We start from the raw sequence: 132,909 nt of genomic DNA, 5'->3' as shown, positions 1-132,909 counted from the left end.
GTGTAATGGGGGCGTCCTGGTGCCACAATAGTTAAAACGCATACATGCTATAGCACTGTAATCACAAAGCCCCAGTTTGATCCTCAGCACTTTATTCCTGTCGTTATTCCTGTGACTGTTCTTAACTTCCCAAATTTGCCTCTTTGTGTGGTTGATAATCCAGTCAACGCATGATGGTACAAAGGTACAGACATAGAGCAACATTAGCAGAGTCATCTTTGTGGCCTCCTGATGAATGTAAGTCCAATATTCAACATTCAGCTTTTTCTGTTTGGTGCTAAGCAGACAGAATACTATGGGATTTTTTTTTACTGAAAACAGCTTCCTGTTGTGGCTGAAAAAGAGGCTGTAAAACCAAAACAATGAGTCCGGAGGATGCTAAAACACAGCTGAGCTTCTTCATGACTCCTTTCACATGACGCAAAGGCTTTTGATCCGTTAACAGCTTTAAGTAAAATCTTATCCTTTCCTATTCTATGGTTTGTATCAGTTACATCCACTCGCAGTTGATGAGCCTGTCAAACAAACTGTGTGTGGGACTGGATGTATATGAAAGAGAGAAACAAAAGTGACAGAAAGCAAAAGGGCGAAATGGAGAAATTCTGGTGCTAGTGAATTTATATTACCACACCATATGCACTGTTGTGCAAGTATACATATTTATGGGAATGTGTAAGCACAAAGAGCATTTTGTTTTTATGTCTGCGCTTTCAAAATTCCTGGGCAATAAACATACCAAGCATTTCGGAGTGTGTGTGTGTGTGTTTGAGAAAGGGTGGGCAAAGTGACGGACAGTAAAAGGAAACAGAGGTTATGTGTGCTCCATGTCAACAGACTTTAAATTTAGCTAGCGCTTTGTATATATAGACAGAGCAACCTAAATAAATCTGAGCTGACCCCTCTGTCTCTCTTTATCTATCTCTGTCTTACATCTGAGAACCAGCATGCACAGGTGGCACTTTGGCCTCTCATACAAGTCATACAGTATGCAGGGCTAGTCGGATTTGTGAGTGTTACCAGGAATGTCGTGGCTGTAGGGTCCCCTGCGCAATGAATCTTATAGCTTTATCTGTTAAATGTGACCTTTTAATGTGTTGTGGTTGGAGGGTTTGGCCTCAGCCATAAAAAGGTCGAAGCAATTAAAAAAATCTAATCTTTTTTTGTGTAACACGTAAGGTACAGGCAGCAGTCGTGAATAAATTGATTCCCATGTCATCTTAATTACAAGAGTCCACAGCCGTGCTAGCAGCTCAGTGAGGCTGTACTCAGGAACAGTGAAGGCAGCGGAAGCTTTCGTTCAAATTGAATATGTAATGCCATTTTGCTTCAGATTCCCAGCACAAAGACAGAGCTGTCCATGCTAGTTTTACATGGCTGACCAGTCCTGTAAGTACATCCAGTCCTCAGTCTGAAAAAGTGCAGTCATAAGTAGCAGACATAATCCTGATTTAAGTGGTGGTGGTGGTGGTGGAGAAGTGGACAGTACAGACTGACCACAAACCCTGTGAGCCAGTCAAAGAGACAGCTGCTTAGATAAAGTGAGACACAGCTGTTTTTTTTTTTGTTTTTTTTTTGTTTTTTTTTTTACAGCATACGTGTTGATTAAAATCATTTCACTGACCTTTTCGCCTACACAGGCCTTCAGAAGAATGTGATCCACTGCATCCTTTACTCATCATACATGATTCATAGGAAAACATCCATTCATATAAGCCTGGTGAGTTATATTACTATACTCACTCATGAAAACGCTCTGTCTTTAAAGAAAGAGTAAGATATTTGCCTTCAACACCAAATAGCTTGAATCTCCCATTTACATGACAAAGATTAGAGTCCTATTTCTTCCTCACACCCTCACCTTTGACCTTTCCATTCCTTTCTAATACAAAATATCAGTATGTAAAGTGAAATGATGCGACAGTAGAGGCCGGTGGATGCAATCACCAGTGCAAAGAAAAAGAGAAATGATGGTTGTCCACATTATTGTAGGCACTGCTGTTCTAAGTTATATGAATTTCGGCATCACTCATGATCATGTGTTCAAGTTACATGTGGTGCCCACTGTTGAGGAATAAAAACACAAAATATTTCATAAGGAAACACCCAGCAACAACACCTCTGGCTACAGCAAAGCACCATGAGTATTTTGATCTTACACTGATATATTGATGCTCAAGTCAGATTTATGTTGAGAAAACCTTTCACTGAAAACCAGTCAGATTAAAAAAAAAAAGTCTGAAAAGTGAGTGGTTAAGAGGTTGTGAAGCCAAACATATGGTTTTCTAAATGAAAGGGTTGGACCTGGAGGAAAAGAATAAGCCAGCTGGCCATTGGTTTGTAATTCCTTGCTGCTCTTAATGACACTTTCTTGATGCCTTTATTGATTTTCATCTAGGCTCTCTCTATCGCCTACTGTTCCCATCTGCCTTAGCAAGAGATTTGGCTTTGCTCTGCTGTGTTGATGGCTATTTCAGGGTGTTTGTACACCTCTTCAAATCAGCTCAATTGGAGTGGCAGTTGACACAGGAGATTGTGTTCCTGTCAAGAAAACGCCGACTGATGCCATATCCTGTGGAAGAACTGGGTTGCATTCCTCCATCAGAGGTCCAGATGGTCACAGAATTAATGCCAGTGTGTGCTGCAGGTTCCTGGCATTCAAGGTGGCTCACGGTCTTATTAGCACACTTTTCATGTCGTAGTTCAGTGTATTTTGATGGCTACCTGCCTGTGTTGAGATAATATGGCGGAGCTGAGTTGAGTTGAGTGAGTTCGAGCTGAGTTCAATATTGTGTCACCATGGTCCAACTTGGTTCCACAGAAAAATATCCATTCCCCTTCAGGGTAACTTCAGAGTTTATTTGTGGGTCAGCTGTTGTAATAAGGGTCAGTGAACCACATAAGAATGTGGAACATTTTCAGATTTTGCAAGCAGGATCATTACAGCACTTTAAAGATCTAACTGAAGCACCACAGCACACATCTTGTCCAACATCGTGATTCTGATTTCGCCAGAATTACCCACCCAGCCCCTAAGCTGACATGTGATGCAGGCGGATGTCTTTAAAGCTCTGAAGTAGGTGAGCATCACACACTTCCTGTTCTTTATTCTGTTACCCCCTCTAAAGGTTAGACTTTATATTCCAGGATAATTACTTACAGAGGTTTTGGCTCCTGGGGGGGTCAGGTGCAGAGCTTTACTGTATTGTGAGAGGACATAGCAAATTGATGGTTAATGTCTGATGGAACAGGATTAATTTAGAACAGATTTATCATCCATGGGACAGACAGTGATGTGCTCCAGTCCCACTTGCACACAGGTCTTAAAGTGGAGAATAAATGTGTCAAGATGACTCAAATCACAAAAAACATTCACGCATTTCTCACTTACCAGCCGTGGTATCTTGAAAACTTACCAGAAACAACGTTGTGGTTACTCCTGATAATAAACAGACTCTGGTGTGGACAGTTTTCATTACCACTACATTCTTCCAAAGAAACTGAATTTATTAACAAACTCCCTTTCAACCCCCCTTGTATTCCAAAAGAAACTATCTGCATGGCAGATGCCTCTACAGGGCTATTTATTCTGTTAATTATATGTTAATTTTTAAAATTCTTGCTCTCTACAGAATCTTTGTATGGCAGTGGGAAAGTTAATAAACTATGGTTAAAGCTGCAATAACTGATTTCTTTGCCACTTGGGGGCAACAAAGCAAGACAACACTGACAAGTCATGACCTGTTAAGCTGTCATGATGAACTTGTTAGCATAGAGTTGCTGATTTACACATCCAGAAGTTATGGAGCAGGATTATCACTCATTTGTAGTCATGTTTCCAGCCGCCTAATAAATTTAAGTCCAAAATGCGCTCTTTTTTTTTTTTTATCTCTGACTTTGGTCTCCACCAACACCTGAGGGACATATCTGGCACTTTAGGTCTATAACTATGAGTGACCCCTTTCACATTGTAACATTGGTCTTGCAAGTCACATCATTTCATATCTGTAGCTGCATTAAAGTCTAGAGTAAGGCAAATACAAAAAATTGAAACTGTTTGGGAAGGGTTAGAGTTACCTGCAATATTAGCAGGTCTGTGATTGGTTGAAAGTCTGACTTACTACATCCAGCACCTCAGCCTCCAAACCTTTACTGTATTTCCACCTCTCTTCACACAGTAAAGGGCACACTACTTGCTGCATTTGTACTGAAGTGTCAGCACTGAGCATAATTAACCATGGGCTGTAATTTTTGATACGGATGATGTATACATGAACTGACAGCTCAGCTCGTTCCCCTGGAAGAGAATTAGATCTTTCAACGTGTTCAGTCTCCTGCAAATCCAGTTTTTTATGCTGCTCTGGTCTGGGCGTTTGACAGGCTGATGAAAATGTTGGTGAAGGATGTTCTTTACTTGGGCTGAGCCACTGGAGGTAGATGTGGGGAAAAGTATGTCAGCAAAACTAGGTGCCATGTTAGACTCAGTGACCTCCTCCCTTCATGCCATGCTGTCAGTGTAATGAAGCTCATTCGGTTACCAGCTAATTCCACTGAGGTGTGCCAGGGAGGGCTTGAGGCACTGATCTGTGCCAGAAAGACTGATTTGTCAGTTTGTCTGTCTGTATGTCTCTCTACATGCTAAAACTCCACTGTATTTCTAAGAAGGAACTGCTGGTTGTTTTCTTTTTAGTTAAACCAGTGGTATTCCTCTTTTTTTTTTTTTTTTTAATTGGAAACTACAGTATGTTTTATAGTATTCTACATGGTAGTGCACATTTATTCCTTTATCCATTCTCCAAAAACCCATCTCCCCACTGTGTCCTGACATCAAATCCCCTCAGTTGTGGGACTAAACGCAGATGCCAAACTACAACAAACTTGACCACAGAAAATGTTATGTCATCTTGTTTAATTCACTTAGCTCATTATTTATTCCCCTCTCTTTCTGAAAGTGCACATTAAGGACACACACTGCCACTGTGTTTTTTAAAATGAGTTTCTGGGTGTACATTTTTAATGTACACAGCTCCCAGTTGCAAAGACAAATCTCCATGCTCCCTTCCCTCGCTCCCCGTCCCCTCCCTCCCTCCTTCTGGCCTCCCACACTTCTTGTAATTTTCTGAAGATTCTGGAAAGTGCTACCTCACCCTTTCTATAAACCCCCCATTAAACAGGGCAATACTTTTTGTGTGACTCGCTGAAATGTTTCCACCACTCCAAAAAGTGGATAGTTAAAGACCCTGTTCATTTGTTCAGCCACAGCATTACACTGATTTTCTTTTTCTGTGCGTTTGGTAGAATCATCACCACCGTCATGTTTTCTTTTGAGAGGAAGCGGCTGACTTCAGAGTTGGTGGCCTCGAGAGAGATCAGACAGAAAATCAATTAGAGCATCCAGCTATTAGTCATGTGTTTGCATTTGATGAAAATTACAGTCACATACACATACAGTCTGCACACACACACACATCTAACATCTGCTTGGAATGTAGTGGGGGCCAGAGCTGCAGAGAGGACGGAAAATGGCGTGAGGGAAGGCAAAGGAGGGGAGGGGGGGGGGCATGAAGGGGAAAGAAATCAGTGGAAAGAATATGAATGGAAGGGGAAAAGAAGAGGGAGCGCAGTGCGATGGGCACGGAGACTATAAACCCGGAGATGATGGTCTAAAAACAGAAGATCTGGAGTAAGCCTCATCAGAGCCCTGCACACATGCCCTGAGAGTGCAGCACGCATCACTAACGCACACTTCAAAGAGCAGAGCTCAGGCAGGCCAGGAACAGTCTAGACACGCTCTTCCCATCAACCCATCCAGTCCCCCTCTGTTCATTTTGGCCTCTCTCCACCTCTCTTAAGTTTATTTTCCATCTTCGTGTCCCCCTTTGGACCGTGTCACTGCTTTTTGACATCAGTGACTGATCTTAATTATATTTCTGTGCTCCCTTTGTGCTCACACGCTTAGACTGGTGAAGAAACAAGAGTCTAAAGCCACGTTAGTGCCTCTGTGAGGCTTTCACCTAAATGCTAATTGATTCACAACAAACTGCAGATCTTGGGATATTTCAGTGGATAAATAAAAACTTTGACCTGCTGGTAGTTCAAGAGGAAAAGTCAGGGGATCACCAAAGTCATCAGGTTTCATCATCTGAGGACCATGAATGTTCGGTACAAAATTTCATGGCCATCCATCAAAAAGTTGATACTTCAGTAAACTTCAGAAAACACTTCGAACAAAACCGTACAGAGGGTGTTAGAATTAGAAAAAGAAAGAGAACACAAAGGAAAAAGGTACTGTGATGTACACAGAGCGGATGAGTAGCTCCAGCTAGTAGTGGGAAAGTCCCCCCCCTTCATCCTTCCCTCCTTAGATCTCCTCCTCCATTTTCCCTCCCACACCAGTGGTTCCGGTCCTTAGGGACCAGGTCTGAATGGGAGCACTGGACTGAATCAATGTTAGACTCTCTGCAGACAGCAGGCACAATCTTCCACTGAACTCCGCAGAAAAGCCTCAGCATGGTTTTGTCTCCATTATGTGCCCATTAGTATTTCAACATCTACTGTCTATGTGTCTATTTATGGAGTAAATTACTTGATTCTGAGCCAGTCTATTGTCGTGGTGAGTTGTATTAAAGGAAAATCTTCATAGACATTTTATGTTCATTCAGAGTTTTGTGGTGTGGGCGTGTGAGTGCGTCATCAGCCACATGAAACACCCATCACACTGGGATTTCTGACGTGTACTTTGCCCCCTGGTACCGGTCTTCAGACCGTCATGACCTGTGGCTGTCTGCATATTTTCAGCATCGTGTGTGCCCATCTGTGTTTGAACAAAGATGCCAAAACAGTTTTAAACCACATGTGTTTTCCCACTGAACGTTGTCCATCCTCACCAAATTTGTCCCCTCACGACCCCCCAAACTCTGCACCTCCTCTCTCCTCTGTTCCCTCCCTCTTCTTTCTGCCGAAAAAGACCCTCCTCCCATTCTCTTTTTCCAACTGTGCATTCACCAGCAGACATCTGGATTTGAACTGCAGACCATTACATGGTAACAGCTCCAGCTTTTATGATCTTATGGAGAGAAGTGGCAAGTAGCAGCCATAAAATGACAGACAAGGAGTGGCATACTGTAACAGGCGTTTGATGAATGGGCAAATTGTGCCCTGATGTTCCTTTCATCTAAGCTTTGATAAAAAAAAATGTTGATTTTCAAATATACTACAGCAATAAATTCACAACAAAAAGTTCCCACTGTGCTGCAAGTCCCTTTTCCAGACATTGTGTTTATCAAGACCAATGAGTGCTCTGGCATGGGCTGCAATGTTAAGATTTTCCACAGGAGTGCTGCCAAACCTCAATGAGATGTTTGTGATGAATCGCGTTTGATGGAAAATGTATTAAACAGGGCTAGGCAGAGAGATTACCAGTAAAACGATGAGCGATGGAAGAGTCGCGTGCATGTATTCATTGTATATATGTGTGTGGTTGTGCTACAATTCATAGGGGAGCAGGGACGCTTGTATAAACATGCGTTATCCCAAGAAAGCCATTGCTCCTTCTGTGTAAAGCCTTCTATGTAAAGCAGGGGGAAGGGATGATTGGTGGATTTAAATCAAGTCTGTGGAGTTCAGGTCCTCCTGCCTGCATGCAGCTCAACCTGGCTGTTGACGTGTCTCTTTAATATGCTCATCCATGCATACAATAAACATGGGATTTTCTTAGCCAGCAGACAGGAGGACTGAGGTGAGAAGGATTCATCCCTGAGGCTTAAAACACCTCAGGGAAATAGTTTGAATGTCTGAGACGGGTGCTCCTGGAATTCAGAAAGGCCCATTAACTGCAGCAAGACATAACCGTATTACATAGGGTGGGACTTTTTTGTGTGGTGTGAATGTGAACATCTGCCGGGCAGATCTGGGGTGGGATTAAGATGAGAGGGAGCCAAGGGTCTACCAGTCCTTGATCTCCTTAACCTTTATACCTTTGGGATGGTTTGTTTCTAAAGTTGAATGTTATGAAAGAAGGAAAAAGCCCCACATACTGGAGTCAGTTTCATAGGCAAGAATTTCTTCTGGCAAGAAAGATGAGAAAGAGACAAAATGTCTCTGAGTGTCTCTTTTCTAAGTGGCGATTGTAATGTATCTTCAGAGTCTGAATCCAAACCCTCAGATTGGCCCTCTTAGTCAGAGAAAGTAACTGAGCCAATGGCATCATGACCAGTTAGAGGAAAAAAAGATGACCACAGGCTACTTGAGTCAGCACATCTCACTGTTTCCAGCATTTCCTGAATATCTCACAATGCTTTATACACAGAAGGTCTCATGAAGCTCAGAGTAAAAGTTTAAACTCTAAGAGAGGTTTGGAATGACAAACAAGACAAGGACTCTACAGCCATGCTAAAGGATCTGTGAGGCAGTACTTAGGATTTAGCTCAAAGCACCGCTGTGGCGAACACCAGGATGCTAACATGCTCAGGATGACAACATCTTGATGTTTGGCAGACAAGATGTTTTCAGTCTTAGCTTATCAGTACAGTTGTGTTGATGGCTCTTGATGAAATGTTAAGTGATCACCAAAGTGGTTAAAATTCATCCCAGCTGGGTACATTGCCATTTCATGGTAATCCATCCAATAGCTGTGGTGACATTTCACTCAAAACCAAAAATGTCAACCTGATGGTGACGCTGGATGAAAAGTCATGGGCTCATCAAATTCATCGGGACTCATCCTCTGGTGACCATGCACTGTAATAATACCAGTAAATACCAATACATTCTTTGGTATAAATAAGGATCACAAGGTGTTTGAACATAGTGTTATAAACTTTAAGCATTTAAAGTAAAAATTTCAGTTGTTACAACAAACCAAACCAGAGGTCCATCTTCAACAAAAGTGATTGCTTTCTGATCATTCACAATCCCCAGCAGTGATTCATTACAAAAAACAAGTGTTTTTTGTTTTTTGTTTTTTTTAAATCTGATTAGCATATTTCCTAACATGCATTTGATGTGGGTAAAAATTCCCCTAAAACCTGTCTTTTTACTACTTCTCAGAAAGTGATGATGTGGGTTTGTTATATTTTTGTTATGTGTCACAGATGAATCACATGGTTCTCTGTTTGATCCAAAATGATACAGACCTTGATAAGATAAACGTGCATTTCAACCATCCCCCATGCTTTTTCTTTGAGGCCTGCTGCTGCCACAAAAACTGGTTAGACTATTCATCACAGACTTGATATTGCTTACGTGTCTGTCTGATTTCACGGCCTTCCAACCAATAGCCTTTGAGATATTTTGAGAAGTTTTCAAAAATCTGCTTTAACTGCAGGGTTTTCTCTTCTAATTTTGCTCTGTCATCTGGCAGATCATTCGGAAAGAGGATCCCTCAAAACATTCAAAAATTATCAAAGCTACAACAAACCAACAGAAAATGAGATGCGATAAAAAAAAATTTGATCCAGATTTCAGGACATCCCCTTCCTACCCCCCGTGACATCACTAACGCTTCAGCCCCGCCGCTTCAGGCATGTGATGTGGGCATTTTTCTTTGAACAGAGACACACCCACTCAGAAACCAGCTGGCCGATTCTATATCTCCACTGGTAAAACTCCAACTCTATCATGGAGTCTCTGATTAGCATATCCTGCTGGCTCTTAATTATTACAGCCTGTACGTGATGTTTAATTTATGACATCAGGTCTCCAAAGAGTACAAAAAAAAAAAATAACAGAGTGTGGGACAGAGAACAGCAGGACCAGTGTGAGCCAAGAACAGGGGCTGCATGCCACATGTGAGTCCAAGGTAGTGTACTTGAGTGCTCGGTTGCCTGCAGATTCGAGTGTACAGTCAGCTCAGGGGGAAGGAGGAATCCAAGCTGTTTCTCAGCTGCTGACAGAGTCACTGGGGTCGTTCATTTATATACAACTGATGCAAACGTAACGCTCACCTCCAAGGTAACTGGTTACAGGTGGTCACAAAACACATTACTTCATTTCTCTTGGTTTGATAACTTTCGAGTAATGGGAACATTTCTTCTTTTATATTGGTTGTGGTTCATTGTGGTTTGTTTTTTTTTTTGTCATGCACATACAATACAAGTGTCCATCCCACATGGGCTTGTAAAACACCAAATGTACCACAGCAGTGGTGCAACAAGTCTTTTCAGCCAAGGACACATAACTACTTACATAAAACATTACCCTGCAAACAAAGAACTTTCTCTTCTCTCCCACACTCCAGAAATGTATTTAGACACAAGAAGACTCCCTTCCTAAAACATGAGTCAGCAGATTTAAAGGACATTTCATAAAAAAAATGAAGCTTTAAGAGCCACAGTTTTTATCACCATATAATGAACTTAACATAAGCATAAAAAGGGCCTCATCCTTTTTAAAAAGTCAAAGACACATTTGTGCTTTACGTAAGGTTCTACAGTATGTAATGGTAATGATGATTTGCTTCCCATTGTTAAGAAAAAGAAAAATCTGTCCTTCCCTACTGAAATGGCTCACTCATAGAAACTGTTTATTGATCTAAAAACTAAAAGTTAGATTAGAATTTCACATCTGTAGAGCAAACATTCCTCTGTTTAAAACCAAAGGCAGTTTTTAAAACCTATTTTTACACACGGTACATAATCAGAATCTCATTTGTGTATTCTTCCCATTTTCTCCTCACTTTGATCGTGCACATTCTGCCAGTTGTCCTTTTACAGTGCCCTCCTGAAGCAGGAAACACAATGGGAATATGAAGCCACATGAAATTGTTAGGGAAATAATTTTCAGCAGTTTCAAAACAATAAAACAAAAACATTCTAAGCATAAATTTTTAAAACAGAAAACAATGAGCTTTAATCATGGTCGCAGAAACATGAAACTTGTTTGAGACAGGTAATGAATCACAGTGCATTTTGCAGGGACTGCTTTTAGTTGGTTTGGATAACATTCATTGTTTCTTAAGCAAATCTGCACTTGAACACACCACATTTTAAAACATTCCCAGCATGCAGTTACTCTACCATAAAATGATAATAAGTCCCAGCAATAATTTGAATACTGTCGGGAACTATATGAAAATCAATGGCTCCCATCAAGATAGGTAACTAATTTAAAAGGCAACAGTCTGCTCTGGAAAATGATCAAACAAAATAAAAAGTCTTCATAATTTGTGGGCATAAAGCATGTAAAACCACAGGCATGGTGATTCGAAGGTGTATGATTTCGAAGTCAGTGATACACAAACAAGGGAGGAGATAACATTTCATCCAACTGATTTCAGTGTGTAAAAACTTTGCACGTTTTATGCCCTGCAAATTTTCTCCACAGGGACTGCGCTCCAGAGTCAATGGAGAGGTATTCCTCCAGAGTGCAAACATCCAGGCCACGGGACCCCTGCCAATGGGGGATTTACACTCAGTTGATAACTGGCAGCTGGTGAGTTCATGACAACGTGTCAAGTGTGTAAGTGTGCATATGTGGAGTGGTGGTACGTGTGTGTTTGTGTTCATTAAGACAGTGTGAGACTGCACGTGTGAGTTTGCGCGTATCTGTGCTTTTATGGTCTGGGCTGATGTATTACTCTCTTGCGAGCAGCAGCTGAACACTTTCACATGTGCACAAGTATTATGTACTCATGATAATATTTACATGAGCTCAGTTCCAACTATGGGACAATGGAAACTCACTGTGTCTTGTGCACTCACATCATCATCATCATCATCATCATCATCATCATCATCATCAAAACAAACACATAAAGATGGGGGCGTGCTGTGAGTTTTGTGAGTTTATTTTTGTCTGTTGCTGCTTTTGTACACTTACAGTGGATAACCAGCCATCAAAACTGTCTGTCTGTAGGCAAACAGAAAAAAAAAAAAAAAAAAAACTACAGATTTAGCTTAATTCCTGCACTGATAGTTACTATTTCCCCCATCCCTTTATTTGTCACACAAACCAAGTATGCTGAAATAGAGAAATTGCTGTCTGATTATGTAGTAGGATAAAGAAGAAGCTCACAATTTTTAAACTGGTGAAACTGTGCTTTTTATTTAATTTTACAAACTATGTAGCTGACAACAGCATTACAGTTTGGTTGGTTTGTAGACTTGACTGGCTTGTGTGTGATTGATCAGAGTCGGGTCCGAACATAACCACAGACAACGCAGAGGTTCTTTGGAGAATTTATTTTGGACAGGAAGCAGAAAGCAGAGGTAAGATATACAATCACATACTTCAATTCACTAGAACAATATATCATGCCAGTTTAATGTTATAAAATGCTAATAGGTCCGCTGCCATGGAATATGTGTGCCTTGTTTTACAAACAAAACAGGTCCAAAATATATAAATGCCTGGAAGAAGGAACTACACAATAAATGCTCTGTCATTTTTGGACAATTAAAACTTATTTCATATTTCATTGTGGCTTAAAAACTGCTTTTTTTTGCTGTTAGTTTTTGCTTGGGTTGCTGGAAGAAGCAGCCAAATCTCCAGCCACAGCACTGGCTGCATCATGGTTGAGCATATGGTCCAAATGCAGACTGTGTATACTTAACCATGACGTGATGGTTAGGATGACAGGGCACTGTACACTGGCCATGTTTTGGGGTTTTAAAAGGTTGAACTTTGACAATGTTGGCAAAAATCTGAATCTGTTTTATTCATTACATCAATTGTTGCCAAGTTGTCCTTTCCATTTAACAAAAAGCTCAAATCACTGTGGAATTGTACTTCCAAAGGGCGTCGATCATGAAACTGTGTGGGTTGCCAGACAATGGCTGGCGGCTTGCTCGAGAGGCAGCAGGCCTCATAAAAGATGACCCTGACCCTAAGCTGTCTCTTTTGAATACAGGAATGACATCCGCATCCTGCAAGCAGAGAATGTGGAAGGTCTGTAGGGAGCAAATGAACTAATGATATATTGGGATGCCATGTTACGTAAGGCTTCAGAAGTTACAAGCCAGACTTTGTAATCAACACATGCATTTATAGGGAGTCAGTGGAGAGAGGCCCTGCCACAGGTTAAGAGTTCAAATTCCTTAAACTACCTTGAAGGCTACTGTGTGATCCTGTGATGTATAAATACATTAAAACTTCGTGGCATTGCATCAAGGTCAGGTGCAAATATCTTTTGACAGTAATCTTATTGGCGCAGAATTTTGAAGAAATCTTTGGGTCTAAAGTAAACATTTTTTTCATTTGCATTAAGGAGGAGATAGAAAGTTAATGGTGTAAATAATTTGAATTCCAAATTAGTCTTGTGAAGCTGTGCATCATCGACATAGAGTCTAGAGCCACGTCAGCATAGTGGTGCTTTAGACTGAAAGCTTAAGCCAGCGCGCTAACATGCTCACAATGGCAATACAAACACAATCATGCCCTGATGTTTAGCAGGCTTAGTTTTTGCTATGATCACGATTTTAGTTTAGGATGTTAGCTTAATGAGAATGTGTAGTCATGTCTGTGCATAATTGCTTGGCAATCCATACAGTAAGTATTTAAAACTTTCCCTTCTGAATTGAACCTGCTGCTGGTTCTGGAGCAAAAGTGAAGAGATCACCAAAGTCAGTAGGATTCTTTCTCCGGTGACCACGAATGTCAGTTAGAAACTTCATGGCAATCCATCCAACAGTTGTTGAGATATTTTGGTCTGGACCTCAGTGGTGAACCCACCGGCTGGGGTACAAATGTAATCAAGACGTAGGTTGAAATAGGACAGAAACTGAAGTGAACCTTAAAGAAAATAATGAGGTCTGATTTAGAGCACTCGTTCATCATGCTGATAGCGAGTCGATTGTTACTCTGATTTGGGGTCTTTCAGTGCAATTTTGAGCTCAGATGCAAGATTACGGGAGGTCACAGATATTAAAAACGCTTTAGGTGAGCTGCCAGGCTTCAACCTTTTTGAGTGAAACTGGATGGAAAAAGGTCTGAAAAAGTGAGTGAAACATAAACTGGTCTACGTTTTTCAGATTCTCCAGGGTTGTCGTTGGCCTTAACAGAAATATGCTTATTTCCACAATGTAGGCCCACATTTTCAGTTTCATAAACAGCTTTGAAGTTTCCTGCAGTCTGTCATGCAGTGGAGTCAAAGAAGAGACATTTTACTCTACCAGGTAAAGAAGAACTTCATTTTTATCATCTTTAAATGTCGTCATGCTAAAGAAGCATAGATTCTGCAAACATTTGGAGCCAACTGTGGATTTTAGTATCCTCTTGAGAAAACAGTTTGGCAACTTACAAAAGGATCAATTCTTAAAACCATGGATAAAACCTAACGGGCATATTGGGCCCCTGGGCCGGAGCCGCTGTATGAAGTGACTTAATATCTCATCTGAAAGTCATTCAGCTCAGTAAAAAGACACAAAACAAGAAGATGCAAAACAATCCCAAAGAGAAGCACAACCACGACAGAGAGACATGAAACACCTACAAAGAGATGCTAAACAACAAATAGAACAAAAAAAAATCACCATGTAGACACAAAATAACTACAAACAGACATAAAATCTTCACTCAAATGTTCACGGACTCTCAGAACAACCACAGAGACACAAAATGGACTTAAAAAGATTCAAAACGACCTGAAAGGACGGTAAAATAAATACAAAGAGATGAAAAAACAACAGAGTGACCTGAAGATCCTGCAATGAGACTCAAAATTACAACAAAGACACCAACTGTCCAGAAAGTGAATCAAAATGCCAACAGAAAGATGGAAAATCATCATAAAGAGAGACAAAATGGCTACAAGTGATGTGGCAGCGTCACTTGTTTGGGGGTCCAATATAGGAGCGGTGCGGGGGTCTTTTATCTGTGCTCATAATCCATCCATGCTCAAAACACCAAACCACTGTTCAGATTTTACAAGAATGTCGTTTTTTTAAACATAGATATGCTATTGCACCTGTAATGAAGTGAACATCAGTTCACACCTCAAGAAATTCCTCATTACATACACACAGACTAGTAACTTGTTTGCACAGTGTCACTTCTCAGACCTTTGCAATTATGTGACGAGCCGCCTTCAGCAGTGAGAGAGGAACGTAACGAATGGGTCTTGTTAAAACACATGGGTATGAACTGCCTTCCATAATTACAGTTACCACTACAAACAGCCGACAGGGAGGAGCTGGGCTTGCAGGGGTGGGGAAGGAGACATGGTTAGTTAATTCCTTAGACGACAGGCGACAACTTTGGCACTTTTATTCTTGCTCCTTTGGTCGAGCGATTTAATTTAAGGGAGTGTTAGCTCTCTTCAGCGGAGGACTGAGTATGAATCCAAATACATGTGAAACAGCAGTTTACAAAAAGAAAAAAGATTTGCTTTCCAAATGCATTGCAATGGATGGTTTATACCGATGTTTGTAATTTGGGGAAACCTTTGCCAATTATGTGTGAGATTGCCCTCCTCACAGTGTTATAATAAGTACAATAAACCAAGAAATAATGCACTTCACAGCAGTACATACATAATTCTAGGCAACCTTAATTAACATATACATCAAAATGAGTGTAAAGTGTAATTTGTTCAAAGTTTCCCCTTACCCTTCAAAAGAAAACACGTACAGTCTTGCTCTTTTTTATCATCCTCTTCTTGAATGTCTTGGCAGCTCCATTACCTGTCTTGTTTATCGGCCCTCATGCACTCAATGTGTCAGAGCTTAAGTATTTATCCATGTGATTAACCAATATTAAATTTTTCCTTTCACTGCTAAATAAACATTAAATGAAACCTGCTGGTGTGCAACAAAGTAGGAAGTTATCTGATAAATTGTGATCATCATTAGATACTTAATTTGCAGAGTGGTGAAAATCATTAAACATGGTTATTATGGAAAAATATTATCATATTGTTAGATTGTATTAATTTCTTTAGTTTGTGATATATAACCTGTAAGATCTTTACCTGTCATACAGTACTGAAAAATATAATTTCCTGTAAAATTACCCCTCTTTGCCAAGAACATCAATGTGCCAAAGACTGTATGATGAATTTAAATGAGCCACAATTTCAAAGAAGCAAGATGTGCAATAGACAGTAGCTAAACAGTGGGAGATAAATGGCTGATGATATCATCACTTTATCAGTTTATCAGAACCTAACACTATCAAAGAGTGTAAGCAGACCTTCTGCATTTTTGAAGAGCACAAGCTGAGTCAAGCTCAGTAATGTTCAAGGAGGAAGAAGGTTGCAGCCCTACTGAACTCAAGGCTCATGGAGAACACAGAAGCATTTGCCGCACGGGTTATGAAGTTAACTCCTCTTACAAAAGCACATTGTAGCTTCTGGAGTCTTTAGCGGATCAGAGAAACAGTTCACTGTTAGCACCGATAACAATGCTTCCTGTTTCACACTCTTCGGCATATCTGTGAAGATCATACAAGACCACACATGCATTATTGTCTTATCATGTTTAATTTAGTTAATGCCCACTGATTGATTCATATCTGGCATCCATATTTTTGTCCTGCTCCTCTGTACAGGTGTGCTTGCAAATCTTTTCCAATACAGCAAAGAATGTCAAAGAAGAGATGAGCTACAGCTGGGAGCATGAGCAGACAGGTGAGACTGACTCATTAAACACCAGTGTGTTCTTCGTCTCTGATGATAGGCGCCACTTTGTCATCATGCCACGTGTATGTGTACTCTGGAGATTTTTCTTCTCTCTAGACTTAACAGTCAAGTCTCTTAACGCTGCAAAATTTCCCCACAGCGTGCTTTGGGATGTTTGCCATGATAAAATCTGGCACTGGATGGCGTCACACATTGCGGAATGGAAAATATGGTGTCCTGCCATAGTGCATCATGCCAAATAGGCTTTAACAATGCATGACAACACCAATGTGCATCTGACAGAGTAAGCACTGGGTTCATTTTCTTTCAGTGGTTCTGCTGCTTTCGTCAAGATGACAAACACTCAAACTTAATCAAAAATTGTTAGAGTCTCTACAACATCTTGTTCTGCAAAGCCTTGATAATCTAATAAAGAATGCAAAGCCACAAATTGAAAAAGCTTCTGCCATTTTACCTGGAGACATTATAGGTTTATCGGATGTCAGATGGCTGTCTAAATTAATTACCCTTTGGCCGTGAACTGAAAATATAATGCTGTTGTCTGGATCACTCCACTGTCTTTTTTCTTTTTTTTTTTTCTTAAAGAGAAAGTCAGCTCTTGGGTTTCCCCCTCACTGCTTGTGCACTTGCCTCCTTTGTTTCCCAGGACTTTCATCTGTGCCAGAAAGCACATAACACACACACACACACACACACACTGTGAAGCTGTGAATCTGTATTTCCAATACACACTCCTTTTGTTACTCCCAGATTCTTGATCTGCAGTACAACATCCTACATTGCGTAAATGTCTAATCTGTGTTTGGAGCTTCCAGGGGCTGCTCAGTGCCAGGATTCACAATTTATCTGGTCTTTTGGTGTGGTGTGTTTTCCCCCTTCTGTCTCTCTAAGAAGCTGTCATTAAAGTGAAACCTCAAAATCAACTCCATTCTGTAATTCATCTCCATTACAACAGTGAAGAACGATGTTTTGACATTGGGTCTGTGAAAAATTATTGGGTGTTTGGGAAATGATTGAAAAGCTTTAAAAGGCAGGTTTAAATATGTGTAATTCAGCTTGTACAAAGTTTACAGGTTCTTGACAAATGAAATGCTTTTGTTTACAGGGAGCCAAAAGAGGAAGAAGACTTGTAGATGCAAGTTCCTGTCTGTGTATTCTTTTCTTTACTGTCTTGCCCACAAAGACGTCCTTCTAAAATCCACCATGTTTTCACCACCCACCATTTTTCTGTCAGATTAAAACTTTGTGTATTTGTAAAAACACAGATTATTTTAAAAAGCAGCTGGAAACAATTTCTTTTCTTTTTTTTTTTATTAATCAAGTTGAACATAACAATATAGGTACATAAGTAAAGTTTGAAGTATTTAAAGAATGTGTCCACCAGTTGTCAGCATATCTGTATATGAACAAAGTTAATGAGGCATTCTGAGGCTCAGTAAGAAAGACTAGGTAGAAAAATATATTGATGGTGTAACATGGAAAACTTTAATATTTATGGATTTTGTCAGTCCAATTCATATTCTTTATCTTACTTCTGTCTGGGCTGTAATCATGTTTTAGAACTACAGCTGCTTCTACAGATCCCACAATTTCAAAGCCTTAGATGGAGACAGGAAGTACAATGTTGCTATGCAGTCAGCTAGCTAGCTAGCCGTGGGCTATAAGTTGGGCCCCATTGCTTTGAGTAGCTATTTGTTTCCATTTTTGGCAAATTAGCACGATTGTAAACTTGCCGAATTACCCATTAGCGGTTCTTTTTTGCAACGGACTAATCGATGTCTATACGATTGTCACTAGAGTTTTCAGATTTTGAACAAAACTTTAAAACGTGACGATTCTCGATCAAAGTCTGGAGCATATGGAACATCATTTTTCTTTGGATGTGTACGGATTAATGGACGTTTATTCGCACTGGACATCGACGATAATGATATTCAGACCCTTCAGAAAGGGTAAGTTTCATCAGATCTAAAAATATGTGTATCATGTCTTTGTGTCTAATTTACCTCTGCACTCTCCAGCCCTACCCCATTACTTTTTAATCTTATGCTAAAAATGTCAAATCACTGTGAAACATTACTCTGTCTGAAGGTGCTCAAACAAAGCATAGCTGTCAGCTTCAGATAAATCACCATGTTTTTGGTTAGAAGACAGTTTATGGGAGCAAGTGCAGGCCTTGTACTGGAGTAGTTTGAGAGCTTTGAGATTAGTGTGGTGTAGGTATAAAGCCACCCTAAATACAGGGCTCAGGTCATAATTTGACCCATATATCTGACCACGTAACCATTATATGGCTAAGTGGTCAGTTTAGAATGGTTAGTTTATTCTTGGTGTAAATATCTTCTCCTCCTCTGAGTAAAAGCTTTTCATTTGATACAACCAAAATCCCAAATTTTACGCCTTTATACACAAGACAGTGTACACATATGGTAAAATGTGTTACCTGAGGCAAAACTGCTGTGGAAGGTCTTGGTTTAAAACTTGATATGCTTAAACATGGTTATACAGCACAGATAGTTACGGTCTCTACACTGATGACATCTGAAAAGGTGATTCAAGGTTGAACTTTTCTTTTAGCTAAAGCCCCTGTCTGAGTGTTTCATAAGAGCCTGTGAAAACAGACATGGAGCAGTCATGTTAAACCTGCTCTTCTTCTGCATGTTGAACAGACAAACTTTATATCATCCAAAGCTTTTTAACAACTTTTACCATATAAAGCAGCACCTTTTTATGACCTTCAGTCTGTAACATAATAGGTCACTGCATGTTTAAGGTGGTCTAACTTTATGGTAACCACTGAGCATCTACATTCAAACTCATCTTTCCCACAGTCAGATGTGGCCACAGCCACCGTGCTGTTTGTTTACTGTGTTTAAAACCAACTTTTACTGGGCAGTTAATGGAAGTCTGCCCCCCACTGGAGCAGCCATATGACAGATTATAAACGGCAGCTGTCATTTTTGGCTGTTCTTGAGACGACGGCAGCAAGAGCTGGTGCCTGAAGCTCTGTGTGGCATAGGCTGCTTTTTCCACAGCTTTTCTCACTGTATTAAAATACAGGAAGGTTTGCTTTAAATGTTAGTGGTTGATAAATTGTTTAAATGTTGTATTGTTGATCATTACAAGAGGGGAAGAACAGTGTTTCACAACCAAACTGGATCTTATAGATTTTGGACTCCAGCAGCACACTGATCAGCTGGTTCAGTAAAAACAACCAATACATCCTGCATTTTTTTTTTTTTAGCTTTTATCTGCATCTCAGTCTTCATTAGGAGTTTGTGCAAACTTAATTATTCAATTGAGTTTGAGCAAAGAAGCTTAACCTTGAGTTGACCACTTTTTTCAAAGGCCAAAATTGAAATTTCATTCTCAGCTTAATCACATTTTATCCAGAGAACCATAGGCCTGTGCTGGAATAACTGTACACTTTCCAAATCCCACATTCTCAAAATAAGTTTCTGATTAATCAAGTGCAGAAAACCATGAAATGTACCGTGTTTTAGGGGATATGTTGGTGATTAAAAAAAACAAAAAAGAACAAAAAAACAAAACAAAAAAACAACCAACAGCAACAAAGCAGCTGAATAATAAAGTGTGTAAGTAAATGAGTAAATAGAATTAGTACTCCAGCCCTGTGTAAAATACTTAATTAGTGAAATAGTGGACCATTCAACAACAATAACAACCTGGCTGGCTATATTTTAAATAAATAACCTGTATAACTTTTCACTATAGATCGTCAAAAGCAATGTTTAATTGGATACTGGCTCACACCTAATATGTGGATCCAGCTGTGAGAATCACTGCTGTCTGTCTGCAGCAGATGAAAAGCCTCAGAAATCGCTTTTCCCGCTCTGATCCCTCTCTCCTCTGGAAGTAGCGGACTCCATGTAAAATAATGCAGAGCTCAGGAATTGTAGGCGTGAAACTTTCTCCCAACTTTTCCTCCCTCCCCCGGTCAGTAACAGGGCTGGCTCTAATAAATGGCCTCCTCTGATTTGCCCGAGTCTCCTGTCCGTGGAGTGACTGACAGCCCGGGGGGAAGACTTTTTTTTTTCTTCTTTCTGTGTTGCCCCGTTGGACTTGAAGGGGCTGTATGTGACGACTGAAGGAGGGGGCAACACTTCTGATCGGAGGAGCGGCGGTACAGGACAGTTCAGAAGAGCAGAGAGGAGAGGAGCAGTGCGGGAGAGACGGTGCCCATCCGTCAACTAGCCGGAGGAACCCACACTAACAAACCCTTATGGCTGCTTGAGAAATAACGATACACCCCCCCTCCCCCTTTTTCTCTCTTTCTCTGGGACTTTTGGCTTTTAGTATTGTCCTGACCAGAAGCTGTTGCAAGTCTAATTAGTTGCTCCAAGTTGAAAAGTGAATCCACTTGCCGTGGACGTCTCTGGCGGTCATGGATACCCATATAAGATGGAAAGTTAAACGGAGGATAAGGGACGCCCAAATCACTTTAGCGGTGATTGTGCTTTTTGTCACATCGCAAGCAAGTTCAGGTAAGATGCAGCTGTGAGATCTGCGGACACGGTTTGGAGCTGCGCTGCGCTCGAAACTTTTTTTCCTCTTTGGTAATAGTGGAAGTCTGTGATGTCCGCCCCTCCTCCTGAACTCATCTTTGTGTCTTTTTTGGTGCCTTAGTGTATTCAGCTCGGTCTCCCCCGAAACTCTGGGACTTGTGTTAGTATCAAAAACCTGCAGGTTTTTAGAGAGAAAGCGTTTTCTTTAGGGAAAGGCTGATGTGGAACTGGTCACTTATTCTGTGCGTGATCTGGACTGGTTCTGGACTGGTTCTGCAGTGAAGTTGAGAAAAAGTTTTGCCACTGCAAAAGTATCCAGCAGCTGATAAATATAGATTCAGGCCTGAATATATCAGCCTAAAAGCTTGTTGTGGCAAAGTTTACATGCGTAGGATAGTGAAAGATTGTACCGTATGCCCCTCAATGACATGACAAATAAAATGCATTTTTCACATGTCACTTAAAGATGAAATCCAGTTTTGTTTTGCATTTTGCAGACTTAATACCATGTTGTGATCGTAGCTTTTGTGTGGTGCAGTTCAAGAAAGTTTACAGGCTTTTTCAATCGTTTTTTTCCTTTCTTTTTTTTTCTTGAACTGATGAGAGGGATGAGCATAATTTTCATTAGAGGGAGGGGCTGTAGCTTGTCTGAAGTGGTAGGGTGGAGCTGCCTTAAGGACTCCGACATCAGGATCAGGACACACAGTTTCTAAGGCAGTGGGCCCTATGTAAAGGCTCAAACAACCACATATTTCACTAATTGCATTCTACAAATTCTCCTCATGCTTCTCAGTAACACTTATATAACCCAGTGTCTGAAAATATGAATGTAAAAGTTTGGTATGTGTAACTTCAACCAAGTCCACAAGTAGGATTGATTTAAGATTTTTTTTTTTTTAATCATCATGAGAGACTCTAGTGTGGGACTGTTGTGTCCCATAGGTGCACAGGGGTCACACAGTGCTGTGCCAGTGGGGCTGGGGTCCGGCCTGCATGTATTATTAGCACCTTAAGCTTTCTGGCATGGTTGGTGGTCTGCTGTGTGCTGTGAGTCTCTGACACAGGTCTACGAGGTGAACAGGTGGCTTCTTCTGTCTCCTTGGGACGGTTTGAAAGTGTCTCCGAAAAGATTGTGCTGATGGTGTGAATGTAATGCGGTTGCCTGTAGCCAGATGCTGAACTTAAACTCATCCCACTGCAGGATATTAGAAATAATTACCATACAAAATAGGTGCAGTTGAAATGGTTTTACAGGCTCATATGTGTCATACTGTTAAACACATGAAAGAATGAATGCAGCTTGTTTATCTTCATGTTGCCTATAAACACTGGTTGTTGCTCAGAACACGACTTAGGTCACTGTATAACGGTTGGATACAGATCTGGGTCATTTTTGATGACAGAGGAGTTGGACTGGAGTTCTGGTGGGATGTTAGAGAGCATGGGCCTGAAATCATTTTGATGCTGCAGGCTGGATTTAATCAGCTCTTAAAACTGACACAGAGCAACCAGAGTCTTGTAAGTGATCCTCAAGGGTACTGGTACACTTCCTGAAACTCGACACTTGACACATGCTGAATGGGAAACACTTGATGACTGAGTGCTAGCGACATGCCGACTACAACTACAAGTTTGATGTAATTATCTTGTTCTTCACGTCTAAGATTTTTACTTCTTTTTTCTCATAATTTCAGGTAAACATTAAATCTCATTGTATTAGATTCAGTTTTTGCATTAATATCCACATTAGTGTTGGATTATTGTCAAATTATTGCATTTTTATTTGCATGTATCCTCCCCGTCATTGTAGACAAATGGTTATTACAGGCAATTAGTCAGTTTGTCAGCAGTGAAAGATTCATCTTGACCCAAACCAGGTGACCTCTTAGCCTCAGGGAGGACCTTGATATACATTCATCTGAAGGCTTGCAGCAGCCTGCCCAGACACACCATCAGTGGTGGAAGCTGTCAACTCTGTACACGATACGCTTGCATAAAAACAGATTTCACAGAAATATTTATGAGGGGTATACAGTAAAAATAATTTAATGCATTTTATTAATATTTCAGATGCTCATTTAAATCACATAGATGAGCTACATAAAATCCATGTTTGGTCTTTGAGTTTTAGACCATTACACATCCAGCAGAAATTTAGCAACGTTAGCGTTAATTTGCAGTGGTAGTGAATGCAAGGTAAATATTTAGCTCTGTTTTGGATGCTAAAATGCTAAGTAAAGCTGAGGCTAACTGTGCAGACTGTGATGATAGCTTGCTGTGGTTTTGCCACTATGAGTCAGTCCTTTCACATTACAGTTATTTGACCCTCAACGTTATTGATTATTCAAAGTTGTCATGGAACAGCAGTTCGTATTGTAAAAAAGTATTTTAGCCGCTGATAAACCTAGTAGTAGAAGGACAAAGAATGAAGACATGCCTTAAATATTGCATATTCTACAAGTGTTTTTTTTTTTGCACATTACCAAATTGTTTCTAGCTCACAGCAACATGAGGTCACAGAGGTTCAGCACATTGAATGTAAGTCTCGCTTTTTATTAGACAGAGCGAGTGAAGTCACAGTCCCCAGTTTTTCAGGGAGGTCATCTTGACTTGGCATTAATGAGGAAACCTCATTTTAAACATATGTGAAAAGTGGTAATAACAGAAGGCCCCATAAGACACCGGGGTTAAGAATGAGAAGAGGGGTCACAGTGCAAAGGTGAAGGTCAGGACTTTCAGATTGCCTCTGCTGTCAGGTTTACAGTTTCATTGCCTGAAGAAAGGAATTCTTGCTGTTGAAGCTCTGCTGCTCCTTGTGTCAGTAAACTCTCCTCTGACTCTTGGAGGTCAAAGAGAAAGATAACGAGTTTGTAGTCATACATTTTTCTGAATCTCTGCAACAAATGTCAGTTTTTTGGATCCTGTTTTTCTAAACAATCCCCATTAACCTTTTTTATCCTGGGATGCAGCGTTTGAATTCAAAATGATTTAATTAATGAATGCATTTTGTCTGTAAAGCCTCCAGCTAGTAGGCATTTTCAGGTGTCTGACTGAATAACAGCCACTTAAATGTAACAGAAGGCCCTGGCTTCCCAGTGTGGGACATCAGTTGTTTTGTAATTTTACGATCAGCATATCTGCCGTAGACCCAATCTGCCTTCTACTCCAAAAGTTTTCCTTTATGTTTCTGCTGAGTTGATTTTCTCCTTAGTTTCCTCGATCAATGGACTCTTTTCACAGGTCTTAGAAAATTTGTTTTGCTTCTTTTCACAGCGGTTTGTTGTCACTAATTAACCAAAAGTTTTTTTGGATGGTCTTTGTCCATAACAAACGTTCACACAAGACCAGAACCTACTTGTGCAGAGTGCTGTAGTCATCAAAAATACTGAAAAAACATTCTTTGAATACTTTGTGCAAATGAAAACAAGGATGGATTTTGGCCAAAGTCGCTGATGGTAATAGACAACAGAAATGAATAGACTAGCTGGTATGCTAAGCAATCAGGAAATAGGGTCATGATTCAAGAATTATGCTACATAATAGGAACTGATATTTGTTTTATCCTTATGTACGTTCTAAAGGGATAAACAGAAGAAGGCCTCACTGTTTCACTGAGCGCCTTCACATCTGGATTCGATAAGTTCCATTGTGCTGTCTGCTAAGCCTTCTAAAAAGCCAGAAAAAATGTCTTCCAGATGTTTTCTTCCCATTCTTGGTGGAACAGGGGACCGTGAAAAAAAATACTGTTGCATTTTTCTAAAGAAAATACACCATTCTGGGCCGGTTTTAGAGAAAATTCCTAATCGAATAACATCTGCAGCCTTATAGCTGAGTTTGTAAAAATAATAGCAGTGTGCCCTGCGTTTCAGCCAGGTTTGCACATACACATCCAGGGTCATTAAAAGGTTCTTTTTGTGTAAGTCAGCAAACTTTATGACAAGGTTAAAGGTCGAATACAGCTGTTCCACAGCCGTTTTTCATTTGCAGTCTCCTTATATCTGGACTCTTTTTCAAAAGGAATTTATATGGCTTAGTCAATTTTGCCTTTTTGTCACTGTGTATAAAGTTCTCCATGAGGCCAATTATAAAAGCTTATAGAAGTGATTGAATTCTTATGGAACTTAGTGAACTTCCTGTGTTTTACTTGTGGATTTTACAGGATGTTAACAGCTGTTTGCCCTGAAGGAGGCTGTTGAACTAAGTTCTTTTTCATTTTGTTAATGTCATAACTGTTTAAGAGACTGAATGAAAGGACAATGCTTTTTTATTGTTCTCCCTCTTGTTATTATTTGTCATTATTATTATTGTTGTTAGTCATATAGATCAGTTTTTGCCAAGATCTGTCAAAAATGTTACCCTAATGCAGAGTAACGTTACTCTCAAACTAATGCAGGCTGTTCAAGGTGAGAGGCAGACACAGATGTGCCTTTGCGATACCACACATGGCAGCTATGAGGCTTTTATAGTCAAGAGACACTGCCGTCACTCACTCCCATCGGTAATTATCTTTCAGTCAGATATGTAGCGGTAATTTTTCTGTGGGATTTCAGTGGGTTGTTTCTTAATCACCTTTAAGTTGCAGTCCTGAGGTCAGATCCAGCTCAGTCAGATAAGTGGCGGGAAGAAAGAGTGGCTTCTTGTGTGTGCCTATTGCCATGGCGCTGAGGAAGGAATCTGAGTGAGCTGGACTGTGGAGAGAAGCAGTGACCCTGCAACTGCATGTGCCACTTCAGCCTGTAAATGCAGGCTTTGTGGAAAGGACTCTGTAAATCAGCTCTAATGTCTGATAACAACATGGGAGATAAAACAAAATATGCAGGACAAGCTTTTGACCCCGTGTCAGAGTTAATGAGATCCTTTGTACAGCACAAATAGTGCATTATTTCCCATATCCTGGACAGTATATCGTCTGACACAGGGGACATTTTCTCTAAAAGTGTTTCTTGCCCAAATCTAGTGTCTGCCTGTGACAATCAAACAAAGATGGATCATTTCAGCTTCAGAATTACAAGGGACGATGTGTTCTTTATTCCCTGACAGACAAAAAGGAACAAAATGGAGGCAGCGGTGTTTTAAATGTCAACACGGACACATCACTGATGTAAAAGTTGGATGTGCTACCTCATGATGCAACTCCCACTCCTGTAGTTGATTTTTAACAGTATGCTTTGTGCGTAGTGCACGGCAGAGTGAAAAGTTAAGTCTGGTCCAGGCTCACAAGCTGAGCATTCACTTGAGCTGGGAAACAGTGCGTTTCTCTGTAATGGGGTATTATAATCATTGAGCATGGAAAGCAATGTATGACTCATCCTTTCCAACCCCATTCCCCCTTCCCCAGCCGGAGCTTAGCCACAGCCTGGGCAGAAGAAATACTGAGTGTAAGCATTTTTTTTCCTACTAGGGGAAATACAATGGTTTCTGGTCACTCCAGGAACTTCACTGCAGTCAGATGTATTCTATTTTTTACTTTATTAGGTGATGAAATAAGTAAGAGCTGGAATGGAAAGGCAGCATTAAAGCTATATTTTGTAATTAAGCCAGCTTAATTCATTTGGTTTTGTTGCAACAAAGAACCAGTTTGACCACAAACACTAGCATGTGCTGAAGCAAGTTAAAGGAAATGTGCTAGACAAATGAAGAAACCACTCGGTGCCAGCTGAAATAAGTGTTCGAGCAGTGCTTTCTGCTGGACGTTACATTAGTATTAGTACTTATTCCCATCAGTAAATTTATTGTGTCAAAAATGTAAGTCTGGATTACATTTTCTGTCAACATAAGGAGGAAATGTTGTTAATTATTGTGTTTTACAAGTCGCAAAATATTGGCACTGAACAACGTATTTTAGTTTTCTCGACAATATCAACTCTTACAATACAATGTCATAGCAATTAAAGCGTGATATAACTTTGTTTTGACTATGTTTACATACAGCGCTTGGAAAAATTTAGTGAAAGACTGTGGTCCTGGTTACACACTGAAAAGAACCAAAAAAAATTGTTGCCAGGAAACATAATCCAGGCAGTTACTAGGATTCCTCATGAGACACAATTGGCAAAACAAACTTAATAATTTATTTATTTTATTTTTTTTCCATTTTGCAAAAACATTTCACTTAACCTGGGACATGGAGTCGGTCGCTGATTTTGATTTTGACTCATGTAAAGTAGCCTACTGTCAGTCAGGCAATTTACTTCCTCAGTAACTTCTGTTCACCCACAGGGCTGATGTTGCTCAAGTACGACACCGGTTAAAGTGTCAGGAGGAGATGGATTGATGGTCGACTTGGCTGTCACTGCAACTCAGGCAGATTATTTGGCATTATTTGAGATGGCAAGCTTTCCCTACCCCAGGCTACAGTTACAGCGTGTGTTATCGCTGTCACAAGAACATAACCTTCCTTATGTTTTTTTCCATTTTTGTGTTTTGTCACTCTCCCCATGCCTCAGTGAAGCTCTGCCATTACTTTTTTTTTCTTTTAAACTTTGTCCAGCCTTTCTCTGTGATTTCATTTCCCTTCGGACACTCCTAACATAATAGTCCATATGCATCTCGAAATGATGCTGCTTTTGATGCATGACTACGTCATAAATGTTGTGTTTATTTGCTGTATATTGGTGTCCATATGTTGATTATGTGGACTGGAATATTTCTTTGCAAATGTTGTTTATGGGTCACTAATGTGAGAAAACATTGCACATTTTCATAAATTGATTCCTCTCATTAGCTAAGAGGCCCAACACCTCAGTGAAGTGTTGGGAAATGTGCCACTTTGGTTTGATAGTCCTTAACAAAGGCAGAAGCTGCATTATTGTAGGATTTTGTATTTATTAGATTCAGTTATTATTTTGAGTAGGTGTGTTGGCGCAGGAATAACGGTTATCTGTGAGGCTGATTTAGAGGAAATGGGTTCGTAATGTCAGTGCTGCAGGGCCCTCTTTTATCAGAAATTTCTGAACAGTCAACCATCAAAACCATATCTGCTGTGGGACAGACAGAATGAGGAAAAGCCTTCAATATGGGAAAAGATAAAAAAAAAAAGACAGTTGCTAATAGAGGTTAGACATTAAAGCTGAATGATGCAAAAAAAAAAGAAAGACAAGGCCACAAAGAGTGGAAGAAGAGATAAAGACAGAGATAACGACGCTCACACATGCCTATAAAGTGCCATTCCTGTAGTTTCTTGGTGTAAAATGAGCATTCAGAGGTGCACCGTGGAATCTTGACTCAGTTTTTCCATCTTTGTCTGTGGTGGACGGCAGACAGTGATTTATCTTCACCGCTGCGAGCTGCAGCATGGAGACAGTGAAGTAAACCATCTGGTATTCCCCCTGTTAAAGCAATAAGAGTCCGGCTAAAGAACTGAGCCTCAGAGTACACAGGAGAAGCTGTGGTCAGAAAAACTCTGTTCTCTGGATAATCTTTCAGGTCCGTGTGCTTGTGTTCTTGTGTGTGTGTGAGAGAGACAGTACATCTGTGTGTGCGTAGGTGTGGATATGCAGAACTATGTCTGCAGGTTCTGGATGGATTTGTGAGCCAGTCTGCATGACTTTTCCTCTGACTGCTTGCCATTTCTCTGTTTCCTGCCATTTTTCGATTAGATTAATCTTTGAGTAGTAGGATGATGAACATCAGAATGAGCTGATCATCACCAGGGAAATGAAGGCATTAAGTGTATAAACACAAAGATTATGCTCTTTTCATTTCTTCTTTTGCCTCTTCCTTCCTACTGCTGCTTTCACGTGCAGCTTTTGGCAATGCTGCTAACGACACGATGATTGCTAAAGCTAATGCAAATAGCTTAGCATGTGAATGAAATGACTTGTTATCAGGAACATCTATGATGATGGTGTTTACAAATGTTAGCTAACATTAGCTGCCAGTAGCTACTGGACGTATCAGACCGAGTAAGACGTAAGCAGCAAAACCTCCGTGTGCACTGAGCTGAGCAAGAGTGTGTTTTACTGCTTTTATAAATTCAGCTTTTCATTTTTAAGAGGGAGTATGTGTCAATTCTTAATCTCACTTTACATCATCTCCTATCATGGATTCATACTCTCGGGGAGCTGGGATTGCACATGAATCTTAGTATTTTTAACATAAAAAAATGTTATCATTATTAACAAAAACATATTCATGTTTTTTGTCATAAATATGATTTATCTGTCATACTACCTATCCCCTGGTAGGATTTTGCAGCGGTTTACAAGTATATAACATACTTACAGCCATCACAGCATGTGACATTATCATTTGTATGTGTTTATAGCTGTGGTCGTGGAGTACAGTGTCATGTACATGTTGGTGCGACTTGCACCTTAGTCTGAGCCTCACTGCGAAGCGTGTAGAGGAAGTGTGATTGCCAAGAAATCTCTCTGACAGTGGTTAAGCTGTCAGTAGATTTAATTAAGCTGCGGTGTGGAGGTGTGTGTGATTGCTTGCTGCCTAGCTAACTGACATCTCATTCAGGCTTGTGCTTGCATCCGTTTACTCATGTGTTGCATGTCTGCAGTGGTGTGTGTTGTCTCACTGCGTCTCCATGCAGTGTATGTAATGTGCTCAATCTGGCAAGCTTAATACCTGCAGTATGATTCCCAGGTCTGGTCACATGAAACCCCGACTCAACAACTTAAAGTCAGTGTTGATGGATGTGTGTCTTAGTTTTTTTTTTGTATTTCTTGACATGATACCTTGCTGCTTTTGCCATATTTGTGTTTTAATCCAGGTTTCCTGCCTACAAACGTAAGAGAAAGTATGAGATAATACATTTAGCTTAAAGGGAGAAAGAAACTTTTTCTCAAACGCCATGTATTTAATGAGCATTCATGTTTTTTAGGCCTTGTGTTCAGATCCAGGGGCCTTCCCATCTCAGCTGAACAATTTCCTGGGTGAAACCATCCTGATGTTTTACGCTTTAAAGCAAGCATTTGTTACTTTTGCTGAACAGTGGCTACTGTACATCTAGAGAAGAGTCGGTTACACAGTAATACCAACCTATAGTTTGTTAACATTAGATAACATTACCCAGCATGAGGTACTGGTCATACTGGCTCTGGCTGCAAAACCACTGAGTGCACTGAATTGAAAACGAGTACTTTTTATTGCTTATGAATTCCACTTTTAATTTGGAAGAAGAATGTCTTCATTCTTTTAAAAGTTACATAGTCTCGCTTTAAGTAATTAAAGTCAGGGCTCTAATTGCAACCTGCTGTATTCGCAGTGAGGCTCCAGCTTCACGTTGCCTTTAGTTAAAGTTTTATAACAGAATCAGGTGAAATTAAAAAAAAAAAAAAAAAAGCAAAAGTCTTACACCCTCCCTGTCTGTGATGCGCTCTAGGAGGGGGAAGTCTCTCATTGGACATTATTGTTTTCGGCTGTGCTCGCTTCCAAGAGAGGCAGGGTACTCTTTATGGCTGCTAATTACTCCTTGTCCTCAGCGCCAGGTCAAGCATGTGCCTGGAGAGTCAGGCCTCACTTCAGGAAGGGCTAGAGGAGGAGGATAGGGGGCAGTGAAAGCGGGAAGAATGTTAATCCCCCCCCCCCCCCCCCCCCATGAAAAAGCCCTTATTCACTGGTCTGGCACCCCTCCTCCTGTCAAATGAAATGGTGCCGTCTGGAGTCACTAAGTGTTGTTACAGAGCATGTGTGTATATGTATGTGTGCATCTGTGGAAATACAGGGTAGATGGATAGGTTAGGGGAATGGGATCCACCACAGTCTTGGCACTGAGCCGAAAGCAGGATTATGAATCTGGCACTCAAGCTACTGTTCAGAGAAAGAGAGAAAAAAGGTGGAAAGAAAGTGTAGTGAGATAGGGAGGGGGAGATGCTTAAATCCACATCATGCCCACTTTTCTCTGTAACAGTCGCCTGTAATGTGGTATGTTTCATCAAACTTTTAAAAATAATTCACCCTTTTACTATATACTTTTATACATTCATGATCCTTTACTATGCTGTAACCTCATCCAACCCGTGTCTGAGCAACAAGCTTGTAAAAGGCCTAAAACAAAGGTAACCGCTCCTCTTTTATCACATCACATCAAAGATATAGCACTTTGATTACTAATTCATACATTACACCCACAAGCTTCCATTGTGCACATGGTTTGGGAAAACCCAAACTGAGGGAGTAGAAGTGGATACTTCAGTCCATCTAAGAGTTTATCTTTCATAGAGTTTGTAAATGTTGAACATGAACATGAACATTTCAGAGCAAGAAACAAGTTTGAGCTGTGAACAGTTTGAGGACAAGATGACAAGTTGGACTTTTTCAGTTTTCATCAACTAAGATAAGATGAGAGAATCCTACATGTTGCATTATTAAATAATTTTTACACTTCAGGCCAGATCCCTTATTTTTTAATCGTCCATTAACAAGTTGTATCCTTGTTTGCATTATCTTGTAACTGTTACCTCCACCTTGTCTCTTTATGGTTTGTTTGTAGGTTCATTTGTTTAATTGTCAGAAGGATTATGCAAAAAAATACTGAGCTGATTTGCACCAAACCTGGTGGAAGGATGGGACATGGGCCAGGGAAGAACCCAAAAAATTTTGTGTGGATCCAAGATTTTTTTTTTTTTATCACTTTCCTTTCCTTTTTTGCTTTTGTGGAGGTAGTGCCATTCTAGTACTGTGGATAGCAGGGGCCCTTTGGATGATGGAAGTATTGCTTACAGTGCTTCAGTGTGTTCATGGAGGTAATATATGGATAAAATTAGAGGAAAGATTTTTTTTTATTTGCACATAAAAAAGCATCTAAAGAGAGCTGAAGTTCTGAAGCTTAAAGGATTCTCTGTATTTACAGCTTTGCTTTTTTTGTGGCAGTTAAAGCAACAGAAGAGGGACGAAAGACCGGCGGTGTTCAAATGTACACAAGACCGTGTCATATAAACAGTTTCTGTGTATGTGTGGAGAACCTGCCTCTAGGATGTGAGGGGCGGTGGTTGGAGGGAAAAGTATTTTTAGCATCTTGTGTCAGAGGTGTTGGTCTCTCGAGGGAACTGCCATGTTAAGTGGGTAAACATCTCAGCTTAACAAGGTGCGACTTAGACCCATACCTGTGGCTTTGGATGTGGTCAGGACAGCTTCCCCTGGAAGGTCGACTGCCGGTGACAGAAATCCATGAATGAAGGTGTGTGAGAATATGTCAGAGAGGGAGGGAAATAGAGTTGATGATGTTTGTGTTTGTTACTCTCTGAAGTACGTGTCTGTTTGCCTTGATCACTGAGAAATGGCTCAGTTGTTATTATTTATTTATTTATTTTTTGCTTTTTGCATCAGATGAATCATTGTTTTATTGGAAAAGACGTGTCTCAGAGGGATTTTCGATCTGTTGTTTTGTTGTTGGTGCCTGGGAAAAGATACTTTATGCTATCCCTTCACTTTCCTCCTCTTTTCCCTGTAAGCTGCTAATTGGCCGTCTCCACCTGCCTCATCTAAGCTAAGAAGAGGCCCTATAGTCACTTTTACATACGTACACGAAAAACTTGGATGAATTAAAACGAGTACAACAGATTTCACAGGCGTAAAAAGGAAAATGAAAAATGGAAATGAGAAAGAGAACAGACTGATGGATGGAGGGAAAGAGTGGTTAATAGGTATGGAATGAGGGGCATCCTGGTGACAATTGTTTCCTTTCCAAAAAAGCTGCTGATCTTGATGGGATTAGTTTGTGTCAGTGTGGATTAGTTAAAGCAACACTCCTCGGCAGGGGTCGTGACACACTTAGCATCGACTGGAATCTCCTTACAGATTTCCCCCTTTTCCTTCTCCCCTTGTGGCGCTGAGTTGGCTGTTATTTAGGATGTTGTTATTGTTTTTGTGACATCCATATTGTTATGATGCACTGTGAGTGTAGGCTGCTGTAGCTCAAACGGACTTCTTTGAATCAATTATCACTGTTTGTGTGTTGTTGTCATCTATAAACTAATAAAATTGCTGTGGCTTGTTGGAAACAGTAGTTTGCTGGTAGTCACTGTTTGTTTCTGTGTTTAGACAGGTGATTATGAAGTACCCTAACAACTGTATGAGTATAACAGGGAGAGATATAAGTCTTTAGCTTGATTATATGAAGATTTGAAGTGAGGCTTTGTACCTGTCACCGCCAGTCTCTAGCAGCAGGGCATATGCAAGCTTGTGTCCATATAAGGTGACTGTATGTGGTAGGAAGAGGCTGCACAAAGATGAATTAAGAGGAGGTGGAAAAGGGATGCTGTGGCTGGTTGGTTATAACGGTCTGAGAATCACAGACTAACTCCTCATGTACGTGATCAACCATTAATAGAAGACCTTAGTACTGTAGCTTGAGTTTAATCTGACCACATATAAGCTTAGACAGTGGTCGCTTATTAACCGCATGACAGTTATTTCCATTCCAGTCCTTGTATGGACTCTTTCTGTGCAACCTTCAGTGATCAATTGATTTATCTCCAGAGGGATAATGTGCTGCTGGATGTTGGCAGGTTAGAGGGAATTAGTGTAGTGTCAGAGCAGACTGCTGTGGATTTTACAGGGAACACTTGTGGTTGTCTGAGAAAAGGGCAAAAACGGTGAGTTTTGCCTTTGGTCAACCATGGTTCTTGTTAAAAATGACATTAAATGAAAATGCTCTCTGTGCCACTTTATGTGTTATTTACCGCTGTTATATTAGGGGCTGAGAGACAGTAGCTGCCTGTGTCTGTCCCACACAAACCGATCATGACTTTAAGGAAGCTCTAGCTGTAATGTTTTGCTTATTTCGACTACTGAAAATCCTCACAGAAGTTTCTGACATGAATACAGATGCTGATACAGATGCTAAAGTTATGCAATAGATTAATTAAACCTTTAAACCACATGTAGCAAGCTCTAGACTGCAAGTTAATTTTTTTTTTCTGAAAAACACCCTGCATAATTTTCTTAAAGGTTATACAAATTTATTTATAAAGCAACAGCTAAACAAGGTGCTCTACAAAGACGAGATTAAAATGCAAGGTGTTATTGTCTTCTACATTAGAATAGGTCCAGATGACTTCCTAATAATTATACCATATCTCTGAACCAGCATCATCCAAACAGACCAAATTATAATAAAGTTTGACAGAAATAACTGAGGCGTTCAGGGGTTTTTGTTGCGGGTTTGATGAATGAATCTACCTGCTATCCATAATGCCTTGAACCCCTCATTTCAGAATCATAGTGTCTAATTGGTGTTGTGTAATCATTTGAACACATCATCCTGCAGAGTTCCTGCAGTGCTTTATCTTTGTGCTTCGTGCTGCTGACTGTGAAGAATAAACATTTACTGAACTTTTCAGAGGTTTATTGTAGACTTTCAGGCCCCTGGATGCCTCGGTTGCTAAGCCACCAGTGCAGCCAGCTCAGAGATTTTCAATATGTGCATCACATTTTTTCATTTCTTATGATCAGCTCTTACAGTCTTCCACTTGTAGACCAGTGAGTGACAACAATGTAGAGCACAGATTTTGATTAATGGCAGACCAATCAGGGCATTTGTATGAGAACTACATTTCCCATCACCCTGACAGTCTGACATATTACTACGCTGTTGCTGTGCTCTCAGTGACGAGCTCATTAAATGAACCTCTGTCATCCTGGTGAATGATAGACGTTTTCTGGCTTGTGGCTGAGTTTCTGTCTGTCTCTTCATTATGAGTTGATGACAGACAAAGCCGTCTCTTTGTTTAGACCCTTCGCCTGCTTAGAGGCTCTGTCATCCAGGAATATGAATGTAGTTATCTTTTCGACATGCTTAAGGGCCGGACTAGGTGGCTTTTGAGACAGTTGGGTGTGGTGCTTCTTCCCTCAGATGAACTGCTATTATAAATCCCCATGCCTCTGCCTAACATGCTCTCGAAGCGGTGTTATATCCTGCAGGGTTCCACATTAGAAATACATTTAGAGAGTTAAGGACTGGATAATTGACTTCCTTTGTAACAGCAAGAGTGAGCTGGCTCAGTAGGAGAGAGATAGAAAGAGTGAGATGAGATGAGATGAGAACACCCTGACCAGGAGTCACCTCACACCACATTTATCTGACTCAGATCACATATTTTCTACTCGAACTGCCCTACGCAGACTTATTCCAGACTGCTGATGTAATATTTGTGTATAAACAAGTATAAACTGTTAGAAAGTGTGTTTATGTCTTCATTTGTTGAGTAATGGCGTCACGTTACTCCATGTCTGAAGTCTGTGCTGCAAACTGATGTTTTTATTGGATGTATTTTGTATTTGTTATCAGGTAGATGGTTTGTAAATACAAAGAACTTGGTTACTCTTGAGTGATTCTTGGTTTTAAATACTCCCAGTAAGCTTTCATTAGCGGAGTGTTTATCTTTTTGATAATAAGTTAATGTATGCAACATGCAATTCAGCTTCAGCTGATGTGGAGGAAGTTTTTTTTTTTTCTCAGTCACTGTACAGCTGTAGATGAACACGTGCAGCTTAAGTGTTCTTAAATGGAGGCCTCTGTTTGAGAAGGTTGATTTTTTTTTTTTTTTTTTTAATTGATCTGTGCTGCGTGTGAGTCATGTGTAATGACATCCAGCTGGAGGTTGTTGCAGGGCAACACAGAATGCACAAACACTTTTTTTTTTGCTCTGGCCAGTCGTCTTTCCCAGCTCCCCCTTCCTCTCTCAGATGGATGGGGCTGTTGAAGGTTTTTGCTTTTTTTCTGAACGTTTTGTGTGGTCTTTGTAGCCTGACACTCGGGCTGCTGTACCTGCGTGTGGGTGTGTATGCAGGCTTTTATACTTGGCTGAGGAGTTGCCTTTGACGCCCCACATTCACAGAACAGCACAAAAACGCATCCAGGAGAATACTGCAGCATGCCTGCTTTTGTCTTTGTTTTATTTCTTGAAGTCCTGTGTCATAAAATCCTTCTGTTGTCCTCTGTTTAGTCTGCTTCCTCATTTTAGTGTTTGCCCTCCTCTAAAGCACCCTGACAGCCCCTGTCCTTATGTGACCGTCTCTATAGACATGACCCAGTGTCCTTTTCTGGATGCTAATGTGTGTCATTGTGTAGTGTGCTATGTGTGCATCTGGCTGCAGGAACAGCTGTTTGTCCTGGGTGGTTTTGGCATGTGCGGGTGCGGTCCAGGGTCAAACCCCATGTCACATTGTTCTGACCCAGTGTACTTCTGTGGTGGCCTGGTTACAGCCGGGACGACCGGCCTGAAAGTGTGCTAATTGCACGGTTGTGGCCAAGGGGAGGCAGCGGTAGATTTAGCATTGCAGGGAAAAGGATGGAAGGATGGGTTTTGCTGCAGCTGTAACCCATGATCATGGTGATCTATAAATGGGCACATCTCTGTTTAGCGCCTAAATGGATAACAGAAATCTTCTCTGAACCACAACACTAAAGTTGCCTGCTGAGTAACTGGTTCCTCTGAGTCAGCAAAAGACAGAGGGAGACCGGAGGGAATGGCAAAAGAATCGGCCATAATCAAGGCTTATTTAATATGCAGAAATTCTGGACTGCTCTGTGTCTACAGGTGCATTGTAAAAGCAATATTTTTATATGAACTTTAAATTTAGCCACGTGTATGATGGAGTTTGTACAAATGTTGACGATTTGTGTACTTTGTCAGTCCACTTTTAAAAAAAAAAAAATCTAACCTTTTTTCTCGACGTGTCTCTCTCTTTTCTCTGCAGCGGAACCAGCAGACCTCTTGAAGATTTTAGATTTTCACAGTTTACCTGAGGGTGTTACAAAAACAACGGGTTTCTGCTCACATAGGAGGTCAACACAAGGACCCGATGTGGCTTACAGAGTTTCCAAAGACGCCCAGCTCAGCGCCCCCACCAAACAGCTGTATCCAGGTGAGTATCTGACTCGGCACATTGTGTCTCTGTACCTCCAAGTACTAGTACCATCATCTCGTTTCGCCTCTCACAGTATCTCTTTTTAATTTTTCTCTTTGGACATCAAACAAAGCAGCTGAAAGCCTCAAAGCCATTTAAATCCAATTTTGATTTCATTTTTCCAGACTACACGTCAGTTTAAAGACTACAGATGTTGTGGCTCTTCCAAGATCTTGAAGTTATCTTAAAAGTTGTCTCTGGTACACAGTCGTGCCATCTGGTCAGCTTTATGACTTTGTACCCCACCTCATAGTAAACTGGGGCTAAAACATTTAAACATGGCTGGAAAGCAATTTGTATTTTTTTTCCCCAGCTAGTCTAGTTCCTCTCTTTCCCCTCCAGGTGGAAGTTTTATTGGCTCCTATAACTTGATTAGTTATGTCAACTCTATCTTTAGTTCATGGGATTTTATGCAGGGTATGCTTACCCCTGCATGTGTTTTATCTTTCACTCCTCTGTTTACCCCTCACCGAAACATATACAGTATGTCTACATCTTTTACTGTAACCCCATGTTCCTGTAAAGACGTCAGAGGTGTCGAGCACATCTGGACACTTTTAGTAAGCGAGTTAGTCCTGTTGCTTAGTCACACACATTAAAATGTTGAAGAAATAAAGATAATGAATGCTAATTTCCCTGCTGAAAACACACACCAGACACGTAAGAGATCCAGCCCTGTAATATTTGATGTTGTAGGAGGAGCTGGACAGTGAAAAAGCAGTGAAAATAGGGGTGGTAGAGGGGAGGGAAGTCTGGGGTTCCACTTTTGCCTTGTTCTTTTGTGCTGACGTGGCTTTGGGTTACTGCTCCATGGTGCACTGCAGTAGTACTTTCCTCTCTCTCATCCCTCTCCGGCAGTGTTTCCTCACTTTTCTCCCTCCTTCTCTCTTTATTTTCCCTCAAGCGCCATAATTTTTCCCTCTATCATTTCTTCTAGACTGCTGCTGCCTCGCAGTGCTCTTTCTCTCTGTATTTCATCTAAACTCTGCCTGGTGAGACATGCAACGCTCCCATCTCTCTTTTTTTCCCATACTTTCTCTTTTTTCCCTAAACAGTACGGAAATTCAAAACCAAAACCAAATTCAAAACCAGACAATTTCTAAAATTGTGACTGGTTTCTCTGCAGCTTAAAGATACACAAAGCAAAATAGAACAGTGATGCGGTCTACATGCAGAAAAAGAGGGAGAAATAATAACCCTTCCTGTGAGCTAAGCTTCCACAAAGCTTAGATTGGATGACAGCCCCATTCACGGTCTTCTCAGACGTTGCACTGGCCTTAGTGGACCTTTGATCCATGTCATGGCTCTTCTTTGGGGCTTAAAGTAGAGCCACAGGGCTCCTGTGGCCTGCAAGCCCCATCATGCTCTCCAATCAAGCAAATACTGCTCACTTTGAAGCTCTATGACAGCAGAGCCCATGAGAGTCTCTGTTTAGATACACATTCTATAATTACACACATGCTACTCTGGATCATCCAAAATAACAGTCTACATAAAACAAACCAACTTGGAGGAGTTCACAACAGGCACCACGTACTCTTAAGGTGCAAACAGAATAACTAGCTGCCTGTGGCCTGAAGGCTTTAAAAGCTAGTATAAGTATCTGTGATGTGGTCCCCCTCTCGCCTCAACATTAAGAGAATGTACAGCTAATATATTCCAGAAGGCAGCTGAACTTGTGAGATCATTTTATCCATCTCTTTTTTCCCTTTGACTGAATTTGCTACTGAGTTATGACTTTGGCCCAAAGCCTGGAGGTACAGTTGAAGCCTGAATTATCAACACAGCACCCTTCCTCCCAAAGATGAAAAAAAAACATCACATATAGAAAACAAAGGCATGTAAACAAGCTGGTTCTGTTATGATTATAATCTTGGTAATAAAAACCACAGTAGCTCTGATTGAGAACACACTGGCCCGTGACCCCACAACCACAGACAGTCTGTGATGATGTGTTGGAAAAGAGCAAGTGCAGACATGCAATCATTAGGCAAACATGTGGAAGGGATGATTCATTTGAAACGACCGAGGCACTGAAAACAGAGGAGTCCTTTATTTACCTTTTATTATGTGAATGAGCAGTGAAGAAACAGGGCAATGAATTTTTAACTTCTTTAACATCTTTAATGCCACACACTTCCCATGTTTACCTCCACTGACTGACTGTCTGCATCCAGCTCAGCATGTTGTTTGTAACATGTCTCAGGAGTGACATTATCTATTAACTTCATAAAGCTTTAGGCAATATTCACTATAGTAGTATGTAGTAGTGTATAGTATAGTATAATTTAATTTGTATGTGATATGCAATTTAATACCCCTGAATCATATCCTATCACCATTTAGCAAAGTGAGGTGAAGCCAAGTTGAATGACAGTTCAATGGAAGCAGAAGTAATAACATATGAGAGGTGGATTATAGATGATAAGTAGCTCTTCTCTTATTGATGTTTTCTAAAAGTCTCTGTTTTTTGCACACAATCTGAGTGAAAAACACACTTTTGGACAGAACGAATCATATTTATATCTCAGACTGTTATTACATTACAGGCTCGTTAGTCCCATGATGTTATTTGGGTCTTGAACTGCAAACACTGTTATCCTGGATCCACCTCTCCATCAGAGGCATTTACACTCAGGGTCACTCACCTGTATGCAATTTTACATCCATCTACCTCTCTATCCTTTGTCTACGTCTCTCTCTTTTTTTTTTTTTTTTTGCACACCAGCAGACAGGTACACTTCTCTGCACCAATGTGCAATCCCCCTGGAATGTTGCTTGTCTTATACAGAAGGAGGAATTTGGACACCGTGTTGACTGAATGACCAATTACGGGACGCAAGACTTTCTACCCCATTTACCTGCTTGTATGCACACTGACAGACGGTAGGGAGGATACTGCCCCTCCCTCCCTGACTTTTGAGGGGTTCCTCTGAAAGTTTTGGTAGATAAGGGAGAGGCTGGTAAACCACTCTCTGCCTCCTTTACATTAAACACTTACTTAATATTTAGCTATTTAGCAACCATAATTGGGTTATTTAATCAGGAGGAAAATGATGGATTGTGCCTGAATGTCTGGTTGAGATGTTTGGACTTGTCTTTGAGTCTCTGATTTCCCCAGAGCTTTTCAGTCTGAAACTGATGTCGGTGCTGCCAGTGTAAACTCCCTGGCACCACAGCCTTTCCATTCCCACCATGTCCACACGCACACACACACACACACACTAAATGAGGAATGAGTTATCTCTCATCTGGTGGCCTGAAGTAGCAGGTTGAGAGACACATTCCAGAGAAACCTGAGCTTTTCAGAACGACCCCCCCACCGACCACCACCTTCGACTTTGTTATAAGGTCCTGAGGAGAGACTGAGGAGGAAGGGTGACATTTTTATTTTTTTTCCCTCACTTGTCCTCAGTTTTCTACTTTTGTTAACCACTGTCTTTCATTGTTCTCTTCTCGGCATTGCGCTGGTGATTCTCACGGGGCATCTCAGTCCTTGTACTGATGGCAGGGAGGACAGACACAGTGCATAAACATGAATCCACAAATGAGAAAGCTTGCTGTGTAAACGCTACTTAAAATTCAGAGACAGTTTAATTTTGGTCCCAGCTCTTGCCCTCCAAAAACACTACTTTAAATTTGAAAATTAGTCATTCTCATTCGTTTGCTTCTCCCACACTCCCCTCATCTGACCCTTGACCTCCACACAAACAGCCGGTCCTGAGCCAGCGCTGAGTCATTGTCTCTGGGACAGACGTGGCTCATGTGCAACCGGATGTAGTGACAAATGCTCCCTCATCTGGTTTCTTTTCTTTGGTATTTCCCACCTTCCTTTTTTCTGCATCCTACAGTAACACTTCATTTCAAATTCTGCCTGCCAAGGTTATCATGTATCTGTCTTCCTCACCAAACTCCTCCATGCAAGAAGGGTTTTTGAAGGGTTGTCTGTCTTGTCTCCCTCTTTCTTATGTTCTGTCTCTCCTGCTCTCTGCCTTTCACCGTCCTGTCGACGCATCTGTCAATTAAAGCAATGTTTCTCATATGATGCCAAGCAGAATTCCTGAGGGAGCACACTGCCAAGGCATGTGCTCTCCGCATGATGTGATTTGGTGCCTGGTATTAATGAAGGAATGATAGAGAAGGCAGGAAGACAGGGCAGGAAGGCGAACAGACACCCAGATGCTGACTGAGAGAAAGACAGTGAAAAGAAGAAAGAAAAAAGTGAATGGATGATGGTGGCAAACATCTTTTTCTTTTTCTTTTCTTCTCCTTTCTTTCCTTTTCCACTATCTCTTCTGAACCTCAGGTTTCCACACCACATTCCCTGTGAGGCGTCTTCTTCCTCCACAGCTTCTGATTGGCCACCTAAACCATAGTCACTCCAATTCTGCATTTTCCAGCCTGTCTCCTATGGCAAAGTAGGGGGGTTTGAAGGCTACAAAACCACTGCAGCCATAAACCCTGCCTCCCTTTTCCGGCCGTCTGGAAATCTCTGCTCTGCACATATTGAACAGCAAGAAATTGCTACTGGAATCCAAGTGGTTTCTTTGCTACTGTTAAACATAATCCAGATAGCTGGTTTCTCATAACAATAGTCGTTTTAATATAGTCAGATTGCCTCTGTTTTTTTTTTTTTTTCCAAACTGAAAGATCCGGAAGCTGTGCTTGCCTCAAGTGTAGTCTGACCTCTACATTAGCAAGCAGCAGTCTCCTTGGATGGTTGGAAAGTCCGCCCTCTTTCTGGGGTCCTGAGAACACCCCACTAAGGGAGTCTGTCTGACAGATGTGCTGCACGCTTTAGCAAAATGGAGGAAATAGTTGAGACTGCACAGTGGAACCATGCAGATGGAGGAAAACACGTCTTTTTTTTAATGTCTGTTTCTGCACCTTTTATGTGTTTCAGTACCAAATTATTATTGGTATTTCCATTTCCATTCTGTCTCCTGTAAAAAAATGTTCACTCTTATTTCCTCTTCTCCAACCCTGTGCTGGAGCATCTCAGGGTCTGTTAGATCGATCAGCTGTGGGAGCAGCGAGAAGTGGAGGGGAGGGGTTTGAAGGGCAATTTGACAAAGTCTCCCCGGATCACATGCTTTTGTCATTATGCTTCTCATCCTGTGCTGCGCTGGAAATGCTCCCACTTTGCACTTCTGCTTCTAACTTTTATTTTTTCCTCTTGCCGGCCTTTATCCATTTCAGATTAATCCTATCCTGTTACATTTTGGGCACTCCGCAAACCATTTCCTTTTGGTGCTCAAAGCCATCCCAGTTCCTCCAATCTAAATTATCTTTGTCTGTTTTTTTAACGTTTCTTTCCATCAGAAGTAACAATAATAACTTTTATACTCCCTCTTGACACCGAAGAGCGCTGTCTGTCTCCTAAAATAATAATACGATTACAACATCCTGAACACAAACATTGTAGTAGTATTTCATTCCTCTTATGATGATGAATGGTTACTTCTACTTATAACTCTCCAAAAACTTTTCTCTCTCTCTGTCCAATCCGCCATCCGTCCTGCCAGGTGATGTGTTCCCGGAGGACTTTTCCATCTTGGCCACAGTGAAGCCCAAGAAGGGCAGCCAGTCCTTCCTGTTGTCTGTGTACAACGAACAGGGCATCCAGCAGCTTGGACTGGAAGTGGGACGCTCTCCCGTGTTCCTGTACGAGGACCACTCAGGCAAACCCAGCCCCGAGGACTACCCCCTCTTCAGAGGAGTCAACCTAGCTGATGGAAAGTAGGTTCACTAGTTGTTGGCTTGTTGAACATCTATCAAGGAGTATCAGACTGTTTTCTGTTTATGCATCTTCCCCTCTAATCAGAGTCCAGGTGCATGTGTTAGGCTTTGATTAAGTGATCTATGTTGCATCTCTAGAGTAGCACCTGAACCAGGTGTACCCTCTGCAATAGATTTGTTTTCAACATGCAACCATGTCAGTGTCCAGTTGTGATATTGTACATTTAATCCCTTACACTTAATGTGGAACGAAATAAAGAGTAAAATGAGGTTCTTTTTTACTTGGGAAAACAAAATGGGATGAACCAAACACAAAGGGGACCTTAGTCTGTTTGTAGAGTGTAAGTGAGCAGCATGTAACCCGGTAAGTGTGTGAATTAACTGCATGTCACTTTCTAGGTGGCATCGAGTGGCCATCAGTGTGCACAAGCAGACCATCACCCTCATTCTGGACTGTAAAAAGAAGACCACCCAGAAGCTGCTCCGGAGCCCCAACCCCATCATTGATACCAAAGGAATTATAGTGTTTGGAACTAGAATACTTGATGAAGAAGTCTTTGAGGTAGGCATTGCACTGTAGATCTTAATCTACATGTTGTTATTGGTGTTATTCTTTGGTATATTTAATTACTGGACCATTTAGGGCTCTTTGTGTGAAGGCGCAATGCTTGCTGACATTTTTGCCACATTCACACTGGCTTTCCAATCAGCTGTGTTCATTTGATTCAGTGTGAATATGACTGTGCCAAAGTGGGATGAGGGAACTGGTTTATAGGTTTGACGACTGATGCATTTTTGCGTTTCTAATTGTATGCTATTTTCAAGGCTGTACTAAACAAGTCAGCATAGCACTCTCTCAGGCCAACTTGACTTTGATTTAAAGTCCTAAAGCAAATGAGATAAAAGCTTCTTCATTATAACTACAGTACAGACACATGTGGCTGTGGTGCAAATGATGATCATCCCCAACCCCCATTCTGAATGTCATGGCGCACAGAGTATGGATTGTGGTAGTGGCCACATCCTCAATAGATGTGTGGATTTAGCTTGCAGAGCCCCCAGCATCTGATTCCCCAGCCTCCGCCACCCACTCACACACATGCACGAAATTGCAAATCAAATTTAATTTAAGGTGCCAGATATTCCACATCTTCCACAAAAGAACTTCATGTTCTGGAATTATATTCTGTTTCCAGCTGTGCTGCATCTGTTGTTACTGTTTTAAACTTTTGCCTCACAAAACTGTTGTATTTCAGTTTGTGGTGTCAATTTTTGGATTCCTTGTCTGAATTGGGTGCAACATTTTTGTTGCCAATGGCAGGAGCCAATGACAGGTTTTCATCAGTTACCTTTTCCTTTCTCTGCTTTGTATGTGTATAAAAGCTTTGTGGCAGGAGATGAAAGATTAATGCTAATCTGACAAGTGACAGGAAGCCGTTTGGGGTTTATAATACCCGGAGGTACCTGATGTGCATCATAACATAAAATACTTTTTGTTTGTTTTTAACCTAGTGTGAAGAATTGGAATTAGTTTGGATAGTGCCTATAACAAGCTTTTGTGTGGATATTTGTGGCTCTTAAACATGACCTCTGTGAGGGACACCCACAAAATGCACACAGAGAGGCACAAGGCACAAGGAATAGTGTTGTCTTTGTCCCGTCAGAGTTTTGCTTGTTTAAAGGGGGATTAGTCTGTGAGGCTGAGGCCCTCAATAATAATTAGTAACAGAGGCTGACTGATGTGACTGATGCTGAGCCAGCTGACCTTTAACCTCTCTGCTGCTCAGTGAGAACAGACAAAAAGAAAGAAATATGACATCACTCCCCCCCTTATAATTCCTAATGTTAGTCTACGTAGCTGTATGGGGATATAAAACCAAAACCTCACTTCTTACCCTCATTCAAAACCACTGATCATAGCCTTTCAACTAAGACCAGGTTTCTATATTTCATCTTTTTCCATTTATATCACACTTTTGCTCACATTTCTAGTGAAATTCGTTGGCTTGAACTATTTAATGAGGCATAGATACAGATGTTTTTGGTGTGTGTTTGTGTATATATGTGTTAAAGCTATAATTTCCCCCTACACCTAATGGATGTTAGTGCATTTGGCTGGCACAGTTCTGGTTCTGCTCTAATTTCATCGTTGCCTATTGCGTACTCATCATGAGATTGTGGTGATACTGGAGCAATTTAAGCCTTACCTAGCTATCAGAGCCGTGGTAACAGTCCAATGGTTACCGTGGGAACAGACGGATATTTTGTGAGAGATGTTTAAAGCCCTCCTGCTGTGTGTCTGCCAGTTGGGAGACAGGACAGGCTCCAGTGCGTGCAGAAAATGGAAAATATGCCACATAGTTTCCAAATTATGCTCAGCCTGCACTCCTCTCTCCTCCCCTTACTCCCTTCTCCCCTCTGTAGTTTAGCCTAATACTGTGTTGACTTTTGACAGAGTAAGTTACCACCAAGAGCAGGAAAACACAAAAAAACATATTTGATTTCACCAGCAGACCAATTAATTCAGTTGACTCAAGAGCCTTCAATTTCCAGTCAATCTCTTTAGAAAAACAGCATGTAAAGGGGGAAATAATAAGACTGAGCGAAAGCCTTTTTGAACGATCGGTTTGAGAGAGCTGTTTTTGACAGCACTAATTTGATATCTCCCAACTTCTCCTTGAGACGTCTGGTGCTTCTTAAGGAAGAAAATTCAGAAAGGAGTTTCCTTAAAAAGGAGATACTTGGTGTTAAAATGAATTAAAAAACACAGTTACAGGCAGTGCCGAAATAATCTGAGTTTGAGTCTTTGAATCTTTGAATGGTGTTTTTTTTTTTATCTGCCTGTCAAGTTCTATAGCAGCCTGTATCTTTTCTTTACATACAGCAGTCAGGAGAAAAGTAGTACTTAGCGTATGCTGAGGTGGTTTGTGGTTTGGTTTCTGACATGGTTTTTGTGGTCACAGAGAGAGCGTCTACCCTCTATAAGTACTGCTGTGTTTTCTTTTTTTTTTCCTTAGTTGCTTGCATAAGAGTACTGTGGCTTGCGCCAGTAAAGATTATGAATGTAATTAGAGTGGTGATTATGGAAGGAGACAGGTATTTTACCTGGTAATCAATGCTCATCTGTTGCAAATGAAATAGCAATTACTTCTTTATAATGACTGTAATGCACTTGTTAAAATCCATCATTAAGAGTCATTATCTTTTGGAAAGTCCAGCTAATGACTTCTAGCAATGTTGGTTTGCTTCACGACTGCAGGCCTCTGGATGTTTAGAGCATGTTTGAATTTTCAGTGTATTTTAATCTGTGTTGTTCAGAAAGTAGGGCCTGTTTGACACAGTCCATCTGCAGAATGTGTCCCCTGATTTCCCTGTTCACTATTGTTTCCCAGTGAGTGTGCCAAGAAAAACCAGAGATAATTTAATGCCCATCCTCTGGTTCTAAGTGGAGTTCAGTGAAATAAATGGCTGTGGTCAGTCTGAGGGAACACACAGGACAGATGAACCACTTGGCCTCATTCAGAGGTAATCCACAGGGGACCTCGAGTGAATCAAAGTGGCCAAGGTGGAGCCGTGCAAACACAGCAGTTCTTGTCTGGGCCTCTATTGTCTCAGCCAAAGCAGAGCGAAAGTATCCTCATTCAGTATGAACGTGGGCCATCATATAGTGTCGTTTGTGTCACAGAAAGACAAAAATGTGGCATATTAGAGAGTTGGAGCAGAGTGGATAAGAAGGAGGTTTTGGTGTCGAGGATAGAGAGGTTGCGAAGGAGCGGGGAAGCTGGAGCAGTAGGTTCAGGTAGGGGAGCCAAAACCTTTGGGTCGTACTCTGGAAAGAATGAGGAGCTCTCTTCCCACTGATGTCAGTCTTGGAACAGCAGCCATACCACATGACATCATCCAGAGGTTTCCTTGGTAGCCGCTGATAGGCTGTCCCCTGCCTGAACAAGAGGGGGAGGCGGACATGCATGTGTGTGGGTTAGTGGGTGATAAGTTGGGGAGGATAGGTAAGAAAAGAGTGATGGGCTTGAGAAGGAGAGGACTGAGGTTATATATGCTGAAATAAAGGATTAGTGATGGAATGAGTGGGGGAGTAAAGGCAGTATGATAAGAGTAAGGGGAGCAGTGTAAAGGGTTGGGTGGCCTTTAATAGGGCCGGGATGAAGCGAGTTGTGGGGCTCCCATGGTGCAACCAGAGCCAGGAAAAAGTAGTAAAAGCATGCAACGCATGAGCTTGATGCTCGTTAAGAGCTTTAATATTGTGATGGCATGATGAGTTTTACACATCCTGTTTCCTCATCTTCACCTCAGGACTTTTCTTCAGCTTTCCTGCCAGTCACTCAGCCTCCCCTTATTTATAGTTCACATGTTGCAGTCATCTAAGGTAAAGATGTATTCACCTCCAGACTCCTGATTTACATCCCGACAGTTGACAAACAGTATGGACTGCAGAGAAGCTGCCGCCACATTCCATATTTGCAATTCAGAATCTGATTTAAGCCCATTTTGGCTTAGTTTCTGAGGCAGTAGTAAAAATGGTTTGGCTGATGTTGCCAGGCCTCGACTGGGCTTCTGTTTTATTATTTGTTATTAGCTACACCCAGAAGCTCTAGTAAAGCTCTTGAATCAGTTGCTCTACAGTTTAGCAGTTTTCACAAACGTACCTGATTCTTCTTTCTGGGCATCAGAAAGCAGTAACAGGAGCTGGTCAATGGGATGGTCACCTCTTATGGAGCAACTTTGAAGTTTGATTCTCTGCTTGCACAAATGCGAAGGGGTATTCAGACCTCTTTCCACAATACAATACAGTCATGGTTGATCCAATCTCAAGTGGACATCTCCAAATAAACATGCAAATGCATTGAGGATGCAGTGAAATTAGAGCAAAAAAGGTACAGTTACATGTGGTACAACAAATTGGTCCCTGACTCCATTGAAACACCACTTAAGATCACCCAGACATGGTTGAAATACATACAGCAAACAGCTTTGACAGGGTTTGGAAGTGCATATTTGAAGCAAGATACCAAACATCCACCCCTGTCTTTTTGTTTTGCTGCAGTGTCAGATGCAAATGTGTATTGTGTCACTGTGATTTGCTGTGAAGCTGCAGTTTTCCCACAGATGAAATCAAGTCAGTGGGGAAGCGAAGCATTTGACATTTATTTGTGAGGCATTCTGTCTCCATGTGTAAACTGTAGTCTGTCCCAGCTGGATCCAGAGATATACTTTGATCCAGATGCATCTACTTCTTTGAAGCATTAGTCATCACTGATAATGGATTATTACACATTCAAGAGTTCTGAAGAATTGGCCATAATAAAGTTGTTATTGTTTTTTTTCCACAGTGTAATAATATGATTGTAATGTCACTTTTGGATTGTATCTCAGGAGTATGCGACATACCATCAAACACCAAAAATGTTGCATCTGAAACCTAAAATTTGAAATCCTGTAGTTCACCTTCCTTATACATACTTGTGCATTGTTGTAGTCATGCATTATCTTGTGCAAGGTATATGTCATGCTTCACTGTCAAAGCACACTACCTCTATACATTTCAGGCTGTGGAATGGGATGTAGACCTCAGTGGCCTCAGATGGAGTTTCCACCATGGATAATTAAGAGAATTTCCCTAACTCATGTCAGATGTTTGTCTTTCGCCCCCTTATTCCCTCTGTTATTCCTTCACTGTGTCAGCAAGCCCTGAAGTGTGCCCTCAGCACTTTTTTTATGTAGATTTCAGCAAATGGCCAAGCCAAACACTCAGAATCTACGTCTGTTAGGTGAGCCGAGCCACTCTGGTTTCCACTACCCCAAAAGAAACAGGAAATGGAAATATGGCTGCCCAGAGTCCTTTGAGGTATGGGATTAAAATCTTACACAGAAGGGAGTGTGATGGGGGATGGGAGGCAGGGGGAGAGAAGACCTAGAGGGGATCCAAAAACAGGATAGCAGCAAAGACGTGAGGGAATGGTTAAGGTGCTGTGTGGTGGATAAGTGGGGTGGCAGACGGGCCTGTTGCTCTTGGCAGCCGCTCTGAGTGCTGGGATCGACAGTCTGGAGGGGAAAGTGTGTGTGGGTGCAAATGTACTTGATGTCTGGTAAAGGTTTAATTATGCAGATTTGTTAGAGTGTAGTTCCTCTGTTGTCATGCGTATGTGTGTTTCTAACCACTTATGTCTGCTTGTATGTACTTAAACACCGATGTTGATAACGCATATCCATTTTATTTGTGTGTCCCTGTGCATTTTTGTGTGTGTGTCCATGCTGATTTATGGTCCCTGTGCAGTCATCTGACCTCTGCAGTGTGTTGTTTGGTTTTTGTGGTCAGGTTGGAGAATGCCCAGGCACTGGGGCTGTGAGTGTGCCGGTGTGGGCTGGCAGTGGGACCAAGACCTGGCTCAGAGCTCATGGGTGACTGTGTAAATATGCTGTGAAAGTAGTTCGCCTTAAAACGCAGCCAGGGCTCGGACCTCCCAGAGTCTTATCCCGCTCCGTGGGGCCCTCCTACCCATTTTCCTTTGCTGACATCTGACCAGAAAAAAATGATGAATAACTAGACTTGAGTTTTTCTTCTTTAAGCTGCTGTCTTGGTATTGTGTGAGGTGTAAAATAGAGCCATTATCAGCTGTCAGCTGGGGACACGGAGAAATAACGAGCATTTGTGAGTTCTGTTTATTTCTGCTCGAGGCCAGGAAAGTGCAAATTTCATGAGACTTTGACTTCAGCTCCCCTATACTGATCAGCGGGGGGTCGCCTGACATCACATCAGGACGTTGCTATAATCAAAATAAGCCTTTGCTGGGCTCCTTTCACTCCATGCCTGAAGGATGTGTGTGTGTGTGTGGTTCATTTTGTACAGCAATAATGAACCCCATTCAAGGCCAGTCATTATGTTGTGATAATTTTGAAACGGCACCAATATTGCTTTCTGTCCCACGCATCATATCTTTTAATTCAGAGGAGAGACAATGAACCCGGTCCACCCTCCATGATTGTGGGTCAGGTTCAGATGGAGACAGATGTTTGGCTTTGTGCTCACTGGAGCACTCTCCTGCCCCCACCTGGACACAACCAGAACATCCAGCAGGGATTAATGTGTGGGTGCCAAACAGGGTGAGGTTCAGGAATAAAAGCCTGAAAGATGATGTTTTATTTGGTAAATTGCAGAAATGATGGATTCATCTGAAAGTTTTTTTAAGAGTCTGAATTTGTTCTGCTTCTGTAATCTAGTTGTAAGCTACAGACCGGTAACCTCTCACAGGTTCATGTGTATGTTTTGTACGTGCATGCAAGTGCGCTCAACAGTTTCTTTAACATGAATTATGTGGAGTGAGGTCGTCTGCTGCTCACAGCCACAGGCGATGGCTTTTCCACCAGATCTCGACATGAGGAGCGCATTGGCCAGGAGCAGAGTCATATTTCAGCAGAGTCCAGGGAGATGCTGACAGCGGCAGCCCTGTTATTGTCTGAAAATTCTGCCTTAAGCACCACTCTGATGTGCCACATGATGCTCCAGAGTGAAAAATGTCACTGTCGCCTTTCAAATAGAAGAGCTGATTGCATGTCTTTTATGGTTCCCCTAGGGGTTTGGGTGTGATTCTGTAATTCCAGGGTTTTTCTTTCCTATCGTGTGCTGCGTTGGGTGTGGGATTGGTTGTGCTTATGTGTCTGCATATGGTATTGTATAGTCATCATCACATACGACATATTTTTGTCTGCTCTTGTGTCACAATTCAGCTTCTGTCTGACTTTCGGGGTGAAGAATAATCTATAATTTCCTGTTTTTTTTTTAAGTGTTGAGGTTAACCAATCATCCTTATCACATGCTGAATCCCTGACTCTGCGTTTACAGTAGTTGCAGTGCGGTTTCCTGTCATAAAAACATAGATAAGTAGCTCCCATATACAGTATTGGAATAAATATCTCAGGCTTTAATGGGCTGCTGAACCGAGCTGACCATCCAGCACCAGAATACTAAATACTAAATGAGAAATTTGGCATTAGCATACAGCTGGAGTACAGTATAGCAATAGTTACTGCTTCTCTACATCTGTAACAGCAGCTTATATAACTTTTGGCACCAGAATCTGTCGAGTGACGTGCAGTGAAAAGAGCAGCGCTGGCTCAAAGAAAGGAAATCAGAACCAGCTTTAGTGGTTGTCACTGTGGATCAAGACTTTGACAATAGTTTTACTGTGAAGGTGTGCAGCTTTCATGGGAACAAATGTACTGTATTCCTTTTATATCAGTGCAGAAATAATTTATGTGTAAAGATGGATAATGAAAATGAAATAATTTGGGAAAACATGCATCTTCTGTGTTGTAGAATATAAATGTAGTATACTATAATTTTACATTGCATGTATTCTACACTGTGATTCCACATCATTCTCTGTATCTGGTCAGAATCAGAAAATGAAGTGTGCACATCCAATTAATTATATAAAATTGCTATTATTATATGCTATTTGTGTAAAATTGTGGCTAAAAACTAAAGGGGCTGCATGGATTTCACTTGTTATGATGAGCACCACACCTGTGAAAAGATTTGTATAATGTCTGCTGTAGCTGTGGAGGAATCTGAGAAAATAACCCCTGATAATGTCACTGTGATGCCATCAGGTGCCAGGTGTAACAAGTGTAAGTTACAAACTGGTATGGATCTGATAGATGTTAGCATTTATCTGGCAAGAAATGTGTAATGAAGAGATGCTATGAAGTGACATTATGGGGATTTTAGGATCCTGTGTCCCTAAAATCCCAAAACAGTGAGGATATCTCTGACTGTGCTCCATTAATTTTGACCTTTCTTTTTTCTCTCTCCATTCTCCAGATTTAATCTATGTGCAATTTGAAGTCAGAATGCCCATCCAAGTGAAAAGTGTTTGTTTTTAAATTTTCTTTGCCTGTCCATCTGCATTTGGTTTTGTGGAGTTCTCAGTGCTTGGCCTCCCTTTTTATAGTCCAGAACTTTTAACACAGAATAAAACTTCAGACGGCTGGAACTGGCTGTGCTGAATGGTCCAACACAACTGAGCACAGCTCAGCTCAGGTCCGCATTCCCAATCCGGCTTCTTCTCATCCTTTTTCCCCCTCTCATATGCCTTTGGCTATAGAGTTAGCACAATCAAATGCAGCCATCAGCTTTTCCAGCCTCAATAAGACCCATATAAGAGAACACTTTGCTTTCTCGGCATGCACACGCCTCTTTCTTTCTCTGTGTACATGTCACACATCATTAAACACATTCTTCCATGGTGCTCTCAGAGCTGCAAGGATGTTCTCATTAATGCTTAGGTGTATGATTAATTATCTCATCTTGGTGAAATTAGGTTCGTACCACTTGTGGTCAGGATCTACCCTGGCATTCCCCTGGCTTCTCTGCGAGATGAAGAAAAAGAGTGCAGGGGAAAAAGAAAAAGAAAAGCAGAAGAATGGCATGTGAATAGGAAAGCAGTTGCAATGCTCCAGACGGCAGGGCTGTTTTGTTGTACAGAGGGCTTATTCCTTATTGAATGTGACCTCATTTCAAACAGTGAATTCCCATCATCCCCTTTCAGCGCAGCTGCGACACACACACACACACACACAACCTTGCCAGAATGAGGGGGACAGACTGTCAAACGGATACCAAATCTAGCCTCCTCACAGACTGTGACTTTAGACAAGAGGTAGCCATTTGAAAGTTTCCTGGGAGCTCAGAGTTCAGTGGGAGAGTTGTGTAATGGCTACTCCAGCCCCTCTGTCTTGGAGGAAGTATTGCAATTTGTTTTCCTGCATCCACCGTAAACCCCACCGATAACATAAGCCAAGGACGAAGCAGGAAACATCATGTTTGTGGAGTGTTTTGCAAGGGTTGGTAGAGGATCCCAGACACGGAGTTCTGTGTGATATGTTTGAATGTAGCATTGGGACTGGTGCTTCTCACTGAACTGTCACTGGTTAGACCACAAATGCAATCCATTTCTGTTTGTCAGAAAAGAGAGCTGTCCATGGAGAATTTCTGCTGGAAAGACATGTTGAGGGATTTCAGACTTTTGGCAATTGGACTTAATCAAAACCACTTCACGCTCCGCGGCGGTCTGTTCCCAGAGTTGCTTCGTGATTCTCATACCCCCCATGAAAAATTTATTTGTTTCAGCAAAGTTGACACTGTATTTGATTGATGTGGAATGACATCACTGCGTTTGGAAGTGTGATCTGGACATGTTTGGATAGATACAGTACAGCGTTTTGGTGCCGTATGCATTCTGTTCAGAAACATGTGGCAAACACACACACCCAGCTCCCTATGTAGCCTGGGGATCCTTCTGAGCCTTTTCTTTTTCTCTCTTGTTCTCTCTTGCTCTTTTTCTATCAATCACCTCTTTTCTTTCTCTTTCTTTAAATCTCTCTCTTTGCTACTGTCCCCCCCCCCCCCTCTCAGCCCCTCGACTCAGCATGTGCACACACACCTTTAAGTCAAATGGCTCAGGTCAGCTGTCAGCTGTAACTGCAGGTCTGCTCATGTTCTCCGTGTCGCACAAGCTGAGTCGATCCATTTGTTTTACAATCAGCTCGAGGGCAGAAACACTTATGTCCCATTCAGATCTCGGGCTGGGCTTATGTGTTCTGTTTAAAATCATTCATCTTGTTAAAGACATTCTCTGTGTGTGTGTGTGTGTATGTGTGTGAGAGCCTGTGGTTGTGTGTGTTTGTTTGTGCCGTCGTCCACAGCTCCATGAAGTCAGTTGTTCCATGTTCTCTTGTAACTCCACACTGTTTGCTGTAAGCTTTTTGTCTCACACTCCGGAGCTCAACTCTGATGCTAAACGACACTCTTGGAGCCCGGACAAAGTTCTTCATCATTTAGTCACCCTTAGATTCCCCTGGCTTGACCTAGTTTCAGGGATGCCTGTTCTGCATGTGATAATGCTGCACGCAGATGTTCTCCCTCATCTTTATTTGCTTTCATTTTTCCCCACGGGTCACCGACTGTGAGACCGCCATGTCTGTCACTAATGATTGTTTGCTTGTTTATTTACATGCATGTAACTGTGTCCAGTGAGTCTCATGACCTCCTGGTTTTTTTTCTGGTTTCCAGGGAGACATCCAGCAGCTAATGATTGTAGCAGACCATCGTGCTGCCTATGACTACTGTGAGCACTACAGCCCCGATTGTGAAGTGCCAGTGCCCGATCAGCCTCAGAACCAGGACCCCAACACAGATGAATATGTAAGTAACATGACCTCTCTACAATTATTAGTTTTTAACAACTTTTAATTGCTCAGAACTCACAGCACAGCTTTGTAAAAACAGTGCTGCCTATTGCTAGATGTAATTTTGGTGGATTTTTGCGCTTAGGATAATGTAGGACATTGTAGAAAAAGAAACACCAAATGTTTTCATGGGTGACCTTACTCGAGGAAGTTCATTTCCCTTAATCCATAATTGTCTCTAATATTCAAATCAGATCTTGGTTGGATCCTGTGCTGAAAAGTCTCTTGTCTTATGCAAGAGACCTGCACTGTGCCAGAGGAAAGTGCTGACTGGGAAGAACAGGGTTATCTGGCTATGCAGTTAGTTAATAATGTTCAGGAATGATGTGTTGCCTGCCTAAGCCTGCATCCCTGCACCGTGCCGTTTTTCCAACTGAATACCAATACACTGTGCACATGCTAATTAAAGGTGAAGTGTTACAAGATGGACAGGAAGCTCTTCCTCTTGACCTTTTCCTTTGCTCAGGGAGGGCTGTCAGTTTGCCTGGAAGGTACGCAAAAACTTGACCTGTTTTTTTTTTTTTTCTTTTTCTTTTTTTTCTAAAGATGGGTGACAGAGTCATTAAGAAACCTGTTGAAAAGTAATTTGTCATTCAGTTGCAACATGTTGCAACAGGGAGATACAGCATGAGGTTTCCACGAGTACGAGACATTCCTGTGTGTTTCCGATCGATGGCCAGCCTGTTGCACATGCATCAGCCAGCAGAGCAGTCGATCGTATTTAAAAATCATTTAAATCATTGATGGCTATTCTTTCGATCTCAGTCACGCTCACTGTCTGTTTCTCTCCTTTAGAACCCAGAAGAGGACAGCTACTACTATGAATACCCTTACTATGACGATGGAGATAACAAGCCTTACGAATCAACCCCTGGTGCTGGAACAACCACAAAAGAAGTCAAGGTAGTCTACAATATAGATATGTTTTGCCCCAGATGGATTTCATCTAATAACTTAAATAAATTCTTTCTATTTCAAATGCACCAAAGCATCCAATAACAATAGCCTTCATGCCCTACAGGTGACAGAAACAGACGGAGACACTGTGGTGACCACAGTGGAGGAGGTTCTGAGGGGCAGTAGCACGGACAGCAAAATCTCCACCTCTGACTCTGGGAGCCGGTCCTCTGGCTCTTTTGTGACTTCTACAGGTACTGCCACTGGCGGAGGAGACACCTACGGAGAGGAAAACGGCTCTTACGACAACTACGATGGCTACGGTAACTACGAAACCTACTACGATGAGTCCACAGTGGCACCTGATGGTGGCTCCTCTAAATATGTCACCATCACCAGCACTGGCACCGGGGGTGAGCTGGATTTGGGAACAGGGGGGAAGATTGACTTGGGTACAGGGACTGTACTTGAAAGCGGCGTGATCAGGGGATCTGGAACTTCAACAGTCATCACCAGCAATAAAACATCAGTAGGTTGACATTAATTACTCTGACTTTCCCACTTAATTGTTGTTGTTGTGACCTGTTGGCTTAATAGATGAAACATTTAAAATCTTATCCTTTATTTTACATGAATGTGTGGGATATGAGCTGATACCCATAGAAAAAAGTCAATTAATTAGTTGGTACTGTTTGTTTTTGTTATTTTTGATATTTTTCCACGCAGGTGGGAACTCATCTTCCTTTTTATCCTGTGATATTAGTATTTTTTTAAACTATATCTGTGTTTTTTTAGGGAGGAAGTTCCTACGATGGCTACGTCGATAGATATGATTATGATGTGGACAGCCATTACAGCACTGGTGGTCATGGCAGTACAGATCACAGCAGTGGTGGAGAAGACAGGACCATTAGCAGTTCCACCATCACCATCGGAGGTGGGTCTGCCGGAGGATCTTCTGTCTCTGCAGGAGGATCTTCTGCTGTCGGGGGTGGATCTTCTGCGGCTGGGGGTGGAACGGCCAGCGCTGGCACTGGAGCTGGGGGATCCATTGCCACTGGAACAGGCCAGGGCTTAGAGGTCGAGGGTGACTACACCGATTTGGATGGGTTCAAGGAGGAGCACATCACAGACTATGATGATTTAGACGCCTATGATGTCTACCCAGATCTGGAATACGACAAAGAACGCAAACCGCTGCCTGCTGAGACCGATGAGTATTACGAACAGGTGAAAAATAATGGAAGGACACACTGCCACAGACATAATCTTGACAATGAGGAGGATAGCATGTTGATGGTGATGGAGGAGGGGGGCTGATTATGTTTGTGTCTGTGTGTTTGGTGTGTAGGTCAACGGAGCTCGTGGCGAGAAGGGACAGAAGGGAGAGCCTGCTGTTATTGAGCCTGTAAGTATCACTATTTGAACAACACACTTGGGCAACAGATGTAGGCTGTGTGCGCTTGTGTGCACATGGGCGTATGTTTATATCTGCAAGTACATATGTGTGATCCACATCTAAACACAATCCACCCCCAAACACACTCATAAGGGCCTACCAGACCTTTCTCGTATCTTTGGGCAAGGCGTCGCTTCTGGCTTGTCATCAGGACGACAGCATAAACATTTGGAGAACAGCCATTCAGGGATTGTCAATAATCTCTAAACACAGTGTGGGTAGAGTGTAAACAGGGGGAGATGGAGGGAGGGCAGAAATACAAGGAGAACAAAAGCGACTGAGAAAGACTTTTCCTGCCTCTCAGCCAAAAACCTTAAGCTTTGTCTAAATACAAACAGGTGGAATACATCCGACCCTGATTCAGATACTCACACGTACAGGCAACATTGTGAAAACGAGGAGGACCGCTTTTGTGTGTTTGCAAAGGTGCATCAGACACAGAAGGAATTTCTATCACTTATACAACTACAGCTGTTTCACTTCAAACAACTGTCACTGAGCTCCGCTAAGTATACATGCGTCTGTGAGTGAGTGTCTTCATGTTTATACGTGAGAGCAGGAAGGAGTGTGTGTTTTAAAGTCCGCTTCCTTGATGGCCGTTTGCTTATATGTGTGTGTGTAAGCATGTTTGAGGACACATTACCAACGAGTCTGAGTATACACCACCAACCAGTGTATCTCATGTAAACAAAAAAGCTGACACATGTTTTTTTCCCCAGGGTATAGCCCCTTTCCTTGCATATACACACAGCAGGCAAAATATAGGCTTAACCTAAGGAGTGTCAAAGATCAGAGTAATTTTATGATGGAAAACACTCATTGGGCATAGCTTGGGGGTTGATGGGGGAAAAAAAAATGCTGAGATCACTACATTCAAATAAGTTTGGATAATGTGTGGGTTTCCGTCCTCATAACAAATCAGGAAGCCAGAGTGTTACCACAAGAGCAAACAAACAAAGCATCTCTGTAGCCGCAGAGCTGCAACAATGTGTCTGTAAGTCAGATGCTCGTGAGTCCACACCGAACTGAGAGGGCTTGTTGTTTTTCAGTATAGGGATAATGCATATAGTAGAAATAAACTTTAAAAAGTCCATCAAATGCATTTGAAGGCACAGACTCAATCATGCAGTGATTTTATGCTGCATGTATGATCAAAGATCTGGACTCATTACTTATTACTTAAATTTGATTTATACCCTTCCTATAAGTTTTCCAGGTAGGAGAGCACCTGAGGGTGCCTTTGCCTTTGTGTCTCTGCAGTCATTCACTGCTCTGCTCGCCATGGATTAATTGAAAGCATAACTGAAATGACAGGCAGGAATGTCCATTAAGTCAGCAAAGACTTTGAAATGGAAAGTTGAAAGACAGGTGTGTTGGGACATGCATTCATGTACACGTAGCCCCTGTATCAATGGACAAAGGATATCCCTGTGAGTGCATTTGTACACTGTGAGATTGTTGCACACATGTACTCATGAATGAGGTAATGAGACAGTTTCGAGGGGACTCTTGTGGTATCTGATGATTTCTGTGCCTCTGTCTTTCAGGGAATGTTGGTGGAGGGTCCGCCTGGGCCTGAAGGACCAACAGTAAGTCAATCTGTCTCAGACTCTGTCCCTCTTAACTTCTCTCACTCTCAATTACAGGCATTTTTCTTTGTAAATCTCTCTAAATAAACAAGCGCTGATAACGGTTTATGTCACCCATTCTTCTAGTGTGTTTACACTGAGTCATTTGGACAGGAAAATTCAAGTTTAATGCTGTGCTCTGAAAATCCCTGGTTGCCTGATTTCTAATGCAAAGGGAGTGGCCAAAACAGTTCCCCCGAAGAGATATAGACTGGTCCAGATGTTGCAGAACTTAATTATTTATCTAGGAAGATTTTTTTTCAGACACAGTTGCTCTTGACACCCTGCAGATGGAGTCCCACAGAGGCCAGCCATTCAAGCATTGAGCTAAATACAAATAAAGAACTCCTCACAAAGGATTTACAACTCAACAAGCTGTCCCATATTGCCTCATGCATTCCTTTCTCCCATGTGTGACCACTTTGCAAGATAAAGACAAGATCTTTTAGTGGAGCAAATATGGCTGTTTTCTTATGTACGTATGAGAGTCAAATGAGATCTTTTGCTTAAAATAGGGTCTCCCCGGACCCCCAGGTGCTTCTGGCCCACCGGGCAGTCCCGGAGACTCTGGAGAGAGGGTAACTATAAATTCTTGCCATATATGTCACACTAATTTTCAGAGCTCTAAAAATACAAAAAAACCACCCACATTTCTTTCTATGTACTCATGTGTGTTATTTTCCGCCTCAGGGTCCTCCCGGTCGTCCTGGTCTTCCTGGTGCTGATGGTCTGCCAGGACCCCCTGGCACTGTCCTGATGCTGCCTGTAAGTAAATTACAGTTATTAAAAAAAGGGGTTAAAAATAGCCAAATAGGAAATGCGCTGTGTTTCCATGTTTACCCCCCTTAAGGAGCTAAGTCATTTTCCATGTGGCTTTATGTCCTTGTTTAGCCTCATTTAAAGCCAAGTATGATGCATCTGCCTCTGTTTTATCAATAACTCTGACATGTGGTTTGCACAGTCTACTGGAATGAGGGGGGGGGGTTCTTTGAAACCGTTTTTTGATGGACCTGTCCCTTACAAATATTTAGTAATGTAAATCTGTGCTTTAGCAACCCCTTGTGGTGTGTTTAATAAGTGAGCTAGCCCCCTACTCTGTCCCCTGTAGTGCCCGGTTTCAGTCGTTTTGACTCCACAACTGCACAACTACATATCACAGGACTTTATTTACCTATACAGATTTCTGCATTCTTAAGCCAAAACTTAATTAAACTATCAGGTGGCCTTCCTGCTTTAGATGGGAAGCAAAGCGATGCAGTTGTTTCTCTCTGTTGCTTCAGCTGCATCGAATAATTAGACTGCAGCCGTTGCACAGCTGTCCTAACAACTTCCTATGCTGTCTACCTTTTTTACTTTCTTTTCCCTGTTCTTGGAAGATGTCTGACACTGCTGCTGTTGGACCTGATTAGTTGTACAGATGTAAAGTTGTGGTTTCAGGGGTCCACAGAGCTGTCTGGGTGAGCCATGTGGCAAGCTCTGTCTGGACAGGAGCTCAAGTCGTTCTGGTGTATCCACTGGCAGAAAGCACAAACTTGAAATCTGATCCTTGAGCTCCAAGCCTAATGAGAAACATGCATTGTTGTTTCACCAGAGAACTTTTTGGCGCATAGCATTGAGACTGTGGAATCAATGTGACAGGGTTAAATGGCAAATCTTAACATTGTGTTTTTTAAATGGCCCACTTACATTTATCCACGTGTGATGCACCTTCTCTTTATTTTCTGCAGACAGCCTGCTCTATTTTGAGTTAGTGCCGTGTGAAAAAAATATTGTTGTTCCCACTAGAGTTATTTTTTCTGTTTCTCTGCCTTGCTAGTCAACAATTTGATGTGGCAGAACATTTTCTTCAAGGTTTGATGATGCAGAGGAACATCAGTAAAGAAAGGAAAATAGCAGAAGGAATGGTGTAAAGCGTGAAAAAGTTAAGACAGAAGGAATCAGAGTCAGACCAAAAGACTCAGGCTGGCAGAGAGGAAAAAAAGTAATAGCTGCATATATTTGATTGTGGCAAAGATTTCAAAGGGCAAAGCCAATACTTAATCAAACTCAGCAGAAATTTAGACAGAAGAAGAAAGCTTTTGCTTAGAAGTCGTGAAAATGTGGTGCTCTGGAGAAATTTGGTTCATGGTGGGTGAGCTGCAGCAGATCTGACTCAGCCCTGATGTTCTGAATCAACTGTTCTTGGTAACAGTGATTCAGCGATGGTGAAATTCTGCACAGTATTTCACCGGTGTGTTGCTGTGCATCTGTAAGCCAACCGGCAGTCGACCTCCTGAGGACTGTTCTGTGCCACCCAACCCAAGCTGCCTGGCCTAAACAAGCCCGGATTACACCACAAGCCTGGATATTTTCTTGTGGTGCAATGCCTGCGTATCACCACCAGATGACAGTAGAATTTGAAGTTCATGGCCTGCAGAGGCAGACTTTGATGGTGCTGGTTTGGCATCTGGAGGGTGATGCTTAGTTCGACATCTGTTGCATAGTTTCAAGATGGGAACACTGCATTAAAGAAAAACTGATGATATTGTTGGGAATAGATGTTAATACTTAAACTGAAATATTTAATTTGGTGCAAGATATGCCAGTATTTTAGTAATTCCAAATGTTTCTCTGGTTTTTATTTTTGTATTTTGCCAGTGACTCTAATGTGCTGGAGTACTTTTTACTGGGATGAAATGTCACCAATCTGATTCCCTCCATAGTTCAGATTCAGCGCTGGAGGTGACTCTGGACAGAAGGGACCTGCTGTATCAGCACAGGAGGCCCAGATGCAAGCAATCATGCAGCAGGCTAGGGTAACAGTTCACACCTAAACACATCATCAGACTGCAGGAGTCAATAATATACTGTATATAGTTATGTTTTTTCTCCATTCTCCACTTGCTTGTCTTGTTGAAATATTGTATTTTAATATATATTTTTATTTTTTTGCAATAAATGTATATTTTTTTGACGTGTCTTTGTATTTAAAGCACTTTTCTATGATTTTCACATTTTATGGGTGCATCTTCGATTTCCTCACATGCTGAATTCATACTCACATCCACACATGGAACACATGAACAGACACATGCTTTTTTTTAGTCTTTATCTTGTTCGTGATCTCATTACTAATCTTTTCCTTCCTGTCTTCAGCTGGCTATGCGTGGTCCTACAGGTCCAATGGGTCTGACTGGCAGACCCGGCCCTCTGGTATGTACTTCAAACACAGACTCGGAATCAATAGAAATTTTAAGTCAAACATTTCATCAGTGGTTATTGTCCACAGTACAGAAAAATGAATATACATACAGTTTTATCAGTTTAGCGTCTTTGAGATCTTTTCTTTTTTTTTCTTCTCAGGGTCCTCCTGGTGTATCAGGACTGAAGGGAGAGTCTGGAGAGTCAGGACCTCAGGTACAAAATATTAATAGTTTTGTTTTTAAAACCTCTTTCTAAAAAACAGAAATGACTAAAGCTAAATGCCCTTCTGATAGCTTGTTAACCTAAACCAATGTGTGTGTGTTGTTGAAGAACTATAGTATGGCGTCAGTCCTAAAAAAATATATTTTTGTAACCCTCAAAAGCAAAGTGATATACTGCTTTCTTTGTTTTAGTGTGATAATTCCAAGGTGGTTTCAGAGATTTCAAATGCAGAAGAATTAAGAAATTCCTCTGTTTTTCTTTCAGGGACCACGTGGACCTATGGGATCCCCTGGACCTCCTGGAAAGCCTGGCAGAAGGGTAAGAGTGACACAAATGTTATCAACAGCTAAGCATGCAGTATATACTTTCTGACAGTCATATTGTACGTAATACTTCTGAGTTCTGAATTAAATGTCAGGCGTATCATAGCCTTCATAGTATATTTGTAGTCACCCTTCTTATTAAGAGGCTACATGTTTTGTAACTGATGTTTTTTATTTTTTAAACAGGGTCGTTCTGGATCAGATGGTGCCAGGGGCATGCCAGGACAATCTGGACCCAAGGTACCTTGTCCACCATAGTCGTCACTTCTTTACCACTTTTTCTTCAACTTCAAAGCACCGTATTTCATGAAAAAACACCTTTAACGTGGCGTTTTGAAGCCAGGACAAGAGTACTCAGACTGTTTTTTTTTTTTCTTGCTCTTCAGGGAGACAGAGGGTTTGATGGTCTGGCTGGACTTCCTGGTGAAAAAGGACACAGAGTAAGTTGTTTTGTAGTTCTACAAAAAGTGTGGTTTTGTATGATGTGCGAGTGTGTGTGTTGGTTTTGATGTGTTCCGCTGTTAAATCTAAATGTTTGTTGTTTTAGGGTGATCCTGGCCCCTCTGGACCTCCTGGTGCTCCTGGAGAAGATGGAGAGAGGGTAACACATAAAAACTAAAAAACAAAAATTTCACACTTTTTGTTTTTCCTTTGTTTCCTTTGGTTGCATTAACCTAGGAGAGTGTGTGTGCTCGTGTCTGATGCCTCTCATCCCCTAACTGTTATTGTTATGCTGCTGTAGAAAGAGAGAAACTACCCTGGAGTTGAACTTCCTCCTCTTACCAAATTCACCTTTTTTTTATCAACATCTGAATTTTACTTCCTCCAGCTCTCCCCGTCTCCCCTTTCGCACTCAGCTTTCTCCTTAATATTTTTTGATCTCAGCACACCTTTATCTGCTTCTAATCTCCCCCTCCATCCTCATTACCAACAGCTGATGCAACCTGATCCCCTCTTCCCCTGCTTTTTCTTTGTGCCGTCTCATCGTCTCTTGCACCCTGTAACAAGCACACACATCCTCGCTTTCTCCTCCATTATCATTCACTGACTGTTCCACATTCTGACGCATTCTCTCTCTTTCCCAGGGAGATGATGGAGAGATCGGACCCAGGGGACTTCCTGGTGAACCAGTGAGTGATCACATGTATTACCATTCAGTCTTGCACTGAGAGACTGTATGATAGAGCCGAGAGCTCAGGGCCTGCTCTCATCATGTCGGTGTGTTAGCAGCTAACAATCATATGGTCTGATGATAATGTATCATTTGCAGATTGCAGACACTGTTCATATTCATATAAATGGAGATTTCTTTGCATTATATTGCTAGAAAGTACATGTTAATCAGGCTGTGCTCGAGTCTCATCTGTACAAAAGAAGCATTGGAGGTGAAGGATGCAGGCAGCTCACTCATCAAGCTTGTTATTATAGACTCCCACTCTCTCAGGCAGGATATTCCCTGTGGAGGGGGTGGGGGGAGACAGGGAAGGAGAAACCATCAGAAAGCCCTTGATATCTCCTGTTATGATTTATTTTGTCCACCAGGGTGTGCTACATTGGTTTGAATTCACACTGCCAGGACAATATGTCTTGTTAGGTAACTGTAGCTGTGAGGCAAAGCACAGAGGTTCAAAGCATCGTTTGATAGGCGTAGCTGTGGGGAATGAATGTGTAGTAAAGAAAAAAAAGTAGGGGCTTTTAGCTTTCTCTCAAAAATGTGACTGTAGAATATCCTCAAGGACATTTTGGACGTCACGTTGTTTCCAGAAGTATAATTTTGAAACTTGATTCAGCTGAACATGTTTAATAATTTATCAGTCCTTTCACAGGTGTGATATCATTCTCAATCTCATTTCCCGTCTTTTTTTTCTAGGGCCCCCGGGGTCTGCTAGGACCAAAGGGACCTCAGGGACCTCCCGGACCCCCTGTGAGTCCCTGTACCCTCCACTCACCTTTTCATATCCATGCTATCACCATAGATTTACTGTTTTAGAAAGCACAGTCATTTTTTTTTACCATCTCTTAGGCAACAAGAACAAATGACGCTACAAACAACAGCCATAGTGAAATACAATACCCAATGCATCTCAGACAGCATACAATTATACATGCTACTGATTTCAAAGCTTAAACGTAATGTTTACATTGTTTCAACAGATTTAACCTGGACAATGTGCATCAATCAGATTGGTTTAGTTTGAACTTCTATAGCAGGATGTAGAGATCCCAGATTTCCCTCATACAGTATGTGTGATCTGTATGTGCTGAATGTTGTGTTCATCTCATCTGCTGTAGGGTGTTGCTGGAATGGATGGCCACCCTGGACCCAAAGGAAACATTGTAAGTGAAGCTGGAATTGATTAAGCTGCTAATTTACAGGATCAGAGACCATTCATCTCCAAGATAGAGACAAAAAACACAACACACACACGGCGATCACACAATCTAAAAGAACCTATTTTATATCTGTTTATTTCACCTCAAATCCATGATACTGCCTCAGGAGCCTTCTCTCTGTCTTACACTCACACACACACACCAATGCAATCAGAGGATACTTAGCAGATAATGAAGAGTAGACCGGCTGTATTTAGATCCATTTGAGCAGTCCACCATTGCCAGTTGTATCATTCCAGGTCAATTTCTGGTAGCGGCTGGCCATAATGAGAAAATACCAGGCTGGAGCAGCCTGTCTGTTCTGTTGGGAATGTTCCAACTAGGTAGAGATGGAAGAACAACAGCTTCCCCAGACTCTTGGACCGGAGCAACATAATTGATTGCCAGTTTTCTGAGAGGGAAGGTGTTTGGTGTTTGTGGTTCAGCAGTTTCTTTCATTAGGAAAGTAGGTGTGAGATTGTGTACTATGTGTGTGTGTGTGTGCCTTCTGCCTTGAGCCAGAGCAAGATATTGTGCTATTTGTCCAAAAGTTATGGCCTTTTCATGTATAAGAAGGTGGTGTGTTGTGATGTGCTGTTGGACAGCTTTTAATTTATATCTGTTCAGAGCAACATTTTACTTTTAATGGACCGTGTAGAGCAACAAATCACTCTTACCTTCACATGGGTCATTTTACTCAAGAAAATTAACTCATCAATCTTTATGTTTATAATGAGATTTCTAAAATTAGCTTCACATGTTTTTTTCAGGGACCTCAAGGAGAGCCAGGACCTCCTGGACAGCAAGGCAACCCAGGTGCCCAGGTCAGTGATAACCAGGTTGTCTGACATTAGATTTTTCTCTCATCCATCAAATAAAAATGTTCTGAGCATGTTGTATCCTCTCCACAGGGACTTCCAGGGCCTCAAGGAGCCATCGGACCTCCAGGAGAGAAGGTAAAATATCACATGAGCACTAAATTACCATAAACGTGTGAAAGATGTCATTCTTGCAGCTCCAGAGAAAAAAACAACTGCCAGCTTAATAAAATGTTAATAAACACAGACCACAAATCTATAAAACTGCAGGAAATTGTCTCATTCATTTGCATGAGCTGAACGCCAAGTTGCTGTCTTATTCGGTTCCGAATGCTTATCACACCGTTATGCAAACGTGTCCCCATCCCCCAGGCAGGACCAAATAGTGCCTAGTAGACAGTTCAGACAGATTTTAATCCTGATATATTTTAATCCAATTTCAGCTTTATGTGGCAGATACTCAGTTTATTATTGAACAGATGGAATTTGAGTATGAATAATGTAGATATTATGTTTCTCCTGATAATAAACAAAATATTACAGGGCTATTCTATTTGAAGTATAACAGAGTGAAATACAGAACAGATACAAGACTATTTATTTGCAAATGTTGGTTCAAAGAAGTAATCAGCAGCACAGGTTATTAATCATAAAAACAGACATACTGGATGATTTAATAGATATGATTAAAACTTGTCTTGAGGACAATACATCACTAAATCTTTGACACAAAGCCAGTTGCATTTCCAAATGTAAACTATTTACATGTTTTAGTGAAACCGGGGCTGAAGTTAGAAAAAGAGAGAGCTAATAATGCTAAACATGTTAGCACTGTCACTGTGAACTTGTAAGCTGACATTAGCATTCAGCTTCAAGCACTGCTGTGCCTTAGTACAGCCTCACAGAGCAGCTAGCGTGGCTGTAGTTGGCACTCTACAGGGCAGCTAGCATGACACTCTTGTTTTTCCAGACTCTTGCAGACTTGTATGACACCTATAACCTTAAATTGCCTTGTGTTTTCTCACTTTGTGAGGTCTCATTTGCCCGAACATCCTGTCTTGTCGTCTGTCTAGGGTCCCACTGGAAAGCCAGGCTTGCCAGGAATGCCAGGAGCTGATGGTCCACCGGTGAGTTAATATACCACCACACATCCAGAGAAATGTATGAAAGTGAAACAGCTTTTCTCTTTCTCCGTGTCTGCCTTTTAAAAGCAATTTATAATTGGCATAACTGTGAGAAACACCATCTTCGAAGCAAAACGTCAAATTTTAATGTTTGAAAAGCACTTAACACATTCAAAGCATACTGAGGTAATTATTGGCTGAAACATATGTTTGATAGAACACATTACCACACCTGTGTAACAGTGGATCAGCCCGCCTACACATGGACATATACATGCAAACACTCTCCTTCCCATCTCTGCTCAGACAGCACAGAAGACACCTGCGTTAATAGCAGATGTGTCTTGGAAGGCACCAGGTGGCACCTAAGAGAAGAGAGGCTGTGAAATATGAATAACTGCTCTGCAAGAAAAAGACAAAAGGAGATGGTGCAAAATTAGGGATTTGGTGAAAGACAGGAAAGAGAGATAGGGAATGCATCTTCCATCAACCGCAGTATTCTCTTTCATAGCCTCTGTGGTCGCTCCCTGCCCCTCATTTTCGTTCCTCTCTAGTGTCTGTTTCCTTCTCCTTCCTCTCTCACATCACTAAAAACCCATCAGAGGCTTTTTCAGAGCTCCTTTGTCTCATGAGAATGCAATCAATTTCCTTCCAATCTCTTTTTTTTTTTTGATTCCGGACATCCAAGTGTGTAGTGGGTGTGTTTTTTTGTTTCCTCTTCATTGTGTGTGTGCGCACATGCATGCACAAAATGTGTGCAATGTATTGTGAAGTCTCAAAACTGCTGTCTTGGCTTTTAGAGCCCAGTAATAGCCGGTAGTGCCTCTATAATACTGTGCATTAAGGATAAAAATCCCAAATGAGATTGAACTCTAAAGATCCTGATTCCAATTTACCAGTTTGATACTTTCTCCAGTAGTTTTACAGCCTAATCCGTCAGTAATAGGGGGTGTTGTAGTATTTATGGTGGTAATTATTCTGAAATGAGATGCAATAATATTTCTCTTAATAATTCACAGGGTCACCCTGGAAAGGAGGGGCCTTCTGGAGAGAAAGGACACATGGTACGTTTTATTTCTTCCAGTTCTCTGACTTACGCAGCTTGCATTTGTTCTTTTCTTGATTTCTTTTTTTAATGCTTTTCAAAGTTTCTTTTTCCTCCCGTTGTCCTAGTTCCCACAAATTTGCATAAAATATTTTGCATTAATGTACTGTAGATAACACTTACACCGCGGGTGCATGTGTGTACTGTAATTGTGTGTGTGTTACAAGCTCTCACCAAACATCTTTCTCCCCAGGGCCCTGCTGGCCCTCAAGGACCCATTGGTTATCCTGGGCCCCGAGGCGTAAAGGTAGGTTGATCATCATCCATTCACAAATTCATGAGTAATATTATTATCCACTAGTTCTTTGCATTTAACAGCTGTTACAGGCTAATAGTTTCCCACTATCTCATTAAAGTTTGTCCAACCAACCAAGTATTATTTTGTAAAAAGTTGGTAAACAAACCAATTAAAAGCCTGAGTTTCCTGCTAAGTTACTTTCCCTTCAGAGAAGAATTGTATTGACTGGTTCAGTGGCCTCTGCTTTTGTTAAGACATAAAGACATAAAAACTATCTTTGTGATGCAAAGATTAAAACCGGAAGGTCAGCTTTTCTGATCATACATCATTTAGCTCTCACAGGGGCTGATAATGGCTCAAGGCTCACGGCCCTTCTCGTTTGGTGTCATTAGTAGCTGATGACAAAAGAAATCCCATCAAATAATTCTTGGCAAGATGGTGTGACTGATCCAATCATTAAAGCGTCCACTGAGAGAGGGGATCACACAAGTGGTCTGACTCCGAGCTAACAGTGCTCCAGTTACACGGCCGAAGTCTGAAGTGTCTGCTCTCTCTGGGAAGACGATTGCTTGACTGATCAGGACAGGAAGTTGTGAGGATTTCATATGCTAAAATGCAGACAAAGCATATCCTAATTCCTCCATCACAGGGCGTATCCTCCATAGCACATTTGTTTGACACATTTGGAAAAAAAAAAAGCAGTGACAATCAACTACATCAAAATAACTTTTGTCACTCCGCAGCCTTAATTTAGTAAAACCGCAGCCAGACATTCACACTGGTTGTGAATATCCTCCCGTCACAGTGGGACTTAATCCCCCTACAGTCCCCCTCCTTTGTCCAATATGCTCCCTATCGGTCTGTAACTTCTGTCTGTTCTTGCATCACAGGGAGCCGACGGTGTTCGCGGTCTTAAAGGAAACAAGGGTGAAAAGGTAAGAGAGCTCAGACTGTTGGCTAAAAAAGTGACTGTGTGAAATGAAGAGCCTTTGAAATTGTGCTAGTTGTATGAATTATACCGAACATTAATGGTGATGATGATGAGAGTGGTGGTGGTCATGCATGATATGTGTCATGCTAATGATAATCTCAATGAAATCCTTTTGCTTGTACAGAAGAAAAAAACACAATCAAGAGTTTCTATGGCAACAGGGGGTCTTGCCAGGACTCCGTATCTGCGTGTGTGTGTGTGTGTGTACTTGCCTTTGAGTGTGTGTTTTTGTATGGATACAACATACATGGTTTCAACATCTGTATTATCCAATTCTTTCTCCTTCATTACATCCTAACCTCTCTTCTTTTGCTAGGGAGAAGACGGCTTTCCCGGCTTCAAGGGAGATATGGGTATCAAGGGCGACAGGGTAAGGCTTTCTTAGACTTCTTTGTTTATATTTTGCTCAACCGCGTGTGTTAATCACATCTTGAATTCAGGAAGCATCATCAAATGAATTCAGCTAATTAGGGAACTGTAACTTCTGCACCCTGAATTGTTTTTGGAGCCAAGTTTTCTTGGGGGTCACCTTTACTCGAACTAAGTAAAAGTACCAACTATTTCCGTCACGTTAGCCCCCTATGGGCCATCGGGGGCTCCACTACTGTGGAATTGTGGATAATGAGCAAACATAAGGTGTTGTTCCAGTTGCCAGTTGCTGTTGCCAGTGTGGGCTCGTGTGAATGTGTTTACGTGAGCAGTTTCCAATTCCTTTTCTATCCCCTCTGCCACATTGCAGTCGGTCTTAACCTCAACAACTTGAAGAGACAAGCACAAGTTTGACAGGTTTACCCAGCAACAGCTTCCTTTTCTACAGCGCATCAGGGATTTACACTGTCAAGTCATAGGAAAACCACCTTTTTACAGTGAGAAACACAACTTGCACCAGTCCTTACTTCAAACATCAAACCCCCAATCCCTGACCAGGCTGTCTGCTGCCAAGCGCAGAAAGGAAGGAGAAATCAATGGCACTTTAAACCCCTTCAAGCCCAAGAGAGAGACATGGGGCTGCAGTCTGTTTTCCTCTGGAGATGTAGCAGATCCAGATGAAAGCAAAGATTTGAGGAGGCCCTCTGCTCTGTAGAAGACTAGAATCTAAATGACTCATTTTTAAGCATGCCTACAAAAACTATGTGTGTGAGTGCTCATTTTAAAGTGTTTTCTTTGATGAGCTTGCAAGTGCGAGTCAAGTGCAGTTTGCTTGATGTCGTTTTATGTGTTCTTGACTATGGGTGTGCGCGCGCACTCGCTTGCGCAACTCTACACAAGCCTTTAGCGAGATACCTTTCACACGCCACTGGGTCTCTGCAGCAGCGACTGCTTGTCAAAGCGAGTTTGTATTCTATCATTTAGTGTGTGTCCTGCTAGAAGGGGAGCACATTTACAGAGAGAAGCCATAATAGGATCGCTAACTGCTTTGAGGGGCAGGCGGCAAAGGAAAATAGCCTTACTTGATTGTTTAGGCAACTTTACACTCACAGCAGTTTTTAAATTGGGTGAATTACCCAGAATGGACGGGCTTGTTTGCTAAACAAGAAAAATCTGTGATCTCGTTCCTCATGGGACCCACATGAATATGAATAAGACTGTGTGTGAACCATTTCTTTTTTAATGTCAAATGAGGACACCAATAAAAACATCTCTCATGAGAGTTGTGAGGTTTTTGACACCTTTAATCCCTTTGGAGATTCTGACCACTAGTGGCGCTATGGAGCAACGTTGTGATCAGCGCATGAGGACGTAAATGAGCGTGTGCAAAACACATGCTCAAACATCAGTGTAAACAATTTGGATTTTAATGTAGAAAAAAAAATACATTCAACATATTTGTTATTTCTCAACATGGCCGTAAAAAAGAGAACTCCACCTTGTAGCTTAAAGGACAGTGATGAAAGATAAGTCCACGTATAAAACTCAAGTTATACATTTGTGATCAGACCTAACGATAAGAGTCCAGTGCATTATGTTTAAGTAGGATGCATCTGATATTTGTGGCTTGTGCTTTCCAGGGAGAGCTCGGACCAGCAGGACCCAGAGGAGAAGATGGTCCAGAGGGGCCAAAGGGTCGCTCAGGTCTCCCAGGAGATGCTGGTCCTCTCGGCCCATCTGGTGAGAAGGTAAGGTCCTTTAACCAGTGAGGCTCCTACAACTAAGGCATCCTGATATCCCACAGATGCCGACATCTTCCACAGACAGATAAAGCAGAAAAAAAACACTTGGTATTTTGTATCATCGGTCAAGTTTGATCTAGGTTGATGGCTCAGCAGGGCTTAACAAGTAAAATTGTTTTTCCAATCAGTCTGCTCTGAACAGCAACCGATTTTTCACTTCCGTTGCTCTTGAAACGAGTGGGAGCATAAAATGGATTCAGTTCTGAACCTTCTTTTTTTTTTGTTAAATTTAACACTGGGCAAGCTGTTGCTGACAATGCTTCAGCCATTTTTGTGAAAGAAAGAAAAATAACTTCATGATGCTAATGATAATGATGCTTCACTAAAGGTTAAAAATTGGCTTGAACAGATGTTGAGTATCGTTGAGACTGTGCTAACAAACTCAGGCACGTCTGATGCGGCAAGTCATTAGCCATTAAGCAGAAAAAGTTGAGAGTGAAAACTGTGGCTGTGTTCCACAGTAAGTAATATCTGCATTATGGCAGTTTACACAGCATTACAGATGTAGATTCTGGTCTGTGTCTGGATCACACATGAGGTAGCAGCTGAATCATTTTCATATTTAATCGAGAGTCTGCACAACAGCCAGCATTTCTGCGTTCAAACACTGAGCTGGCTCTAATAAATGCAGCTGTGTTTAACAGGTGCCTGTGCATATTTTAATGTAGTTTTTACTACTGGAATAAGACCAGTATTCTAATTATTTACATTCATTCATACATTAATACCAAATGCCTCGTGTATTTGATGCTTTCATCAAAAGCATCATGCAGTACTGAATTACATTTACATTTACATTTACACATGGAGTTCACAGTACCTTTCACATAACTCTAAAAACAAATTTGGCTGGTCTGATTCACAGGGTAAACTTGGAGTTCCCGGATTGCCAGGATACCCAGGAAGACAAGGACCAAAGGTAACTCACTGATTTCAGTCAAGAGCAACTTCAGAATTAGATAAGGGACACAAGTTGGCCTAAATGTAAAAAAAAAAAAAAAAATGCATAAATGTGCATGTGAAAGCTGCTTTGCTGAACTTTTGATAGTTCATCCTTTAGCCTCTGAGGCAAAGCCACAGTCTGACAACCGGACATGCTTGAAGCTCCCTGATCAAAGAGCCGGGGATTTAAATATGCCTTTTGGTGTCAGCACTCAGCTCCTGACAGGACAACAATAAAACACTGCTTTTATTTATGGTGCACCCAGTCTCCTGCGTGTATTTAATAAGCTAGGGATATAATATTTAAGGTTTGTCTCTCAAATGATTAATTACCGACTTTCTCACATACAGGGATCTCAGGGTTTCCAAGGTTTCCCTGGTGCCAATGGAGAGAAAGGAACTCGGGTATGTCAGATAGACTTCTAATTATTCTTCTCATTCCTACAAGGGTTGGATCAATACAGTTGTAGTGCTGGAGACAGGCTCCTGTCCCAGCTTCAGATTTATCAACTTAGGGGAAGTTGCATGGCTCTAAAATAAAGATTTTTTACCAAGAACAGAAAGACAATTGCTTTTCTTCTTCATTACCACTTACACAACTCATTTCAAACCACCAAAAGCCTTGTTTATCACTTTGTGGTACTTGAGCAATGTTTCATTTTCTTTGTTTAAGGGATGGGCCATTAGCTTGCCTGCAAGAGTAATGGTTTGTCACCATGAGTGGAGCAAGGCACGCAAAGCTTTTCATCTTCACAAAGCATTTGTGAAGTTTATGAGACCAAGTCACCAGACAGAAAGGGACAGTAGTGCCATTAACGTAGTTTCACAGTACTTGTTTGAAACTGAAAAGCCACACAAAAGTTGTAATTGTTTTACTCATTAAAGTTGTAGGCAGCCACGGTAATTGCAATATTTCTGTTAGCGCTAGCAAGGGGCGTAATGTAAGGGTTGATAAACGTTGATGGTTATTTTGTAACAGGTAGTTCCTAATTAATGATTAAAAATAATCTCAGAGGCACTAAATGGCCCAATTCTGTTAAAATCTGCTTTTAAATGTTACTGTCTGTTGGCATTAGATTCATCCTTCTAGAGGATGAAGCCTCTTAAAGCTGTGAGTGCCTTTGATCATTGTGTGTGTTCTTTGTGTCCGCAGGGAACAGCGGGAAAGCCTGGCCCACGCGGACAGAGAGGACCAACGGTTAGTCTTACTCAGCAGACTCATGCTTATATACAGATGGCAAGCTTGGCACCTTAGTGAAGGTTCATCCTGGCCATCCCTGAGGGGAATCCAAACTGAGACAATAATAAACAATCAACGTAACATAATCAACATTTTCAGGTCACGAATAATTCACATATGACCCTTTCACCGATTTCAATCACTTCTCGTTTCTGAAGGGGCCTCGAGGAGAGAGAGGGCCAAGAGGACCAACAGGAAAAGCTGGACCAAAGGTGCGTAAAATATTTCTCTGCCAGGTATTATACTGCATAAGCTGCTGTCCAAGTCCACCATTTCACCCCTCTTTCTGTCTCTTCAGGGTAACTCAGGAAATGACGGCCCACCAGGACCTCCCGGTGAGAGGGTACGTACCATCACACGTCAAGAGTCACTTCAGCCTGATAACGTGTAACATGTTTCCACAAGATCTGACTGATCATTAACCAGCAGTAATTTGCTTTGTTTTAGGGTCTGCCAGGGCCTCAGGGACCAACAGGTTTCCCAGGACCAAAGGGTCCTCCTGTAAGTCCAAACTCACACAGCTTTCTGTATAAACCCACCCTGTCTTTTGTCATTCTGTTTGTACTGTACTGTACATTCTTGGGTTTGTGTATTGCATACAGGGACCTGCAGGGAAAGACGGACTGCCTGGACATCCTGGACAGAGAGGAGAGACTGTGAGTGAACTAGTCTGATTATTCAGCTCTTCATCGGTTTTCCACCAGATCAGTTGTTGACAACTCTGGTTTTTTTTTCTCCTGTGATAAACAGGGATTCCAAGGCAAGACTGGCCCTCCTGGTCCTCCAGGTGTGGTTGGACCTCAGGTGAGTCACAGTCACCGACCGTGTCTGCACAAAGAGACAACGGGAACCTGTAGGCCACCATCAAGATGTGCATTATTAAAGCCACATTACACATTCTCAGCATTTTGTTTATTTGACAAAGAAAACGATCTACCCCCATACCTACATCTCACGAGCCATGACTTAAGTGTTGTTTATACTCGTTCATATTAGCAATGGGCTCTTCATCCATTATGCATAAACGTTTAACAGACTTTCCCTCCCTGGCGCTCTGCTAATGCCAGCTGAGAACATTGATGATAACGGAGCTGTATGTGGCCTTAATGACTAGTAGGCCTCCCACACAGCAAATGCTCAGCTTCCCCACGCTGTGTTTGGTAATAGCTGGAGAAATTGTAACATTTTTTTTTTTTGTATTTAAATTGCTGATTTTGCTCACAGTGTTTCTTCTGTCATCCCCTTGCTGTAGTTTCTCTTCTTCACACCTCCTCTGCAACAGGGTTTTATGCTGTGGTGCCCGTGATTTTATTTTTGTTTCATTTTGTATTTTTATTTTTTTCATCCAATTGTAGGGACCAACAGGTGAGACTGGACCAATGGGAGATCGGGGCCACCCTGGACCCCCAGGCCCACCTGGCGAGCAGGGTCTACCTGGAGCTGCAGGAAAAGAGGGCGCCAAGGTGAAGCCTGAAGCTGTGTTTAATATCTTTTTTTAACACATCAGTGTAATACATAAGGTGTACAGCACTTGATTTAAACACACTAATTTAAGTATAATTTAGAGCATACAACTACAGAGTCCCTAACTTTGCATATATAGAATTAATATCTTTGTGCTCTGATCTACAGGGTGACCCCGGACCTGCTGGCCCAGCAGGTAAGGATGGCCCTCCTGGGCCAAGAGGTTTCCCTGGAGAGAGAGGTCTTCCTGGCCCCGTGGTTAGTATTGCCTTCTGCTCCGTTTAAGTACAATAGTTCTTCACAAATTTAATATCTTTCACAGCTTGGTTATTGCATAATAGTTCTGGGCTATTAAGTCTCTGTGAGACTGTGGTGAACCTCAAGGATCAGACGTGATATCAGATCCCTGAGTGGGCTTCAGTAAAGGAACAGTGTGCTCTAGGCTGTTTTTTTAATTTTTTAGTCTAACTTGAAAAAGTTGTCCTGGTTGTTATGCAATCCACACTTATTTGTTGGCAGAAACAGCTTTTCATTTAACTTTAGGATAGCAGAAATTTTGCTGTACACCTGTTCCTTTGTGTTGTAATGGATGTTTGCAGCAGTTTTGGTAAATAAGTGTCCTTCCCGTCTGCTCTCAGCCTCCACTTTGGGGACTATAGGAGGCTTTCCATCTCACGCTGAGCCTGTTTAAAGTAGGAAGTCCAGTGTTAGTCAGGGTGTGTGCTTCCCCAACAGATGTGTTTGTTTTCTGAATCCTGCTTTTTATTTTGTTCTGCAGGGGGCTCACGGCCTGAAAGGGAATGAGGGTCCTCATGGCCCACCTGGCCCTGCTGTGAGTACAATTTACTGCATCGCATCTTCAGTTTGTCACTCTCATTCTCTCACTCTTGCTCTCACCTTCCATATTCCGTCTCCATCTCTGGGAATTGTCTTCATAGTTAAGTTCCTGCCCTCACTTGTTCCAGGCTCTGACTAACTGTAATGATGTGCGGTTTGCTACTTACATAAGAGAGGTCTAACCTATTTGATAACCGTCTAACCGATTTCGCCTCATTTTTATGCCTTTGATATTTTTGTTCAGTCATTCTGATAACTGATAATATTGCTGTGCGGTGGTACTGTAGGGTTCTCCTGGTGAACGTGGTCCTGCTGGCCCAGCTGGACCTACAGGTCTTCCTGGACGTCCTGGACCCCAGGGACCTCCAGGCCCTGCTGGAGAGAAAGGTGGACCGGTAAGAACATTACATTACTGATTACTGTGATATACACAAAAATAGCAAATTTAGCATGGCTGACAACATGGTGTACTATGACAAAAAAAACATTATAGGGAGAGAAAGGACCTCAAGGCCCAGCTGGAAGAGATGGCATTCAGGGACCTGTGGGTCTGCCAGGACCTGGAGGACCCCCTGGACCACCTGGAGAGGATGGAGACAAGGTGAGTTACTTTTCAGGGGTTGTTTTCCTGTCCAGGTAAAGAAAAGTGTAAAACTGCTTTGAAGCTTTCAGGTTTTTAATACTCCGCATCACACACACACACACACACACACACACACACTAATATATAGTACTAACACAGTTACCACCTTACAAATACACTAAACTGCTTTACAGTAGAGATCTAAGCCAGATATCCTCTTGTCTCTTTCCCTGTGACCTTAAACGCTCTAAGGGGAATTTGTCTGACAGAGTTTGCATCGATTACCAGATCTTTAAAACGCGAACCTGTCTTGTTGCTGCTTTGTACCCTTCTGCAGAAACAGACAGAGGAGAGGGTGCAATTTTGTGGCAGTGACAGAATGTGTGAAAGTGACCCCTTTAGTATTCAGAAGCAAGGATAACTCCTCATCCCCTCTAAAAACATTTGCAGAAAGATCAGCTACAGAGATACTCTGAGGATAATCTCTTATCCTTTGAAGAATGCCTCAGTTCTTAACTGGCCTTACAATGGTCCCTGTGGTGTGGACGGACACAGAGAATACAGAGGGTATTTGCCATGCAGATAAAAAGGATCTCACAAGCTAATGTTTACACACATTCAGACACTTTCTCATTATAAGTCCTGTCCACAGGGAATGGACAACTCCAAGGCATTTATTTAAGAGACTAATGCTGCCTCACAAAGAGCATTGTCTGACTCAAACCCAAAAGTAAATGCCTTTGGCTTTGGTAGTTTTTAGCATTATTTCTGCAAACACCCACAGCATGTGGAGGCTTTGAAAGAACAGTGCAAGATTTTTCATTCTGGGAATTCTGGTGCAAACAGGTTGAGTTGGGACTAATTATCTATTCTGTTTTGGCTGCTAGTAGCACCAGTGACTCAACCATCATGATAAGCTCCCATCAGATGTGAACTAAATTTGTCACCATTTGTCAGAAACGGAGTGATGTAATTGAAATATCCATAGTCAGATCTCTTTTAAAAAAAAGTCTTTTCAAAGGCAGGATACAGTTGAGTGTAATTTGTGTTGTGCTTTGACGTGTCATCTTGTGTTCTGGGGAGCGTTTGATAATAATTTAAAATTAATCATTGTCATATTTTATCTCCCTCTCACTTGTGTATTACTTTGAAATGAGAGGTTTATCTGTTTTCATTTCACACTGTGATCATTTCATCCCTCAGGGAGAGATTGGAGAGCCAGGCCAGAAAGGAAGCAAGGGTGACAAAGGAGAACATGTAAGTTGCTGGTTATTTACAGAATTATAGGCAAGTCATTATCTCACATTGTGTTACTTCCTGTGATTGTGACGCTGATTCAGTTTTCTTCTGAAGACATGGCTTTTGAATAGTCATTTTGATGTGTTCCTTCTCCTCTGCAGGGTCCACCTGGCCCCACTGGCCCTCAAGGACCTGTAGGAGCACCTGGTCCTGCTGTAAGTGTCCAGCTTGTATTTAGTGTGTTCAAGATCATTCAGTGCCTCACTTACTGTATCTGTCTGGCTAACAGTGCCACCAACGTTTGCATGTATCTCCTGATTGAAATCCCTTTATCTGTCGCGTTGGGCAGGGTGCAGATGGTGAGCCTGGTCCCAGAGGTCAGCAAGGTCTGTTCGGCCAGAAGGGAGATGAAGGAGCAAGAGGATTCCCTGGACCTCCGGGCCCAGTTGGGCTGCAGGTGCGTATTGCAATGAAAAATATAAACTGTGGTTAAATGTTATCCCTAAGAAAGACTCTGATGAGATGACGAAAACCTCTGCACACTCCTCAGGGCTTGCCTGGTCCACCTGGTGAGAAAGGTGAAACTGGAGACGTTGGTCAAATGGTAAGAGCTTAACGAAGGAGTACAATAAGTTTACACACATTCTGAGTGACTCTGTTACCATTCAATACATTACTTTACAAGCAGTATGTAGGTGAAAAGTATTTGTAAATTAAACTGGATCTTCTCTTCCCTGTAGGGTCCACCTGGCCCCCCTGGTCCCAGAGGTCCCTCAGGACCTCCAGGAGCTGATGGCCCCCAGGGACCTCCTGGTGGTATTGGAAACCCTGGGGCTGTTGGAGAAAAGGTAAACCTCCGTTCCGTTTCTGATTTGATTACGTTTGTTTGGTAACTTTATGGGTCCAGGTGATCCTGCTTGCACAGCGGTGGGTGGTTTGGTGCAGCTGAGGTTTTTGTGTAAGCACATCAGGCATCATTCTGATGATCCTTTTATGCATGAAGCCGTGCGTCTTTTTAATTTACACCTGCCACCTCTTTAGTTGGTGTAAGTGTAAACACAGACTTCTCCAACATCACATAAACTCTAACAGTTATGTTGTTTTGTGCATCTTTTTATTGGATAGTAATCTTTTCTGTCTTTTAGGAAATTAAATGCACAATTTTAATCACTTCAGTAAACAGATGTTTAGACATACAGCAAAAAATCATTCATTCAGCAAACAATGTGTTCATCCTGCTACAGCCTTTTTTGGTGGCACCTTCGGAACAGTTTCAGAAAAACGAGCACAGTGTCTCTAGATGTGGAATTCCAGAGAGGTAGACAACTCAACAAAGTTCCCCTAGTACACTTGATGTCATGAATCCCATGACCACTATGGCACATGACACATTTTTCATTGTAACCTGCCTATGACACAGGTGTAATACAGTTTTTATCCAGCTGACTGTTTTTTATAACGCTTTGGAAGGAGCAGATTCAGTGTGCTAGCAGTTTGTTTGAACGCTCTGTGGTAAAGACTTTGAATGATACCTCTTTACAAGGCTTTTGCAGCCATTAATATTTCACATGGCTATTTATATGATACCCTTTTAAATGGGACATGATAATTTTTTCTTTCGCTGCAGAGTGACAGATGCACAGAAAATCTAACGGACAGGCTGCCATCCCCAACAGTGCCATTGCTGAATGGAGAGAGTATGAATAAATACTCAACGGCACCGTACTTGAAATTCTAAGATGATAAATGCATTATTAAAGGCAGCTCTCATAAAATCAACTCCCACTCTTATTTGTTGCTGCTCTTTCATTATGAAAGGCGTGCTTTGGCAGCTGCTGGACTGCAGTGCTGTGCACTTTCAGCTCACTTTCTGTCCGTCGTGATGGTGTGATTTGTTTTATCTGGTTCAGTCAATACAATCACCTTTTGCTCCTTTATAATCTCCCTGAGGATAGCCTGTCCTTCTCCTGTGCAAACAAACACAGCACTCTTTTGGCTAATCGTGCCTCAGCTGATATGGCATTTTATTAGCCAGCCCAGGGAGCTGGCAAGCAACTGAGCTCAGGCTTTTTCTGCAAACACATCCCTCATATCACAGTGATGAGCAGCTGTCTCTCATGCTCTCAGTTTCCCTGTTCTCAGCAGATTCTCCCAGCATCCCTGTGGTGGACATGAGCAGGTTGTCATAAGGACGGAGTCAATGGGCTGTGCAAGGCTTCTCAGATGCAACATTGCATAAAGAGCAGTGTACACTCCTGATACACGAGGATCAGTCATGCTTTTAAACAGGCGTACCAACTGCTTAGAGTGGATTTCTTGACAGCAGCGAGAGAGGTTCTGGAAGACAGCCAGACTCTAATTTAGTGTATCAGCTGATGTTCACAATACAGAGCTGTTCATGCTAGAGAGAATGTGGATATGCTTATCGTAACACATCACTGCGTAGCTTGTCACTGGCTCTGCAGAGCAGTGCTATCGATTGGTGCCTTCTCTCCCGGTCATGACATGGGCTAATATTTTTCCCTGGAACAGGTGTGGCAGAGTGCATCTGCAGTAAACCTCAGATGGGAGGATGGTAGGCTTATCTGACAGTGAGTAACGATAGTGCCCAGTGTATAGGTGAGTCAACAGGGCAGCTATCTAAAAAGGCGAGAGAAAGAGGACAAGATATATGGGTAGGGTCCAGGGAGAACCGTGAGGTCACCGCCCTCTTTGCTCCAGCCACCCAGTCTACCCGCACTTGATGGATTGAAATCTCTCGTGTCATCTCTTTCTATCCCCATTTGGGTGACAAGGGCACCAGGACAGTGAGAGCTGCTGTGAATGATGGGATTTTTAGAACCATGTTGGATCAACAAATCACCTCTCTGATAATGTATCTCTCTCACCCTCTAATATCTCCTCCCACTCTCCCCTCCAACCTCTCTCCCTCTCTTTTTCTTTATCAGGGAGATGCTGGTGAAACAGGAGAGCCAGGTCTTCAGGGAGAAGTTGGCCCACCAGTGAGTCATCTGAGTTTTCTCTATTTTTACAGGATAAGAACCAACAAAGAATGAAATCCAATGCTAATACACCACTGAAGAAAATGAATCATTGTTGATCAATAGCTAGACTACAAATGAGTACAATGACCCTTAAGTATAATGTTTACTTTTCTATGACGTTTCCTTTCCCATTTTCCACATTTCTTTTCTACCAGTCTCTGAATTAGAATTGTTGGTAACTGTGTATTATTCCAGGGTCCAAGAGGGGAACGAGGAGAAAAGGGAGAGGCTGGTCCAGCTGGTGCAGCCGGACCTCCTGGCCCTAAGGGTCCCCCTGGAGATGATGGTCCTAAAGGCAGCCCAGTAAGCTTGACTCCATCGTCAGCTTAAGAAAATACACTTTATATGACAAGTCAATAAAGTCTCTTTATTTTTCCTTACACAGAAGGTCATATTGACCTGAAACTAAATGTCTTATCTCCAAAAAAAAAAAAAAAAAAGTAATGCAGCTTTTATTGATTTTCAGGGTCCCAGTGGTTTCCCCGGTGACCCAGGCCCCCCTGGAGAGCCTGGTCCCGCTGTACGTATGGCTTGAGTTATGAATTGTGCAAAATCTATTCTTTACAGTTTTTTTTTTTTTATGTAATGCATCATGACTGAGATTCTGTTCAATTCTTATGCAGGGGTTAGACGGTCCACCTGGTGACAAGGGAGATGATGGAGAGGCTGGTCAGCCTGTGAGTATCACTTCTCCACAGCGCTGTGTGTCATTACTGTAAAATGAGAATTGTCATTTAAATTGCAAAGTGTTTAAATTTTCATGAAATTTTCACTCTGTGAAATTTTAAATTAGGGTTCACCTGGACCCACTGGAGAGTCTGGTCCCTCTGGACCACCAGGAAAGCGAGTAAGTACTGTCCTGTGCTTTCAAAAATGCTAAAGGATTTCTGTCTTTGTATTCTACAATATTAATACCTGTCACATATGTTTTTGTTTTTTGTTTTTTTCAAATAGGGCCCCCCTGGAGCAGCAGGACCTGAGGGAAGACAAGGAGAGAAGGGAGCAAAGGTAACGCATCCCACAAGTAATACAGTCTTTACACCAATGTCAAAACACAACAAATGAGCAAGAACTGGTTTATGCGTATCCTGTTTTGGTGTGAAAGGGAGAACCTGGTTTGGAAGGTCCCCAAGGAAAGACAGGCCCCGTTGGTCCTCAAGGATCACCTGGCAAGCCTGGTTCTGAAGGCCTCAGGGGCATCCCTGGCCCAGTTGTAAGTAAAGTGTTTCTTACCCTCACACCAAGTCATCACAGTCATATTGAAGTTGCGTAATATTGTTAAATGGATGTATAGCAAGTATACGTTAACAGTTTCTGATAGCAGCAGAACATAGGAGCTATTTAGAGAAGCCTGTCTTTCATGTGAGACAGGGGCTAAAAACACTGTACAATTCTGTATCTCTGTGCAGGGAGAGCAAGGTTTACCCGGTTCTCCAGGCCCAGATGGACCTCCAGGACCGATGGTGAGTAGAAGCGAATCCTGGCCTTCGAACTGAGGCATTTCACATACACTTTATTTTTGTTGAGGCATTTCACATAGTGCAGCTGATCTGAAACTGAATTCAACTGCTATCCCTCTCATAGGGCCCTCCTGGTTTACCTGGTTTGAAAGGAGACTCTGGTGTCAAAGGAGAAAAGGTGAGCCACTCCAGCACCTGCTCAACTGATCTGAATGTTTTGATGTGGAGCAGAAGCTACAATAAATACTGTAACAAAGACAAATTAACCTATTTACTTACAGATTGATTAGATCTCTTGTTTGCCTCCAGCCATCAGATCATTACCCTAATGATTAGAGGGTGTGCCAGATAGATATATTATGGGGCTAATGTTTGTGATGCTTTATTATTGACTGTTGTATTGATGATATGTGTGTGTGTGTGTTGTTCTCTGCCCTCAGGGCCATCCGGGTCTTATTGGTCTTATCGGACCCCCAGGTGAACAGGGAGAGAAAGGTGACAGAGGTCTTCCTGGTCCTCCAGGAGCATCTGGTCCCAAAGGAGACAATGTAAGCAAACCAAATCACACTTGAGCCACAGAAAAAATCCTACACATTGTATTTTTAATTCTGTATACAAAAACAGATTGTAAGTGTTGCAGAAGAGTAGTACCACTAATGCCAACAATCTGCCCACTGAAGGTTATTGATAGTCTTCCTTGTAATTGTGGTCTTTTTCAATTTAGCAAAGGCAAAACGTAGTCAGCAGTGTTAATATCCCTCATGCTAGTCAATAGGGTTACATCATGAATAAACAGTGCTTGTCACACAACAGTTATGGATTCACAGTCTCTTTTCTCCTTTAGGGTATTGCTGGTCCCTCAGGTCCACTTGGTCCCCTGGGTCCTCCCGGACTACCCGTAAGACTAAGCTCATCATATATGTTGTACTACAGAATGTGTCTAACTCAGTGGCATGTAATGTCTGAGCTAATATTGATCACTTGCTCAATTTCGCATCTTTAGGGTCCTCCTGGTCCCAAGGGAGCTAAAGGATCATCGGTAGGTGTTTTGGACAAAGTTTAATTCCATCAGAAACAATGACAAGTATTTCTCATGACACTCATGAAAATCATTTGACATTTAATATTAAGCATTCCTTTAATTTGTATTCTTTAGGGTCAAACTGGACCAAAGGGAGAGACTGGTACACCTGGACCTCCTGGTCCTCCTGTAAGTTAATGCACTAGTTTTTTCAGTGCATCATCATTTTATATATTATCCTCTGTAAGTCATTATCTCTTTGTTTTATGGACATTTACATAATCTCCATCCTTACCTCTGACTGGCATTTGTGTCTTTTCCTTTCATGTCTCCTTAACAGGGCCCTCCTGGCGATGTTATCCACCCACTCCCCATCCACGCTCCCATTAAGGGCAGAACGCGTAGGAACATCGATGCCAGCCAGATGGTGGATGATGCAACCGTGGATGCCAACTACAAGGACTACGACGACGGCATGGAGGAAATCTTTGGCTCCCTCAACTCCCTGAAACTGGAGATCGAGCAGATGAAGCACCCGCTGGGCACAGAGAGCAACCCTGCTCGTACCTGCAAGGACCTGCAGCTCTGCCACCCTGATTTCCCTGATGGTTTGTATCACGTTGCATCTAAATGAGGCATGAGGTTTATTGTCTAATCCCCCCTCTCTGCAGTTTTTAATCCCTGCACTGAAACTGTGTTTATCACACAGTGGCTTGCTAGAAATGTTGAAGAAAAGAGAATTCTACCGGATAGTATGTTTACGGTAGAATGAGCTGTATTGTGTGACTGCCTGCCTCCCTTTAATAGCCACAACCCATGTCCCTGCTCTCTACACCCATATGATGTAGATACACTGCAAATAGTACACATTCGCAATTTAATGAACCTCACTGAGTGCTCATAATGGAATGGTGCTTGAGAATCAACTAAAGGCGCAACACTTGGTTGATTAATGGATAAGTCAACTGACAGAAAAATAATCAGCAACTTTTTTGTCGACAGCTGTTGAAGTTAGTTTTCAAACAAATATACCAAACTTTCCCCAGTTCCACCCAATCATTTGTAAGGATTTGCTGCTTTACTTTCTCTTATTTGATAATAAATTTAGATTTTAATGTGTTGGTAAGACAAAAAAAAAAAAAGGCAATTTGATGACATCCCCAGGGGCTTTAGATAATCTTTTCTAACTTTTTGTAGACCAAGCGATTGAGAAAATAATTGTCAGATTGAAAATAATAATTAGCTGCAGCCCTAGAATCATGCGGCATTTTGGATATTTCAGCAGCGCTAATCCGTCATAGTTAATGCAAGTATTTCCAGTTCTGTATAATGTTCTACCTCAGCAGCACGACTCACTTTTCAAAGATGGATGTTAAAATATCCCAGACTTGGGGAGGGGGGGGGGGGGCTGCTACTTTTAATGCTGAATTTACTAGAAAACACAAACAATTAAGAGTGTGTTGTATATTGTGTATATGTTTGCCTTGAGCAAGGCAAATATTAAACAACAGTATGATATTTAAAGGGGAGTTTGTTAACTTTTTCCCCGTATAACTCAACACAGAATGATAATGTAGATATAGAGACATGTATGATAATGGAGCACAGGCCATACAGTGCCAGATGTTGCCTTTACCTGGAGGAGAACAGTATAGGCTTCAGATCATATGTGCCACAATTTTACTCTTTGTCTCTGTCTTTCTGTTCTTTCCCCCTCTCTCCATCTCCTCAGGTGAGTACTGGATTGATCCAAACCAGGGCTGCTCTCGGGACTCCTTCAAGGTTTACTGCAACTTCACAGCAGGTGGAGAGAGCTGCATCTTCCCAGATAAGAAGTCTGAAGGGGTAAGTCTGTCCACGTGTAGACAAACACTCGCACACATGAGACAGTCAGGTTGAGGATACAGTAAGTAGAGAGGTTGAGGCAGGTGCTAGAAACAGTGTTTTACTATTTTGAGACTCCTGCTTGTGATTTGATTGACAGTAAAGCAGATAGGTGAACAGCTGTCTTTTTTTCTTCACGTATGGGACTAAGTGGCATGCGTACAACATAAATAACCCGCACATCTCAAAACAGCACTATTTGCAACAGGAACTCTGTTGTACCTCCTCATGTACCCATATAATTAGCCTCCATGAGATTATCTGGTGTATTGTGATGAAGAAGATGCAGGAGATGACTCACCAGGGCTTCCTGCGTTTCCCACGAGGGCCAGAGTTATTTTACAAACCTGCTAAATCTCAGTTTAGTTCTGACGGTTAGTAACTGTGGGGAGATAACTCCTTCATTCAAACACACACAATCACACTAACTCGCCCATACTCCATTGTTTCGGTGCCATTTTTAGGTGGAATGCCATTAAGAACTTTATCACCTGTTAAAAAAAAAGCCTTTGGCAGGTGACAGGCACATTGAGAAGGTTTTTGGTTCATTATGCATGAGTGTGTAGTGAAGAGGAGAGTAGCAGAGTGGTGGAACACTGGGAACACTGTCTTTGACAAGTCGGGGGTTGTGTAATAGCACAGTGCTACAGCCATTTTAATGATCCCACTCACCAAGCCTCAGAGGAGCAGGGGTTTGCTTAAGCTTAGAATAATGAAGCAGACTTTTTATAGCGTGCTGGTGATGGGCTGCTCTCATTTGTGTCAGGGCTGAAAAGAAAAGCCTGTGCTGTCAGTCTTTGCACTGAGACCGAAAACACTCCCACATGTTTTTAGATTGGCACAGTTATTATAAGAGCACATAGTTATACTGTCCATGTACCGTACAGAATCACAGTCAGAAAGCCAGACACGCTATCATGGATTCTGGAAAAAGTCAAAGTCACTGCAAGGATATATTTCCTCCCTCTGCTCAGTCCAGCCCGGTGCAAACAACTAAGAGTCACCTTCAAGGCAGCATGGGTCTAATGTATGCCATCTCCCAACGATACGTGATCTCCGGCCCATCATTCATTAAGGCATTAAGCTATTGATGACAGTTCCATATCAAACCCTGCTATCTAATTATAGGGAAATTCATCATTGTCATGCCTGAGACCATTAGCGCTGTGCCCTGTTGGCCAATTCACAGCTTTTAATGGCATAACAAAGTTAGTGCACCATGGCTGCACAGCACTAACGCTGAACAGCAGGACTAGAGGCCGCGGTATAAGAGCTCCTTGCAGGCGATCATTTCTTAATTAATCACTGTGTACTCATGAATTTTTCAGCAGCAATTAGCTGCCAGCCACAGTTTGTACTGTACAAAATGGCATAATGGCTTACTAAAATCTACTGCCCTGGTCCGGTTGCTCTGGTTGATCTCACTGAATACTGTTTCAGGTCTGGAAGACTCCACAGAGGACAAACAGGAGGAGAAAGAGGGGAGAGAAAAAAAAGTGGGGATGTGTTTCTGTTAGATCTGTTTCCTTTCTTTAACACTGCTGTTTTTTCCTCCTCCTGCTCTGCCTCTGTTGATCCATGCCCCCAGGCTAGGCTCACATCCTGGGTAAAGGAGAATCCCGGCTCCTGGTTCAGTGAATTCAAACGTGGTAAACTGGTAAGCGAGACTCCGGACTTGTCCAAGTCTTTTTCCCTTCCCTGAACGCCTCTTATATTTTACAGAGCAAAATGGCAAAATGGCCCAAAGACTCGCCAGGCACATGGTATAGTCACTACAAGAGAGGTTCCCTGGTAAGTGGCCCTGCCTGTGGTCCCGGAGTCTTGGCTGAGGCCTGGACTCTGTGTGCCTGAGGCTCTGCATGGTTCTGGTTCTGCCCTACAAAGTATGTATATGCACTGGCACCTTGCTTGTTTGGTTGTTATATCATTGTGGTGCATGATTCAGCACGAGCTGCACTCACCTTCAGTCCAGCAACATAGATGATGCTCTCAAGAGGAAATGGAGGAGGGGTTTGTGGGCCATGCAGGCAGGATTTGACCCGTGCAGAGGCAACAGATTTGACACCTAATGGTGTTTGATAAATAGAAAACAATATACTGCCTTTTTACTGCAGACATTCCTGACTGTATTATCCACTCTGCCACACCTCTGCTACATTAAGAGAGCATCTTCTAAGAGTGACTGTGTGCCTCAACACTTCCATGACTCAAGAAGCATTGTTATATCCACAGACAGGTGTTTTTGTCCACACTATAAAATCAGCCAAGAGTGAATACATCAATTTACACCTCTCTTTCTTACACATCCGATTTTCTTTAGTTGTGGATCTCAACACGTTCCTGCCTCAGCACGTCATCTATCCTCCACAAGGGGGGAAAGATAAGTGTCATTCCCACTCTGCTGCAGCCGTTCAGCTGCACTCACATTCCCTCTGTCTCCCTTTAAACACCACTTAAATCTGGCAGAGTTGCTCTGAGTCAAACAGGTCAGGCACTCAGTCACCACCCAGGGGCTTCTGGGTACTCAGTCACTGTTGACATGCGGCTGTGATGATAAAGAGGTAATGTTTCTCCAGTGATGTCGGGCTGGATCCACACGCTGTGCGGGGCGGGGGGGGTGAAGACTGGTGGGGTAAATGAGAAAAGCATGGGACTACCCAGCTACTGTGAGGATGAAAACTTCAGAGGGGTTTCTGATTCGAGCCACAGTGCCGACACTCAGACATAAATTACAGAACAAAGTCTTAATTGTTTATACCTTGTGATCAATTAGCTAATTAAAGCAATCACTGGCACTTAATTGTTGCACAGATAGATGCAGAAGATGTTTAGCTCCTTCTGTTTATACCAAGTTTGAGTGTCGGTACTCTGGGTCTGCATATGCATGTGTGCTGAGGTTTGTGTGTGTGTGTGAGTGAATGTTTGCTTATGTACAAGAACAAGTCGTGAAAGAACACATCCAGACTCAGACGGTTTGCTGCTCTGGCTGCATGGCATGGATGCTGCATGCGCTCTACTCTCAGTAAGTCTCCGTTTGTCTGAAAGACGAAGCAACGGTGTGGATCTAATGGATTCCTGATGGTTGGTATGCCGATAGTCACTTACGGACATTGAAACCGAACTGTGACTGGTTAACAGACCTGCTGTCTTATCAGTCAGGACTGCTGAGCGCCATAAGCAGTTTAATGGGATGTAGCTCAGTTTTCCGTAACATAAGCTCAAAAAGAAAAATATTCTAGGTTAATTATAGGTTAATTACCAGGAAATTAACATATTACTGCAACATATTTCCTATTACGATAATTAAATTTGAATGATTTTACCAGAATTTGCTCATATTGGTTCTATATTTTACATAATTACATAATCAAGAATCAAATTAGGTGTTTAGTAATGCCTATTTTTTTGCACTTTGAAGGCAGATTTTTCCACATTAAGCCTTGCACATCTGTACAGCTTACAGGCATTAGGCCTTGGAAATATTCTGCACCCTTCCTCGGCTCTATATAATATCACCTGATCCACTTTCTAAGCAATGTGGACTGTGGTCCACACTTATCTTTCCCCTGGAGACATTAGCATAAATTTGCACACGTTACTTTTAGGGAATTACTGAGCCTTTTTAAAAATGACAGCTATATATTTGTGAGCTGGTTTTAAAGATATACAGATATCTTCAGTCAGAGTATTAGAGAGGAACTCTAGCCTTGCTGGTTTTGATCTTTTCATGGAATAATAATAAGAAAAATATAGAATAGCACCAATGTTATCCTTTAATGATCAGATCAAAACCCTGTGCTGTATTTCCTACCTAAAGTTCTGTTAGTTTAGTCTGGGCCATCACAGATCATGGCAGTATATATATATATATATATATGTTGTGTGTCCCAGGATGACGTCTCCTTCTTCAAACACTGTCAATAGGAAACACGTTCTTGAAATCCCAACACAGCAGTAAAACAGGAAAACAAATTACTAGTCATAAATTCATTCAAAATGACTCCCAAGAGAAAGACACTGCAGTAAATCTTTTCAGTATCTTCAGGATATCCGTCCCCTCGGTTTACTCAGTCCCTTCTGTGGGTGTTAAGTTTGTGATGCACAACTTCATCTGCTTTCTTTTTTTTTTTTTTTTGCAGCTCTCCTACGTGGATGCTGAGGGCAACCCAATCGGAGTGGTCCAGATGACTTTCTTGCGGTTGCTGAGCGCAGCAGCCAGACAGAACATGACTTACAACTGCTACCAGTCGGTGGCCTGGCACGACCAGGAGCAGGACAACTACGACAAGGCCATCCGCTTCCTGGGCTCCAACGACGAGGAGATGTCTTACGATAACAATCCTTACATCCGCGCCCTGGTCGATGGCTGTGCGGTAAGTCAAAGAGACGTGTGCGTCTGTGGGCGGCTGGTGGGGCTCCTTTGATGAACAGGAAATTATGTTTCTGTGGTCTTTGTAGTCAAAAGAGTGAGATGTTTTTATTTCTAAAAAATGTTTTTTTCCCCCCTTCCTGCTGTGTCTTCTCTCAGTTGAAAAAGGGCTATGAAAAGACAGTACTTGAGATCAACACACCAAAGGTGGAACAGGTGCCATTTGTGGACATCATGTTCAACGACTTTGGCGGTTCCACGCAGAAGTTTGGATTTGAAGTGGGCCCTGTCTGTTTCATCGGCTAAGACTGTTCACTGAGCAAATGGAGAAAAAAAAAAAGCATATTTTTGTTTTCTCAGAAAAAAAAAACTATTGAAAAATAATAGGACAATTCTATTTGTAAAAAAGTAACTTTTTTTTCCATAAAGCAACAAGTATGAGTAAAATGAAATCAAGTTGAGAATTCCGTGAAATTCTTTAGGAATAAAGGAAAACGAAATAACCTTGAAACCTCAGTGTGCCTTCTCCATCACATGCAAGTTTTGAAACTGGATGTCAGATCCTGCCTCCTATACAACACACACACACCCACACAACACAGACACACCTACACAAAAACACACAGACACACACACACACCTCGCCCCATGTCATCACACTTGATTTAGACGGTTTTGTCCCAAACAACGAAGGCGACCCTGAGAGCTGCAGCCGTTCCAGACGGTCGCAGCATTTGCCATGGACTCCATCTGATTTGGCTCTTTTCTCTTCTTTAGTCCTGATCTCATGTTTTCCCTCATCTCCCTGGCTTTTTTTTCCACTTGTCTTTTGTTGGTTTTGTTTGCTCACTCACTACAGGAGCTTTTGTTTGTGCATAATTGTCTCCCCATTCTCTTGGAATGGATCTTATATATATAAATATATATAAATAATTTTTATGTTTGTAAGTACATTCTGTATATTTTTCCTGGTAATGTTTATTGCTTCTGGCTTCAAAACATGCATGTGACTTTATTAATTGTGAGGTAGGAGATGATGGATACAGGGATAACATCTAAATTGTAGAAATATCGACAGTGAGGAAATTCGACTTGTAAATTGAAAAAAAAAAAACAAACAAAAAAAAAAACAAATTGGGAAGTCCTGTCTTGTTGCAGTTGTGGAGCACATCTTGTTGTAATTTAAGAACGGAATGGAAATAAAAGACGAAAACAAGCTCTGTGATATTACGTGACAGTTGATTTGCATAACAAAAAATAATACATTCCTCCTTTTGTTCCCGCTGAACAGAACACCTACCTTGGTGGCAATATCATTAACTTAATAAACAGCTTCTTTTTTTTTTTTCCTGAAATACTCATCTGTCTGACTATGCAATGGGAGATGATGTCACATTTTAATGAAAACACAAAGAAATCGAAACCTAGGTGCTATTTTCTCTCTTCTGTGGTGCTATGTATTTTTCTAGTTTGTGTTGTTTGAATGAAAGGAAAATTTGTGGTGATAATATTCCATCACCAGCAGCCCCCTGACTCTCTTACCCACCACATCTGACACAGGTGGATCTTTGCTGCATCCATTTTGTTTTTTTGTTTGTTTTTGTTTCTTTTTTTCTTTCTTTCTTTTTTGTTTTCTTTTAAATGTCCAGCGGTGGTGTTTGCATGCCGTTTCCCTACATATCCACACACAGATCAGTGCAGCATGGCGGCGTATGTTATCTCCTGCTTCGGCGGACCGCACAGATCAGAAATGTGTCTGACACTTGTACCAAATGTTGGAATAACAAAAGGAAACTGAGATGGCGCTGTTGGCTTTGCATATCATTGCTCTAAGACGCTGCATTTTGGCTCTTGCTGTTGGATCATCTGTGCCACATCAAACTGATGGAGTTGAGAAGTGGAAATGCTGTGATTGGGCCAAAGCTTCCAAAGGGATATGGTCCAATGTATGAAACCCTAAACCCTTCCACCAAAGGTTATCACACATATATTTAGCTTTAAGTGGCTTGAATTTTTTTTTTTTTTTTTTTTTTCTTGTTTGGGAAACAACTTGAAAAGTACTTTTCCTTGATTTAACCACAGTAGAAGCAGGTCATCAAATAAGCCAGATGAAAAGTATTTGCTCATGCAGCATCATAAATAATTGCTTGTTGGTCTACTATTTTTTCCCTTAATGTAATTATGCTCTTTGTTCAAACTATGCACTCTCTATGCTTATGACCACTAGTATCTACCACAGAATTCACAGCCCTTCATACATAAGTTTGTTTTGTTTCCTTTTTTTTTTTTTTTTTTAAATCTTCAAATATGTGACTTGAACCATTTCTGTTAAGGTAACTCAATACGCTTGTAGATCTTTGGCTTTATTTTTTCTATTGTGATGCAGTACACCCAAATTTAACACTTTCCTCTCAATAAAAAAGGACAAGAAAATTTTTTGTAAATTTCCAGAACCAGCAGTAATGCTGCCATTGTTTCGTTTTGTTTTTGTTTTATTTTGTAGATTTTCCGTTTGTCTGTCTATTTGTTTTCACAGTCTTGTCAAACCTGTGTAAGGATAAGAGGATAGAAGATATATTGGTTTTTATGTCAATAAATTCAAGTTTACTGTGGCCATCCACTCTTGTATGTCTTTTGAAGCATTAAAACCTATCTGTATGCATGAAATTGTAAAGTTTTTTCTCTTGTTGTTATAATTTTGTAGACTGACATGATCTCCAGTCCACGTTTTATTCATCAGGATACATCAGTTTTTTTCAATGCAACAGATGAATAAAAGAAAGGTCATGTCCACAATTGTGAAGTGGAGAGAAAATGATGAACTTGTAACTCTACCAAAGCCAATGTTCGTTTGTAGTATATTTATTGTATTATTTAAAATAAAAAAATAAATGTTAAATGATACCATAGTGTAAGTGTAAGAGGCCCCCTCTTTACATGCACACAGGAAAACAAGAGCTACTGTCAAAAGGTCTTTAATTTACCACATGTATGAGCTGGAAATGCCTCCTTTCGATGGAGCCTTTCAGAATGCGTTTGGCCACATCCATTTAAACAGACAGATGTTTTCATGTTTACAGCATCTGGGCTGTGTGTGTGTGTGTGTGAGAGAGAAAGAGAGAGAGAGAATGTGTGTTGGATTTGGACTATTTAAACGCTAAATAAATGAGTGGATGTTTGTTTAAGCTGCACAGGTAAGGTAAGGCTACTATTAATTTCACTGTAGTGATTTAATAATGTTAAAGAATTCTAGCTCCACAGATACGCCACAGGGAAGAAGGTCCAAGGCTGCATCTCGTGATCAGACATGTATTGCTGCTTGCTGATGCCTCCAACAAAGACTACTTAAAGAATCATCCTGGCGAGGCATTTTATGGACAGCTAATGTATGTACTTCTATCACTTTAGGCTCTTTTTTTTGTTTTTGTTTTTTTTGGCCAGCAGTACATTATGATAAACCAGAAAAATGTGTATTCATCAATCACTGTGTGTATTTCATGCAAGGTTTCCTCAGTGGTCATTAAAGAAATGTGCTTAACCCTCCCATGCACCACTGATTTCAATAATCTGTCATTTTTACTTTAATTTTTTAAAGCTTTGATCAAATCGGTGGTGGTGAAGATGACTTCCAGCACTTCAAGTGTCTCATTAGGAGAAAACCTTGCACCGTGCGCATTAAGCCTAGCACAGCAAAGAAAAAAAAAAAAAAGTTGTGCATGATACCATGATCAATATTTAATGCAGTGTTTACAGGATGGATTTAGGATGATCAGAATGCAAGGATTCTACTGAGACAGCATCCTGGGTGAGAAAAGCAGAAACCAGAGCGAAAAGTTAATTCCTCATCTAAACACAGAACTACTTACAATGGCAGTGGTGATAAGTGGGGCATCAAAGTGGGTTGAGGATGAGATGGAGGAAAAAAAAAAAACAGGTAGGGATTTAGCTTTAGCAATTATCACAACAGGTCATGTGTCAAAAGACTAAACCGGCACCCAAGTGTTAAGCTTGTGGAACATTTATAGAAGAGCAGAGTCAGGATGTAGTGAGGTTTAGGGTGTATGAGGAGGTCACTTTGGGAGATGCAAATGTGCTGGGTGCAAAGCAGCACTCTAGGAATTTTACAGTGGAGCAAATGTATCAACAAACACTGAAGTGCACTGTGTAAGACTGAAAGGCTCGAGGATAAACTAAAGAGTTTAGATCAGCTCAGCTCAGATTCTTTAATTAAGTATAAGTAATGACACTACAGGGTAAAATCCACAATAAGTAAAAGTCCTGCAATCAAAATCCTACTTAAGTAAAACTACATAGTAGCAGTACTTCTTCTGCAGAAAAATGCCCCTGTGACTGACATATTATTCGCTCCTGTAGCATGTTGAAGTGTAGTTAGTTTAAAATTTATATACAGTTTGGTAGTTTAGTTCAGCAGTTCCCAAACCAGGGATTGGAGCCCCTCTAAAGGATCACAAGATAAATCTGTGCGGGTTGTGAGATGATTAATGGGAGCAGAGAGACCAACAAAAGTTGTGCGACACAACTTTAATCCTTGCTTTTAATGAATTACTGGATAATTTTACCTCTCTGGGTCTGGAACAATTTAAAAATTGAGCTTGAGCAAACTACTTGAGTAAATGTACTTAGTTACTTTCCACTGTTGCCTGTAAGTGCTAGAATATGCATTCTAGATACCATAGACAAATATAAAATCCTCTGACTGAATCATTGTTATTCAGCACATTTGGTGTGAAAGTGTGCTCCATACATGTGAACTAAGAACAGCAGTGAGAAAATGCAGACAGGGCAACAAACTGAGGGGTTTTAAGCATAAAAGTTCTGCGGTGCAAAAAGTCAGCAGTAAACTTTGGAGGCGACTGTGACTCTTGAAAGACATGATGAATGACGAACATGACGGGGGGCTTGGCCGAACTAAAGTAGCAGCTAAAGCTGAGGAGTCGCTGCTTGGAACCTGGGTGCTATGGATTTATTGACACGCGGAATGTCACTGGTTCATTCAGGGACTAAGGGAGGCTCTGTCCGTTGGTGAGGCAGCTCAGAGAAATAGGACACCAGTCAGGATCCAAATACAGAGTAAATGTCTTTGTGGATGTCAGTGTTACGGCAACAAACTTGCTTCCTTCATTCTGTGATTGCTTGTAAAGTTAGAAACTTATATATAACATGCCTACCTTGTGTGTGTGTGTGTGAGCACAGGTTTAATGAAAATGCGCGTAGGTCAGATTATTCTAGAGTACGATTGATCCCATCAGTAAGATTTAAAGATGATTAAAAAAAAAAAAACAGTCATTCATCCATTCACACCTTTCACACAATACACTGAAGTCTAATCATCAAATGTTAGAGTGCTGTTACTGTGTGGTCTGGGCTGGTTAGGGAAGAGCTGAAGGGTCAAGCGCCAGACGTTAAAAGGGAAATTTGGGACAGAGCCCCCATGTTAATGTGTAATTGCTTTGAGCCTGTGGATCTTCGGCTAACAGAGCCCATTCATAGCCCGGCCCTGCCACCACTGACCTACTTACATGTGAATCAGATAGCAGAAGAGAGAATGAGATAGTGTTACAACACAGGGACCGTCGTCATACTGGGATATTAATAACAGGCTTTTCTGCTCTAATAGACTTTGAGACCGAGGAGTGGCCAAGGTTCAAGATGTTGGTTTTCTAATGCAATTAGGGCTGGCCACCTGAACATTGCACACAGCTGCATCACTCAGATATCAGTGTTGTGTTTGCGTTCTGTTGTATTAAGCCTAGTTTGGGACTCATAATCAGTTTTAATTGAAGATTGTCCAAAAAAAAAAAAAAAAGGAACTTTTCATCCCTTCTCCATTTCTTCTTCTTTCCAAAAAAAAAGAGAGAGATCTTCATCAGGCTCTGTCAAAGAGTCAGGACACAGAGGAACAAGCATCATTGTTCCCCAGGTGGCTGTGATCTGCCTGATTGAGAGTCTGTCTGATACTGCCATACAGGGGACAAAAATACATTCTTATTGTATATTTTAAAGTGTTTTTCTGTTTTTGTCTTTCTTTCTAGAGGCATGCTTTTTGTCGCCTCATAGAAGTATCTGAGTTTTCCAGCTCTGTTCTGATTAGTCCTTTTTTTTTTTTTAGAGGCGACTGATTGCCAATCATGCAGATCACAAACACCTGAGTGATGAACTGAGGCTGTCTATATAAGGCTTGTTCCTCTGTGGTAAGACTGTTTGACAGTGCCTGATGCTGATCTCTGTTAGACTGAAAAGTTGCTCTGTTAAATTGGGTTTGCTGGGAGCTCTGGGAGCTGTGGGAGGGCAGTGGGTGGCTGTGTCTGACTTTCAGTTTGTTTTTTGACCCAGCAAATCTGTAGTAGAGTTCTTTGGATGTACACGCCTGACACCCTGTTTGTTATAGTGTGCGTTTATGAAACCGGCCCAGGCGCTCCAATTCCCTTTGACTTTTTTTTTATTATCAAAGAAAGAAATTAAAACAGCAAAAACATTCCAGTCTCAAGCCATCTTCAGTGTACTGTAACATCTTCGCAGTCTGTTTTTTACCCACCACCTCACAGCTGCAGGCCCTCAGTCATTAGCTGATCAAGTGAACGACACTACAAAGTTCATTTAAAAAAAACTACTGAATCTGCTCCTACAATATCAGACCAAGTCGTCATGAATGTAGAACCAGAGACAATTAGCTCTTCATGCAGTGAAGCAAACCAACAATTGACCCAAACTACCCACCTTTTTTAAAAGAAACAGAAATGTCAGACAATAAATCAGAACATTTAAAGAACATTTATAAGTTTGACATAATGAAATTAAAAAAGCAGCCAGTGGGGTTAATGTGTCTGTGAATGAGTTTAAAAATACTGAGTCCATGAATCTAAGTCAACACCTTTCCCACGACCAGACTCCAAAATAAAGTCTGTTTCAGGATTTAGAATTTTTCATGTTGACTTTGTTAAATTACGTCGACGTGATTGTGATGCTAAAAAGTCAGAGGAATCACCAAAGTCATTAGGATTCACTCTCTGAGCACCATCGACGTCTGTACCAAATTTCACGCTCCTCTGTCTGATGTGTTGAGATTTTTCAGTCCATCCCCAGAGCCAAGCTGCTAGTGTGGCAAAAAAAAAAAAAAAAAAAAAACTGGAATCAGCCTATGAACTGTTCACCAAATGGAATTTCTTAATTATGGAAAATGAACTCCCTTTACTACTTTTGCTGAAACCTCAAAAATACCAAGACCATGACCTCAGTGTGGTCAATAGCAGCTATGGGCCTTTTAAGTTTAAGGCGATTATTATAATATAAATATTGTTGAAACGTGCTTGGTGTACGCCGAGGAATCAAACCTTCAAGCACTCAAAAACAATTACATTTTACTGTTTAATAAAATAATCAAGAAAAAAACAGGATCTCAAAGGTGCAACAAAACTGCCGGGAGAGTCAGGCAGATGTCAGTCAAGCTCAGTCTGCACACGCCCACACAGCGCTGCGAGGTCTAACTCACTAAGTGAAAACACCTGTGTGGGTGTGCAGAGGCTTAAAACAAGATGCCACAGCATTCAGAATTTTATTTATCTTTGTTACTGCCTGCTCATTAGCTTACCTAAAGTTTACCTCAGACATTTTTAAGTTTGTTCGCTGCGGCTGTTTCTGTCAAGATCACGATCTCTTCTGCTCTGTATTTCTGCACTGCTGCTTTCATTCAATCTAAAGACTGAGAGTGTGCATACCAAATGAAATGAATGTCACACCGTGGCCTGATTTTAAGATTGTGATTATAAGATACTGATCATAAGACTGCCCTTTGTCTTGTAGCACACACAGAGGTAAAGATTTGAGACAACAAGAGTAAAACAGACATGCAGTGTAAAAGGATTAAAGCTGAGGTAAAACCAGAGATAAGAGGAGATGGGAGAGGACTGCGGGAAAACTAGAAGACAAAAAAGGAAGGCTGTGATGGGGAAGCAAGGGAGATGTTTGATGTGTAAATACACCACACACAGCCGGTGATGTTTTCCCTGCAGAAATGCAGGTAAATAACACATGAGTTTGGTTCATATTTAGAATAATATTCAAATAAGTGTCAGCAGATATCATTAGCATACGGGAAATGAATTAGTCTCGTCGTCCTGTGCAGCTCCTTTGTTCCTCTCAGCTATTGTCACGAGGGATACAAACATCTGGGATGTCATTAAACCCAGTTCCTCAGAAGATGTGGGACTCTCATGGGTGAAAAAGCTCAGATTTAAAAAAAAGGATTAAAGTATGAAATTAAAAAGATTAAAGTTTGTTGCATTATCATAAATTGTATGTTTTCTATATTGTGTGTCACTGTGGGTGACACTTCAAACGTACGACTGCTTTAAGGAATAACTCTTGGCATTGAATTGATGAATTCTGTGCCAAAAAGGAAAAGCTAACAATATAACTTTGAACCGGTTCTCAGCAGGAGAGGCTTTGTCCCACTCATGTAAAACTTAGCACTTGATTTAATTAGATCATCTTGTTTCGTGGCCAGAAGGAAGAGCATATGGTCCTGCACTTTTTTCCCCCCACCCTTCACTCACATACAGTAGCTCTGTTCTATTTTCAGGATCCCAGCGTATCAGGTTTGAAGCTGCAGGGCTCTCCTCCACACTTTGGTGGTCCCCTGTAGAGAGACAGGGTCAAAGAGACCTGTGTGGTACAGGACCCACACAGCAGCCAAGGACGGGCCCAAATTAACAGCATTAATTACTACTCCTAGACACAGTGTGAGTGCAGCTTTTTTTCCCTTGATGTCAGTCAAGAGAGACAAACAAGGACATGGTGAATTATTCAGTTAACGAGCACACTTCTCAGCAATGCTGCTGGTTTGTGTCTTTAAACGTTTTTGCAGCCTTATGCACATTCTGCCCTAAAACTGCTTTTTGTGGGAGCGGTGTGTTGCAGTTCTTGGAATAATTGAAGTCTTAGAATTGACTTAAAATTGTGTCCAGATAGTTAAACCCTGATTTCTGACTCCATGAGAAATTTCAGGCTCATGTGAACATCCGTTAGCAAATACGTTTTCTAGGAAACCTAATTGTGACTGGATTATCAATTAAATTAGGACATGTTGTTAATTTACTTCTAAGCTGTGATTTAAAGCTCCTAAAAAACTGATTTCAAATCCTGACTCACAATTGTCACTACACTCTGATTGGTGCTTAGAGATGTGTGACATCGCCTTGTACCAACTGAGCCCCACCCACTTCAAACCAGCAAGGAAAACAAGGACAAAAGGACAATTACAAAAATCTCATGTACAATAACCTAAACTGTTCAAACTTTGGCAGAAAATACTGAGTTCATTTTGGAGCCCATCACTCGCGGTCAGCAGATGATTGAGAGAAAAAAGGTTTTAAGGGCCTTTAAGTTGCCTCCATCAAGTAAAATCTCAAAGGAAACTAAATGCTTTACAAGCCACCAGGCAAAATAATGAATTGACTTGACCTTTTACACCAGCAAATGTTTATTTATCTGAGCAGGAGTTGAGACAAGCGTGCTGAAATAACTCTTATGGAAATGAACTGATATTTTTGGCAGATTCATCACGTCAGCCTTTCCTGAAATACACTCTGCCGTGTGCAGAGAAAAAGGTTTGGGGTGGGAGAAGGAGATGGAGGTCTTCCATGGTTCTGATATTGGGAGACAAAAGAAGGGGAAAAAATAATTCATACACTGAAGAGGCCCACTAGGTCAATGAACACTGAAGCCAATATTGTTTGCTCTCAGATTCAGCCGGGAGATTTTTGTGTGTGACTCTGTTGTTCAATTTCTCATAATATTTTTAGGACTGCTGTGCTCTTTCTCCTCCTCCTCTCCTCTCCTTGCAGATGGTGCACATCTTTCCTGATGAATAAGTTTGTTAAGCACAGGTGGGAAAGAAGTGGGGAGTTGTTAATGGATCTGGGAGCAGTGAAAAGCAGACCTGGACAGTGTCAACATTGTGCAGTTGTTTAACATGCAAGAGCGCACCAAGCTCTGTGGAGCTCAAGGATTCAGCCAAGGGTTGAAGACACTGTATGAGCAACCCTTTTGGAGTCATTATTTCTTTTAATGGGTCCATTTTCTGAGCTCATAACTGTCTAGAATAGTGTGCAATATATTACAAATTATTGTTTTAAAATCAGGGTTTAATAGGGAAGATTTTATTAGTTTAAGAAAAAAGTGCATCACTAAGAGGCCATTATTACAAGATGTTAACTATATGCAAATGCTCTTAGTTTTCTCATAGGTCTGTGAAGAAATACTGCACACAGATAAATGTCACGATATCATCTACTACATGCCGTTTATTAGCTGTTTTCAACAAAGTGAGGAGAGATATTATCAGGAATATGTCAGTTTGATTCAGTCATCAGTTCTTCCCTATTTTCTCGGATGGGAGACCACTTCTCTCAGCTCTCCTTCAGCATATGTCTAACAGATTCATATGAATCAGGTGATAAAATCATTTCAGTGTCTGTGCACTGCAACTGAATATTTCATGATGCTGGCAAAAGCTATCGACGGCACAATCTCACATTCCTCTCCCGTGCTTTTATTTTTTATATTAAATCACTCCCGAAATGACAAAATAGATTCCAGGCTCAGTCATTTGCAGACGCAAATTCAGCCACTAAAATGTAAGCATGAATTAAAATAGAGAGACTTGTACATGCATACCCCAGCATATATATACTGATTATACTAAAGGCTTTATTTATCACAATGCCCTACATTTTTTGATATATTCTATATATCAAAATACGAACAGACGCCCAAGGCCTTTCTCTGTAGCTCTCTGCAGACATTGACCCTAATAGCCACTAAAATAGCAACTGGTTGGCTCCTTGGACTAGCCTTGACCACATTCAGTGCTGGTGATATTTCAGTCTGTATCATACCAGTGGTCCTTTAAATGATTTGTAATCCTGTCTGTACAATCCAGGGTTTGTCACGAGTACAAGCTTGTATATCTGGCACTGGAAATCAGACTCTCTCTGTGTTTGAAGTCACCCCAAGGTGTTATTTTTGCTCCAGTTCTTGTATTTTGTTCCTGAGAATTGAGTGTGACAACTTCCACTCTTTTTTTTAGCTTTTAAATTTTGAAAAATGGCTGGGATTTAACTTTTCCAAACTTGATTTTGTATTGATTAGAGTCACCTGGAATCATTCGCCTCCACTGCATCCTGCCAAAAAAAATAAGTTTAAAAAAAAAAGGGAAGATTAAATTATGAAAGTGCGAATGTACCACCTGAGGTCACAGCACATGGAGGTGATTCATCACTGTCATTTCAACATCAACACCTTTCCAGCAGGTCAAAAAGCTTCCTCTGATTAAACATCAAGAGGAGACAGCGATGCCAAGGAGAATCAAACCAGTGAAGCATCTTTGGCCTGCAGGAGACTCTCTTTGCAGCCTGCTAAGCAAGACAGATCTACAACCAGTCCTATGAGAAACATTTAATTATAATGAGGTTATTTCGCTCACGGTGTTTTAACATTGTTTTTCTGAATGTTTTTTTGCTTTAAAAATAAAAGACTGCAACCTTGTGCATGATTTGACTATGGCCTCAAAAATTACAGTTTGAGTTGAATTAGCTTCCTCCATCTCAACACAAATCGATCATTATAAGCTTTGCAAATTTTTAAGAACAATTACAATAAATCAGTTATCACTGTTATCCGTCCTCATATGCCATTAGCATTCACATATTTGGTTACACAGTTGGAATAATAATAAGCTGGAAAAGATCATGTTCCAGTTGAGGTAGATCCAGACTAATAGAACTTGATGAAGACATGAAATATTGTCTTTATTGAGTCTGACACACAATACTTTTAATACCAATCCAACATTGTTGCCATCGAATGTGTGGTCACACAGCAAAACTTACGGCAACACAGTCTTTTGAGTGATTAATGACAAAATAAAAATATGAATTGTTCCAAAGTGAAACAGCCTACATCTTCAGTGTGCAGTCTCTGTTCTTGTTCTCCACTTGTGAGCCACTGAGAGGACCGGACTACTGCTTGTCAAGCTTGTGCTACTCCGCTGTCCAGAGGCAGACTGACTGATGCGGAGGATAATTCATCTAATGGCATTAAGTTGACACTGCTCACTGCTGTCATCACTCGTCTCCCAGTAGCGGCTGCAGCCCAGACCACTGGCTCTTTTCGTGTTTATACACACACACACACGTTACACTGCAAGCCACACTGACCTTTCACACACACATTCATACAGCACTTTTCTATCACACACACAGTGATGGTACATCGGGGACAATTTGGGGCTCAGCACCTTCCCCAAGGACACTTTGCAATGTGGACTGGAGGAGCCAGAGATCGAACCAGTGACCTTCTGATTAGTGAACGACCTTCTTACCTCCTGAGCCACAGCTGCCCCCCCCCACATCCTTTTTTCCCCCACATTAAAGCCCATGAGAACAAAAAATGCACCTCAACTATTCTACATTTCTCAACTGGTTTTCCTCTTGCTTGCCTTCACCCTGACGTGTTGTAGCTACCTGTCTCACAGTGTCTGCAAACAAACATTAAACACAAGATGTTTCATTCCAGGTGAGAAATAACAGAATAAGTTCCAAATTCTCGTCAATAAAAACTTGAAAACATCTCTACCTGTTGCACCTCAGCCGCTTGACCCTCATCTATGGTTCAGTCAAACTGATTCTGTTTAAGATCTGACTTCACGTTGCTTTTGTCAGCGCAAGGTGTCATTAACCTTAAGCTAAAATGACAGCTGGATTAGGAACTGCCAAGCACACAGCATTAGAAGTACAACAAAGATGTTTCATCATCAAAACCCAGCTGGATCAAATAAACTTGGGTGATACATCTTTAATGGCGCTCAGGCAGGCATCAGGAAGCATTAAGTTTTTAAGGAATAATCCACCCTCAGGTATTCTTACACTGTTAGTTAGCATCAGTCTGTGACACTGCTGCGATGAATGTTTGTAGGGTGCTTCTATGGTGCATCCACTTTTCCTCAACCACCTTCAGCTTCTATTTCAGTTTGTGATTTCCTGTTCCCCTGAAAGGCTTTCAACGAAACCCAAGAGAAGAAGAAGAAACTGTCATTCAAAGTTTGGAATAAGAGCATATAAATATAGCAAGCTTGCTAATTAGCACATGCACATCGGTGAATGTCTATCATTGTCGTCATGCCCTTCACAGGCACCTACTGCATTCTAGTCTAATGTGAGTGAAGAAATATCTCAAGATGTGCCAAGCCAGATGCCTCGGGCCTCGTCTCAATTGGACCTCTTAATGAAAGCCTCCAGGAGGAATCTTGATCAGGAGACTGAACTACCTCAAATGACTCCTTCTGTTGCAAAAGAGCATCAAGTCTGAAGAGTGAACTTCTTCCCTATGGGCAGCAACTCACTCCTCACCCAGGAGGATCAGCTCAGGTTTCCAGGAGAGAACCATGGCCTCAGACTTGAAGGCGCTGACTCTCATCCCAAACACATCACTAACAGCCCTGATGCACTGGAGGTCACAAGTCGCTGAAGCCACAACGTCCACAAAAAGCAGAGTTGCAATCCTCACGCTCCTACAGCAGACATTCGCCTACCTCTCCATGCAAATCACAATAGGTGACAAAGCACAAACCTTGCAGAGCCTAACACCCACTGAGAGCATACTTGAATTCCTGCTGAGGATACAAACACAACTGGGGATTATTGCTGAGGCAAAATCTTGAGTGTTGATTCCCTTTTTTTTTTTTTTGAAGAGTGTTCCTGTGAGGGAGCTGCACGCATCTCCTCACTAAACAAAACTGAACAGTTCCCACACACACATTCCCAAATACATACATGCACCCAGACAACAATGATGAAGCTCAGTTAATAGTTTGGTTCTTTTTATTTCATGTTAATCTGCTAAAGATGGATCCTATTTAGTTGATTGATGCTTCCTAGTTTGTTTTTGATGACACTCTCTCTCTCTCTGAGGTGATTTCCTGGGATCAGCATTGTCATGGAGGTGTGCCCATGAGAGTGTTTGACGAGAGCCTGGTGTGTTCAATCAACCTTGCTGGGGCAAACCAAACGGACTGAGGAGAGGGGGGTTGGTTGGAAAGGAGTTGGGTCATGTTTGTCTCATTGATTGTTTGTTTCAGGTGTGGTAAAGTAGTCTAAGTAAATATTTATACAGTGTTTGGGGAGAACTGTACATAATGTTAGCTACTGTACATGATCTATATACTAATTACAGCCCTTCTTTGAGACACCCCTGTTTGGATCTGTAATGGTTGATGCCAGTGCCTTTATATACTGGGTGGATGACAGCTTGTTCCCTTTTTTTTTTTTTTTCTTTTCGGTCCTGGTGTGTAACGTAACCAGTCAGTGTAAGACAGCGTTCTGCCAGATTTTGGATGCTGTGCTTCTTCCTGCTGGTTGTATATCTCAGTAGCTGTTGTCAGCCTCAGTTAAACAAGCAACAGTTCACCACCAAAATCTTCCAGCCCCCGTGTCAAAACCTAGTTTCATGGCATTCATCATCTCATTTTTGTGCTTATACAGTATGTTGCACATTTCTAAATGAATGTGCTTAATCAAATTACAGTTCAGCAAGTTACACTCGGGCCAGGTAGCGTTCCAGCATAGAAAGACCGTACACACTGCACGCAGTGTAGGAGGAACGGGGTTTAATTTGTGCCCACCAGCAGCTCATTTTTACCCTGAGCCACCCAGCGGGTTCGTCTGGACATGCTGCTCAGGAAGTGTCGTGACGTGATGGGGTGTGCTATGTAAATTCAGTCAGTTGTCAACAGGAATGAGATGAATCTAGCAGCAAACAACTACATGGGCACGGATATGCAAGGCACACAGTCAACAGCTGTTTTTTTTTTTTTTTTTTTTTTTTTTTTTTTAAGACAATATGGCAAAAGCAGAAGCACACATGCTGTTCAACATGATTTCTTACATTCATCAAGGCAACAGTATGTTGCGAGCTGCTTAATATAATTTTGAAAGCAATGTGAGTCTTTTTTTTAACATGTATTAATGTCACATACCTGTGACATATTTTAGAGTAAGTTAAGCTATTTTTTTAGGTCTCAGATCCCAGGTGATTTGAATATCTGTCTGCTGAGAAAATAAAAGCACCTCAGTACTGTTAGGTTCAGATTCATTAGTGCATTCCTTTGCATTAAACTGATTTTGCTCCATTTTAATTTCTCTTTCAGCTCAGTGTCCTGCTCTTACAATAAATCTACCTCAACCTGCAGCCTTCTTAGGCCTGTTTAATTAAGGGTTGTCTGTTTTACAAATATTCACCTTTTGTTTCTTTTTCTCTCGCTGACTCTCTTGCATACACAAGCATATCCACAGTTTCCGGTCTCAGTGAGTAAATGTATTCCAAAAATGATAAATCAAGAAGATAAGATTTCTCCCCCTTCTTTTCCTTTTCTTTTTTTTTGCTCTGTTGCAAACACACTAACAAATACACACTCACAAATCCTCGCTTCCTTTACTTTTCGAGTGTAACTTCTTTTTATGAGATAAAAGGGGCTCGTGAGCATATGCTTTTCCTTAACTAATTAAAGCGCTAAACATTGAATTAGGAATCCAGTCAGCCTCTCGTTTGTCATAAAGTGACAGACTGTCACCAAAATCCAGAGGCTTCCCTATGCCTCTCCACCCCTCCTTACCATTTGTTGTTGTCACTAACTGTTCATTTCAGGCTCTTTTTAGAGAAGGGTGCAGCCGCGCCTGTCTGACATGTAGATGCTGCTGAGTGCCAGCGCAGGTGTGCAGCTGGCAACCAGAGTATCATACCGAAACAGCTCTGACAGCTGAAAACTCAGTGTGATATCCCACCAACCACTTCAAAACACAAACATGATTCTACTGAATTTTAACAGCAAAGCAATATGAAGTAGTATTGAGCTACACAGGTGCAGCCAATTTTTGTGGAGGATACAGTGTAAATTGGAAGTTTCTACAACAACTGAAATGTGATGCGTGGCCTCTGAGCACCAAAAAAAAAAACAAAAAACAAAAAAAAAACAAAGCAGATTGTCTGCTGTGAATACTAATTATATTGTGGCCTAGTTTGGAGGAAAACTTGGGGGACAAATTGTTAACCTGCACCCAGATGCCTGGAAAATAATGACAACTCCCCACTTCACTATACAAGCTCCTAATCCCAATTTGCAGGACTCCACCTGTCTGAGAATGTGTAGTTTGGGTTCACAGACAGTCTGGAATACATAGCTCGATCATGTTCATTCACAGCTGTCAGGCCTCCTCGGCAACCTGCATCCATCTTTAGAGGGGGGATTCGGTATTAGCTTTGATGAGAGCTAAACCCTGCAGTAGTCGGGGGTGGGGGTGGGGTGGGGCGGGGATCATTATGGGAACCACGTTTCCTACAGTAGCCGGTAGCTACAGCAGTTGCTGTGGTGCAACTGCTGACAGGATGGAATTAAACTCAGTTTGAGCTCTGAGAGTGAAGGCTGTGACCATGAGAAAGTTTTGCGGCAGGCTGTCAGACATCACAGTGGGCTATCGTGAGGTTTGTCCTCGGCGAAGCATCACCTCCATTTGAGGACATTTTGGGCTGGAAAAACAAGCCAAGCTAAGTCATGTCCTCTGAAATGTCAACCTATACCATTAAAGCAATGTTCAAAACGTAGTGAATGGATTTGGAGAAACTGCTGCCTCTTGTGCTCTCTCTGAGTAATATTCCCAACAAAATATACATCTGCAATCAAATTATGACTCAGCAACAACCACATATGTTTAAAGTTGTTTGTATGTGGACATAAAAGTATTAAAACTTGTGTGTGTATGTGTATGTGTGTGTGTATGCCTGTATATTTAATAGCTTGTGGACAATCTGTTTCACTCAGACAACATAGAGTCATAGGTGATTCATTCACTACTCCACTTGGAGAACACAGCAATAATAATAGCACGGCAAGTCTGCTCTGCAAATCATGCATGACTCTGGAAATAGGCATGTCTTTCTGCCATCTGTCTTCGAGTTTGATTTCATTTCTCCCGTACGTCCACTTCTGTCTCTCCTCCTCTTTGGCTAATTTGCAATTTCTCCTCAATGATGTCCACGGCGCCTGATGCAATGTGCTGGCATCCACCCATTAACGCCAAAGTCAATGGGAAGACGAAGGGGGCGAAATGATTTGCACAGGACTGTGGGAATTAGTTGCACAGCAGTCCGATACCCTGGGGTTACATAGAAAGGAAATTGGATCTGGAGGGAATGAGAGTAGGCTGTGTGATGTCATTTATTACGATAGATCGGTGGAGAGAGGTGGGGTATCACTCATTACAGAGAGCGGTGAACACAGCTGAGCTGCTGTGTAACATGACAACTGGCTGCAGGAGCCATAAACTCCAACAGGGTCTTATATGTAGGTGGGAGTAACTAACTGAGCAGCGCAGTGTGTATGTGTGATTCATTGCCACAACTATGAATCTGCACTGACGATAAGCTTGTAAGAAATCTTCATATTGTTGTTTCTCTGTGTGGCCTCTTTTATTTTGGGTTATTTTTCATTTCATGTATCCCTGCGAGAGCAGCAGCAGCAGCAGCAGCAGCAGCAGCAGGCAAACAAAATGTTGATGGCCGATAACGGCTGTGTGGTCGACATTTTTTCTGTAAATAAAAGAAAAATCAGTGTATTTGCCTCGACACAGAAATAGCTTTTTGTATTGCGGCCTGTTTGGTTCTCTCAGTCGATGCATTATTAATGATGTTGTGCTGCGATAACACTGCAAGTGTCCAGTACAGGATGGGCTAGGACACGGAAGGGGAAAAATATTTGGCACTAAGATGCTCAGGCAACCAGGCTTAATGATCACAGCTTAATTCTGAGATTATTGTGTTAATTATTTAACATCTGAACAGCTGTTTACGTCCCCACTGAGCACCACCTTGCATGCATTCCTTGTGCTTCAGTTCGTTCTCTCATTTCTTAATAGAGAAATGCACCTACCAAAAAGAAAACAGAAGCAAATACAGTACAAAACATTGTAGTTTTGGTTCGGTAGTCATCATAGACGTTTGCAGCATTATCATTCTGACACACTCCTTGGTTCCAAAATGGAAATTGGACCTGTACGTCTCAGTGCCAGTATCCTTGTCATTTCAATTGGGCTCATTTAGGCATAAACTGGCCTCAGACAGAGAATGAGGCTGGAGAACACGGAATTAGCTGGAAGCCAAGTCACAAAGCATTCAGCACCTGATTCTCAGCTAGGACAGATGGCAGAATTGTAGCATGATGGCACAAATATGCACAAAGACGGAGAGGAAGAGGGAGAGGCAGAACACCACACACACACGCAGCCACGTCTCAGTGTTCCCTTAGGCGTGTGGCCAAGAAACTCAATGTTTCATGAGGATTAAAGTCTCTCTATGAAACCTGCAACTGAACATGAGACATTGGGTCATCAGACGTTGCCAAAACAGCTGCCGGGGACTAGTCATGCTACCGGCAGTGAGTCACAGTTCCTGTCGACAGGACATTAATTTTGTCATGTTATGAGGATGTGAGAGAGATTTTCAATTCAGCGACCATCACGCTTAGCCCACCATGTTCCAAATCCTCCTCCACCCAAACGTCAGAGACCTCTGAGCTGTTGGACTTCCTGTGCGTCCACGCAGCTGACATCTCAGAGCTGGTTACTGTAGTTTGAGGATCATGGCCATATTTGTGCACTGGTATCATCTGTACCGTGCCTAAGCTTCCCGGTTTCTCAGGGGCAGTGTTAATCCATCAATACTGAGATCTGTGTCCCCACCCTTCCATGATCCAAGATGATGAGCAGAGCTAATAAAAGCATGGGCAGACAGAAGCTGGTGATAACACATTATCCTCGCCATCTAATCCCCATTCTAATTAGAGAGGCTGACTTACACCAAGAAAAAAAAAAACAACAACAAAACAAGGGGGAAAAAATGTAAAGAGACAGTGCCAGACATGGGTTTTTTTATTGTTGAACTAGTCAATTAAAGGACCATACCGGCAGATTTGTATGTTTACAGCCATCAATTATACATCACAGGCTTTACACAACGGTCGACTGTTTTTTCAAAGCACACCAGAACTTTTTAGATTGATTTCATTCCTTCCAGGCAGACATTTGTTTCCAGCCCTTGGTTTCAATTCAGTACTTCTTAAAACTGGAGAGAACATTCAAAAATAGCTTCTAAAAGGTAATCCATCATAGTCAAGTTAGATTTTTTCTTTTTTTCTTTTTTTTTTTTTTTGGTGAAAGGTACTGTATATTATTTGTTGGAACCTCTTTAAAAAGTGTCCTTGTGGGAGCATTCATGAACACTCTGACAACCAGCCTCTTTCAGCTCACTGTTTTTGGTTCAGAAAGGCTCTGACAGACTGCTCACTACCTGTCCAGAACCAAACAGCAAACAGACAAAGTTTGTTGTTTGTTTCTTCAGTGTACTGAGGAGCAAACAGTGGTTACCTGGATTATAATGTGGACTGAAGTCAACGCACTATAACACAGCACAGTTATGGCAATTTAGAGAAAAGATGAAGAGAAGAGAATGAGACAGAGACAGAGAAGGATGTTGATCATATGTTGCTGAAACTGAGAAAAAGATTGACAGGCAACATCTACCTGTCACCTTTATTATTATAATATAAACCTGGTAATGAGGAAGAAGTGGTTGTGGTTGTTTTTTTGTTTTTTTTCACCATTTCCTTCCTGATTTCATCACTGCACTGTTGCTGTATTGACTCTGGCATGAAGGTGGCATCATCTGTGTATTTGTCTGTGTGTGTGTGTCTGTGTGTGTCAGTGTGGGAGTGTGTGTGTGAGTGTGTGCGGGAGTGTGTGTGGGAGTGTGTGTGGGAGTGAGTGTGGGAGAGTGGGTGTGGGGGAGGGAGTGTGGGGGAGGGAGTGTGGGAGTGGGAGTGGGAGTGTGGGAGTGGGAGTGTGGGAGTGGGAGTGTGGGAGTGTGGGAGTGGGAGTGTGTGAGTGTGTGTGTGTGTTTCTGTCACTTTTTTGAGAAAGAAGGGGGAAACGTAGAAAGATGCTCCTTGTGACACCATCTGCTCCTGTCACTCACCTCTCCACCCTGTAATGTTTGCACAGTCCCTCCACCCTTTGTCTGGCTCCTATTTTGTCTTTCAGTGGAAAATGTATTGCTCTGCTGAATTTAAATCCCCCTCTCTCTTCTTGCACTGCACATTCTCTGCTTCCTTCTGACTTTGTTTACTTTCCCTATCTCTAGTTTTTTATACCAACCACCAATTTTCTCTCACTCCTCTTTTATATTCCATCACTCACTGTGATTTTCTGCTGCTTCTCATCCTCTCCTTTGTGTGGTTGGGCATCATTGTTGTCTTTTCCTCTCTGTTTGTATTGGCAAGTAAGCTGAGGTAGGTGTTTTCATTTCTCAGGGGGCCAAGATGTTAATGATGGTTTAATAAGTCCGTACTATACAAGGTTACAAGGAGTAAAAGAGAAGAGAAAGAGGCACTGCAGGGGAAAAAACATCAGTTAAATCTTGTTTTGGCTGTTTCTGAGTTTTTTTTAATATATATTTTTTGTCTAATTATCTTGCAGTTTACCACATGAACTGAGTGGACAGCTTGTTGAGATTTTAAATAAAGTGAAAAACAGCTGAGTTACAATAAATTACACTTTCGTGACCTGGAAAAGCATGGCAAGTATGGCAGCTACATTTCAAAAAGCAGCTTCTCTGTGAGTTTCAGAAGTTAACTTGCCCAAGCTGCTGATGTTGTGAAGATACTTTGCTGAGCCCAGAGAATAAACCTGGGATAGTAGATGGCCTAGTGAAGGCTTTTTGAGGTGTTACTTTAGCATCTCTCTCTCTCTTTCTGTGAGTATGTGTCCTCCCTCTCTATGGGACAAATTGCAGCACACTTACCCCTCGACAAATCCTTCTCAAACCCTGGCCAACGCCCAGAGTCAAGAGTTATAAAAGTTTTAGAGGGCTCTGAAAGGTGTGATCTCTAATTGGCTTGGCATGCTTTGCAGTAAAAGCACTCCAAGCTACTTCTATAACTAATGGACAGTAACAGGAAGTGCAGATCAGAGATGTCAAAAGGCAAAAGTAGGGGCTCTCAGAGCTGCACCCAATAAACCTGAGTTGATATTTTTGTATCATCGCTGTTTATCTCTTTTCCTATATCCTACCAGTCACCACACCCACGCCCCAAGGCCACAACAACTCACCATTTCTTTATTATTTTTTGCTGTTGATGGAGTCGGTGAGAAAGCCAGACAGGCCCAGAGGCTGGTGATGTCAGACCCATAACCCTCTACTGATACACAACATTACAACTCACCAAACAGCAGTTTAATAATGTACACCCAGTGGACAGAAAAGCAGGAGCCTCCACGTTCATATACAAGGAGTTTCTTCTATAATAGTTATCTCTCGGCCTCACAGGCAGCTTTCTGTGCGATCTCTTTGCCTGTGTAGTGCAGCGTACCTTCTTTAGCAAGCTGAGGGCTGTAGGCTGTATTAGCAGGCACCAGAGCTTAATGAAGGCAGCGTATCCTCCTGTGGGGAAACATAGCTTCCAAGACTACTTGGCTGAAAAAGTGCATCATTTACAGCGGAGTAAAGAGGGAAATTTCAAGCTTCCTCGAGGCAGAGAGGAGCCTGTCCACTCCCACTCTCTCCTCCCCACACCAAACACCCCATTGTCTGGCTTAAGAGAAACAGTGATGTCTTGTACCTCTCTTCTCTCTCTGTCAGTGTGCGGTGTGATGGAGATACTGTAAAACTGAGGGATAAATAGGAGGCATGTTGAATATTCGGCAACACGAACATAAGCTACATTCACGCTCCAGACTTCAGCACTCGTTTCCACTTTTTTTTTGTTTGGCTGTTCACATTATTTTTAAAATGTGGCCGATATCGGTTCCTGGTGTGTCCTGGTCACCGTCCTGAACTGACCTGCATGCACAAAAGAGATGTCAGACGGAAGTAAACACGGAGGCCACTGAAGTCAGCATTTACAACTTCATTTATAAATTGATGTGCAGTGAAATGCGGTGAGCAGATGACTCCTGCCAGAATTGCAGAATTGTGATGAATACTGATGAACGCTATGGAAGTGGTCCAAATTAGAATAGAAGACACTGGACACAGATTTCAGACCAGTCACAAACGAACAAAACAAAGTCATCCATGTGGCGGCATGCTCAATAAATTAATCAAAACCAAATCAAAACCTGAAAGTAGCTTATAGTGAGAAAAATCATTAACTCTGAATAGAAAAACATACATGATATTTTGTATGTTAGCACAAAACAACATTTTGACAGACTTATATTTTTCTTTGTCATAATACAAAGGCTAACTAGCTACCCTGCAATACAAGAACACGGCGGTGCTCTATTACCAAGTCTTTTATGATCGCCAGGCCGACTGTCTGCCTTTTAGTATTATATGACATAAGGTATGTAGCAATCAAGAGGAATTTTAAGACCCATTTACAGGATTCACTTTTTAAAATGATTCAGCCAGAGACTGAGTTCTCAAATCCTAGAGATGGATGGCAAAGTGGATGGTCACCGGTAATGAGCCTGCTTTCTTCTGTCTGAAATCAGGGAACCATTATTTCAGATGTTACTATAAATTCTGAGTGGTAACCCTGTCACCACAAACTGCATTGTGCCACGCTGGAAGGGAAAGCTTAACAGGCGTAGTAGCATTTGGCGAAGGAGTGTGGAGCTGAACAAAGCATCAGTTAAATGCAATGGGTGTCACTTTTACATTAAGTATTTACTGTATTTACTATGATGAATTATTCACAGAATGAAATTAGACCCTGGAACAAAAGAAAAGCCATCTTGGTTGTTATAGAAGGTGTTACATTTTCTCTTGCCTGCAGAGTTTGAGGGAAAAGACGCTTTATGTCTCATCAAATAAGGAGCAACACTCTCACTGTCTAAAAATTTGCAAAGCCCCCTAATGATGCCCAATGTGATGCAAATTACTCATTCATAGCCGCTGCCTAGCTTCGCCTAGAATAGATGGGAGGAAAACTCATGTTTGGACGGAATCTCTGTTCTGCATTAGGCCTCAAATTAATTTGCAAGCACAATATCTTTTCTTATACCGTTGCAAGGAAATCAAACACAGAAAGGAATCTCGTTGAAGCCTGGAGATGCTTGTTCAAATTACATTAGAAATTCTATTTCAAAACGAGCAGTCGACAGTGCCCGGCCTGCTCATCATCACGCTGACAATTTACCTCCCCCGCCGGTTTGAAGACGCTGAAGAGGCTGAGCGTATGGCGTCAGATTCATTCAGAGAAGTGTTTGTGCAGGTTAATATTATTTGCTTTGGCCATCCAGTTAGAGTCTGCGAGCATCACAACTGTGCAAGTCAAAACAATTTCTGCGCTGCTTTGTTCAAAGTATATGTCAAATATACAATCACATTCAAAAGAGAATAGTGAGTATTTTTTGCAGGCTCAAGTAGGGTACATTTACTCAGTGTCCAGTTGAAGAAATGGATATTAAAACCATCTGTCTGTTCCATGCCTGCTGCACATCAGCTCTTACATGAAGTGGATCTGTCAACACAAATCTAATTCAAGCAGGCACTCTGTTTACAGACAGCACTGATATGAAAATGTCAGTAAGAGACCCACAACTTCCTCCTGTAAAATGAAAAAAATAAATAAATGTCTTGTCAGAAGGCAGCTCTGCAGGAAAAGGGGGGAGGGGTGGATGAGACTGAATGTGTCTAAACTGCACTGTAACACTGGGAGAAGGGGTTAATGCACCTGTCTGCATGGCCACTAGCAAGATGGATGCCTGCTGCTACACAGGTGTAATTGGATCATGCACCTGCCTCTGGTGTGGTCATTGAGTTCTTCCCCTGCGGGGCCCAATATTTAAGGAGGGAGACCTGGGAGACGAAGCTCCTATTGATTTTAGCCTCAAACTGATCTTGACTGGTTGGACACATGATCAACATTAATCTGTGGTGCTGCATGATGGACCGGTTAGCAGGTGCTCAGCCATTACTTTCAAAAGGTCTTCGCTCAGTGCAGGTACAACCCAAAATGAGTGAAATAAGCAAAGTCGAGTAACTGCACTGTTCATATAAAATTACATGCTGACATTTTAAAGAACAATGGGCAGAATAAGGCTTAGGATCATGATGAGTTGTGGCTTCATAAGTCTAATTTTAGCCTGAGCTAAGGATAAATTATAATGAAAAACAACAGTAACATTTTTGTCCGGGGTGACCTATGGAAAGACGACCTTTGCAGGGATTTATTTTGAGAACCAACAAGTTTATTTACATTAAATTTAGAATTCACGACAGTGCCACCGATTCAGAATGTCACTTTCCAACATTCGAATGTTGACTCTGTGGAGGTTTTTAGCATCTCACATTCAAAATAAGGGCATGTGAGAAGAAGGTTCTCAGCAAAGCATGACACTAAGCAAGCACACTATATGAATACTTCACACTCACATACCACACAAAAATACTGTTTCTCCATATTTATCATTCAGAGTAATGAATGATTAATTACACAAACTGCAGAACTAATCCCAATGTACAAGAGCAGTAATCATAGCATACCCTACTGTATATCTATATTTTATTTAATGGTGCTATAAAATAACACACACTAACATAGGAAAATAAGGTCACTCCCATGGATTGAAATGTTAATGCTGCATATCTTGACATCTGATTTGTAATTATATTTTCAATGCATTTCTAAACAAAAATACACTGCCAAGCAGTGGGTGTTTTGTCCCCCACCCCCTTGATGACATTTACTTGCCTTTTTTAATGGCACTCACACAAACCCAGAGAACTGCATTGCCTGGGGGGCATCGACAAAGCGAACGGTTAAACAGCATAATTATCAACCGTAGAGCCAGGCAAACTCATTTCATTTTTAATGTATGTAGGTGAGTTTCTGCTTGTGTGTGGCACAAAAGCGATAAACAAATCAAAGGAAATTACATTTAGATAGGCGAGCTGCTGGCTGTGTAACTTTGTGTGTGTGTGTGTGTGTGTACGTGGCTATAGTCCACTTCTGTGTTTGATGTGCTTTGGAATCTGTGTGATGAATGTGTATATGGTATAGTATATAATGAATAATATGTAAGACGGACAATTTTGATCCACATGGACATAATATATCAATATTTGAATGCATGTGTGTGAAGCTAAAGATGTGGTCCCCTGAAGAAATTATTTGTTTAAATTGAGCGTGATACTGTACATATGTGCTTGTATGTATTTAGATGCATGCACATTACATCGAAATACATACAAGCATGTACTCTGTTTACTCATTTTTGTTTGAAATGCTTGAAAAATTGTGAGAAGGAAAAGAAAAATCATACTCTAAGACATGGTCTGTGTGTGTTGGAGGATTTCTCCTCCAGCCAAAACAGTATTCCTTAACAGCCACCTCTTTCATATCTGGGAGTTCCACCAGATACTGCTTGATTTCATGCTTTTCAATGATGCTCTTTGACCGGCTGCAGACGTTGCCTAAGGCACCCAAAGCAGAAATATTACAACCATAATGAAGATCGAAAAAAATGCAGTGTGGGGTTTTTAACAACTGCTTATACACGGTGTATTAGGATGATGAATTCCCCTGCCTGGGCACCCTCCAGATACAGCACAAAAAAAGATGAAAACTGTGTCATGCACAGAGAAAGAGAGGGAGGAGAGACAGATACAAAAAGGGGGAAAATGCCTTGGTTTCTGCACAGTGTCTGAACTTGATTAAAGATGCAGTGTCAGGAGAGGTGGGCAAAATATTAGGAGCACCTTTTAATACACTGCACTCCATTATTATAGCGTATATAACCGCCTCAAAGATTATAATGGCGCCATCAACATCTCTCTGACACATCTGCCAAAAAAGAACAAGACTGGGCTGATAAAAGCCAGACCTCTTTTGGATGTTAGAAAGATTATCCTCATACAGCATACTGAGGGTGTTCACTGCTGTCTGATTTTTTGGGCTGTCTTTATTTTTTACACAGAGGGATTTTTTTTTTCATTTGGTTTCTATGGCACACCAGTGTTAAAGCCAGTGGAACTTGCAGTCGCTACTTTGAAGTTGCAACACTCACACTGTGATGTCTCTGTGTAGCAAATACATCACGATTATCCGAGTGCTTCCTTTGATGGTCTTTGAAATAGTGTTTAACTGAACCGCACAGTGCTAGTGTATAATGTTCACATAGGGATCCTGAGTTGCATTCAAATCACTATTAAACTGAGAGGGCAGTTTTTGCTCTCAAGCACAAATCACATATATTCACCCTCATAAATCACAGCAAGCAGCCTGGCAAAGTTTCCCAGAACCAACTTTGAATACTAAGTCACTTTTCTTGTCTACTCATCTCGGCATTTATTTTCTTGCGAGCATGTACTGTTCAACCAATTTCACTTGTGATGTATAATTGAACAATTTATGTGTGAAACAGTTACACAGTGTCAGGCATGCAAATCCAATTTCCAGACAATAATCACCATCCATCCATCCATTTTCTACCACTCATCCGGAGGTAGGTCACAGTAGCAGCAGGTGAAGCAAGGTAGTCCAGACATCCCTCTCCCCAGCAACGTTTTTCAGCGCCTCCTGCTGGAACCTGAGGCTTACCCAGGCCAGATCAGATGTGTAATCTCTCAGCGTGTTCTGGGTCTACACCAGGGCCTTCTTTCCCTTGGAGAAGCAAATGGTAGGAGGCCCTGGCCTTGGACAAGGCCAACACCAACTGGAAAGGTGTTTGACTTCCTGCTGAGAATATGAACACAACCCTCACTCTGGCTTGTCACTCGTTGTAATGACCCCCAGTGCCCTCCCACAAAACATGTTCTCTTCACCTGCTAGTACCTAACTTTGCCTGACTGCTACTTGCTGCTGGTCAAGTAGATTGTGGTGGATTGTATATAAATAAATAAATAAATAGAAGTCTGGTAACAACACTAATTAGAGCAGTGAGAGTGAACCAGTAGCAGTATAGTAACAACTGTAAAGTTTCTGTCTTTAGTTCATTGTAAAACCAAAATAATGAGGTAAAACTGCTAAAAGGCCCTGTAGAGCTGAGCAGAATTGCAGAGGTGGTTTATAATTGTCACTACAAGTGACAATTAGTGATGGCATTTACGGCAATTACAAAGTACAAACAAATCAGTCAAAAAAATGAGACAAAGTGGTGCACTTTAAGGGCTGTATACCACATAACTGCACTAACAAGCATTTAAATGAATGCTAAAATACACTGAGTTGACCTTCAAGGCAAACAGGGTGCAGAAATCTGAAGCCTGGCGACACTATAATTTGAGGACATGCAGAAGGTGAGGCGTTGCTGCGAGCTTATACAGCGTAATTAAGACATTCACAAATCCGGCAGCCCAGTAGGGTGGAAAGCACATTGCTGAGATGCAGCTCCGTCCTCTAACTACTGATCTGGCAACTGGCGGCATCGTCCTGTAATTAGCTCTGACATGAATACAAGAACCACACAGAGAAGCTGTGTGTGATGAGCAAACAAAGGATGGTACCGTATGACAGAAATACTAATATCAAGAATGGCTGTGAGCTCTTCCCGTCCTTCTCCCTTACTCTCTCCCCGCTGTCTTGTTTTGCCCGTCCATCAGTCCATCTCCTGCTGCATTTCTCTTGACTGTTTTGTTGCTTCCTGTTTATCCATCATGGCCTCACTCTGTTAAATCTCTTCCTGTTTTCTGTTGTCTGTCAATGTCCCTCTTTGTATGTCTGCTGCATCATTCTGGCCTGACCTACATAACCTCTGGTCATCAATTTTGTATATAGCTGGTGCATTATGATGCATGGATGTCTATGGTAGAGAGTCCCCCGCCCCCCAGGATATGTGAACAGTGCCATGTCTCACGCACACATGCACACACACGCGCTCACACACAAACATAAATCAGAACTGTAGCAGTCGCTGGCTAACATAAGCCCCCCAGCAACAACACACACTAACAGCACTTCAGCCTGTTCAGAGGCAGAGAAACATGGGGGGAAAACTGCGCCGTCTGAGGATGATAATATCTTGAGACACTGCATGTAGTGAATAAAGAAATAAATGGAACGGATAATTAAGGGATGAAGGGAGAAATACATAAACCTTGGGTTTTAATAGAGGTTTGAAGCAGCTATCTGAATGGAAAACAAATAGGCTGATACAGACACATTGAAACCTTCAAAGCCCATACAGTCATTCATCTGTGAAGACGTTTGACTGTGTGGTTGTTTGTGGGCACACCATCAGACCGGAACTACTAAATAAAAGAGCATACAGTAAGTGTGTCGCACAGCAAATGTGTCTTGAGCGCTTTTGAGTGGCTGCTTTTATGGCACAAGGTGTATGCGTGGGATGCAAAATATTTGTCAATTTAGGTTTTTTTTTTTTTGCTGTTGCTGTAAATGTCTGCATTAGTTAAATCACAGTGCTTAGTCAGTGAATCAAAGGCAGGGCCTGAGGACTGGCCTGAAGGCTTCTCCACCCGAGGGCACAGGAATGGTTGTGTTTACCGTAGCAAACTGTCGGTTCAGCAACGCTCACGGCAGCCTACACCACCTACAGAACAATCAGCTCATATAAATACCTCAGTCATCTTCCTAAATACCTGAGCAAAAGATGGATAGTGGCAGCAGTAGCAGGAGGAGAGACTATTGACCTTTCGCTATGCCTCGCCTTCCTCTTCTGTGCCATTTACTGTTATAAATGTGGTTAATTTTCCCCACAAAATTCAGGAAACAACAGATTGTTGATTTCACAGAGGAAGATAAAAGCAGGCTTTTCATTTCTATTCTACTGTCAATTTTGCTAGCTGAAATAACAACTGTTGTTGGCGTATTTTATTGTAGCTAGCGTTAATGGTTGAAAACTCAGTGTCTGACTGACTTGCTTTGAAACAAGCATTGTATAAAAAGGTTTTAAATGGGCTCTTAATGGCTACATACATGATATAATGGTAAAAGACCGAGGCTGAAGCTACATGACCTACAGTTTCTAACTATGGACTCTCTGTCTTCAGGGAAGAAGTTTAGCAAAAGGTCATTTGCAAACATGTCTCAAACCATTTCAGTTTTCTGTAAAGTCCACAGCTGTGGGTAGTGAGATATTACTAGTCCATCCATCCAATTCTATAATGAACAAGGTTAGGTCAGGGAGGTTAACAATCTAATTAATACCCTCCAATGCCGAACCTCCCATAAAGCTTTAATGATTTTTGGATGTGGTGATCGGAGAGGCCATTTAATGTGTTTGACTTCATCCCGACATCGATGAAACCGCTCTCGAATTGCTCCGGCAGCGTGTCTAGTGACATTACCATCTTGCAGCATGGGAGCGCCATGAGGAAAACATATTTGCCTCACTGGATGCACCTGATGCTGTAAACACGGTCTAATATCCCTCAGCTGGTCTACAATCATGTAGAGCAATCATTGGATCTAATGTTTCACAGTAGATGGCTGTCTGTATCACTACAAACCTAAAATCATGTTCAACATCTGGTAACAGACACTGAGCATCAAATGCCTTTTTTTTTCGCCATTAATCAATCCAGATGGAGACAAATGAGTGAAAAATGATTCATCACTCTACACTTCTTTCCAGTGCAGGAATCCAGAGTTTGTGCTTGGTACTCAAGTACAAAGGATATGTGCAGTTTATTGTTTCACAGATGTTGGTTCCTGTCAGAACTTTGAAAAGTGACAAATATTACTGTCATTTGTATGGATGAATAGACAGAGATCTTTTTATGTTTGTTTCCTCTTCTCCTTCCTCCTGCCATCTTCTTTTCTTTCTCATTCTCCACACAACACTTGTGCAGTTTCTCCTTTATCCTCCCAAGGTCTGAAGGCTGAATGCTGATAGAATGATTATCCAGTGCATTAATACTGACTTAAGATCAGCACTCAGGGGTCTATTAAATCATACTTTCATGAAGATCTCCCTGCTCGCACAGAACTGATCAAGGTCCCGGACCCATCCAGACACTGGGTCTGCAACTCACTAAATGAACAGAGCATTATTGAGACATAACAGGAGCTTGAAATATATCGTTAATAGCTATCTAGTAGCATCAGGTCTGCAGAGAGCACAGGGAGAGAAAGTGATGAAAGGGGGAAGTAATGGCTGCGTGCCTGAGAGGAAAGACACAAATTCTATTAGGACCTAAATTTAAACTGGAGCTCTTTTGCTCGGCTTCTCTCTGTGTCTCGCTCTCTCTCTTTCACACACACACACACACACACACACACACACATATATATATACACACTCTACTCGCAAAACCTAACTGTGAAGAAGAAAAGAGCTCAAGTGATGAAAGAACTGGGCCTTTCTCAAATTAGGACAAATTTTGGAAGGTTAATCAATTTTCCTGTGAAACTTGGATAACCATGCCAAATCTGGGCTTTTTAGTTAATTCTGCAAGCACAAAAAGAAGTCGAGAGTGAGAAACAGAAAAAAGTCAGGGGTCGAGGGGGTGTAAAGTCTAAGTCATCTCACAAAGTCAGTGCAACTTCTCAGGGTGTTAACGTAGCACATGCATTTTTCCCCTCCAATGCACCTGCAATGAAGACATTTTTACATGCATCTGCATGCAAACAAGACAATCCAGCATTTGCATTTTGAGCTCAATGGGCAGGAAATAAATCTTGAGGAGAGATATCCATATGTGAGCAGCCACATTAAATCAACATCCCCGCACAGCTCTGCTCTGTTTGAACAGTTTTTCCATCGAATTCTCCCAGATCACAGCGGTGCTCCATCATCTTCTGTTTCCTGTGTTGACATTCGGAATCACTGATAGTTTTTCCATTCATCACTTGTTCACCACTGCCCTCATCACGATCCCCTCTCTACTAGAATGAGCAGAGTAGAATGTGAGGAGACACATTATCGTGTCCTCACCTCACACTATTTTTTATTTTTGGTAAAAATATGCCAGGAGCCGCTAATTAATCTAACTGGAGCTGAGTGTCTTCTCTCACACACAAGCCCCAAACATCCAAAGACAAACAAACACACATCTATAGCGCCTTTCTGTTTTTCGCAACTTTGCCTCTTACTAACAAACATCGGGCATGATTAAAGGGTCTGCTGTGCTTAGTGGTATCCATTGTGTGCCTTCATGCTTTTAAGACAAACTTTGATATTGGCCAACATGCCAGTGAGATGTGTCTCCTGCTGTCCAGTGTGTGGGCTATGTGCTATCACACAGGGCAGGGCTCCTGCCGACAAACAAATGTTCCTCTTTATGTCTGGAGCATTCCACTTTCATTACTCACAGATCTCATTCCCTTGCCCTATAATCAAATCCTCATTGAGTGAGCTGTAACTCAGTTACCTCCACTGGTAGTAGCACGCTAAAACACATGCCTTCATGTGTACACGCATGCGCATGCACCATGGAGGCTGCATGGGAAGCCGCAGGTGTTTTGCACGTTTAGCTCATTATTGTGAAAATCATCATGCTGCAGACCAAATGTGAACCTGATGAGGCTTCTCACTGAAAACTTCTTCTCAGTCTGACCTTGTATTACTTCTCTCAGGTGCACAGACAAACAGCCAGAATCTGGTAACAGACAAATGAGAGTCCACATTAGAGAATACAGATGTGAACTTGCCCCAGTTCCATTACTGAGGTGGTTAATGCATCTTTGGGCCCCCGAAAGAGAAATTTCATTTCAGCTGAAAGTCTGTCTACAGGCCACCGAGCTATTAGTGCATAATGTGGATCAGACAGTCACAGGCAGGCAGAGGCAGAACAGCTTCAGAACCACATGACCACCCAATTAAGAGCCTATTGTTGACACTCACAATGGGAAAAGTACTGTACTGCCCACACAGAAAGGGGCGCCTAAGTATCAAAGTACCGTTCTTCTTAGCTCTAGGCATAAAACACACTGCTAAACTGTCACACATACACAAGTTCCACCACTGACAGAACCAAAAATTGATATTAAATTATCCTCATATAACCTCACAATTGAAAATTAAAGGCCCTGCACAACCCCACAGGTGTGTGCACCTCATCGGGCTGATGAGATCTGTGCTCGTGTTGAATCTGTGGGAGGCGAGCTACAGCGGGAATTAACCGAGGTCAATAAGAAGGATAAAGATGTAATTTGTCCCGCCCTTACAGGTGCAGCAAAGTTAACAGTAGGGTCAGGGAGATGTCAGTCAAGCCTGGTCCACAGGAGAGGTGGTCTGTGCTGGCAAAATTATTAAAACTGGAAGTAGTTTGTAGCAATAACTGTACAGCCTTAACCCTGGTCGGGGGCATAGTTTCCATTAAGGCCACTCTGTACTTTTCCTGGAAATTTCCGGATTTTATCAAACCAAGGAAGGTTTATTAAGACAAAACACGGAGGACATAACCTCCAGCTGTGGTAAATAAAAAATGTAACACTATTTCACTATATTCAGATATTTTATAGGCAAAACAATTAATCAGTTGATCAATAAAATAATCATTAGCTGCAGCCCTACACTCAACAATTACAAATGTACATGTGATGGGTATTTTATAGGCTGAGTCCCTTATTTTTTGATTCCCTTATTTTTTGGCCTATACATTGCTGCTCTATCCTGTAATTTCATCCAGCCAAGACTGAAACTATTTTTTTCATTATGAAATGGAGTCAACAATCAATATATTGTTGTAAATTAAAAAAAATATATCCAAACCCATAAAAACCAGATGTTGCTTGGACAAAGGATTTCTTTTTTTTTATGCTGGACTAGCAGACAGAAAATCATCTCATCTCTCCTGTAAACTTGCCAATTTAAATCTCCCTCTCTCGGCGATGCAACTTCCGTTTTCAACACCATGCACAGCGCCGTCACTCTCATTTTTTCATCGAGAGCTTATACGGCAGCTTGAGGCGGGGAGGTAAACTTTTGGCAATATCAGAGTGAAGGTTTTATAGCCGTGTATACGACAGTGTTTGCGCGTGTTTAGCCCAATGTTCATCACAGTCCGTCGCAGCGAGAAATAAGTGCGGCCACGGAGACCGAAGGGAGAGGCGCTGGAGATAGGCTCCCGATATGAAATGAATATGCACAGAGACGATTCTGTGAAACAGATCTGTCGCTTTCTGCTACAGGGTTTCTGAGGGATCAAATAATAATTAGGGAAAAAAAAAAAAAAAAGAAAGATTCGAGCGACTTTCAACGCAGAAAGAGAGCCGGGAGGAAAGGACTGCTGTGCGGGGGGACGCAAAGGGACTCGATCTGCATGTGAGACCGCTGGTCCACACACACCGGAGGCAAGAGATGCAGCCTGCGAGCAAGCTCCTGACTCTGATTCTCCTCATCTTCATGGGCACAGAACTCACCCAAGTAGGTTTCTCTTTTAACGCCATTTTCCACCTCCTGTGTTAAAAAGCTAGAGCCCGCGGTTTAATTGGCTCCAGATCCGTTTACAGATTACCCGGTTAACTCGTATAAAGAGCCCCGGTGAATTAGACCCCCGCTTAAACAGATTAACGGGTGGGATTACATGATGTGAATGCATTGTGCTTGACGGGCGCGGATGGCTCCAGAAGAGCCCTGCTCAGTCTCTCCAGTGCCGGGGCTGTCACACGGGCCAGATAAAGGCAGAATACTGCACGATCCACCAGTTTCCCCATTAGGAAATTGTCAGATGAATCAGGCGCAGGGTTGTTCTGATACTATGTGTTGCCTGTGGCTTTCTTTAAAGAGGCCATTGTTATGGCAGACTGTGGGCTGCTGCTCTACAGGGCTCAACAATCAAATGCAGTGCCTCATAGAAGGTGTTCTGAGCATGCTCAGTGACCACGGTGTGACTTATTGTTGCCTGTGTGAGGGGAAGAGGACATTTAGTCCAGCCATGCAACAGCCACACAGCTCAGTAGTAAACATAATTACTGGTCAATAAAATGCATCTCTGTGATTCCTTACAGGAACTCGTAATTACTTCCTGCTATCTAAAAGGCCATTTCCAGTAATACATATAATAGTTGCTGTTGCATTAAACTGTTGCCTTTATAGATTCTCACAAAGAGCAAGATGGTGGGGAGAGAGCAAGGCACTGGATTTATTTATTGCAGGGCCCTGCCACAACTGGATTGAAGAATTTGATGGTTTAATTGCCCTTGCTTGAACAGAGTCATATTTCATAGGCTCCACTGTTGTGTGAATCCAATTGTGGTCGGTAATTGGAGACTGAAAAAAAAAAAATCAAATGTGCCACTAAGGTACTATCAATAAAGTAATCTCTATTCCCAGTGTATCTGTGATATACTCTACTCCAAATGACAAACTCAGGGAAATGTGTAGTGGAAGTAGGTTGCAGCAAACCCTGCTGGCCTCGATAACCAATGTGTTAGAACAATATTGATGTAATATTGCCTTGACAGAAATATGCCAGCAATTGATTTCCGCAAATTTATGAGAAATGTCAGTGCGCTGTGAGCAGAACATTTTTTATTCATAGAGCAACAGCTTGGCTTTGACATTCATGTGGAATTTGATTTGTAAATTGATCAAAGCTGTGACCTTACACACAGTTATTACTGGTGTTATTTTATCTCCCCTCACTGACGCATCAAATGTATAGCCCGCAAAGTGAACTGGACATACAGCACAGCAGCGGAGTGCACGAAAAAATGCTGACACAATCGAACAATGGGGCTGTTCGCACTGATTGATGGAAGCCATCAGTCAGAGGGGAGAGGAAAAGAGAGCGTGTTACACTTTGGGTTTCATGACAGTCGGTTCGAGTCCTGCACAGTGCAGGTCAGGGCCCACGTTACAGTGACAATCCTTCTCTGATGGCCAGAGAGTGTGTGTCGTCTGCTTGAAGGTAAGTCGATATTAGTCCACAGCTCGCCTGTCTACTCCCTTACAGGAGAACAGAAACACAAGATACACTGACAGACTCTATTTATACAGCCCCTGCTATAGAAACCTACAATACATTTCACTGTAGGAAGGCCAGGCCTCTCCACATCTCTTCGCTGTTTGAAGACAGATTTAAAAAGTGAGAGGTGTATCTAGAGACAGAAATATAGAGAGTCTATTATTGCCAGATTACTCATCAGGAAAAAAAGAGCCACGCCAGGCAGTATGGCCTCAACCTTTGATGCTGAACAATACCACCCTCTTAATGACCACATTAACCACCCTGCCTCAGAAGTCTCACTTTCAGACAGTGTGGGGCAGCTGCAGCTCTTTTCTCAACATCTGGCCGAGGGAGCAGGGAGACGCCTGATTAGTAGCACGCTCTCCGCTTTAATTCTGCCCACATTCATTCACCTCGGTCCCCTCTGCCGAAGGATTTGGCGACTGCCTGGTGCTCACACAGAGAAGAATAGTAAGCAGCCAGAGCGGCATCTGTTCCTCACCTAGTGGCTCCCCCATGGCTGCAGGCCCACATCCTAAAGCATCTCTCTGACACCTGACAAAACAGATGGCACTGCTATAGGTACCACTTTGACACCATGCAACCTACATACCATAGCTCATCCTACAAACGACCATCATGCAAAGAAACACAGCACCACATCTGCTCATGTGAAGGCTTTAGATTTGTAGGCGTGTGCTATTAAGAACAAATTTTTTTAATGAATGAGTGGATTTTTGCGTTTGCAGGGAAAAAAAGTGCCAATCTTCTGTTTCACGTGAAACAACTAAATCTACTTTGCCAACACGCCCACATCTGTGCTACTCAAATTATGAGGGGTCCAGCAAGGGAACATTTTAAAACAGTTACGGATTTTTAATGCATGAAACTTAAAAAAATAAAATCAATCCAGTTTTATGTGAGAAACTGAGATGGAGTTGAGCTGAATTGCAATGTGCGTGGTGTGATTGGCAGCTGGGGTTGAAGCTATTTATTATTCAATATGGTTGGATGAGCGATGAAGCAAGAGGGGGAGAGAGAGAGAGCGAGAGAAAGCGAGCAGAAGTGGAGTAGGTGGAGATGCGGTGAGATGTGGTGCATTTTGTAGTGCACTCGCAGGCTGGAAAAGTGATTTTTTTTTTGTTTTTGGAAGTGTGAGTGTGGTTATCCTATTGTGTATATGGATACAGTTAAAACACCTGCTCACTGTAATGCAGTACAGTATAATAGCTCAGCCAGAAATACTACTTTTATGAAGCTTAAATGTTGCGTTAATGGGATGTTTTGTAGTTTCTTTTTATTGTACTGAATCATATTGTGATATGCACCTGCTTGTTTGTCCCTCCAGCTTCATCTATACCTTTCACCTACACCAAAAATCGTTATGTCTCGTGTTGCAAAGTGAAAAAAAACGTCAGAGCCACACCTAAACAGCACAACACCACAAGCCACATTCTCAAAAAATTCCCACATAATTTGACCTCTCTGACACAATCTTATTTATACAGGACTATTAGACTGAATAGCAGATCATTGTGTAGGTGTTGCTTTTATTATGTCTACACATTTGAGATCTTGTAGACAATTATAAATCCCCACGTCTTTGTGGGAGTGTAGTGCCTTTCTCATAAAAGAGTGTTGTCTTCATTCACAGATCTCTATAAATCACTCGTGATAAATTGACTGACTGGCTGATGACTGAATAACTAATTGATTTGTTCACTGAGTCAATTATCTTTTATTAACACACTTGTGGCATCCCCCCTGAAGCCGGTGTGTTAAAATCCTGATCACTCAGTATTAAAGCTGGACCATAAACTTTTTTTAAATGAATTCTTTCACCCATATTTAAACTGAATCCACACCTGTGAAGCTTAGGAAAACTAGTCATATCCAAACAGCTCCACATCAAAACAAGACTAGACCGGGCTGGACAGTCGTACACAGCAGTGACATGACCCCTACTGATACTTCGCACTAATCTGTGGAACCATCACTACGGTGAGCTCTCACCTCAAAGGTCATAAAGAAGTGGAAGAGATAAAAGAGACAAGAAAGACAGAGCGTGGCATGGAGAGAAGTGTGGAGGTGCAGTGAGCACTAACTTTCCTTCCATCTTTGAGTTTACCAGAAAAATGCATTATGGAGCCGACAGAAATAACTGCACAGAGCCACTCTTGCTATTCTGGGGACCTCATGTATCATGCAGTACTGCAATTTAGCCCATAGGCTGGAGTATTTGCCTAAAGGCCTGTTGATGTGGACTTAGGCTCAGGACTAATGAATTATTTGTTATTTCTGAGCTCTGACTATTTATCCCGTTAAAATAAACGGTCCTGCTGTGTAAGGTGTCATTCTAAACATAAATATGCATCAGTTAACTACACTTGGAAATGCAGCTTCAGTGTTTTGACTCCCAGTGACTGTAAATTTCGTGCATAAACATGAAATTTACATACTGAAAAGGCAAGCAAACTCTGCGAATATTCATTTTTCTTCTATTTTAAAAATATATATATCTGCATGTTATCTGCCTTTTCCTTGCAGTATAAAATCCCTCCCCTTTTGATTTCAGCAACGCCAAAATCAGCTACACGATGGCGCCAGAGTCACACGAATCAAAAGCTTATCCTCACTCCGAGCTGAAGGCGTCCAGTATCCCATCAATAAAACATTCAAACATTTTCTGAGTCTTTACACCCCACTGTCATGGCAATGCGACATTCTGCACAAGTGTTTCGTGTGCGTTTTGACATGTAGGCTATTTCTCCTGTGCACTTATTTTTTTGTTTTAATGAAGGCCAGTTTTACCATGCGTGGTCCGAGGAGGTTCTCAGAGAGCCCTCTCTCCGTATGGGGCAGCGGATAAAGAAATGTCACTGTCTGCTATAAATAATCCCTCGGTGTCCGCCGCCGACCTCAGCCGCACTGCTCATTGTCATTCCCTCTGGGGACAGTCAGTGTCGGGCAGCTATGGGCGACTCGGGCGCAATTCCAGATATTACCATGAACGGACCCCAACCTGGCTGACATCATTGCGTCTGGCGATATAGATAGATCCGTAGTACCTCCTCCTTCCTCCTCTCATCCATTTGGAGCAGCCTGTGTGTGTGTACTCAGTGGCACTTAATCACAGAGCGCACCAAGGCAGGAGGCGGACCGTCGGGCGTGAACGACATAGTAACGGTGAACCGTAGAGGCAGCAGTGTGCGGGACAACGCAGGCAGAGGAGCTATCCAGAGGACGTTTCCATCAGCCGCTCTCGGTTTTATCCCTCCCTCTTTTTTTTTTTATCATCCACTGGATCAAGTGTTTCAGTTTTATCTCCGTCCCGTCCTTCCAGTTTCGGTTGTCTTTTACTGCGTCCGACTCGTTCGCCGCCAAATCTTCGCTGGAGATGTCCAAAAAAAGACCAGCCGAGCCGGAGTCCCGGGTGAAACAGCAAGCTGCTCTGGGCAACATGACTCGCCTCCTTTGCTTCTCACTGGAGTCTGTAGAATGAAGACGGCTTAAATAAAGTCCAAGCAAAGCGCAAAGATGTCGGTGCCTTTGCTGAAGATCGGCGTCGTGCTCAGCACCATGGCGATGATCACCAACTGGATGTCGCAGACCCTCCCCTCTCTGGTGGGGCTCAATACTACCAAGCTCACGGCGGCACAGGGAGGTTATCCAGACCGGAGCACAGGAGTAAGTGCGCAAGTTACGCATATTTCCTGCGGTTGGTTGGCTGTCTTTTTTCCTGAATGAGTGTCGACTGTTGCAATCAAATTAGCCTTCGGTTCAAAATTAGGCATCATAAATGAGATTTTGTGTGCCTTTACTCAAAACAGGAGAAATTCTGTCAACGCGATGCGCTTGGAGGGCGCATGCAAAAGTAAAAAAGACTTGGAGAAGCATCATAGAAATCTCTTTTTCTGCTTTTGATGTTGCTCCAGCTGCCACTGGGTTGCTGTGTCTGTCGATATGAGTAGCCTGCACTAAGTGGAAACTTATATCCTGGTTATTTATTTATTTTTTTAAATCTGGCATTGATAGAAATAAGATCCAGTTGCAGGATATTTGGGGACTGACGTGACAGATGTCAAAGCGGTGTTATTTTTACCCCCATGAAACAGCGGGAGTCCTCATTCTTCCTTTCACTGTCTGAGTGAATGAGAGACGATCACAGCCAAGGTAGATGAAGCGTTCCTTTGTTTCTCCGTCAGACTCCTGGCAGATCCCGGGCTGTTACTGTGCCAGGATACTGTTATGAGTGCTCTGTCAAGTGGAGGTTAGCACTGAAATTTGGAACAATGGATGCTGAAGGCAACTGAATAAATAAATAGTAGAGCAGAGGATGCAGTGAGCTGATCTTTACTCATCTATCCCGAATGTACTCAGTTTATTTCACGGTGTTTGAGGAGACTGAAGCTTTTTTTTTTTTTTTTTTACATCAGTAGGTTTTGATAGATTTCTTTTATTTAATCGTTTTTTTTGTCAATGAGCAGTGTGATAGTATTCCAGAGAAACGCTGAGATTTCAAGACAGGTGCTTGATAGTGATTTTCTTTGTCTTGTCAGCACATCCTTTGGTATAAAACAGTGCAGCTGACTAACAGTCACTGTGATTGCTCCTTTTGGATTTTGTGAAGTCAAGTGTTTCTCACTAATTGAATCAATCAGCAGATATGTCCAGTGATCTTTTTTATTGCTGATGTAGTGATGAATATCTTTGTCAAAGTCACTTACTCAGTCCTATCCAATCAGGTAATTAGCTGAAGTTGTGTCTCAAGGAAGAAAAAGAAAAAAAAACTGTCTTCCTTACGTCAGACACTTCACACTTTACACTCAGAGCTTTCACACACACCCAAGCCCTTGAATAACGAGAGTAGCTTCAGCTGCCTTGATTGGCTGCATCTTCCCTTTGTGTGGCTTTAAAATATACGGTATGATGGTGCAAAACGGGTGGAGCCTGGTGGTTTGTAGTGTCCAAACGGTGATAAATGCAATACAGCTTGAGCATTAAGCGGGCACAGCACACTCAACGTGCAAATATCAGTGAAGCATCCCCTTTGCTCACATCTTACTGGCCTTAAACACGTCATAGACAAACACAGCAATGTGTCACACTATCGTCCTTTTCTGTCTTTGAGCTGTTTGTCTTTGCCTCTAACGCTCTGCTCCACTGTCCTCCAGTTTTGCTATTCAACAACCCTTCTTTACTATTTATCCACTCCCTTGTCCTCAGGTGTTGCCAGCAAACCCAGAGGAATCGTGGCAGGTGTACAGTTCGGCCCAGGATAGTGAGGGAAGGTGTGTCTGCACTGTGGTGGCGCCCCAGCAGTCCATGTGCTCACGGGATGCCCGCACCAAACAACTGAGGCAGCTGTTAGAGAAGGTAATTACCACTTAACTCTTCAGCAACACGTGACCCCAGCAATCAAAGTCATACAATGCCCAGAGTAAGCAGCTTTTACTGTTTTTACGTTCTTCACACACAAAGGCAGACATGTGCACACACATATCTAGGCTTACCCACGTTTGTGGTCTTCTAATCACCTCTGCCTATTGGACAAGAATAGGAATCATGCTCTAATGAGCTCCCTGGAAACCCAACAGGCATCACGGGAGGCAGCTATTCACTGGCTCTCTGAGTTTCTATTGTACTGCACACATCCAAAGCAACACATCCAATGATGCAACCCAGCTCAACACCCAGAGACTGGAAGCTAAGACTACCCCATTTACACAAATGGAACATTTAAGCACATTTATGACAAAAATCCTTTTCATTTAAGGATGGAGATAATCTCCAAATATTGCAGAATAGCATGCTGATTCACATAAGCTGCCAAAAAAACACAGACATCAACAGATCTCTCTTGAATAAATAGAAGATGAGCCAAGTTTATGGAGTTTTTGAACCACAACAGTTTTGGAGAAACCAAATGTCTTAACAGTATGCATTCTACACTTGCACCATGTGTCCGAGGCCCCTGTTTAGTTGGCCTGATGTCAGAGTTTATGAATAACTCTTGCTTTGCCAAGCCAAAGCAAGAAAAAAAAAAGAAAAGTCTGTTAAATTTCCTCTACATCGCACTCTAATTACAGCATGAGAAACAGAGATTTATTTCTTCACACTGACCAATGTGTCCATATGGCACTCCAGGTCCAGAACATGACCCAGTCCATCCAGGTGCTGGACCAGCGGACCCAGAGGGACCTGCAGTATGTGGAAAAGATGGAGGTCCAGCTCCGCGGTCTGGAAACCAAGTTCAGGCAGGTGGAGGAGAACCACAAGCAGAACATTGCCAAGCAATACAAGGTACGGAGCCACATCTCGAGCCATTGACCCCACCGCCATTCTCTCAAAATATTCATAGCTGCTCTGTAGCCCATTATACACAGCCTTACCCATTTTGTGTTTGTTTATTCCCACTGTGGAGATGGTTCAGACTTTCCTAAACCACCATACTGCATACCAAGAAATCCATAATGCATGCATAATTAAAGAGGTTAGATGATTGGATATATAAACCCAACTGCAAGAATTCGTATTATTATTCCACACCAGTTCGCTTTTTAGAGCCATGTGATGGAATCCTAAATCAACTGTCAAATATGGAGTTTAATAAAACATTTTATGTTTATCACCATGACCATGCAGTGGTGAAATTTTGTACAGAGTGTAACCTTGTACAGTGACACCAAGATCTCTGTGCATGGGACACAATTGCTTGTTTAGTGGTAGATAATAAACTCTTAGAGGGTTTATTGTCCATTCAAAATAAAGTAATTATGAATAAATCTTATGCAAATAGGACAGGGTATTGAATGAAATGTAACTTTCTTTCCATTATAAAACCTTTTTTTTTCCATATAAGATTCTAAAAAACAATTGTCTTTATCCAGTAAGGTGCAGATTGTTGTCTCAATAAATTACCTGTATTTTAAAAAAGGACACAGAAGATTTCCATAATTGAGAAGATGGAACCAATGAATTTTTGGCATTTTTTCTTGGAAAATTACTTCATATTAAACATTTAACCAGCTCTCAAAATAGTTGACGTTTGGGTTTTTTTTTTTTTTTTTTTTTTTTTTGCTGTTGATCAGCTAATAAATTAATAATTTCAGCTCTGCATCTAACAAAAGTTCAGCTGAGTTTGCCAAAGTAAAATTGTCAAACTTTTTATTTAAATCAGCAGCTATTTTTACTACTCTGTGCTATGGACATGGTTTGGATAGTAACAGAGAAATACTGAAGTTCAATACCCAGCCCTGTTTGCAGTTACTCACACAAATGCATTGTTTCAGTGCACCAGTCTTCTTACCTTTATCACTCTGAATCAATAAGCACATTCAGTGTTTGCGTCATTTTACCTGCACCGATACATTTGTGTGATCCTGTCATCCGTGCATGCTCAAAAACCTCATGCAGCCAAACGCCACATTCAGTGCATGCGTGCAATATATAACATGTCTAAGTGCATATACTAAGTGTGTGTGCGTTTGTTTGTTTGTGTGTCTGTTAGATAGGTTAGCAAGCTCTAGCCCCTGTCAACAGTTTGTCGTTTTCTTGCTTGCAGGGCTAACTTTAAGACATGTAAAGAGAGCCACAGGGAAGAAGAGGCAGGTCAATTCCAGATTCCCCTGAACTGGGCCACAGTACTGAGAGCATTTGGGCGTCAAACAGTTAATTTATCTTTAGCACCATTAAGACTAAGAAACCCTACCCCTCTCCCAAACCAACCCACCACTGATCTCTTCCTGCATGTTACTGCTGTCAAAGTTTTCCATCTAAAAGCTTTTTTCAAAAGTAAATACATTTATTATTATTATTATTATTATTATTATTATTATTATTATTATTATTATTATCGATTGCTGTTATTCATTTTATTTTCCTTGGCTTTTGTCTATGCATATTTGGTTACTCAACAAATCTATACGTAAAACTATAGACGTAAAATTCGAGACACTTTGTTGTGTGTGACATGTAAAAGCATGTAACCCTTAATACGATGTTGCATTTTAAACGATGATGACCAATAAAGAGCTTTCCCAATTGTTGTCGGTGTACCGAGGGCTTGCTTTTTAACGGCTGGTCACTGCCGGGACGGAGCCACCTGCTCTGCTCGTCCAGCGGGTGGAGAATATTTTCCGGGTTTGTTTGCTCAGACACACACCTGCACAGACAAAACACAGCTGATCACACACAAACACTGAACATGGACACAAACAGGGGGTCTTCATGTCAGTGGAGAGGCAGGATAGTGTCAGAGTAGTCAGGTCAGACAGGTGTTTTTTTTCTCTTTTCTTTTTCTTTTATGGACAGCGGGACTCCTTTTGTCGCGCATGACACTCAACCGAGCTTATTCTAATCCTTTCAGGCCATAAAAGCGAAAATGGAGGAGCTTAGACCGTTGATACCAGTGTTGGAGGAGTACAAAGCCGATGCCAAATTGGTATTGCAGTTTAAGGAGGAGGTCCAGAATCTGACGTCAGTTCTAAGCGAACTTCAGGAGGAGATGGGGGCCTATGACTACGAGGAGCTCCACAACAGAGTGTCAAATCTTGAGGAGAGACTCCGAGCATGCATGCAAAAATTAGGTAGGCACAGAAAGTTGTTGGCACGCACCATGTTTCAGACACATGCATGCACAAACACTCCCACTGACAAACAGTATGTTGTGACTGAAAGAAAGATGCTCAGGCATATTCACATGATGCAGAACATCACAGAAACATTATGTGTGGCTGCAATGATCTAAAACTCAAATACGCTCAGTTACACATTGTTACACCCGCCATTTACACTTATTTGTACGTGCTTGCCCACTAAGGAACAATGCTTTTGGTTTACTCTTACATTGCCAAGCTAACCAATAATGAAGTCCATGAGAGGGTTACGCATGTACTCATAGAGCTGGATTTACATCCTGATCTTCTGCAAAGAAACAAGAAACTAGAGCTGAAACCACTTTTGACAGAAAATCAATCGGAACCAATTTTATAAATTGTTCCAAACCATTTATCAATCAAAAAGCCAAACATTTTGTGTGTTCCAGCCCCTCAGTGACAACGTGTCTGCAGATCTTGCCTCAGGGTCTGGAGAATTTAGACCTTTTTCGCAATTTTCAAACCATTTACAGAACAAATCATTCTGAAGGAATCGGAAGATTCATCGATAAAGAATGTGATTTTTAGTGGCAGTCCTACAGGGTCCATGCGTTAACCTTGTTTGGACACATGAAAATGTTCTTTTTAATGAAGAATTCTGCATGAATCTATGGTAGTGCCCCACAAAACTGGCTTCCTGTGATGAAATTAGGGATATTAGGCTTGAGGTGTTTTACATTGTGGATGGCATACAGAGGAAGAGAGCTACTGACAGCATCTTTAGCTTGCAAGTTCCCATCACAGTCTTATCTT

At 41.7% G+C, this 132,909-nt stretch overlaps 2 protein-coding genes across 5 annotated transcripts in view; both read left to right on the top strand.

Moving 5' to 3' along the window:
- The first annotated feature begins 20,665 nt into the window (after positions 1-20,665).
- col5a1 (procollagen, type V, alpha 1) lies at positions 20,666-89,720 on the top strand. Of its 3 annotated transcripts, XM_041058272.1 has the most exons (67): positions 20,666-21,075; positions 36,751-36,918; positions 42,486-42,699; positions 43,099-43,261; positions 53,789-53,920; positions 54,760-54,867; positions 54,986-55,390; positions 55,657-56,091; positions 56,213-56,269; positions 57,868-57,909; positions 58,464-58,526; positions 58,639-58,713; positions 60,651-60,743; positions 61,084-61,140; positions 61,291-61,344; positions 61,618-61,671; positions 61,863-61,916; positions 62,063-62,116; positions 62,224-62,277; positions 62,762-62,806; positions 63,547-63,600; positions 63,969-64,013; positions 64,820-64,873; positions 64,961-65,005; positions 65,941-65,994; positions 67,011-67,055; positions 67,290-67,343; positions 68,225-68,269; positions 68,642-68,695; positions 70,335-70,442; positions 71,362-71,415; positions 71,790-71,843; positions 72,592-72,636; positions 72,837-72,890; positions 72,977-73,021; positions 73,126-73,179; positions 73,281-73,334; positions 73,429-73,482; positions 74,034-74,141; positions 74,311-74,400; positions 74,921-74,974; positions 75,267-75,285; positions 75,349-75,374; positions 75,473-75,580; positions 76,766-76,819; positions 76,963-77,016; positions 77,151-77,258; positions 77,352-77,405; positions 77,542-77,649; positions 79,750-79,803; positions 80,041-80,148; positions 80,312-80,365; positions 80,469-80,522; positions 80,639-80,692; positions 80,800-80,853; positions 80,951-81,058; positions 81,255-81,308; positions 81,430-81,483; positions 81,746-81,853; positions 82,150-82,203; positions 82,309-82,344; positions 82,462-82,515; positions 82,667-82,934; positions 84,059-84,171; positions 85,799-85,867; positions 88,350-88,583; positions 88,739-89,720. In XM_041058272.1, the coding sequence occupies exons 1-67, from the start codon at positions 20,976-20,978 to the stop codon at positions 88,883-88,885; spliced, it is 5,859 nt and encodes a 1,952-aa protein (XP_040914206.1). In that variant the 5' UTR covers positions 20,666-20,975; the 3' UTR covers positions 88,886-89,720. The 3 variants fall into 3 exon arrangements, with proteins under 3 accessions (XP_040914206.1, XP_040914204.1, XP_040914203.1); XM_041058270.1 differs by lacking the exon at positions 85,799-85,867 and adding an exon at positions 85,933-86,001 and having other exon boundaries at positions 75,267-75,374; XM_041058269.1 differs by having other exon boundaries at positions 75,267-75,374.
- A 31,781-nt stretch (positions 89,721-121,501) lies between these two features.
- Positions 121,502-132,909, top strand: part of olfm1b (olfactomedin 1b) — an 18,123-nt gene continuing 6,715 nt past the window's right edge. The window contains exons 1-4 of one of the 2 annotated variants that reach the window (XM_041059658.1): positions 121,502-121,974; positions 128,726-128,875; positions 129,647-129,802; positions 131,868-132,087. In XM_041059658.1, the coding sequence (XP_040915592.1) occupies positions 121,909-121,974; positions 128,726-128,875; positions 129,647-129,802; positions 131,868-132,087 (592 nt within the window). In that variant the 5' untranslated portion in view covers positions 121,502-121,908. Of the gene's footprint in view, positions 121,975-126,723; positions 127,187-128,725; positions 128,876-129,646; positions 129,803-131,867; positions 132,088-132,909 lie in introns of those variants that run through there. The other variant, XM_041059657.1, reaches the window with a different exon arrangement.

This window comes from Toxotes jaculatrix, chromosome 16 (assembly GCF_017976425.1).
Source record: "Toxotes jaculatrix isolate fToxJac2 chromosome 16, fToxJac2.pri, whole genome shotgun sequence".
Classification (NCBI taxonomy): Eukaryota; Metazoa; Chordata; class Actinopteri; family Toxotidae; genus Toxotes; species Toxotes jaculatrix.
Note: the sequence above shows the minus strand (reverse complement) of the source record. Positions and strands in the feature narration are given on the sequence as shown.

What these genes read in the sequence shown, in the direction of transcription:
- col5a1 (XM_041058270.1), top strand. Translation starts at nt 20,976, where the DNA reads ATGGATACCCATATAAGATGGAAAGTTAAACGGAGGATAAGGGACGCC. An exon ending in CAATCATGCAGCAGGCTAGG is followed by an intron (nt 60,744 to 61,083) that starts GTAACAGTTCAC and finishes TCCTGTCTTCAG; the next exon opens with CTGGCTATGCGTGGTCCTAC. An exon ending in ATGGCCCACCTGGCCCTGCT is followed by an intron (nt 74,975 to 75,266) that starts GTGAGTACAATT and finishes GTGGTACTGTAG; the next exon opens with GGTTCTCCTGGTGAACGTGG.